The 144,179-nt window shown below is 44.6% G+C and overlaps 2 protein-coding genes, 1 long non-coding RNA gene and 2 pseudogenes across 18 annotated transcripts; 2 read left to right on the plus strand and 3 right to left on the minus strand.

The window, feature by feature from the left end:
- The first annotated feature begins 18,914 nt into the window (after window positions 1–18,914).
- Window positions 18,915–19,093, plus strand: LOC140470169 (U2 spliceosomal RNA; annotated as a pseudogene).
- An 8,608-nt stretch (window positions 19,094–27,701) lies between these two features.
- Window positions 27,702–83,884, minus strand: LOC140470147 (uncharacterized). 13 transcript variants are annotated; one of them, XR_011956425.1, is made up of 11 exons: window positions 83,799–83,884; window positions 83,049–83,156; window positions 80,231–80,313; window positions 76,985–77,071; window positions 73,149–73,253; window positions 70,036–70,161; window positions 68,094–68,247; window positions 65,290–65,372; window positions 55,724–55,830; window positions 35,205–35,274; window positions 27,702–33,001 (listed from the first exon to the last, which is right to left on the minus strand). It is a non-coding gene; the product is annotated as an uncharacterized lncRNA (long non-coding RNA). The 13 variants fall into 13 exon arrangements; XR_011956422.1 differs by lacking the exon at window positions 70,036–70,161 and adding an exon at window positions 75,874–75,965; XR_011956420.1 differs by lacking the exon at window positions 70,036–70,161.
- An 8,608-nt stretch (window positions 83,885–92,492) lies between these two features.
- Window positions 92,493–95,982, minus strand: LOC140470049 (cyclic AMP-responsive element-binding protein 1 pseudogene; annotated as a pseudogene).
- Window positions 95,983–99,030: 3,048 nt separating this feature from the next.
- Window positions 99,031–107,567, plus strand: LOC140470072 (uncharacterized). The gene is made up of 2 exons (XM_072566516.1): window positions 99,031–100,333; window positions 105,012–107,567. Exon 2 carries the CDS (start codon window positions 105,376–105,378, stop codon window positions 106,714–106,716), a length of 1,341 nt encoding a protein of 446 aa, XP_072422617.1. The 5' UTR covers window positions 99,031–100,333; window positions 105,012–105,375; the 3' UTR covers window positions 106,717–107,567.
- A 981-nt stretch (window positions 107,568–108,548) lies between these two features.
- On the minus strand, window positions 108,549–118,107 carry LOC140470053 (endogenous retrovirus group 3 member 1 Env polyprotein-like). 4 transcript variants are annotated; one of them, XM_072566503.1, is made up of 3 exons: window positions 118,023–118,094; window positions 116,394–116,648; window positions 108,549–111,321 (listed from the first exon to the last, which is right to left on the minus strand). In XM_072566503.1, exon 3 carries the CDS (start codon window positions 111,078–111,080, stop codon window positions 109,299–109,301), a length of 1,782 nt encoding a protein of 593 aa, XP_072422604.1. In that variant the 5' UTR covers window positions 111,081–111,321; window positions 116,394–116,648; window positions 118,023–118,094; the 3' UTR covers window positions 108,549–109,298. The 4 variants fall into 4 exon arrangements, with proteins under 4 accessions (XP_072422604.1, XP_072422605.1, XP_072422607.1 ...); XM_072566504.1 differs by lacking the exon at window positions 116,394–116,648 and having other exon boundaries at window positions 118,023–118,107; XM_072566506.1 differs by lacking the exons at window positions 116,394–116,648; window positions 118,023–118,094 and adding an exon at window positions 117,344–117,727.
- Between the last annotated feature and the right edge of the window lie 26,072 nt (window positions 118,108–144,179).

The following is a 144,179-nucleotide window of genomic DNA, read 5'->3' on the forward strand; positions in this document are numbered from 1 at the left end:
ATCTGCAAACCTGCCTTCGAAGTTGCTTGAACAAATCTGCTCTCGTAGTGAAGTGCAATGTAATTCCATTAACTTACAGTGCAAAGCATTGTAAAGTTTTTCTCCAACCTGGTTCTGATCATATGACATTCTGTTTGAGAGTGTATTTACCGCCTTCTGATCCTTCCACGAAAAGCATTACCGCATTTGCATTCCTTGCGCAGGCGGCCCGGTTCAAAGACAGGGAAGAAGCTGATGCGCTGGTGTCACAGCGCACCACGGATTCCTGAACTAGTCTGTCTGTCAAATGCATCCCAAAGTCGTCTCTGAAAAACCTCATTTGGAAGCTGTCTGTCGTTATTCAACATGCGAGAATTGGCACCAGAGGTCCTAAATCATGTTTTGGAGCAGTTCGCACGTTCGTGGCTCATTCAATCAGCAACAGCAATGAAAGAAATTACACTCTCAGAGGAACCTCTGGACCTGTGCTTTCATAGCGTCGCTAGTATCAAGGTGCGCCCCGAGATCTAAGCCACGTTGGAACTGAAACGGAGGAGTCGACAGAGAGGCTACAGAATGACATCGCATCCATTTGGTTTTCTTTAAATCACTGAGGAGCAGGAAAATGTAAACGGGGAGGGCGAGTGGGGAAGTGAGGCAGTTGCAGCTCTGGTGAAATTCATTCTTTGCGATTCACTCAGCAACCAGAGACGTGACGGTGACTCAGGCGTGAGAGCTCTTCACATCGAGAACAAAAAGCAATCAAGGGCAGTTAGCACCTCTTCCGGAGTGGGGGTGGGGTGAGGTAATTACCTTTTGACTTCTGTTACTATGTTGAGAAACTGCCTTTTGGATTGAGGTGAACAGAAACTGCATTTCTAAAAAGCACCATGGAACTTGTTAAACTTTATTGAGTCGCTTTTTCTCATCGATTCCCACTCAGGTTTCCAACTCAGTTGGTATCCATGTGGCTCGTGTCCAGGAGTGAACATCTCTGCAGCAAATTGCACGGTTAAGGTAAAAGGCAAGGAAAGTGGCATCTCGAACTGGCTCCGAGGTCAGAGCATCCTCACAATGTAATCTGTCCTTCTCGGATTGTAATGCTACCTCCGGTTTTAGGGTGGATCATTCTTTGGGAACCTTATTCTGCAAAACAGACACAGTGACTGAAACTATGCTACACGGTACGATTTGGGACACGGCCTGCTCAGCTTCGTGCGTTTTTTCTGTAGTCCGGTGTGTTTCGTGTTCCGTGTAAACGTGAAAGTTGTCCTGTTTTGAGCAATTGGTGAAATCATTTAGCAAAGCAAGAATTGAAATTGCAGTAATGTCAAGTAGCTCATGGTAATTTGACCCAATCATAACCGATCATATATTTGCACGCACTCACAGATACATTTGTAGCTGAATCCAGTCTGAGAAGATAGACTCAGCTTACCAGTGATTTTTGTCTGGATTGATGGGCTATCGTTATCTGCTGAGAAATTGATATTGTAGACGGGCACATCCCCGCAACTGTGCGAGTCGGAGAGGGATCATGGAACCGTATTCACGTCAGTTTGCAGCTGTTGCTATGCAGGAGCACAATTTGAAGTGCAAGAAAATGGCGCGCTGGGCGTGTTGGTAGCGTGGCCGCGCGTTCTAAGTCGCTGAATTATGGCTGCAGTCTCGACAGAGGCATGGGTTCGAATTCCATCACTGCTGTTTCGGCTGAACCAGTCCAACGGCGCTGACCGTTTGGAAGCTGTCTGTCATTATTCAACGTGCGAGAATTGGCACCAGAGGTCCTAAATCATGTTTTGGAGCAGTTCGTTACCAGAGCTGCAACTGCCTCACTTCCCCACTCGCCCTCCCCGTTTGCATTTTCCTGCTCGTCAGTGATTTAAAGAAAACCAAATGGATGCGATGTCTTTCTGTAGCCTCTCTGTAGATTCCTCCATTTCACTTCCAACATGGGTTAGATCTCGGGGCGCACCATAATACTAGCAACGCCACGAAAGCACCCCTGTCACCTCAGTGTAATAACAGGCCAATTGTTTGAAAGATCTAAAGATTAACCCACCCAAAAACTTTTCCCGATCATATTTCTTCACATTTATTGCTTACTAATACACATATCCCTGTACACAGTGTGCGATTTAGCGTGCCAGCTCACCTAACCTGCACATCTTTGGATTGTGGGAGGACACCACAGCAAAGTCACATAGACTTCGGGAGAACGTGCAAAGTCCCCACTGTCACCCGAGGAGTGAATAAAACGAATGTCCCTGGCGCTGTGAGGCAGCATTGCTAACCGGGTCCCATGTAATCTTATGCAATAAGTAAAATCAGTGAACGATACGAAAAAAAAAGTTTCAAATGAACACTCTCCGACATTGTCAAGGCATGTCAATCTTACATTCAATATGAATAGGTGTATGGAAAACAATAAAAAACAAAATCCCGGCAATTCATGAATAAACTATAATTAAAAATTTAATTTGATCAAAGGTCATAACAATATTTAGACGAATTGCAATTTTTCATGACAAATGTAGGTAATTAGCTGACTAATGAATAATTGGAAGTGGCATATATTTACTGAATGCCGAAGAAAGCGACTTGTTTATCCCCTTGTCACACAGCAGAATAACTGTGTGTGTGTGTGTGTTCGAAATGTTTGAATCCAGCTCTTTCTATCAAAATAAATGATGACTTACGATCACTTCGCCTTGTCACCTTTAAAACCATAACATTCTCAAATATTTTCCAGGCATTTGCAACCAGAAGAACTAGTTAATTTCTTTTCATAGGAACCCAAAGAGAATAAGTAGCGGACACTGTGAATTAGTGAGTCAATGCAAGAATTCAACTGAAGACAACATCCCTTCTTTCCAAAATGTTCAAAATTTAAAAAATCAAAATTTATTGCCATTGTTGAATGAAAGAATAGAGATACTAATTCTTTTTCATTTGATTTTGTTGCATGAAACATCCGTAAGTCGTATTATGATTACAAACACAATAAATGTGAGCATTGAAGTCAAATATAATTAATTGAATTCAACTATGTTTCAACAGGTAAAATAAAAATTGATATTTACAATGATTGAGAGATTGTGCACTGCAATATCTTTACAGTGGTTCATGTACTGTGCCGTAAATCCACATTTGCGCAATCTACTAGATTGAATAATCATTATTTTTTATTAAATAAATCAGCAACACTTGAATTATCAAAGTCTGTCAATGCATTCAAGAATAATGAAAAATCTCTTTTTGCAAGTGATTGAGCAATGTCTGGAAATGAACTCGAATTAATTCAGTGAAAAGTAATTACATTTTCCTGAATTTTAAGGCTGACATTACCGTGATCATTCAAATAAGCAATCATCAGATATTTGCAATGACTTTGGATGGGAATTCATTGGTTCCTTTGTGGGGTAGGTGACCTGAAAAATAAAGGCATTTTCATACTGTATATTAGTACTCAGACAGAATGGATTAAATGTAAATATGAATCTCATTATACTTGTTCAAAAGACTTTTTTATAAATAATTGTGCCATTATTATCATGGCAATGACTTGATAATGAATGCTCTTTTGAAGAATTATAATAATTCAATATCACAAAAGCACTTTGCTGTGATGTTGATTGGATATTTATTAAGATCAGTAAACTGAGGAATAAAACATAGTACCTAGCTTTATGGATTGAAGAAAAATGAGCCATTCTGTGATTATTGAGCGAAATTCTTCTTTTTTTAAGTAAAAAATGTACGTAATACAAGAATTGTGAATTTCCATACACCGGATTCCTTGTAGAGATATGTTTCATCAATTTAAATGATCAATATTATGATCAATGTTTAAAGATTTGTGTCAGAATTAGGAAGAAAATTCGTAAGTCAGAAAGTGAGCTTGAAACTGAACAATGGAGTAAATGACATGTGGCATATATGCGATTTTAATAATATTGTCATTTTTGGACAATGATGAAAAATGTTGGAATAGAAATGCCATAAAATCAACATGGTCAAAGCAGTTCTTTTCTTACAATGAAATGAAAACAATAATCATTTTGTAGCACGCATGATTTGAAATAGCAGATTTTTAACATGACATATATAGTGAAGACTAACCCTTTTGAAAAATGTCGGAACTTCACAAATTTAAAATGCAGTATTTGTTCAATTTGTAATAAAAATGGTTATAATTTGAATTGTCTCTTGTACACACACAATAAAAAAGGAGCTTAAAGATTGTTAGATTGACAAAAATTTGCTTCCCAACGTTATTGCCATATAGTCAATATCTGTGATAAAGTAGAATTATTGGTTTAAACAATATAAATCAACATTAACGACTGAACTGAAATATAACACATCAATTGCATTAACTGCATAGAATAGTAAATAAATGCTTACTGTTGTCATTTGTCCCAGGAACAATAAGATACTTACTCAGGTTATTCCACTGAATAGTAATCAGCTGAATATCTTTGTGTCGCTTTATGTGCACTGTTTTGTGTGAACATTGATTTCAATAAACTTAGATATTTACATGAATTCAGAACAGACTGATAACTGGGTGTGAAAGATCTTATTTAAGATTAGACAATTTTTATGATTCACTAGGTTTGCTGAACAAAACACAGTTAAGTCATCATGCAATAAACTGGATTAGAGAGAAATATGCAAATTCAATTTCAAATGGATGGACTCGGATATTTTCACAACATTTCAATCTTACATTCAATATAAATAGATGAATGGAAAACAAAAAACAAATTTCAGACAACTCATAAACAGATCAATAACTAAAAATTGATATATAGTAGGAAGTTGCATTTGTTTATTTAACTGAAGAAGAACTTGATTTTTTCCTCATATTTATACCTTTGAAGCATCAAGTTCTATGTGCAGTCTGAACTCAGCTCTTCAGAACAAAAGAAAATCAAGGAATATCTGTACTTTGCATATTTCATCTTTGTGAGTGCAACATTATCAAATATTTTGCAAAGAACATTGATTGAGTGGAATTAGATACATTCTGCTATTCGCAGAATGAAGAAAATATATAGCAGATACTGTGATTATTGGAATGAACAACAAATGAAAACATATCTAATGTTGAATTGAAAGGCAATTCATTCGATTCTTAGATATTTTCTTATCAACATTCAGAGCTGCTCTGGCACAGCTCTGTGCAAGGTGGGAATTGAAATTGTACCCTCGGGTCTGGTAACAGAGACACGACCAGAGTTGCACAAGATTCCTTCATAACATTCCCAAACAGGCTGGGCAGGGCTGAAAAGTAATCAGATGTTTATTGTGATAATTGGATTGGAATTAAATGGTTGGATACTGTGTGTAATCTACTGAAAATTCAGTAGTAATTTACAATAATGATGGGAGTTAACAAATGTCTTAATTAAACATGATTTTATGATCACTTGTGGAACGATAGCTTGACAGGATTATGTGATTAGTGTGCATTATATACAAAAAATCAATTTAATTATTCTATATGGTCAGAAGTTTCTCATTTTCTGAAATGCAAATTAAAATGTTTTTGATCTACACGTAAATTGGAACAAAATGATGAATTGGGCAATCAATGTGCCTATTCAGCTGAAGACAACTTTCATTCTTTCTGAAAATGTATGATTTCTAACAAGTCACCATTTCCTGTGATTGTTTAATGAAATAAGATAGATGCCAACCCTTTGTTGTATGCATCAAAAAATTGATGGGGATTTGAATGATTTTGCACATGAAAAATATTCAATTGTTATTGTGAATAAAAACACAATAAATATTAACATTGCAGTGATTTCCAATCAAATCAATTCAAAAGTGTTTCCAAGTTTAAAATGAAAAGCAATATTCAGAGTGATTGAGAGATTGTACATTGCAATGTCCTTGCATTAGTTATTATATGGAAACATAGTTTCACAATTACACCCCTTACCGAATTGAACAATTATTAGGTATTGGCAACAAATCGATTTGAAAACTTTTATTAATGAATTTAAGAATGATGAGGTATCTCCTCTTCCTATTCCACTGAGTAATGTTCAGAAACGAAGAGAAATATTGCAGTGTAAATTAACTGGTGTTCTCTCAATTCCAATTGCTGAAAAGACTGTGATCTTTCAAATAAGCAAAAGTCAGATATTTACAAATGATGTTGCAATGGCAATTATTGGTCTTTTGTGGGTATATTGGCCTGATCGAACAGGTTTTAATATTGTAGCACTCACACTAAGAAATATGAAAGGTATTAAAAGCGAATTGTTCTTGTTATCAAGCCTAAGTTAAAGTATTGCGTAATTATTGTATTTGATCATTGTTTCTAAAATCCTGATAGATAAATTGACTTAATATTTTGAATACACTTTGCACTGATGACGATTGTATATTCATTAAGATTAATAAACTGAAAATTAAAATATAAAACGTGACTTTAATAATTTAAAAAAACTCAGCAACGATTGAACACAGTTCAATTATTTTTGGTCGGTTCATGTCTATTTTATTAATGTAACCTTTATCATGATAAATGTTTAGACAAATGTCAGAACTAGGAAGAAAATTATTAGGCCGGGAAAGTGAGCATTATTATGAACAAAACATCGGGTTAATGATATTTGGTACAGGAAGTCATTTTGTCGCAAATGACTAATAATTGTGTGATTATTGTTCACTGACAACTAATGTTGGAAGAAAATGAAACTATCTCAAAATGAAATTAAAATAAATATCATTTTGGTGGTCACATGATTTGAAAAATGTCTTTACTTTAACTTAATGTGACATTTGAGCTGAAAAATCGTTCTTTCCCCCGCCCCCTCCCCCCACACACCCAGTGTAGTCTTTTCAATAATTTAAAATTTAGTATTAGTTGAAGTAAATAACAAATAGATGTACCTACATTGTTTTTTTGCACACGAAAAAAGTAAAACAATTTTAACATGAAAATGATATCGCTCTGCAAGTAATAATTTCACAGATAATAAGTGTTTGTATTGAATTTAAATGTCACCATAGCTGTAGGAGTGACTTCCCCTGACAGGGAATGAAGACTCAGGAGATCGGCAGTACTCAGGCAAGTGGAAAATGTTTACACATGCTGAAATCAGTTAATGAAGGGATCATCCCCCGAGGCCAAGTTCGGCAGGGAGGTCCATGACACACTGTAACGTTTACAGTAAAAAACAGTATTTTTACACACTTTCTGTATTACAATGGCCACATGCAACGTGGTTACAGTCCTTCCCTCCTTATACTGACACCCGATCCTGTAGAAAACCTAATCTTAGATGGACATCGCTATGGATAGCCCCAGCTTCCTCTTGTTTCATGGTGTTTACAGGTGCTATAATCGCCTGCCTTGGGATCTCTCTGTGCATTTTATTTCCGCAGATTATAAAATTAATTGCTGCAGTCCTATGGGCTTATCACTCTGCCTTATTCACTATTCTCAAGAGTATGTAATTAGAAACTTCTTAAATGTTCTGAGCAACTTTAAAATAGTAACTATTTCTGACAATCAAACTCTGTCTGCTTCCCTGATAGCAGCTGTGGAAGTTAGCTGGGCTCTATCCTACAACTGGTGTTTATTCATTCACTGGGGCAATCATTCTTTCATTAATGAAGTCAGAGTTGGTCATTTTTCTGTATGCTGGCATTCTCTTATCACTATCTGGAATATGACTGTCTGGAATGGCATACTTATGGAATTGGAGTAGGATTGTGCAAAATGTTCTTTTTTTTCATTAAGACTGTAAAAGACTGTTAGTCTTGTTAATCTACTCTCCACTATTTGTGTTTTAATTCCAAGGCAGGCTGCTCAGGGCATCCCTACAGCAGCAAATCAACAAGGATTTCAGCATTAAAATAAAAATCAACATTCGCTACCATTAGGAAACAGTACCATGCTATATGCTTAGGTCACTGAGACTTATTTCCAGACTTAAAGCCGATTATACCGGATTTGATCAATGATTAAATATTAGATATAAGTAACAATTAGTGTTAAAACTGGTCACTGCAAACAAAAAAATGATTAGAAATGTCATATTGCTATATGTTACATGTAGAATTGAACATTAATTATTGGAGTCTAAAACAATCAGGCGTATCTTCATTTGTAAGACCGAATATTAATCCAATGATTTCTGTGAGCATTCACATTAGAAGATATCAGATATTTCCTGTCAGTGTTGGATGATGAATCATTGCTTGGTTTGTGGTTGTGTTGACCTGGAATAAAAGATCCATTTTTCTTTGTAAAATTGGCACTACAAAATAGTGACTTAAATTGAAATATGAATCTCACGATATTTGTTACAATACCTAAACTGAATTACTGTGTGATTGTTGAACTAATAATGAATTGGTAATCTATTTTAGAACACTGACACATTAAGGTGATTCAATATTTCCAAGCGGGTTTGCTGTGATATGGATTACATAATAATTAGTATCAGTGAACTGAGCATTAGAATGCTGGCATGATGTTTTGGAAAATACATTCGATATGCAGTCATTATTAATCATTCAACATTCTCAGATACTCCTGCAATCTGTACTTGCTGACTCAGCTTTTCTTCTGTAGAAATACAATATATAATCCATGCAAATTTTCTTGTCATCAATATTCACACATTTGTGTAAGCATTACAAAGAAAATAATTAGACAAGGAACACGGGAATTATAGCAAAAAACAGCAGCATTTACAGAGGAAATTTTTAAACATTGTCTCTGACTAAATACATGAAAAAGTTTAATGGGGATTTGTTACAATGTGCTGAGCCGCAATTACATTTTTATCATGATGACTGAGGAACCCTATCAGAAAACTCGCCTATATTTAGGAATTCCTTTACCTCAAAACATGCTACTTTCAGCATCCTTCATCGTAAACAATGAAGTGTGATTATTGGGGTGGCGAAGATGTAGTGTGTAAATTATAAGAAGGTATCTTGTATATATTTGAGATGTTGTGAAAGCGTGATGTTTGCTGTGGCTATTCATCTTGAGAACAATACAATACTGACAAAAGGTATTGCACTGAACAGTAGTTAGGTGGCCTTGAATACCATCGTGTGGCTTTATGTGCAGTGATTACTTTTATTTCAAGAGCTTTGAGATATTTTCCATGATTTGTAAAATGATTAATAATTTTGTGACAAACGTCCACATATGGTTATGAGCTGGATTTAAAGAATCCAATGTGTTGGTGTGAAAACCCTTCATTGTTGACATTTGCAAGCGAGGTGTATAATGCTCAGGCACTGGCTGGAAGTCAAGGTGTAAGAAAATCTGATTCATCCTGGAGCTGATTGATTCCAGCTGCTGTTTGACTTAGTTTAACTAATTTTGTATTTGTCCCGATTTCGCTGCCTGTCGGTGAATTTAGAACGTCCAATTTCAGTCCAAGGGTCACTTCACATCACTGGAGAGTTAAAATATAATTCACATATTGTGATAACAATGAATTTTCAATTAAAATTTGTGTTTTCACAAACAAAACGATTGGATGTTTTCCGGGAATTAAAAATGACATTGATTAAATATTTATTAAGATTGATAAACTGAGAATTATAATCTAGTTGCAGGAATGTTAAGCTGTTAAACCACAGACTTAGGACTGTTTTGATTTGGAGTGATTTGAAGGCGACAGTGTTGGACTGGGCTGTACAAAGTTAAAAATCAAACACCACCACGGCTATCGTCCAACAGGATTATTTTGCTGAACTAGCTCTCAGAGCGCTGCTCCATCATCAGGCGGAAGCTAGTGCTTCCAAATAAACCTGTTGGACCTGGTGTTGAGTAATTTTTAACTTTGTTTTTTAGAAGGAATGTTTTCTTTTATTCAAATATACAGGCTGTTCAAGAATTCTATCTAGCCTTCTGTGATTTTCTTTTAGAGACCACTCATGTATAATTCATACAATTTTCACTGAAATCAGTATTTCAAATTTCCATCAGATTTAAGATGAAAATGAGTACCAAGTAATGAGTACTTCCACGAATGGAAAATACAATAAATTCAATTTACAGAGGCAAGATTCAAGTTCGATCTGAATAAGCAAATAAACACTTTGAATGGAAAATATCTGAAAACGTTTACATTTAAATTTGGACGAAGTCAAATTACTTCTTTTTGAAATACATGGCCTGAAAACTTTTTTGAAAATATGAACAAATCAGGACTATCAACATGTCTTGCTGTCAGTGTCGTCGGCCAATTGTCATAAAGAATAAATACCACTTTCAGCAACAAGTATCATGTGTAATTACTGAATTGTAAAGTAAGTTGATAGCTCTTGTATTTGTTCGCAAAATGATAACCAGATGTTTACTGTGGTTATTGCGCTCAGTAACAATATGATCAAGATCAATGGCTGTTAGAATCATTGGCCACTCGTAAATAAGAACAGACACTGCTTTGAGCAACAAGTATCATGAATAATTACTGAACAGAAATTTCAGAGACACCCATTGTATTTATTGGAGGGAATGATGACCAGACGCTTACTGTGGTGATTAATCTCAGGAACAATAAGACAATTACTCAGATGATTTCCTGAACAGTAATTAGATGGTCATGAAGACCATTGTGTGGCTTTATGTATCGTGCTTTGTGTGAGCATTGATTTCAATAACATTGTGATAGTATACAAATGTGCAGCTGAGGTGACTTGGCCATGCTAAATTGCCCATAATGTTCACGGATGTTTAGGTTAGGTGTATTAGATTTTGTTAGAGTGGTGCTGGAAAAGCACAGCAATGCATGCAGTATCAGAGGAACAGTAAAATCGACGTTTTGGGAAAAAGCCCTTAATTAAGAATGCAGCCTGTATTCCTGATGAAGGGCTTTTGTCCAAAACATCGATTTTAATGTTCCTCGCATGCTGCCTGAACTGCTGTGCTTTTCCAGCACCACTCTAATCTAAACTCTGGTTTCCAGTGTCTGCAGTCATTGTTTTTACCTAGGTTAGGTGTATTAGTCAGGGGAAATGTCGAGTAATCGAGCAAAGGAGTGTCTGGGTGGGTTAATCTTTGGATGGTCAGTGTGGACTGTTGGGCCAAATGGCCTGTTTCAACACTGTAGGGATTCTATGACTCTATGATTCTATGATTTTGGATTAAATTGATAGGTGAGTGCTAAAGATACTACTTAAAGTCAACAAAATCTTTAAGTTTAGCAAGGTACTTTGAAGCCATCATGCATGAAGTGAGATACGTGAGTGAGAGAGAGAGAGACAGAGAAATTAGTGTTCAAATGAAAACACGCTAATAGTTTCACAGCATATCAATCTTACATTCAATATGAAAAGGTGAATGGAAAATAAAAACAAATTCCTGACAATTCATGAATGACTAATAATTAGAACTTTAATTTGATCAATGCACATACCAGTATTTAGATGAATTGCAATGTTTAGTTACAAATGTAGGTGATCAGCTGACCAATGAATAAAATGAAGTTGCATTTGGTTATTTTGCTGAAGAGGAATTTCGACTGTTAATATTTTCCTTTTTATAATTTCCGAACTGCTCTGACACATCTCCGCTGAAGGTGGAAATTGAAATCATTCCTCCTGATGTTGTCATAGAGAAACTGTCAGAGCTCCACAAAAACCCGTCATAATGTTACCATCCGGGAAGGGCAAGTGTATAGTCATATATTTACGGCGGCAACTCAAATGAAAATTAATCAGATGTTTCTTGTAATTATTTGAATGGGAATTAATTGCGTATGTCCTGTGTGTAATGAACTGACAAACCGAATTAGTAATTTACAGTAATGATGTAACAAAGCAATAATGACTTTAATTAAATATGAATCTCGTGATTATTCATGATAAGAAAAAACCGAATCATTTGATCAGTGTACACTGATGAACGAAACTTAATCAATCAAATAGTTCTATATGTTCAATGCTTTTTATCACAGAATGAAAAGAAAATTAATATGCATTTGCAACATAAATGATTAGGAAAATAAATGAGAATTTTAAATGATTTTGTTCCATGAAAAGTGATTAACTTGTATTGTGTTTATAGATACAGTAAATGTTAACATTGAAGTTAAACATAATTAAATCAATTCAACTGTTTCCACGGTCAAAATAAAAATTGATATTCACAATGCCCACTGCAAAATCTTTACTTTATTTAATTTACGAGCCATAATTTCGTAGTAATACTTTGAACTATATTGAACAATGATTAGATAATAGCAACAATTGAATTGCCAAAATAATATCATTTCATTTAAGAATACTGAGAAATTTCAGTTAATTATTTCACTGAGCAATGTGGAGAAACGACCTGGAGTCATTCTAATGAAAAGTAATTACAGTTCTCTGAACGCTTCAGGCTGAGATTACCACGATCATTCAAATGAGCAATTATCATATATTTACAATGAGGCATCGAATGGGAAGTCATTGGTTCCATTATGGGATCGTTCACCTAAACAGTAAATTGATTTTTAAGTTGGAGTGTTCGTTCGAAGAAACAATTGATGGAATTAAAATGCGAATCGCACTATATTTGTTAGAAAGACTAACTCCAATAACTGTGCAAATTACTGTCATGGCAGTGACTGGAAAATTACGTTGTAATCTAAAAAAAAGATTCAATATTTTAAAAGCACTTTGTTGTGATGATGATTGGGTATTCATTTAGTTCAGTAAACTGAAAAATATAATATGGTAGCTAGCTTTATGATTCACAAAAATGAGCCATTCAGTGATTATTCAGCAGAATTGCTTTTGGTTCAAAAATGCAGGATTACAAGAATTACATGTTTCCATCCATTGGTTTGCTTATTGAGATGTAGCTTTAATTTACAACTTTTTGTTCATGGCCAATGTTTAGACATTCATGTCAGACGTATGAAATAAATAAGTAGATAGTGAAAGTGCACATTGCAGTGAACATAAGATACAGGGATCTTCCATAATTTTGTGATTATTGCACATCGACAAATAACTCGAGAGTAAAAAATAATTAGAAATCAACATGGAAAGCAGTTTTTTTTCTTATAAGAAATTGAAAGAAATCCTTATGCATTGCACATGGTTTGAAAACACATCAGTCACCAAAACACCAAGGTCATAAAAATCATCGGTTTAAGACAATAAGACCCGTAATGAAGAGTATTCTGCTCAATGGTATTTAGAGGACCTTGAACATCTTCATGTCGTTCTTGCAGAGAAAACTCTTTCATTCAACAGTTCTAATTGAGCACAAACAGCCAAGTTTCTGGTATTGAGATGGGGTATGTCAGGTTTCAAGAGTGGCAGGTTTATGGGGTATGTCAGGTTTATGGGTGGCACGGTGGCACAGTGGTTAGCACTGCTGCCTCACAGCGCCAGAGACCTGGGTTCAATTCCTGCCACAGGCAACTCTCTGTGTGGAGTTTGCACATTCTCCCCGTGTCTGCGTGGGTTTCCTCCGGGTGTTCCGGTTTCCTCCCACACTGCAAAGATGTGCAGTTCAGGTGAATTGGCCATGCTAAATTGCCTTATTATTAGGTAAGGGGTAGATGTAGGGGTATGGGTGGGTTTGCTCTTCGGCGGGGCGGTGTGGACTTGTTGGGTCAGTTTCCACACTGTAAGTAATCTAATCTAAAAAGAGATTGATTGTGTTCAGACACTCTCTAGTCCGAGGCACAGACGGACGTTTCTGTGGCCAGCAACAAAAAATCATAATTATGTGTTGCCTCCCTGGTGCAGGATCAAGGATGTCTCCGAGACGGTGCAGAATATTCTCTCAGGGGAGAGGGATCAGCAGGAGGTCATTGTACACATTGGAACAATAGGAAGGAAAAAGGATGATTTTCTGAAGGGAGAAAATAGAGTGTTAGACAGGAATTTAAAAAGGAGGTCTTCGAGAGTAATAATATCTGGATTACTCACGGTGTTACAAGCTAGTGAGGACAGGAATAGGAGGATAGAGCAGATGAATGCATGGCTGAGCAGCTGGTATAGATGGCAACCAGTTTCTAGTGGAGTGCCACAGTCCTGGGACAACATATTAATAATGACTTGGGTGAGGGAAGTGAATGTACTGTCACCAAGTTTGTAAATCAGTAGGAAGGCAAGTGGGGAGAATGTCAGTGTCTGCAGAACATTCTAGATAGGTTAAATGTGTGGGTGAAAACTTGGCATGTGGAATATAAGGAGGAGAAAGTCAGGAAAAATGGAAGAGTTTAATATTATTTAAATGGAGAAATACTGCAGATAGCTACAGAACAGAGGGATTTGGAATTCCACATCTGTGAATCAGAAAAAGCTGACATTGGAGTTCAGTGAGTAATAGAGAAGGTAAATGGAATGGTGGAACCAAAATCTGCAATTGCTGGAAAAACGCAGTACTGAAGAAGAGTCATTGGACCCAAAATATTAACTCTGTTTTCTCTCCACAAATGCTGCCAGACTTGCTGAGTTACTCAGTCAATTTCTGAATTTGTTTCTGATTTCCAGCAATCACAGTTCTTTGGATGTATTTTTTAACACATTGCTGGTTTTTATTTCAACGGGAATACAGTACAGCCTTCATCCTTTCAAAAGAGTCTCACAATCTGCTAAGCAGACCACTTTTTGCTTGTTTAGTTTACAAATTTGTTAAAGGCAAGATATCCAGCGAAAATTATGCACAAATTTCCAGTAAGCTCACACATTCCTGAACATTTACCAATTTGTCATTTAGTTTTAGGAAAAAATGAATTCTATTAAAGTCTTCACTTTTGCTGTCCTTGGCAATATCTGTGAATATGTGTGTGTGACTGCCTGCTTGTGCATGTTTGTTTGGGATATGTGTGTCTTTGTGTGTGTGTATGGGTGTCTGTCTGTATATATGTATGTGTTTCTGAGTGTCTCAATATAGCGATAGGAGGTATATTTAGTAAGTTTGCAAATTACACCAAAATTGGAGGTGTCCTTCGAAGTGGAAATAATTGTCGGTTTGGAAGGTGTTGTCGAAGGATTTTTGGGAAACGTTTGCAGTGCACCTTGATTCAACTCAGCATCGGTGGTGGATGGAGTAGATGTTTGTAAGGCGGGTACAATTACAACACTTGAAAAGCATCTGGATTCAGATGCTGATAACTGGGACTAGGTTTATCCAAGTTATCTGATGGATGCCAGCCACTTAAACAAAGTGTCTATTTCCGTGCTGTACAACTCCACGACTCTGTGAATCTTGATTTGCAATTCTAATGTAGCAAATTGCAATTCGAGTATTTGGAGTCAAAGCCAAATCACTTGTTGCTGATTCACTCGATCGAACTTCAGGTCCACCATGGTTCTGTTAATTTCAATTGACGGGGTTGGCAGAGTTTAATGGTTTGGAGATCAGAGTTGACATAATACAAGATGGATGGATTAGTCTAAGGATTTCCGTTCAGAACAGTCGCCTAATATTTCCAGGCAGTGATAGTACTCGATCAGAATTAGAACCCGTTTCAATTGTTTGCCTTGATTTGCCTTGTGGAGAGGCAGGAATTGTTACCATTAACAGCTCAGTTTGTTTATACCAGAGAATGGAACAGCACAAACTCCAGGCAATTGCATATATCAAGTTAAAAATCACACAACACCAGGTTATAGTCCAACAGAATTAAACCTGTTGGACTATAACCTGGTGTTGTGTGATTTTTAACTTTGTACACCCCAGTCCAACACCAGCATCTCCAAATCATGGCATAGATACATGATGGCGGGGAGTTGAGGTTAATTATTTTTGAACGAATGTCACATTTCATCAAGGTAAGGAGGTAAATCCCTACCATCTTCATTCAGTAGTTACTATTGGCTGTGCACTGCCTGAGGGGCCACTGGAGCCGGATTCAATCATCGGGAAAAGCATGGGGAGTGGGACTAGGGAAGGAGCCCATACAGAGTGACAGCTGACGCAGACAATGAGAGGCTGCAGTACATCCCCCTGTGCTGCACCATTCCCTGTGTCCAGCTCTGTTCCAGTGGGTTGCTGCAATCTCATTGATACTCTGTCAGAGACACACTACCGGCTTGTTAGTGACGTACACTCGGCCCCAGCGTAGCTGATTGGTACATTGCTGGTCATCTACATTCACTATCAAACAGTTTCATAGAAAAGATTAAATGAATTCACCTGGACAAACGGATCGTTTACTCTGGTAAGAAGATCTGGAAATGACTAGGCAGCAATGAAACTGTCAGCCGTGAGCTATAGGTCTTTGTTCACAGTCAGGCTGATGGTAAATGTAGGAAGCGGCTGGGTCCTAAGGTAGTCAGGGAGACGACAAGTATCGCTTCTCAGCCTTTTGGCTAAGATCATGTGTAGTTCTGTTCTTGTCAGTCTTTGCCTCGGAGGCCTCCAGGATAATCTTCCGGTCCAGGGTCCGCTCGGTGGAGCAGGACGAGACGTGCTCACGTTTCTTCTTCCAGAAGGTGCACAAAGAGAGCTCCGTGCTCAGCAGCCTGAAGAAAGAAGATGGCTCGGTAACGTCATCTCAGGCTGACGTCATGAGGATCAGCAAATCCTTCTACGCCAGCCTGTATGACTCGAAGCCGACCGACAGCGCGGCCTCCCAGTCGTTCCTGTCCTCTATCACGGAGGTCCTAGATGACGGAACACGAGAGAGGCTGGACCAGCCGCTATCTCTGGATGAACTGACCAAGGCCCTCGAGTCCTTCGAAAAGAATAAAACTCCCGGAAGCGACGGCTTACCGGTCGAGGTTTATTCCGCTCTTTGGGACTTGATCGGCCAGGACCTGCTGGAGGTGTATGTCAGTATGCTCCGGGCAGGTACCATGAGTGAATCCATGAGGAAAGGCATCATCACCCTCGTCTACAAGCGGAAGGGGGAGAGGGAGGAAATTAGAAATTGGAGACCGATCTCACTGTTAAATGCAGACTACAAAATCCTGTCAAAGGTCATCGCCAACCGGGTCAGGTCTGCTCTGGGATCGGTGATCCACCCGGACCAAACCTGTGCTGTACCGGGCAGGAAGATCTCTGAGAGTCTCGCACTCCTCAGGGATACGATCGCCTACGTGCAGGACAGGGGGGTGGACACCTGCCTCATCAGCCTGGACCAGGAGAAAGCCTTTGACAGGATATCGCATACATATATGAGGGATGTCCTCTCCAAAATGGGCTTTGGGGAGGGAATCGGAAATTGGATCAGACTGCTCTACACCAACATTGTCAGTGCAGTCTCAATCAATGGGTGGGAATCAGATAGCTTCCCTGTAAGATCTGGAGTCAGGCAGGGATGCCCCCTCTCACCCGCCTTGTTTGTGTGTTGCATAGAGCCATTTGCCGAATCCATCAGGAAGGATGCGAGCCTGAGAGGGGTGACTATTCCTGGCAGCGGGGGCCTGCAGGTTAAGGCCTCCCTGTACATGGATGACGTCGCTGTTTTCTGCTCGGATCCGCTGTCCGTGCACAGACTCGTGTGCATCTGCGACCAGTTCGAACGGGCCTCGGGGGCCAAGGTAAACCGAGGCAAGAGCGAGGCCATGCTCTTCGGGAACTGGGCCGACCAATCCTCTATCCCCTTCACCGTCAGGACTGACCACCTGAAGGTGCTGGGTATTTGGTTCGGGGGGGCTGGGGCGTGCGCCAAGACCTGGGAGGAGCGGATCAGAAAGATGAGACAGAAACTAGGCAGATGGGGGCAACGGTCGCTCTCCATCGCGGGAAAAAACCTGGTCATCAGGTGTGAGGTCCTCTCAGTATTGCTATATGTGGCACAGGTCTGGCCTATCCCCAGGACCTGTGCCGCCGCAGTCACCCGGGCCATCTTCCAATTCATTTGGAGATCAAAGATGGACCGGGTCCGAAGAGACTCAATGTACAAAGACCGGTGCAATGGGGGAAAAAACACGCCCAATGCCACCCTCACCCTGATGGCCACCTTTGTGTGTGGCTGCATCAAGCTGTGCGTGGATCCCCGGTACGCAAACACCAAGTGTCACTACGTACTGAGGTTCTACCTGTCCCCGGTGTTGCGAAGGATGGGCCTGGCCTCGCTGCCGCGGAACGCTCCGAGTAGTTGGACCGTTCCGTATCACCTGTCCTTCGTGGAGAAATTTATGAGGAAAAACACCTTTGACCACAAGTCCATCAGGAAGTGGTCAGCACGTAGCGTCCTTGAGACCCTTCGGGAAAAGGAGAGGGCGGATCCTGTCGAGCGGTTCCCTGAGCAGACTGTCAAAGCCATTTGGCAGAATGCCTCATCGCCAGAACTTTCCAACAAGCACCAAGACGTGGCTTGGCTGGTGGTGAGAAGGGCTCTGCCTGTGAGATCCTTTATGCACGCCCGGACTCTCTGCCGCACCGCACGCTGCCCTCGAAGTGGCTGCGGGGGGGACGAGACTGTCACACACCTCCTTCTGGAATGTGCCTATGCAGAGGAAGTCTGGAGAGGAATGCAGTGGTGCTTGTCGAGGTTCGTCCCGAGCAGCGCCGTGACGCGGGACTCCGTGCTCTACGGCCTGTTCCCCGGGACTCACACCGAGACGAACATTAACTGCGCCTGGAGGATCATCAACTCGGTGAAGGACGCTCTCTGGGCGGTCCGAAACCTGTTGATCTTCCAGCTGAAGGAGTTGACCCCGACCGAGTGTTGCAGACTGGCACATTCCAAGGTCCAAGACTACGTGTTGAGGGACGCGCTGAAGCTTGGGGCAGCTGCCGCCAAGGCGCGGTGGGGAAAGACCACCGTGTAAGATCGGCCTGCCGAAAGAAGAACAGGGGGCCCATACAGATGTTTTTTTTTGGGCTCTGCTGATGCCTCAGCCAAATATATGTATATATACAAGATTGAAAAAATGCACAGGATTGTAAAGGACAAGAATAAAGTCGAATCTGTGTTTGTAAATATGGACATATGTATGGCATGATCCAATGTACAGACCATCAAATCATTTATGAATAAAGTATATTTTTGATATAAAAAAAAAAGTTCTGTTCTTGTCAGTTTTAATATCTGATAAGTCCCTGATTTAGGGACTGAATATTAATCTGATTTTTGCAGGACGAAGTTGTGTCAGGAGCTTGCTCCGATAACTTCACGCATCATCCCAGTATTGTAGTGTTTCGGGGAATGGTGCACCTCCCCACTAAAAAAGGCGAACAGTAGATTTATTTTTTATATGTTGTATTCTTTATGATCCGAATGCGGAAAGCTTTCGGTTAGTCAAGTCAGACTTGCCTTCGTGCTAATCAGCTTGTTCTACCATCCGATTCGTTTGAGTCTTTCTGCGTGTTATGTTCAGCACTCACTCTTAATGTTGTCACTTCATCCCCGGTACATGCTGCCTCTTCCCACCAACTCCAATTCCCAACAACAGAAGTTTTACAAAGTTACCCACCAGCTCTACCTAATGGCAAACGGCATTTCAGAAAACAAAAGGGAGAACATGAAGCTATTGAAGTAATCAACAGTTCGGATTTTGATGATGATGAGAGTCACTTTGATGTATTAAATGAGAGATTTTAAGAACAATGTGAAGCAAAGATCTGATGTATTTAAGGCACAGAGTCAGAGAGATGTGCAGCACAGAAAAAGATCCTTCAGCCCAACTCGTCCATGGCAACCAGATATCCTAACCTAATTTCGTCCCATTTGCCAGCATTGGTCCATATCCTTCTAAATCCTTCCTGTTCATATATCCAACCAGATGCCCTTTAAATGCTGTAATTTAGTTTAATTTAATTTAAATGCCTCCACCACTTCCTCTGGCATCTCATTCTATACATGCACCACCCTCTGCATGAAAAAGTTGCCCCTTACATCCTGTTGATTTTTTTCTGCCCTCTCATGCTGAACCTATGCCCTCTAGTTCTGGACCCCCCCACCGCAGGGAAAAGAACTGCTGACCTCTACATTGGACAGAGCGACTGCTGCTCTCTATATGATACACAGGGACAGCTGTTGTCCATATTATACACAGGTACTGCTGTTCTCCAGATATGACACAGGAACTGCTGTTCTCTTTCTTATACACAGGTACTGCTGTTCTCTATATTCTACACATGCACTGATAATAGACAGAGGGATTGCTATTCTCTGTATTATACATAGGGACTCATGTTCTCTATATTAGACACAGGGATTCATGTTCTCTGCATTATACAATGTGACTGCTGTTCTCTGTTTTCACAGGGACTGTTGTTCTCTATGCTATACCCTGCTATTCTCAGGAACTATAGACCGGTGAGCCTGACATCAGTTGTGGGCAAGTTATTGGAGGGATCCTGAGGGATAGGATTTACACACATCCGGTTAAGCAAGGGCTGGTTAGGGATAGTCAATGTGGCTTTGTGCATGGGAAATCATGTCTCACAAGCTGGATTGAGTATTTTGAAGAATCACCAAAGAGGATTGATGAAGGCTTTGACAAGCTCCCTCATGGTGGCCTGGTTAGCAAAATTAGGTCACATGGAATACAGGGAAATCTAGCCATTTTGATACACAACTGGCTTGAAATTAGAAGACAGATGGTGGTGGTGGTGGAGGTTTGTTTTACAGACTGAAGCCCTGTGACCATTGGGGTGCCACAGGGATTGGTGCTGGGTTCACTGCTTTTTGTCATTTATATAAATTATATGAATGTGAGCATAAGAGGTATATTTATTAATTTGCAGATGACACCAAGATTGGAGGTGGAGTGGACAGCGATGAAGGTTACCTCAGAGTATAACAGGATCTTGATCAGATGGGCTGCTGAGCTGAGGAGTGGCAGATGAAGTTTAATTTAGGTAAATGAGAGGTACAGCACTTTAGAAAGGAAAATCAGGACTGGGTTTATACACTTAATGGTAAGGTCCTGGGGAGTGTCCAATGAGACCTTGGAACACGGTTCATAGTTCCTTGAAAGGGGAGTCACAGATGGATATGTTAGTGAAGAAGGTGTTTAGTATGTTTTCCTTTATGGGACAGAGCATTGAATATGGGAGTTGAGAGGTCATATTGCAGCTGTGCAGCACATTGGTTGGGCTACTTTTGGATTATTGTGTTGCATATCAGGCTTTCTTTCTCTTCAAAGCATGTTATGAAACTTGAAAGGGTTAGAAAATACATGGGAACAAATGTTCTCGGCAATATGCACATGATCTGCTCTTCTCTATAATACAGACAGGGACAGCTACTCTCTGTAATACACACAGGGACTTCTGTTTCATATACTCAGAAATTGCTGTTTAGTATAGCATACACAGGGACTGCTGTTCACTGCAGTTTAGAGAATAAGTGCTATTCTGTATAATCTAATATTGCAGGTCAAGCGATGACCCAGTGATGTTATCGTTGGACTGCTAATCCAGAGACCCAGGTAATGTGCTGGGAACCCAGATTCAAATCTTGCCATGGCAGATGATAGAATTTGAATTTCAGAAAATTCTGCAAGTATGAGAGTAATCATGATCATGAATCCATCGCTGATTGTTTGAAGAACCCAACTTATTCTGGAATGGCTTTTAGAGAAGGAAATTGCCATCCTTACCTAGTCTGGTCTCCATGTTTTTCCAGACCCACAGCAATGTGGTGGAATCTGAACTGCTCTTTGCACCATTAGGGATGGCCAATAAATGCTGGCTGAGACAACAACACCCTCATCCCACAAATTAATAAAAAAGATAACATTTAACAAACTGGAACAGAAACGATGTGTCAAACCGCCACCTTCTGCACTGTAACATGACATTGATTACTACTTGAGGTCCTGTGGGATGTAAATTGTGGAATTTATAATTGATAATTTTGTTCAAAAAGTGTGGAGCTAAATAAACATAGCCAGTCAGGCAGCATCTGATGAGAAGAGTCGATGTCTCCAACATAAGCTCTTCCTCAAGACCATCTGTTCCTTTTCCAGCACCACACTTTTTGACACTGATCTCCAGCCTCTGCAGTCCTCACTTTCTCCCAGCATAAATTTTGTTGGTGTAGTTTTTTTCTGTGTCTCTGAACTTCACAGTATTCCTGTAATTGTGGTGATTTCTTAAAAGAACAGTTTCAAAGCTCGGCTGCAGAATGGATGGGTTTTGTGCACTAATGAATGTTTATTAAAGCTAAGCTGTTATGTCTCAAAGTCAAACAAATTTGAACTTTTAGAAAGAGATTCACTGAACTCACCAAATTTCTAGCCACTCTGTTTACGGTGAATTTCTAAGGCAACAAAAAGTGATCAACCTTATCCCAAACTGTAATCCCAGTCTTTCAAGCAAACTATATCAGTAATATTGCTCACGTACAGGTGGCAACCAGTTCTATTGTTTCGAAAACATTGCAAAAGGAGTTGAAATGTGAAAGGTGATGCTGATTGGCTAGCTCATCATTAAAATGGCATTGCAGCAAAAACAGTTAGCCGTCAATCTTAATTCTCAGACCCGATAGGTGGACTCTGATTGGTCGGGGTGTCAGCATGGGGATACAGCAGTGGTTGGTTGTCTCCATGATGCATTTCTTATCGAATAAGTGCAATGTCTGTAAAAATTCTGTTTGCCTACATGAACCAGGGTCCTGCGGAATTATATTTGTTGCTTCTAACGCATGCGCAGATGCACCCAGCTGTTGATCTTGCGTGTTTGAAGGTGGTAACCTGCCGAATGATGCCAATGATAGAAATTGTTCTCACGGTTCACTGCACCCACCAAGTCTGGGTTCCCCATGACATGTAAAATCGATGTCCCTTTTCTGTCCTATCATATCTGTTACTGAATCTGCACAGCCTGAATTGGCTGAATACTTTGTGAAACTATTATAATCATATCTAAATGAGTTTTCCACATGCACAGTGAAGGAGTCCCTCATGATTACGAAGACCACATGAGAGCTACGTTCTGAGAGTGACAACATGCCCACGTGCTCTTTCAACATTGCCAGCTTATTATTATTACAGTTCAAATAAGCCATTGAAATTCAGACATACCACTTGTGTCTGATTCAGTGTTCACCAAACATCATCTCTTTTTTTCTTTCTGGTGGCATCATGGCTTCCTGGTTAACACAGCACCAGGGTTCTGGGTTCAATTCCAGCCTTGGGTAAATGTCTGTGTGAATATTGTCCCCCGTGTCTCTTTGGATACTCTCCCCAGGTCTGCATGGGTTTCCTCCTACAATCCAAAGATGTGCTGGTTAGGTGAATTGGCTGTGCTAAATTGCCCATAGTGTTCAAGGTTAGGTGCATTAGTCTGGGATAAATGTAGAGTAATAGGAGAATGGGTCTGGGTGGCTTACTGTCTGGAGGATCGGTGTGGACTTCTTAAGCCTATGGGCCTGTTTCCACGTTGTTGGGAGTCTATGATACACATGAACTGAGCACCTTGTGCAGTTGACTTCAGTTCCAATAACAACGTGTCTGACCAAATAGATAGTGTTGCCATGGGATATTCTCGAGGGAAAACTCTTCCTAACATCTTTATTGGTAACCATGCAAAACACATCTCTGATGGCATGATACCTAGCCTCTATCCATTTGCATATCTTCAACATGTAGATGACATGTTTGCGACATTTGAATCTGCATTAAAGAGTTTCTTTATAAAGCTCGATGATCGCCACCTGATGCTAAAATTCACCACTGAAATGGAGTACCCTTTCCTTGATACATTCATTGCGAAATCAGCCAAATTGTTTTTAAACTCCAATAACTGAAAGCCAACATTCACTGGTCAGCATACTTGTTAGGATTCCTACAGGCCCCAAGATCAACTTGTGGGGACCGTCATGAATATAGTCCTCACCATCCTCTCACTGTGTGGACTTGATACTGGGATAGAGCCGATCAAAACTGGTTCTTGTAATAACAGATTCCCAGATGAAATCATCACTCGTTGTACATCATAAAATCTCATGAAAAGGCCTATCTCCACCACTTTGACACTTTGCAGTGCCTTATCAGGTCATTATCTGGGAAAGGAAATGTCATAGAATCATAGAGTCATCGAGTCTGACAGCATAAAGACAGCACCTTCGGCCCATACTGGTCTAGGATAACCAGAAGATAGAACATGGAGCATTACAGCACATGCCCTTTATGGAACTGCTCGGCTAATACAGGAAGTTACACTCACAGAATATGGAGCATTGCAGTGCAGTACAGGCCTTTATGCTACCCCTTGTCTAACACCAGACATTAGACGAATACAACATAGAACATTACAGCGCAGTACATGCCCTATATGGAACCGCTCAGCTAATACAGGAAGTTAGATTCAAAGAACATGGAGCATTATCACGAAGTACAGGCCCTTCGTGGAACTGCTCGGCTAATAAAGGATGTTTGACAAATACAACATACAAGATTGCAGTGCAGTACAGGCCCAATATGGAACTGCTCGGCTGATACAGGGAGTTAGATTCATAGAACATGTAGCGTTACAGCGCAATACAGGCCCTTCGTGGAACCGCTCGGCTAAAAAAGGAAGTTAGTCTCAGAGAACATAGAACATTACACCGCAGTACAGGCCCAATATGGAACTGCTCGGATAATACAGGGAGTAAGAATCATAGAAAATGGACCATTACAACTCAGTACAGACCCTTTATGCAATCACATGGCTAATAAGGGGACGACCGAGGCTTGTTTCTGTAGTGTAGTGGTCATCACGTTCGCCTCACACGCGAAAAGTCCCCAGTTCGAATTTGGGCAGAAACTGCTTTGTTCTTCAACGGCAGCCTTTTACATGGACAAGAACGGAGCTTTCTTACTTGCTTTCCCATGTGCAAACCTTCCCTTCGAATTTGCTTGAACAAATCTGCTCTCGTTGTGAAATGTAATGCAATTCCATTTACTTACAGTGCAAAACATTGGCGCTGGATTAAGGCTCCCGCCTCGACAGAGGCGTGGGTTCGAATCCCACCGCTGCTGTTTCTGCTGAACAGCTCCGCCAGCACAGCTTGTTAAAATGCTGTTTCAATCCCTGCTGCATTTCTGTTGAAAACAGAAGAAAAATGGATTTGCTTCCCGGGGAATTGACTGCGGTGTGGGAAAGTGCCGAATTTTCCAAAGTGTCTGTGCTGTCATGATCGTGTTCGCCTCCCGCAAGGAAAATCGCAAGCAGCTCTACTGTTGCTTTCAGTTCCAGGCAAGTTGAGCTTTTACTGGAACCGAATGGAGACTGTTATTTCATCGCTGTTGCGAAACAGAGTCCTACGGTGAGTCGACTCGTCGTTATTTGGTTTTCTGGCCAATGAGAAAATCGTTCCAATCTATTTCGATGTCATATGTTATTGAATTTCTCCCACTTCCTTCATTTCCGTCCTGGAGTCATCGGAAGGGAAAGGTAATCTAATCGAGACTGTGATTGGTGAAATTCACTTTTTATGGCCCATTCTTATTATGTTCTTTCTTTGTCTCTTTGCAGCATTGTCTGGGAAGTGGTGGTGCACTCAGGCTCCAGTATGTTTGAAAGAGTAGTTTGGAATTGCCCTGTTGTTAGTTGTGTGATTACTTTATGGCTCATGCCCCCGGACTGTCTCACATTTAGCATTCATGCTCGCTGTGTCTGAAAATGCATTTGGTTTTCCAGTTTTGTTTGTGTTCCGTGTTAAATGCTTTCTGTTTTGCGATTCGCTCAATCCATTACGAATTAACAGGGTTTCTGAGGTAACTTCCAGCTGCAAAAATCCTTAACTGAGAATCTGGGAAACTTTCACGGAGTATGGTCAGTCGGAGCAAAATTAAGGGTGTCATTCGTTTCTGCAGTGTTTCACAATACTACCTTTCCCGTGAGCAGTCGAACAGACTAAATGATTTTGCCACAGACTGCGACGGTAAGCTCCGCAAACACGTAATTCTTTAAAAGCAGGTGTAAGCAACACAACGTTATTGGGGTACACCGCGTGGAAACAGATACTTCGGTGTATCTCGTCCATGCTCACCACATAGCCAAAATTAAACAAGTTCCATTAAACAACGAGCTCATGGAAACAGAAAGGTGAAAGGTAGAATGGCTTCAACTTTCAGTGCTGGATGCCACTGAGCCGCAGGGCGGGGGGCGACCGAGGCTTGTTTCTGTAGTGTAGTGGTCATCACGTTCGCCTTACACGCGAAAGGTCCCCAGTCCGAAGCTGGGCAGAAACTGCTTTGCTCTTCAACTGCAGCCTTTGACAGACAAGAACGGAGCTTTCTTGCTTGCTTTCCCATGTGCAAACCTGCTTTCGAGTTTGCTTGAATAAATCTTCTCGTAGTGCAATGCAATGCAATTCCATTTTCCATTTACTAACAGTGCAAAGCATTGTAAAGTTTTTCTCCAACCTGGTTCTGATCATATGCCATTCTGTTTGAGAGTGTAGTTACCCCCTTCTGATCCGTCCAAGAAAAGCATTACCGCATTCGCATTCCTTGCGCAGGCGGCCCGGTTCAAAGACAGGGAAGAAGCTGATGTGCTGGTGTCACAGCGCACCACGGATTCCTGAACTTGTCTGTCTGTCAAATGTACCCCAAAGTCGTCTGTGAAAGACCTCATTTGGAAGGTGTCTGTCGTTATTCAACTTGCGAGAATTGGCACCAGAGGTTCTGAATCATATTTTGGAGCAGTTCGCACGTTAGTGGCTCATTCAATCAGCAACAGCAATGAAAGAAATTACACTCTCAGAAGGACCGTTGGACTTTCACCACAGCTGCAACTTCCTCACTTCCCCACTCGCCCTCGCCGTTTACATTTTCCTGCTCGTCAGTGATTTAAAGAAACTCAAATGGATGCGATGTCATTCTGCAGCCTCTCTGGAGATTCCTCCGTTTCAGTTCCAACATGGCTTATATCTCGGGCTGCACCTTAATACTAGCGATGCCACGAAAGCATCCCTGTTACCTCAGTGCGATAACAGGCCATTTGTTTGAATAAAATGACCCTCCAAAGAGTAACCCACCCAAACACTTTTTCCAATCATATTTCTTCATATTTACTGCTGACTAATACACATATCCCTGAACACAATGTGCATTTTAGCATGGCCAGCTCACCTAACCTGCACATGTTTGGATTGTGGGAGGACACCACAGCAAAGTCACATAGACTTGGGGAGAACGTGCAAAGTCCCCACAGTCCCCCGAGGAGAGAATCAAACCAATGTCCCTGGCGCTGTGAGCCAGTATTGCTAACCACTGAGGTACCATGCAATCTTTTGCAATAAGTAAAATCAGTGAAAGATACGTCAAAAACAAGTTTCAAATGAACACTCTCCGGCATTGTCAAAGAATGTCAATCTTGCATTCAATACGAATAGGTGTAATGAAAATAAAAAATACAAAATCCCGCCAATTCATGAATAAACATTAATTAAAAGTTTAATTTGATCAAAGTTCATAACAATGTTTCGACGAATTGCAATTTTTAATGACAAATGTAGGTAATTAGCTGACTAATGAATAATTGGAAGTGGCATATATTTACTTAATGCCGAAGAAAGCGACTTGTTTTCCCTCTTGTTACACAGCAGAATAACAATGTGTGTGTGTGTGTGTGTGTGTGTATGTGTGTGTCTGTGTTCGAAATGTTTGAATCAAGCTGTTTCTAACAAAATAACTGATGACTTACGAGCACTTAGTCTTGTCACCTTTAAAACCACAACATTTGTCAAATATTTTCCAGGAAATTACAACCAGAATAACTAGTTAACTTCTTTTCATAGGAACCCAAAGAGAATAAGTAGCGGACACTGTGAATTAGTTGAGTCATTGCAAGAATTCAACTGAAGACAACATCCCTTCTTTCCAAAATGTTCAAAATTTAAAAAATGAAAATTTATTGCCATTGTTGAATGAAAGAATAGAGATGTTAATTCTTTTTCATTTGATTTTGTTGCATGAAACATCCGTAAGCTGTATTATGATTACAAACACAATAAATGTGAGCATTGAAGTCAAATATAATCAATTGAATTCAACTATGTTTCAACAGATAAAATAAAAATTGATATTTACAATGATTGAGAGATTGTGCACTGCAATACATTTGCAGTGGTTCATATACTGTGCCGTAAATCCACATTTGCGCGACCTACTAGATTGAATAATTATTATTTTTATTCTAAATCAGCAACAATTGAATTATCAAAGTCTGTCAATGCATTAAAGAATAATGAATAATCTCTTTTTGCAAGTGATTGAGCAATGTCTGGAAATGAACTGGTATTAATTCAGTTAAAAGTAATTACATTTTCCTGAATTTTAAGACTGAGATGACCGTGATCATTCAAATGAGCTAACATCAGATACTTGCAATGACGTTGGATGGTAAGTCATTGGTTCCTTTGTGGGGTAGGTGACCTGAAAAATAAAGGCATTTTCATACTGTACTATTAGTACTCAGAAATAATGGATTAAATCTAAATGTGAATCTCATTGTATGTGTTCAAAAGACTTATTTAAAAATAATTGTGCCATTATTGTAATGGCAATGACTTGATAATGAATGCTGTATTTTGAAGAATTAAAATGAATCAATATTTCAAAAGCATTTTGCTGTGATGTTGATTGGATATTTATTAAGATCAGTAAATTGAGGCATAAAACATTGTACCTAGCTTTATGGATTGAAGAAAAATGAGCAAAATTCTTCTTTTTTTAAGTAAAAAATGTACGTAATACAAGAATTGTGAATTTCCATTAGACGGATTCCTTGTAGAGATATGTTACATCAATTAAATGATCAATATTATGATCAATGTTGAAAGATTTGTGTCAGAATTAGGAAGAGAATTCGTAAGTCATGAAAGTGAGCTTGAAACTGAACAATGTAGTCAATGACATGTAGCGTATATGTGATTTTAATAATATTGTCATTTTTGTACAATGATGAATAATGTTGGAATAGAAATGCCAAAAAAATCAACATGGTCAAAGCAGTTCTTTTCTCACAATGAAATGAAAACAATAATCATTTTGTAGCACTCATTATTTGAAATAGCAGGTTTTTAAATGTGACATATACAGTGAAGGCTAACCCTTTTGCAAAAATGTGGGAAGTTCACAAATTTAAAATGCAGTATTTGTTCAATTTGTAATAAAAATGGTTATAATTTGAATTGTCTCTTGTACACACACAACAAAAAAGGAGCTTAAAGATTGTTAGATTGACAAAGATTTGCTTTACAACATTATTGTAGTATAGTCAATATCTGTGATAAAGTAGAATTATTGGTTTAAACAATATAAATCAACATTAACGACTGAGCTGAAATATAGCACCTCAATTGCATTAACTGCATAGAATAGTAAATAAATGTTTATTGTTGTCATTTGTCCTAGGAACAATAAGATACTTACTCAGGTTATTCCACTGAATAGTAATCAGCTGATGATGAATATCTTTGTGTCGCTTTATGTGCACTGTTTTGTGTGAACATTGATTTCAATAAATTTAGATATTTACATGAATTAGGAACAGACTGATAACTGGGTGTGAAAGATCTTATTTAAGATTAGACAATTTTTCGGAATTCAGGAGGTTTGCTGAACAAAACACTGTTAAGTCATCATGCAATAAACTGGATTAGAGAGAAATATGCAAATTCAATTTTCAAATGAATGCACTCGGATATTTTCAGAACATTTCAATCGTACATTCAATATAAATAGATGAATGGAAAACTAAAAACAAATTTCAGACAACTCATAAACAGATCAATAACTAAAAATTGATATATAGTAGGAAGTGGCATTTGTTTATTTAACTGAAGAATAACTTAATTTTTTTCTAATATTTATACCTTTGAAGCATCAAGTTCTATCTTTACTTTGCATATTTCATCTTTGTGAATGCAACATTATCAAATATTTTGCAAAGAATATTGATTGAGTGTAATTAGATACATTCTGTTATTAGCGGACTGAAGAATATATATAGCAGATACTGTGATTATTGGAATGAACAACAAATGAAAACATATCTCATGTTGAATTGAAAGGCAATTCATTCGATTCTTAGATATTTTCTTCTCAACATTCAGAGCTGCTCTGGCACAGCTCTGTGCAAGGTGGGAATTGAAATTGGTCTGGTAACAGAGACACGACCAGACAACTCTGGTCTGGTAACAGATACACGACCAGAGTTGCACTAGATTCCTTCATAACATTCCCAACCAGGCTGGGCAGGGCTGAAAACTAATCAGATGTTTATTGCGATAATTGGATTGGAATTAAATGGTTGGATACTGTGTACAATCTTCTGAAAATTCAGTAGTAATTTACAATAATGATGGGAGTTAACAAATGTCTTAATTTAACATGATTTTTATGATCACTTGTGGAACGACAACTTGACAGAATTGTGTGATTACTGTGCATTATAAATAAAAATGAATATAATTATTCTATATGTTCATAAGTTCCACATTTTCAGAAATGCAAATTACAATGCTTTTGATCTACACGTAAATTGGAACAAAATGATGAATTGGTCAATCAATGTGCCTATTCAGCTGAAGACAACTTTCATTCTTTCTAAAATACACGATTTCTAAGTCACCATTTCCTGTGGTTGTTTAATGAAAGAAGAGAGATGCCAACCCTTTTTTGTGTGCTTCAAAAAATTCATGGGGAATTCAATGATTTTGCACGTGAAAAATATTCAATTGTTATTGTGATTAAAAACACAATAAATGTTAACATTGAAGTGATTTCTAATCAAATCAATTCAAAAGTGTTTCCAAGTTTAAAATGAAAAGCAATATTTAGAATGATTGAGTGATTGTGCATTGCAATGTCCTTGCATTAGTTATTATATGAAAACATAGTTCCACATGTACACCCCTTACCGAATTGAACAATTATTAGGTTTTGGCAACAAATCGATTTGAAATATTTTATTAATGAATTTAAGAATAATGAGGTATCTCCTCTTACTATTCCACTGAGTAATGTTCAGAAATGAAGAGAAATATTGCAGTGTAAATTAACTGGTGTTCTCTGAATTTCAATGGCTGAGAAGACTGTGATCTTTCAAATGAGCAAAAGTCAGATACTTACAAATGATGTTGCAATGGCAATTATTGGTCTTTTGTGGGCGTATTGGCCTTATCAAACAAGTTTTAATGTTGTAGCACTCACACTAAGAAATATGGAAGGTATTAAAAGCACATTGTACTTGTTATAAAGCCTAAGTTAAAGTATTGCGTAATTATTGTAATTGATAATTGTTTCTAAAATCCTGATAGATAAATTGACTTAATATTTTGAATGCACTTTGCTCTGATGTCGATTGTCTATTCATTAAGATAAATAAACTGAAAATTAAAATATAAAACGTGGCTTTAATAATTAAAAAATCTCAGCAACAATTGAACATCGTTCAACTTTTTTTTGGTTGGTTCATGTCTATTTTATTAATGTAACTTTTATCATGATAAATGTTTAGATAAATGTCAGAACTAGGAAGAAAATAATGAGGATGGGAAAGTGGGTATTATTATGCACTAAACATCGAGTTAATGACATTTGGTACAGGGAGTCATTTTGTAGCAAAAAAAACTAATAATTGTGTGATTATTGTTCATTGACAACTAATGTTGGAAGAAAATAAAACTACCTCAAAATGAAATTAAAATAAATATCATTTTGGAGGTCACATGATTTGAAAAATGGAAATTGTCACTTAATGTGACATTTGAGCTGAAGAATCGTTCTTCCCCCCGCCACCCCCATGTGTAGTCCTGTCAATAATTTAAAATTTAGTATAAGTTGAACTAAATAACAAATGGATGTTCCTCCATTGTTTTCTTGAAAACAAAAATTTAAAAAATTAACATGAAAATGATATCGCTCTGCAAGGAATAATTTCACAGATAATAAGTGTTTGTATTGAATTTAAATGTCACCATAGCTGTAGGAGTGATTTCCCCTGACAGGGAATGAAGACTGAGGAGATAGGCCGAACTCAGGCAAGTGGAAGATGTTTACTCATGCTGCAATCAGTTAATGCAGGGATCATCCCCCCGAGGCCAATCTAGGAAGGGAGGTCCATGACACACTAATGTGTACAGTAAAAAGCAGTATTTTTACACACCTTCTGTATTACAATGTCCACATGCAATGTGGTTACAGTCGTTCCATCATGATACAGACACCCAATCCTGTAGAACACCTAATCTTGGATGAACATCAATATGGATAGCCCGAATTTCCTATTGGTTCATGGTGTTTTACAGGTGCTATAATCTCCAGGCCTTGGGATCTCTGTGCATTTTATTTCCTCACATTACAAAATTAATTTCTGCAGTCCTTTGGGCCTCTCACTATGCCTTATTTACAATTCTCAAGAATATGTAATTAGAAAAGTCTTAAATGTTCTGAGCAATTTTAAAATAGTAACTATTTCTGACAATCAAACCCTGCCTGTTTCCCTGACAGCCGCTGTGGAAGTTAGCTGGGCTCTATCCTGCAGTTGGTGTTTATTCATTCACTGGGACAATTATTCTTTCATTAATGAAAGTCAGGGTTGGTCATTTTTCTGTGTGCCTGCATTCTCTTATCACTATCTGGAATATGACTGTCTGGAATTGCATGCTTATGGACTTGGAGTAGGATTGTACAAAATGTTCTTTTTTTAACTTAAGACTGAAACACACTGTTGGTCTTATTTATCTCCCCTCCACCATTTTGTGTTTTAATTCCAAGGCAGGCTGCTCAGGGCTTCCCTACAGCAGCAAATCAATAAGGATTTCAGCATTAAAATAAAAATCAACATTCGCTACCATTAGGAAACTGTACCATGCAATATGCTTACATCACTGAGACTTAATTCCACACTTAAAGCCGACTATACTGATTTGATCAATGATTACATATTAGATATAAGTAACAATTAGTGTTAAAACTAGTCACTGTAAACTTAAAATGATTAGAAATGTCATATTACAATCCGCAACATGTAGAATTGGAGTCGAAAACAATCAGATGTATCTTCATTTGTAAGGCTGAATATGAATCCAATGATTTCTGTGAACATTCAAATGAGAAGATATCAGATATTTCCTGTCAGTGTTGGATGAGGGATCATTGCTTGGTTTGTGGTTGTGTTGACCTGGAATAAAAGATAATTTTTTCTTAGTAAAATTGGCACTATGAAATAATGATTTAAATTGAAATGTGAATCTCACGATATTTGTTACAAAACCTAAATTAAATTACTGTGTGATTGTTGGACTAACAATGAATTGGTAATCTATTTTAGAACACTGACACATTAAGTGATTCAATATTTCCAAACGGGTTTGCTGGGATATGGTAGTAAGCACATATGCTCTTACTTAAAAATTAAAATCATGGAAATGAAAGAAAGATAAATACACATACCATGCGCTTATTGTAAATTCATGCAAAATACAACTGTGGAATATGTTTAAAGCAGTTTTTCCTGAAATGAAAAGATAACTAGAATGATTAGCAGCAGGATGTAATCGCAATAAAAAATCATTCAATGTGACTATTCAGCTGCAGGCAGCTCCCCTTCCTTACACATATGTATAACTTCCAACAATTCAAAATTTACTCTGATAAAGAAAAGAACATACGCATGTAAATTCTTTTTTCTTGTTGACAAAAAAGTCACAAATTTGAATTTTTTTAGCTTTAAAAAATTTAACTATTACTGTGATCAGAAATACAATAAAACTTCATGTTGAAGAAAAATCAAATCAAATCAAAATACACATCGATATTCACAATAATTGGGAGAGTGAACACAACAATATCTTTCCATCAGTTAATGTACTGAGCCATAATTCCACTGTTATATCCCTTACTGGATTGATCAATTATTAGATATTAATAACTAAATTATTAATATGCTATCATTGAACTGAATATTAATGAGAAATCTCATTAATGTTTGAACGAGCAATGTGTCAACATAAACAGTAATTATTAGTGAAATGTCTAAGATATCTCTTTATAAATGAGGCTGAGATTACTTTGATTGTTGAAACGAGTAGCATTCAGATATTTATAATGAGCATTGGCTGCAAATCAATGCTTTTTGGTGTAGACCTGAAAGATTTTGTTATTGTAGTATAGGCAGTAAGAAATTATGATGTGCATCGCACCTTACTGAATATTTTCAAGTTTTCTAACAGGTTTCTGGTCCAATCTTCAGTTTAACAAGGGTAATTTTGGGTCAGAACATCAATAACTGCAAACAATTTAAACACATCTCCATCAAAGTTGCTAATCTGATAATTCAGAACAAATATAAAAAAATTACCTCTGTAAATTTAATTGACTATATTTTTAGATTATAGTCAAGTTCGTTATCTACTTATTTCCTTCCTATTTCTGACACCAGTGGCTAAATATTGATTAGATTAAATGTCATATGAGATAGACATTAGCTTTCTCTCAAAGATCTGTACAGCACAGGAATGGGCCATTTGGCCCATAATGTTGTGCTGAACATAATGCAAAAGAAACTCATCCCTTCTGCCTACCCTTGGTTCATATCCTTCCAAATTATCGAAATGAACATTAAAGAGCCTTAATGTATCTGCTTCCACCACCAACCCTGGAAGTCCATTCCAGACAGCAATCACTCCCTGTGTACAAAACAAATTGCCCCTTACATGCCCCTTGAACTTTCCCTCCTAACCTTAAACACATGTCACGTAGTTTTTGACGCTTCAACTCTGGGAAAAACTTTCTGACCGTCAACCCTATCTACGTATCTAATGATTGTACAGACTTCCATCAAGTCTTCCCCCAGTCTCCGCCACTTCACAAAAAAGCAATCTGAATTTTTCTCGCCTCTCCAAATCCAGGCAGCATCCTGGTAAATGCCCTCTGTACCCTCTCCAAAGCATCCATACCCTTCCTGGAACATGGCGAACAAAAGTGAATACAATACTTTAAGTATGCCTTAACCAAAGTGTTAAAATGTTACAACATGACTTCCTGACTCTTGTAACCAGTTCCCTGACCAATAAAAGCAAGCATGCCATTTGCCTTCCTAACCACCTAATTACTTGCATGGTCACTTTCAGGGAGCCATGGTCTTGAACGTCAAGATCCCTTTGAATAATAAAGCTGTTAGGGTCCTGCCATTAACTATCTACTTTTTTTTAACATTTGAGCTTCCAAAGTGAAACACCTCACACTTGTATGGATTAAACTTCACCTTTAATTACTCTGCCCATATCTGCAATTTCTCTTTTTCCTGCTGCATTATTTGACAACACTCTACACTGTCCCCAACTGCACTGAACGTTATATCATCTGCAAACTTATTAACTCACCCAATTAGATTTTAATCCATGTCACTTCTATATAATTGCATCGCAAACAGAAGGGTTCCAGTACAGATCCCTGTGGATAAAAGACAGAAAATGAGGGAAATGCAGAATTCTTGAAGAAATGAGGTTTTTTCAATGACAGAATAATTCTGATGAATAATCTTCTAAAGTGAGATTTTTTAAAAAATTAACCCAATATTTTAATTCATTATCCAGTACAAACTGCTTTGAAAATATTGTATCATCTTAAGTGTTGCATTCTCACATTAAATATTATTTAATTGTCATTTCAATTATCACACCATCATGAGATTTACATTTTCGATCAATCCATTATTTATTAAGGCCAGTATCATAATGAAACATTGACATTCTTTTCAGGTCAACACACCTGCAATCAACCAAAGTTCTCTCACCCAACACTCATTTTAACTCTCTCATTCTCTTTTATTTGAATTCTCGTATTAATGGAAGGATCATTAATCAGTCTTATCAATTAAGAAATTGCTAACTATTTTTCACATAAATATTTAATTTTTTTCCAACATATTGCACAATTACATTGCAATAGGGGTTTTCTCATCATTCTTAAATTTGTTATCAGCCATTTTAAAACTAATTATTACCAAAATCTAACCGGTAATCATTGTTGAAATCCAATATCTCCAGCTGTATATGTGGAACTATGTCTCAGTACATCAACTGATACAAACAATATTGCACTCTACAATCTCTTAATCTTAGCAAAAATAATTTTAAGTGTGGAATCTTAGCTGGATTGAATTGGTTGTAAGAAAAAGTGCAGTCTGAAGAAAGGTCACTGGGTCCAACTCTCTCCACAGATGCTGCCAGACCTGCTGAGTTATTTTCCAGCAATTACTGAGTTTGTTTGTGATTTCCAGCATCCACAGTTTTGTTTACAATCTTGTATTGATTGTATTTCACTTCAATTCTAACATTGTTACAGTTCTGATTATTACAATAAGAGCTAAGTATTTTTCATGTTAAGCATTATTTAAATTACACGTGTTCCTTGTGTAAATAAACCAGAATTAACAAATGTTTGTTCTATGCTTTTACAATAAATCTTGAATTCTTAGAAATCACATTTTTTTGAAAATGAGGGAAGTTGTCTTTCGCTGAGTAGTCACATTGAATGACTAATGCTTTATTTCCAATTCATGTGCATTAAAAAGCAGGTTAATTTTAACTTATGCACATGAATAACTGCTTCAAACAAATTGACTTACTTGATTATCATGAGATTTATGTTTATTTAAGACCATTGTTGCTTCGTTCCATCATTATTAGAAATTACTAATTCTTTTTATCCATTACACAATGGAACTGTCTAATACAATCCTAGTCCAATTATAACAATAAATATCTGAGCAGTTTTCCCTGTGAATAAACACAGTAAGTATGTGATTATAGTCCTGCCCTTCCTGCATGGGAATATTATGGTAATGTGTGTACTAGTAGACCAGGAGCCATGGGTTCAATTCCCACCTTCAACAGAGATGTGTCAAAACACCTCAGAGTTGATTAGAAAATATCTAAGTGTCGACTGAATTGCTTTTCAACCAACATTGTCTCAACTTGTAACTGTTGTTCATTATAATGATCACAACATCTTGAATGTATTTGCTTCACATCACTGATTAAAGTATGAATTGGGCTTGGACTGCTTTAGTACCTGAGAAGTAAATTATTTATTAACACTAAATAGTCACGAGATTATGCAAATTCCTTTTTCTATCAAATGTCATGGACTGTATCTTGTGGTCACTCTCATATTCACTTTCATTATCTTTTTATTTTCTTCTTAATTCAGACACAAATGTTTGAACACCGATAAAGTATGAATAAAGTATTATGCTGCTTCTAAATACCTCTCAACTTTTAATAACTTTGCAGTCTTAAAGATTCTACGGTGTAAATAATTTTTAAGGTGAGGAGGAAAGATTTAAAAGGGGTCTGAGGGGCAACTTTTCCACACTGTTTTTCACATATTGGGATGAGCTGTGAGAGGAAGGGCAGTGGCTGGTACAATTACAACATCTAAAAGACTTTTGGACAGTTTATTGGATAGAAAACGTCCAAAGGGGTATGGGAGAAACACAGGGAAATGGGACTAGTTTAGTTTAGGAAACTTGGCCGGAATGCCAAGTTAGGCTGAATGGCCTGTTTCCGTGCTGTATCAGTCTAGCATTCTACAATTCAAACTTCACTGTGATTGGTCAAGGAAAGAACAAACGGGTGTTAATTCTATTTTGTATCCATAAAAAAGTGAGATGAATTTTAAATAATTTTGTCACATGAAATAGTTTGCTCTTATTGTGATTAGAAATACAATGAATGTGAGCATTGAAGTGAAATATAATTTAATCAATTCAACTGTGTTTCCATGGTTAAAATAAAAATTGATATTCACAATCATTGTGAGTTTGTACATTGCAATATCTTCACATTACTTCATGTACTGAGCCATTATTACACATTTATACCCCCTACTGAACTGAACAATAATTAGATAGAGCAACACTTAGATTTTCGAAAATCTATCAGTACACTTGTAAGAAGGAGAAATTTAATTTTGCTACATGACTGTGCAATGTGCAGACATGAACAGGAATTATTGCAGTGAAAAGTCGTTCCAGTTTTCTGAATTCATAAGGCTGAGATTACTGTGATTATTCAAAACAGCAAAAGTCAGTTTACAAAGCGTTTTGCATGCAAAATGATTGGTTCCATTGTGGGATAGTTAACCTGAAAACAATCGCATTGTTTCAATGGATTAAATTAAAATATGGATTAAAATAATATATGGATCTGACGAAACACATTAGAAAGACAAACAAATTATTCTGCAATTATTATAAGGATAGTGAATTCCTAATAAATGTTGTATTCTGAACAAATAAATTGACTCAATATTTTAAAATCACTGCTCTGATGTTGATTAGACGTACATTAAGATCGGTAAACTGAAGACTGAAATATAATACTTAGATTGATGGATTGAGGACAATAAATGAGCCATTCAATAGTTATTGAAGAGAATTATTTTTTGTCAAAATGCAGACAATACAGAAGTAATGTATTTCATTCAATTAGTTTACTTGTCGAAACATGCTATGTGATTTTAATTTATGTAATTTTATACTGATCGATGTTCAAACATTTGTGTCTGAATTAAGAAGAAAATAAAAAGATAATGAAAGTGAATAGGAGAGTGACCATAAGATACAGTCCGTGACATTTGATAGAAAAAGGAATTTGCATAATCTCGTGACTATTTAGTGTTAATAAATAATTTACTTCTCAGGTACTGAAGCAGTCCAAGTCCAAGTACAACAAGATCTGGACAATATCCAGGCTTGGGCTTACAGGAGGCAAGTAACATACATGCCACACAAATGCAGGCTATCACATATAAGACATAACCTAACCACCATCCCTTGACATTCGATGGTGTTACCATGACTGAACACCCACTATCAACATTATCCTGTGAATAATCATTGATCAGGAACGGAATTGGTCTCACCACATAAACACAGTGGCTACAAGAGTAATTCAACTCCTGGCTCCTGAAATCCTGTCCAAACGCTACTAGGCACAAGTCAGGAGTGTGATGGAATACTCCCACTTGCCTGGATGAGTGCAGCCCTAACAACACTCAAGAAACTTGATACCATCGGAATAAAGCAGCCCGCTTGATTGGCACTGCTGCTACTGAACATCAGTGGTGGTGAGGGTGTATGATTGTGGATGTCCTAGCTACAATCTCTGCCTCTTCTTATTAACAAAGATAAAAGAATCTTACATTGCTCAACATTCTCATCAAAACCGAGTACAGTATTCACCCTAGCCCTCTTTTATACCAACCAGCAGCATTTCCACCACCAATAGCAGCTTCTCTTAAAATATTTTGTCAGTAACTTGTAATTAACTGGTTACTACAATTACAACTGAAAATGTGTTGCTGGAAAAGCACAGGTCAGGCAGTATCAAAGGACCAGGTGAATTGACGTTTCGGGCATAAGCCCTTCTTCAGGAAGGTCCTGAAGAAGCAGTGAACCACATTTTGAAATGATCTTTCTGAACATAATATAGATCAGGTTAAAACTGAAGTCGGTGTCTTACACAACTTGCTGAAAGGACACAGACAGTAGAATCTGAGGTGATCCTGAGGATGTGGAGGTGAATGTGGGAGACAAGCTGGGACTGTATTGGAGTCGTCACTGTGAGAGGGAACAAATGCTGGATGCAGGGTTTCAGCAGCTGATGGACTGACGCTCAGGTGAGCCATCGGAAACTGAGCAAGTGACCACCATCTAATAGGACAGAGAAACTGATCCATCAGCCTGAAACTGACTGACCACGTGGCTGACAGTGACTCCAACACAAGTGAATGGAAACATTGCTCAGAGCCTGTTTCTGTAACATTCAACACAAGCAGGAAATGGAAAGTGAATAATGAGCTGAAAACAAGGCCACTGCTCTGTTAGAGTCAAAATCATTCAATGTTCAGTTATTGGACATTATTGACTCTCAGAATATTCTAACCTGCAGAATCACAGTAAAAGGGGAAAGTAAACAACATTTTTGGCAAAGACAGAATGAGCCAACTGCTTGTATAAAAACAGCTCAGAACAAATGTGCTGAATCCTCCACAAACTGACAAACACAGGTACCATCAGTTTATAGATAGACAATGAAATTCTTCAGAAAAACCCTTCCCTGTTTATGGTGTGTGGTAGAAAACATTCTCAGTGAGAACTGCCACTTATTTCCTTTGAAAAGAATCTCTGTTTCCCCTCAGAAAAGCAGGTGTGCCCCAAACTTACAGACTGTCTTACAGACAAAGGAAACCTGATCAGGGACTCGCAGGTTAATTAAGCTATGAGTGACAGTCCATTGCACACAACAAGAGCTTAGACCACAACAGATTCTAGTGAAACCAACAATGCAATGAAAAAGGTGAATTAGTCTTAATAATCATGCAGCCTCTCTCAATCAAATAATCCCAGTCAACTTCTAAACATTTTAAAACTATTAATACCAATGTATACATATTTATTTACTTTCCTAATTTCCTCCAAAAAATATATATGACTATTCTCTTTAAAATATATTTTAAATGGTCAATTCACAATCACAATTCAGTTCCAATTATTCTTAGTGCAAAACAACTAGCAAACTAAAATAGTTTTCACGTCAATAATGACACTGGAAACTTTGTTATGTAGTTTACCCATATTTCCAAATATTGTTTTGGTTCATTATTCCAGTGAAGCTAAAATTCAAGTCTATTTATTTTCTCTGATATCCTTCCATTACTTTATTCCCTAATAACAATGCCCATGGTGTAATGGGTGACAAACATTAAATAAAATTGAATTTTCAATGCAAGAACTTGTACAAATAATTACATATTATTCAGTTCATTCATTATCGTTGATTATGAGGGTTATTTTCACTGTATGATCATGTTAAATTCACTTAAATAATCAGAGTAGAATTTTCACCTTTAAAGATATGTAAAGTGAATGTCAAATTATTAATATTTCAAGTAAAACCAAATTCACATTTTGCTCTGTGTTATTCCAGGAATGACAGGATGTGTTGAATTATTATGGGAAACAGGAACAAGTGAAGGTGGTGGCTCTCTGACGTGAGGCCTTAAAGCCAAAGGGCCAGGTGGTAGTTACAGTGGGGGAGGTACCGAGTGCCCCGCTGTCCTCAGAAGGCAGTGAGGATGGTGACACTGACTGGAACGGGTTAGATGACAAAGCATCCACGTATGGACAGAGGGACGACAATGGGTGGGATGACCCACCGCCCTATAAGGTCCAGAAGGCCGTGTCTGTGGCACCACTGGGCATCAAAGGTCAACTTGGACAGACAGTAGGGAGCAACAAAGGGAACTGACAGAAACCAAACATGAACCGTTCACCTGCTGAATAACAGATGTTGGTGTGTTAACACCCAGCCTGATAGAGAAATGGTAATAACGGGCCTTATTGGGACAATATGGATGAATTAGTTGAGGTACAGTCTCACCGATGATGGTGTTAGGCCAAAATCCTTGATGCCAAGATGCCCGGACGTGTACAGCAGAACCTGTCTCTGCAATGAGTGGGTGAGGGTTTGAGCCCCCCCCAGTGCACAGCCGATGAGTGCCTCCAGGCATTCACAGATATTACAGGGATACACTGGGGAGGGGACAGACTGAATGGGCTAAAATAACCTTGGTGTCTCAGGGAACCAAGGGTATTATCGAGGCTCATACAGAGAGGAAGCCTGAGGTGTGTAAGGACCACGGGGGATTACCAAACCCCAACCTGTGATGATGAAATAGGTTTGATGTATTTAACAGATGACATGGGACCCTATTTAACTGTAATTATAAACGTGGGACTGCCAGTGGGAGATCATTCTGATCACATTCTGAATTGGGCCATGAGAGCTGAGACAAACTCAGAAACACAGGGAGGGTAGTACAGTACAGGGAGGGTACTGCAGTACAGGGAGGGTAACCAGACCCACAATGTTACAAGGGAAGCAGGAAAGGGCACATAGACAAGGAACGTAGGCAGAGAGAGGGAGATAGATGTTCACATTGTGTGTGTGCCTGTGTTCACGTAGGCACATGAATATTCATTGACGCTGTGTTTGGGAACCAGCAGAACAAATATTAATAAAAGGAGCATCTATATCAGTTACCGAAACGGATTTGCCCCTCACCCCTCAATTACTAAAATGAGAGCAGTTGGAGAGGGAATCAAGGAAGCTGGATGAAATAAATCTGTCCCAATGCAGATCATCGATATGGCAAAATATATTCAGATATGGGAGTGTGAAACTGAGGAAGGGACCATTCTGGAAGTTGCCATTTTAGAACAGTTCAGAGCAACTATTGATGTAGAGGCACAAACTCTAATATGGGTACAATCTGGCCAGGCCCAGGACAGGAAGCAAAGGAGAGGCGACATCTCCAGAGTAGTTACCTTGCAGGGAGACTGGAACAGTCTCAGAATCTGGGGAGTTATAGCTAGGACCCAAACAGCAGGGCGGGTAACTCAAACAGGAATGTGGGTTATTATCTGTAGATCCTGTAAAGATCGAGGGCCCTCTCACTCCCCACCCAAACTGGATCCCATTAAAGCTGGGGCTGAGAAGGCAATAATTGTGACAGTAACAGATTGAGAGAAGCAGGGAATAGTCAGACCAACAGTATCCCAGACTAACTCACAGAAGCCGGACAGCTCATCCCACCTCACTATTGATTAGACCTCCCTCAGTAAATCTGCCACTAAAGAGTATCCTACAGTAGTGAACCACACCACTTTATTTAATGGATTAAAATTGCAACAGGATACAGTCTCAGCCCTTGATATTGTGAATGGGTTACTGTGGACCTAGAACGGTCAGAATAAGCTAGTATTTACTGTCTGAGGAAAGCAGTAGACCTGGATCCAGTTACCTCAGGGACCTCATAATATTCCAGTATATCCCACCGATATATGGCTGATGGAGTGCATCGATTTAATCTTACCAACACCTCATTGCCTCAGTTGGTGAAGAAAGAACATATCCGGATATTACATAGAGTATTGGGTCAGGTCAGGCAGGCCGGGCTTAAAATTAACCCACAGAGCGTGGGAAGGTAGGGAGAGATGTACCTGGGACATCACATCAGGAAGATCAAATCAGGAACGGAGGGGGACAATCCCAGTGAAACGAAAGACCATGATTTCAAAACTATCCACCCGCACACTGTGAAGGGGATAAGGCAAACTTTAGGATTGTTTAATTATTGGAGGACTTTTTTGGAGAATTACCCAGAAATGGCAGAACCATCACGAGCCCTGACAGAAGCGCGGACATTAGCCAGGTGTCAGGCAGTCAGCATATACACAGAGAGACAGCATGCCTTTGGTATAGTTCATGACCAAGTGATAGCCTGGGCTCGGTGAGGGTAAATCACCCTGTCTGTGGGCACGTAGAGCATGAAGGACAGGTCAGAGAGTTAGTGGAAGCAGCTAACTTTCCCAGTGAAGCAGCAATAATGAGAATTAGAGCTCACAAGGTAGTCAAAACCCCACACCAATGGGGCAGTAAGTTTGTGGATAAGGCAGGTGAATAGACAATAGACAATAGGTGCAGGAGTAGGCCCTTCTGCCCTTCGAGACAGCACCACCATTCATTATGATGATGGCTGATCATCCTCAATTAGTATCCTGCTCCTGCCTTATCCCCATAACCCTTGATTCCACTATCCTTAATCACTCTATCCAATTCTTTCTTGAAAGTACCCAGAGACTTGGCCTCCACAGCCTTCTGGGGCAGAGCATTCCATATACCCACCATCTCTGGGTGAAGAAGTTTCTCCACAACTCTGTTCTAAGTGGCCTACCCCTTATTTTTAAAATTTGTCCTCTGGTTCAGGACTCACCCATCAGCAGAAACTTGCTTCCTGCCTCCAGAGTGTCCAATCCTTTAATAATCTTATATGTGAAATACTGACTGAAATAGTGCAGACATTTGAGGAGATGGCAATGGCCGTAGCTACAGAAGTGAGAGAGGAAGGTTTAAAGATATTCCCAGAAACAGTCCCACAACAGCAGAAACAGGAATGGGAAAAGGGTGGGGCAGTAATAGGACACGTCAGAGTCTGGATGATCCAGCAGTGCCACTACACTGTATAAGACAAACATTATTAAAAACATATCATGGGCTGGCCCATATTGGGGAGGATAAAATGCAATATCAGATGATCCACTACAATCCTTGCCTGGAACAGGGAGAAATACAGCAAGGTTTTGTCGAAGGTGTGTAGTCTGTTCACAGTGTGAGCCAGGGAAAGCAATAAAATGGAGGCAGCAGCAGGGACCCAGGGGCCCATGGGAACAATTACAGATGGATTTTACACACACACCCAATCCCAGGGAAGGAAGTCCTGCTGGGTTTTAGTAAATAGGTTTACTCAATGGGTGGAAGCATTCCCCTGCAGATTCTGACCAAGGGACAAATCTTACAGGGAACATAGCTCTTTAGCTATGTGCCCTGTTTGGTACTGAACAGAAATCCCATCCCCCATACCACCCCCAGAGCTCTGGGACAGTAGAAGGAATGACGCAGACACTGAAAGCTAGTCTGACTAAGGCTCTCTCAGAGACAGGACAGTGATGGGTTAGAGTACTATTTAGCAGCCTAATAAAACTGAGGACAACCCCAGCAAAGGGGACGGGACAGTCCCCCTTTGAATTAGTGACTGGATGGACTATGCAGATACCACAGGGTATGGTAGTGGGAGGACCGGAGATGTGTGGTAGTGGGAGGGCTGGAGATGTGCAATGACAAGGATAGGGTTAAACCATTTGTAAAAGAACTGGCAAAGCAGCCGCATGAGCTGAGAGAATCAGAGACTGGGAAAGGAAACATGGAAATATCCGAGCTGACATTCCAAACTCTGGAGTTCAGGTCAGGGGGATCGTATGAAGTAAACACATCAAAATGCTGGACTTATCTGGGGGAGCCAGAGAGGGACCTTTCCCATCCTGTATTAGTAAGGAGCTCTGAATAAACATTGGTCGTGGTGCTCAGCACAGAACTCAAGGCTCCTCTTTGATATTTCTTCCAGTAACAGTTGTGTAGGGGTATGTTGCTGGCTGGAGGTCTGTGACCAGTGCCTCTGTTCCACAAGGGTCAGAGCTGGGACATCTGTTGCTTGTAATATATATAAATGAAAAGTTTGAAAATGTAAACGTTTTAATTAGCAAGTTTGTAGATGGCACAAACTGTTGAAGTTGTGAATCGTGAAGAATGATGTCAAAGGATACAGCAAGAAAGAGATGAGTCAGAAAGTTTTGTGGGGAAATTGCAGATATATTTTAATTCAGACAAGTGTGAGGTGATGCATTTTGGAAGACACAAAGCAAGAGGAATTTGTACAATAAACGGAAGGGTCCTGAGCAACACTGATATACAGAGGGATCTTCAGTTGCAAGCTGAAAGATCCCTGAAAGTGGTGAAGGAGGTGAATGGCAGGCTTGCCTTCTTTAGTCAGGGGAGTGATAATAAAACTATGATCAGGCCACCTTTCGGGGATTGTGTGCCGTTTTGATCACCACATTATAGGAAGAAGGTGAAGGCTTTTGGGAAGGTGGAAACAGGTTTACCAGGATGTTGCCTGGATTGGGAGAGGTTAGAAAATCTTGGATTGTTCTCTTTGGAAAGTCAATGTCTGTGGGGTGACCCAACTGGCACAGAGTTTGTAAACCATGGTTTACTACAGAAATTGTATCTCTTGTTAAAAAGAAGAAAGAGGCTTATGTGTTGATGAGGCAAAATGGTACAGATGAAGCAATAGAGAGTTACAGATCAGCTAGGAAGGATTTAAAGAGAGAGTTAAGAAAAGCAAAGGGAGGACACGAGCAGTTTTTAGCAAACAGAATTAAGGGTAACCCTGAAATTGACTGCGGTTAAAGTGGGCGGCACGGTGGCACAGTGGTTAGCACTGCTGCCTCGCAGCGCCGGAGACCCGGGTTCAATTCCCGCCTCAGGCGACTGACTGTGTGGAGTTTGCACGTTCTCCCCGTGTCTGCGTGGGTTTCCTCCGGGTGCTCCGGTTTCCTCCCACAGTCCAAAGATGTGCAGGTCAGGTGAATTGGCCATGCTAAATTGCCCATAGTGTTAGGTAAGGGGTAAATGTAGATGTAGGGGTATGGGTGGGTTACGCTTCGGCGGGGCGGTGTGGACTTGTTGGGCCGAAGGGCCTGTTTCCACACTGTAAGTAATCTAATCTAATCTAATCTAATACTGCCCACATTTCTGATCCCCTTATTCCAGGGTTGATGTGATCACACCAGAGAGGGTACAGAGGAGATTGATCAGAATGTTTCTACAATTGGAAAATATCTGCTCTGCGGAAAGATTGGATAGTCTGGGGATGATTTCTGAGGAGGATGAGCTGAGATTTAATTGAAGTGATAAAATGCTGAGGAATCCAGATCGAGTGGATAGGAAGGAGCTATTCATTAACTGAGAGGTCAGAAACTGGAGGATTTAGATTGAAACTAATTCCCAGAAAGAAGGGGAGAGGAGAATTCATTTCACTCAGAGATGGTGGGGAGCAGGAACTCATTGATGGGGTGGCAGAGGCAGTAACCAGCATCACATTAGAATAAAAGGACATGGATGTAACTGAGATGCTGGAACATGCAGGGCTGCGGACTAAAGTCTGCAGAATGGGATCATTGTGATTGATTTAACATTTCTCCAGAATATTAAAGTCAAGTCCAATTTGAGAATTTATGAACATCATCCGACCTGAATTCCAAATGTCAGAATAAATTTATCAGAAAGTTCAGCACTTGGCCTATCCTGCATGTGTTGGCTGTAATAGAATGACCCAGGCTTTACAGCGTTATGTACTCACCAATGAGAGCAGCAATTTCAGACTGTGTACTCTGCCCTCTATGTTGTTATAATCTGTTTTTTCAATGTATTTCTTTCAGAGCTGCTCACCTTGTTTCCTGGTTTCTTTCCCAGCCCTAAATCCATTCCCCATGGCCTTGAGGGACTACCATTTCTGCAATTTAATTTCTCCTGCCTTCCCCCGTGTGACAGACTGTCTTTTTGTCCTTGTCTCACCCCCACCTTGCACACAACTTGTTACATTTCTGATGGTTCCCAGACCTCTGTGACTTCACTGCGCATCCTGGGTCAGGGGCACAAGTTGTGAATTCTCTTCCTCATGAGATAATTGGAAATCTGTCTGGCTGCAATTTCCCCCAGATTTTATTTTGTAAATAAAAGAGGATTTGCGTCAGAGTCAAGTATTTGTGAGCCTTCATCCACAATCCTGAGCACTTAGACATAATATGTGACCCTCCCACAGATGTGCAGGTTTGATGGATTGGCTGTGCTAACATGGCCTGTAGTGTGTAGGTAAGGTGGGTTGTGTTAGCCATGCTAAATGTGGGGTTATGGAGGTAGGGTGGGACAGCAGGTCATTGCAGACTCGATGGACCGAATAGTCTCTTTGTGCGCCTAAGGGATTCTGTAATTCTAACTAGTTGTGATTGTTGTCACATTTTCCTAAGTCCAGGTTCATTCATCTCAGGTACACATGCTACCTTTTGTGTTTCTGTGTGTGCCCGTAGTGTTAGGTAAGGGGTAAATGTAGGGGTATGGGTGGGTTGCGCTTCGGCGGGTCGTGTGGACTTGTCCACAGTCTCCATGATTGTGCAGATTCAGTGGATCAGCCATGGGAAATGCAGTGTTAAAAGGATGGAGTGCTCCAGGTGGGATGCTCTTTGGATGGTTGGTGGGGTTTGATGGGCCAATGCTCTCCTGCCACACTGTTGAGATTCTATTCTATGATTGTGGATAAAGGCTATTCTATGATTGAGGATAAAGCAGGGTGTTCTTGGAGAGGCGGTAATAACTGGAAAGCTGAATCCAAAAATCACCACCTTCACCAAAGGAGATTTTCGGAAAATGACAGATAGTCAGGTGGATTAGCATTCCAATCTTAGATAGTGAGGAAGCGTGTAGGAGATAATGATTTTGCAATTTTAAACTGAGGGGAGACAGTGATTTATGGTTTTAGATTGCGTCGTACATTCGCAGTGTGAATATCCATCCTGTACTTTATTACAAAGCCAAGGTCACTGACAATGAAAACCAAAACACCCAGGAAACATCGCCTCACCACGTAATCTGATAAAAGAATTCTGATAAGTCTGGTTGAATTTAGAACAAAGATGAAAAGTTGGAAGATTAAATCCAATCCCAAGATCCAGTGCTTAAACAAAAGGAGACGACAATAGGATGAGGCAGGAGTTGGCTAATGTAGACTGGAAACAAAGACTTTATGGTGGGAAAGTTGACGGACAGTGCGGGAATATCAAAGAAATTTTTTGAAGTGCTCAGCAAAAGTATATATCAGGGAAAAGGAAGGACTTTAGGAAAAAAGGAATAATCTGCCATGGGTGGCTCAGGAAATAAGGGAGTCTATCAAACTGAAATAGAATGCATACAGATTGGCAATGACCATGGAGATTAGAAAAACTTTAAAGATCAACAGAAAGCGAGATGGGATTGGGGGAGAAAAGTGATTAATAGCTATCCCCAGGGCTGGAATAACAGTTTATACTGCTAGAGGGGAACATGATGTTTGGGGAACATATGGCCTCTAATTGTTGAAGCACTTAACTGTTACCATAGAGATAATCCTAAGCAAGTTAAAAATCACAGCACACTCCAAAAGCTTGTATTTCCAAATAAACCTGTTGGACTATAACCTGGTGATGTGTGGTTTTTAAACTTTGTCCACCCCACCACCAGCTCCTCCACATCAGAATCCTGATAGACAGCCCCACTGAAACTGAAGTGCCTATCACATACTTGAGGGAGCCACAGGGGCGTGGGGGAGCGGTGTGTGGTTTAACCACAAAGTGCTGAACTGAACTAGACTTTCTAACTGCCGTTGCCATGGAGATAATACTGAGAGACAGTCTCTATTCAAAGTCCCAAACCACAAAGGTATAAGAGTGGGAGCTGTACATTGGACAGGTGGGGAGTTACTTGATGCTGCCTGAAGGTGTTTTGCTTGTACACTATCCAGGTAACTGCCATGTCTCATCAATAAAGTCTCAAAGAAGACCTCTCAGAGTTCTGTGCCTAGTTATTCCTATCCAGCAGGGTTCAGGAATATGAGCACACAGCAGTCAGTCTTCACAGTGGAGGATACGAAGAACATGCCAGTAATTGATAAGGAGACTGAGGAAGGTGAGGACCTAGATGATAACCATTATCGTGAAAGAGTTAGAACTGGATATGCTAATGTAGCTAAAGGTCGACAAGTCTCATTGCCCTGATGGGATACATCCCAGGATACCAACAGAGTTAGTGGGAGAAATAGCAAATGCACTTAGAGTCATAGAGTCTGACAGCAGAGACAGGCCCTTTGGCCCATGCTGACCAGAAAGTCCATCCACGCTAACTCCATTTCCCTGCACTTGGCCCATTTGCTTCTGACCCTTTCCTATCCATGTATTTGTCCAAATGTCTTTTACCTGTTGCGAGTGTTCCTGCCTGAACCATTTCCACTGGCAGCTCATTCCATATACATACCACCCTCTGTGTAAAACAGTTGCCCCTCAGCTTCCCTTTTATTCTTTCTCCTCTAACCTTCAACTGATCCAATCAAGTCGTCCAATCCTTGAGTTCCTGGGAAAAAGACTGAGTGCATTCACCTTATCCATGCCTCTCATGGTCTTATACACTTCTAGAAAAGAATCCCCTCAGTTTCCTCTGCTCCAAACATAAAATCCTCCCTTGTCCAACCTCTCCCTATAACTCAGACCCCTGAGCCCTGGTAACATCCTTGTAAATTGTTCTGCACTTTTTACAGTTTAATAACTGAAACCTCCATTACATCCATCATATTTCCAGTGTTTCCCTGCGGGGCTGGAACCGACGGGACAATGCCAATGGATTACAATCCATGATCGAGAATGAACCCCTTTACAACAATCCCGTTTTCATAGTGTTCCCCATGGTGCAGGTATCCTTGTGTCTTTCTGGTTGCATGGTTAATTAAAGACTTGTCCTTTTACAAAGCAAAGTTGTGGCTTCATTGTTCCTGGGAAATGTGCCATGATTTTTCAGACTTTCAAAAACAAATGAACTCTCTCTCCACACTCACCACGCTGACATGGACTTGGCTGTGTCTCAGTACTTTTCCAGTCACATTGAGATTTGAAATATTTGCCCACGGACAGAATGCACACCTTTCCATCCAGATGAAAAGGCCAATGATATTCAGATCGGCACGGATCAAGTAACTATCAGATTTGACCATGAAGTTCAATTTGTATTTCTCATCCGCAAATCCACCCTTTCAGTACCATACAACAGAGCACACAAGTTACCACTGTTAATACAGGATGGAAATTCATAAGACAATTGTAGTATTAAACTGTAGTTTTCTTGTTTCCCCCAAAGCTTTAAACCTCAGTCTCACAATTTCTCTCTTCTGTGAACTGAAATCCAAACCAATCCCCCCACTCCTTTCCTCCACACCCAGTTCTCACACACTCTCTCTTCGAATCCAGTTTCCTAGCTCCTGATGAGAACCATCCTGCATACACAGCTTCCTGCACACTCTGGCCAAGACCCATCTTACTAAAATGAGCCAAATTAGAATTCTAATTGCAGGCCCATCCTTGTCCCTTTCCATAACAACCCTGAATCTTCACAAAAGAGTTCTAATAACTTTCTGCAAAACGCTGCACCACTGATAGTCTGATCACATATCAGGGTAGCAAGAGAGGGGCCATTCCCCTGGGTCCTGCTCCTAGAGGGATGAAGCTGCTAATGATAGATTAATCCCTCACACCCACAGCCTCCTTCCCAGGCACTGACCGATACTGCGCATAATCCCACAATTGCCAGCACTGCACCCATGCACTTGTCTCCCCTCCTACAGCACGAGCTCCCGATCATACAGGAGTCCAGGTGATTGACAGCAGCTGCTGCCCAATATATCAGAATCCCTACAGTATGGAAACAGGCCCTTCGGCCAAACAAGTCTATACCGACCCTGCAAACAGTAACTTACACAGACCTATGCCCCCTAACTAATTTAATCAATACTATGGGCAATTTCGAATGGCCAATTCACCTGCCCTGCACATCTTTAGATTGTGGGAGGATGCACAAACCCCACACAGACAGTCGCCCGTGGCCGGAATCGAACCCGGGTACCTGGTGCTGTGAGGCAGCAGTGCCAACCACTGAGCTGTCTCTATAGGGTGGAGGGGGCGGGGCTGGAGGACTGGGACAACGAGATTGTAAACAATGAATGAATGTGGTGAACACTGGGGGATGGACAGGTCAGTGAGGGACAGGAGCAGTGCAGCAGCAGGAGGGGATCCTGGACAAACTGAGCAATGGGAGAGTCTGACAGGAGAGAAACTACAGGAAGGGTCTGTTTGGAGGCTCAGGCAGGGACAGCTGGGAGACAGTATGGCCTGGTGGCTTGGGCAGGTTTACTAATCAGCCTCTTCAAAGATGCTGTTACTCAACTCTGAGCCTGATCCTCCTGATCCAGAGGTAAGGACACGTACACTATTTCCTGGTGGGCAAGGGATACAGGGACTGCCTTTCAAAAGGAACTCCCCTGTGTTGGTGACATGAACAAGACTCAATACAGACTCACTGAGAAAATGCTGGCGTCCTTGAACTTCATCCAGAATATTAACACCTATAACTGGGCAACGCAGACCCCAATGTACAGAGTTAAATCCTGGATACCAATAACAGCTTTGTGCATGGGAAATCATATCTCATGAATTTGACTCAGTTTTTTTGAAGAAGTAACAAAGAGGATTGCTGAGGTCAGAGCATGGACATGATCTACATGGACTTCAGTAACGTGTTTGACAAGGTTCCTCATGGGAGGCTGCTCAGCAAGGTTAGATCACATGGAGTACAGAACTGGCCCGAAGGTAGAAGGGAGAGGGGGCTTTTCAGGCTGGAGGCCTGTGACCAGTGGAGTCTCACAAGGATCGGGGCTGGATCCACTACTTTTCGCCATTTATATCCATGATTTGGATGTGAACATAAGAGGTATTGTAAGTAAGTTTGCAGATGACACCAAAATGGGAGATGTAGTAGCAGGGAAAAAGATTACCTCAGAGTACAAGAGGATCTGGATCAGATGGGTGAATGGGCTGAGGAGTTCAGTTTAGAAAAATGCGAGCTGCTGCATTTTGGAAAAGCAAACTTTAGCAGGACTTATACAGTTAATAGTAAGTTCCTGGTGAGTGCTGCTAAACAAAGAGTCCTTGGAGTGCAGGTTCATAGTTCCTTGACAGTAGAGTAGCAAGTCGATAGGATAGTGAAGGCGGCAGTTGGTCTGCCTGTCTTTATCAGTCAGAGCATTGAGTATAGGGGTTAGGATGACATATTGTGACTGTAGAGGACATTGCAAAAGTTGCCGAATCAATATTCCATTTAATTCTGTTCTCCTTCCTATCAGGTGGATGTTCTTAAACTTTAAAGAGGTCAGAAAAGAATTATAGCATGTTGCCAGGGTTGGATAGGCTGTTTTCCCTGGAGCGTCAGAGGCTGAATGGTGACCTAAAGAGATTTTTAAAATCAGGCTGGGCATGGATAGGGTAAATAGACAAGATATTTGCCCTGCAGTGGGGGAGTACAGAACTAGGGGACTGGGAAGGAGGGTCGGCAGACAGAGGGTGGTTGGATCGAGAAGGGTGGGTCAGAAATGGGTGGGGAAAGAGAGGGGGGGGATAGAAAGGGGTGGCACAGAGACAGATGGGGACAGAAAGTGGGTTTAGAGAGGAGGGGAACAGACAGGGGGAAGGGGGGGGGGGGGCAGAGACCAACAGAGGTAGGGGGAGAGACAGACAGACAGGGGGGAGAAAGAGAACAGACTGTTGGGGGGTGGGGAGACAGAGCGTGGGGAACAGACAGAGTGGGGGGAGGGGGAGAAACAGAGTGGAAAGATGGAGAGTCATTTTGTAGATCTAAAACTCAACCCAGTTCCTGTTTTCTCATCCTGACCTTAATTCCCTCCGAAGAGCTCAGAACAACTGCTTAGTTCTTGGAAAGTAGAGTTTCAGAGAGATCAGGTGCTGAACATGGCATTTGGGACACTAACATTGAATGGAATGCGCTGACCAATAAATGGACTCTGGTTCGATTCCACTGTCTGTGCGGTGTTTGCACATTCTCCCTGTGTGTCTGCGTGGGCTTCCTCTGGGTGCTCTTAATTTCCTCCCACAATCCAAAGACACGCAGGTTAGCTGGATGAGCTTTGGGTAATGGTAGGGTACAGAGTTAGGGTGGAATGCTGTTCCGATGGTTGGTATGGTCCCATGGGCCGAAAGGCCTGCTTCCACACTGTAGGGATTCTGTCACTGAGTATAGGGGTTAGGAGGGCACGTTGTGGCTGAGTAGGGCATTGGGGAGGCCAGTTTTAGAATATTACATTCAATTGTGGTCTCCCTGATTTCAGAAAGATGTTACCAGAATAGGACTCAACCTCTGAATGACAAGTTCCTGGGAAGTGTTGACAGACAAAAAGACCATGCAGTGTGGGTTGACAGTTCCTTGAAAGTGTGGTTGAAGGTAGACAGGTCAGTGAAGGTGGTGTGCGGTATGCTAGCTGGTATTGGGCAGTGCATTGAGTATAGGAGTTGGGAGATCATGGTTCGGTTGTACGGTTTATTGGCTCGGCCACTTTTGGAATCCCCAGACTGCTTTCAATTCCAGTCTCCCTGTTATAGGAAAGATGTTGGGAAACTTGCAAGAGTTCAGAATGGTTTTACTAGGGTGTTGCAAGTATTGGAACACGTGAACCATAGGGAGAGGCTGAATCGGCTGAGGCTATTTCCCTGCAGCACTGGACACTTTAGGTGGCTTTATTGAATTTTATAAAGTTATGAGGAGCAATGATAGGGTGACTAGCCATGGTTTCTTTTTTCCTCAGGGTAGGGGAGACCAAACAAATGTGAATCTTTTTTCCAAGGTGGAAATGACAAATTCTATAAGAGAGATGGCAAGTTTCAAGGATATGAAAACCGAAACAACTGAAGATGCTGTAAACCAGGAAGAGAAACAGAAGTTTCTGGAAAAGGTCAGCAGGTCTAGCAACATCTGTGAAAAGAAATTAGAGTTAACGTATCTGAGGAAGGGTGACCAGACCCGAAACTTTAACTGATTTTTCTTCACAGATGCTGCATGATCTTCTGCGCATTTCCAACAACATCTGTGCAAGTTTAAAGGGAGTTGTTTGGAGTATATACCTGAGAGGAACTTTATAAAGTGCGAGTCAGACCACATCTGGAGTAATGACAGAAGGTTTGGTCCCTTTATTTAAGGAAATACATCATTTCATCAGAGGCATTTCACAGAAGATTGACTGGGATGAACCCTGGTTTGCAGGGATTATTTTTTAAGAAAAGGCTGAAGACGTTGGGACTTTACTCACTGGATTTGGGAAGAATGAGAGGGGATCTCATTGTAACATGTAGGATTCTTAAGGAGTTTGACAGGGTAAATACTGAGAGGATGTTTCTCATCATGAGGGAGTCTGGAACCAGATTCTGGGTCAGTCACAGAATCACGGATTCTGTTTTGGATTCGTCAAGTTTAAGGCAACACCGACACAGGTCAGGGGTTTCATAAGCAATGGAGCTGGGGTGAGGTGGAGAGAAGCAACATTTTAAGAGATTGTAATTCCTGGTGTTTGTGATTGTGTAGATGTCTGATCAGAAGGTCACCTTGGGGTCAGATATGAGAGCAATATTGTCAAGAGTGTGGTTCTGCCTCAGACAGTTCCCAGGGAGAGTGAGGGGCTCAGCAGTAAGGGAAAGTGATTTGTAATAGCAACTGAAGGCAATGGGTTTAACCATTGCAATGTTCCGTTGCAGGAAATTGCAGCCAATCGCGTAGTGGGAGTGTGATGAGCAGTTTGATAACTGAGTAATGGAGAGGGATGATGGCGAGGGATAGCTGGGCATTGTCAGTGTACATGTGAAACCTAACACGGTGCTTTTGGACAATGTCACCTCCTGGCAGTATGTAGGTGAGAAACAGGAGGGACCGAGGAGAGATCCTTAAGGGACACCAAATACAAGGAATTCAGAAAGGAAAGGGAGAGTCAGGATGGAGTAGGTTTTTGCAACAACGGTGGGGTCAAATATTAGTTTGTAGCAGAATGGGAGAGAAGGACATAACCCGAAAAGACAGACAGATAGAACAAGGAACAATATCTGTGAACTGGGGAGGGGGAGTGATGAGGAGGAGGAGGAGCAGCCCGACTCCAAAAGCACTATTCCTACATTAGTGACATCACCCAACTCCACCCTAGTCTCAGCTCATTTACTGAAATACTCGTCCATCCCTGTGTTATCTCCAGACTTCATGATCCAAACACACTCCTGGCCAGCCTCCCACATTCAACTTCCATGTAATCTCAAGAGTATCTAAAACCCTACTGCCCAAGCGCTCACTTGTACCAAAACTTGTTGATTCATCAAAAGGCTCCTATTAACAAGCAACAATTTAAAATTCTCACCCTTGATGTAATTCCTGGCTGTGAACATCCCTGTCTCCCTGAACCACACAATCTGTGAGACCTCGACAACTCATTTTCTTTCAGACTCCCAACGATATGTTTAATCAATGCTTCACCTGTCTAGCTGTTTCTACCGTTGCCAAGGCAACACGGTATGGAATTCCCACCCTAACCCCCTCAGACCTGCTTTCCTCCTTTAAGGTATTCCTGAAAACCTGCTTATTTGGCAATTCTTTTGATCACCTGACCTAATATCTCCAGCTGTGGCCTTATGTCACAAGTTCTCAATCATATGTCTGTGGAATTATAAACATGATAAAAAAAAACTGTTGTTGATTTGCACACATTTTGTCAATTCTTCACTGTCGCTGAGTGAATAATCTATAACAGCTCTTACCCAAACACATTGTAGGAGCACCTTCACCACACGAACTGTAGCTGTACAAGGAAGTCAAACATCACCTTCTCCACAGGCAATCGGGCTTTAGCACTGATCACTGGTATCTGTGAAGGGAGAAACACATAGTTGATATTTCAGGGAGTGCAAAATGCATTATCGGGAGGGAAAATGGTGCAGAATTTGGGATTTTTAAATTTGTGTTTTACTACGTGCACCAAGTTCTGTAAAACCTCTCATCCCATACCATGAAAATTTCCTCCTCTTCCTGGTCAATATGTTTTTCCTTCCCCCTGCCCTGCACCTTCTACACATTTCCAATGCCTTGGTCACAACAACACTGTGCTGTCAGTGAAGTTTATCACGTGGTTGAGTATTGCCCCGCCCCTCATTCATTCTGATTGGTTGAAGGACCAACGAGCACCTCTAGCCACAGTTCCCCCACTCTTATTGGTCCTGCGCTGATATCAATAATCCGAAGCCCACTGTGGGCTGGAGCATGCTCAGTGCTTCCTGCTTTTACTGCTGTTCATCAGGTATGAGAGAGAGAGGGCTCATCCCTGTTTCTCCTGAGGTCAGACAATAACAACAACTACCTGCATTGTATGGAGCCTTTCACATTGACAAATCTCCTCAAATGCTTCACGAATGATGGAAACGTTGATTAAAGAGAACGATTTTTAGATACATCTTTAAGGCGGAGAGAGGGAGTTAGGGAGGATATTCCAAAGGTTCGTGTCCTCGGCAGCTTCAATCGTGGAGTGATATAGGTGGGGAACAGCTCACAATGGAGACAGCTAGTGGCTAACCATAAGTTGGATTAGTGGTGCTGGAAGAGCACAGCAGAACAGGCAGCATCCAACGAGCAGCGAACGTCGATTTCGCTGCTCGTTGGATGCTGCCTGAACTGCTGTGCTCTTCCAGCACCACTAATCCACTATTTGCTTTCCAGCATCTGCAGTCATTGTGTTTACTTCATTGATGCTAACCATAAGTTAACAACCTCATGTCGTAGCCCCCTACCCCACACACCAGTTCTCACAGTCTGCCATTACACACTACCTATAGTTAGCCACTAACAGTCTCCATTAACAGCTAATCATCCTCCCCCAGACAGATTGTTATCCACTCCTTTACCCAACCGTTCTTCTCACTCTATCCCCACCTATCGTTTACTCCTTTTATCCTCCCCCCACACTAACTTCTGCACTAAAACTGACTTGTTTTCTCAGTAATATCTGTCCTGAGGAAGGGACACTGGGTCTGAAACTTTATCTGATTTCTCATCACAGATGCTGCCAGACCTGCTGAGCTTTTCCAGAACCTCCTGGTTGTTGTTTCTGATTTACATCTTCTGCAGTTCTTTTGGTTTTAATTTACCGGGAGTTTGTAATTCAGGTCCCACAGCCTCTGTCCCAGTCTCTGCTGTCTCTCCCAACCCCAAACGGTGACACGGCATCTGCACAGCTCATGGACAGGCGCTGTCTTGCTGGCCACACCCCTCATTCACTCCCATTGGCTGCAGGACCACACAACCTCTCCTATTGGTCTGGAGCTGTCGTTAATTAAGCTGGCGCCGATTGAGAGTGGTTGGTTCCTCCCTGTCTCTGCCCTGGGATGAGCTCCATCATTCACAGTGAATGGGGCTGTATCACAGAGCACAGGGGCTGGGGGCTATTCAGCCCATTGGGGCTGTATTCTCTCCCTCTGGAGATGCTGCAAGTCGGTCCCAAGTCCCCTCCCATGTGCCCACGGCCCCCCAAATCTTACCTTAAAAAGTAAAATTCCAAGTCTGTTTCAGAATACCTGCTGAATCTGTGTCGTTCAGACTGTTCCAGATGCTCAGAACTTACTGAGGAAAATAGTATTCACATTTTCACCTTGTATTATTTGCCAATTACTTGAAAGTAGTTACTAAAAATTGTGACAGTGCTAACAATTCCTCTCTCTCTCTGCAAATTCAAGACCTTGGAACCAAATCTGCACCAGGTCGAAATCACTGCTTCACTTTCTCAGCTCCAAGGATATTTATGTTTGCTTCAGCTAGCTCGCCACAAAATAGAGGAATGCATCTTAATTTATTAGGATCAAAGAAACAGACCTTCGGTCCAATTCGTCCATGCCAACGAGGAATCCTAAACGAATGGATTCCCATTTACCAGCTATTGGCCTGTATCCATCAAAACCCTTCCTATTCATGGACCCAATTGGAAGCCTTTTAAATGTTGTGATTTTTCAGCCTTCACGACTTCATCTGGTAACCCCTCCCATACACACACCACACTCAGCTTGAAAACGTTGCCTTTTAGATCCCTTTTAAATGTTTCCCCTCTCAATTTAAACCCAGGTGCTCTAGTTTTGGACCCACCTAACCTGAGGAAATAGGACCCCGGCTGCTCACCTTATTCACACCCCTCGTGATTTTATATATCTCCATGAAGTCACCTCTCAGTCTTTGACTCTCCAGAGAAAATAGCCCCAGCCTATTCAGCCTCTCCCTGTCGGCCAAATCCTCCAATCTTGGCAACGTTTTTGTAAATCTTGTCCAAACCTTTTCAAGTTTCACAACATCCTTCCCAGAACAGGAAAATTCAAACTGAAAACAGAATTCCAGAAGTGGCTTAACCAATGTCCTGTCCAGCCACAATATGACATCCCAGCTTCTGTATTCAATGCATTGACCAATAACGGAGAGCATTAATGGAGTCCCATTTGCCAGCGGTTCACCCTTATCCCTCTAAATCGTTCCTCTTCATGTACCCAATCAAATGCCTTTTAAATGCTGCTGTACTAGACTCCACCCCTTCCTCTGGCAGTTCACTCCATACTTGCAATGCCCTCAACATGAATAAGATGCCCCTTAGATCCCTTTTAAATCTTTTCCCTCTCACCTTAAGCCTGTACCCTCTAGTTCTGGACCCACCGAACTTGGGAAAAAGTCCCTGACTGCTCACCTTATCCATGCCCTTCATGATTTTATAAGATCACCGCTCAGACTCCAACTCTCCAGGGAAAATAGACAGCCTATTCAGCCTTGCCCAATAAGCTCAAACCGTCCAACCCTGGCAAAATCCTTGCAAATGTTTTCTGAACCCTATCAAGTTTCTCAACGTTATTCCGAGAACAGAGAGATTGGAACTGAAAACAGAATTCCAGAAGGGCCTCAATCAGTGCCCTGTCCAGCCACAATATGACGTTACAACAGCTGCATTCAATGCATTGACCAATAACGGGGAGCATACCAAATGCTGCATTCACTCCCTTACCTACCTGTGACTCTACGTTCAAGGAACTAGGAACCTGCACTCAAAGATCTCTTTGTTCAGCAATGTTCCCCAGGACTTTACCATTAAGTGTATAAGTCCTGCCCTGATTTGCCTTTCCAAAATACAACAGCTCACATTTATCTAAATTGAACTCCGTCTGCCATTCCTTGCTCCAATGGCTCATCTGATCAAGATCCTGTTGTATTCTGAACTAACCTTCTTTATTCTACACATCCAATTTTGGTGTCTTCTGTAAACCTACTGACCATACCTCATATATTCACATTCAAGTCATTTATTTAAGGGCCCAATATCCATCCTTGCAGCACATTGCTGCTCACAGGCCTCCAGTCCGCAAAGCAACCCTCCATCATCATCCTCTGTCTCCTACCTTCCAGGCAGTTTTGTAATGGCTTGCTCTCCCTGCATTCCATGTTATCTAACCCTGCGAACCAGTCTGCTTTGTGGAACCTTGTTGAATGTTCATATAAACAACATTCACTACCTGGCTTAATCAATTTTCTTTGTCACTTCAAAACACTCACTCAAGTTAGTGAGACCCAATTGTGCATGTACAAAGCCACATTGACTCTCCCTGATCATTCCTTACCTTTCCAAATAGATGGATATCCTGTCCCTCAGAATCCCTTCCAACAACTTGCCTGCCACTGACTTCAGGCTCACTGTTCTCTTGTTCCATGGCATCTCCTTACCACGTTTTTAAAAATAATGGCACCTCACCTGTCGCTATCAATGATACAAATACCTCAGGAGAGGCCCAACAATCACTTCCCTAGATTTCCAGAAAGTTCCAGGATACACCTGATCAGGTTCCAGGGCTTTATCCACCTTGATGCGATTTAAGACATCCAGTACCACCACCTCTGTAACATGGACACTTTTCAAGTTACCAGTGTTTATTTCTCCAAACTCTCGAGCTTCATATACTTCACCAATAAAAATGACGTGAAATATTTGCATATCTTTTGCACCCCCTGTGGTTCCATAGACAGCCTTGTTCAAAACCATACCCTGAGCCCATCTGCCTGACCTGTCAGGTCTCTTGCACTGAAATAAATGCAGTGTAACTGGTCCATCGCACCTCATTCTGTGACTTGCTCTTGCCTGCCTTGACAGTCTGACCTGTGAACAGTACCAGCCTCAGACTCACCTCTTTTCTCACTATCCCTTTAGGATTACCCCGACTCCCTCACTGGTTTAATGCCTCCCGAGTGGCACTAGCAAATCTCCCTGCTCGTCAGGACCCCATGCTTTCACCTTCCTACGCCATTGGTACCAATGTACAATGACCTCCCACTGGTTATTTTCCCTTTTGAGAATATTCTGCTCCCTCAGAGACATCCTTGACACTGGCACCAGGGCGGCACCACCCCATTCTGATGTCTCACTGTCAGCTGCAGAAACGGCAGACTGTGCCCCTGACTAGAGAGTCCCCTCTCACCATCGATCGTGTGGAACTGGATATACTTCACATTATGTTAGAAGCCAGTCTCAGTACCAGTAACTTGGCTGTCAGTGCTACATTCCCCTGAAAGTGTATTACCACCTACATTTTCCAAAACCGTATACTTGTCTGAGATGGGGATAGCCACAGGAGACTCCTGCAGTACCAACCTACCCCTCCTAGCTTTCCTGGAGGTAACCCATCTACCTGACTGTATCTGCAGTATCCTGCATTCCTGAGACTGCCACCTATCACACCGCCCACCCCACCCCCGGCTCCTGTCAATTCTTCACTGCCTTTAATCACTCCTCCACCAATCCATACGTTCCAATAGGATTTGCAATCACACTTCCTGCAGACAATTATCAGGATCATTGAAACTCTCCCTAATCTCCCTCATCCGACAGGAACAGCACGCCACTCTACAACAGGCCATCTCTCCGCCTTAACAATCGACAGACCAAGACAAAGGCACAGTCTTACTGCTCGAAAAATACTGCCCGAGAATAACTTAATGCTTACGTTTTATATCTTAAACATTTAATCAAGAGACCCTAAGACATTAAAAAGAAATAGTCACCTGACTCACGATTGTAGATTTAATAAAATAAAACCGACTAAGATTGATATTTGAAGAGACTGAAACTCACTGAGCTGATCCCCGGCTCTGAGTACTTCCAAGGGTGAGGTCTCTCTGAGGGCAGCTGTGAAATGTCACTGTTTCTCTTCTCTGCCCACTCCATTTCCAGAGAGGTTTTTAACTTCACAACAAGTCAGCTCAGAGAGGTCACTGCTTGGTTTTATTCACTGGGGGTTGCCCTTGCTGCCCAGACCAGTATTTATTGGCCACCTTTACTTGTCTTGGAGAAAGTGGTGGTTAACCGCCTCCCTGAAATGCTGCAGTCCATGTACACCACAGTGATGTTTGGACAACAATCCCCCTCTGGCCCCACAACCCTCCCTGTCTCTGTAATCCCCCTCCAGCCTCACCACCCTCCCTGTCTCTGTAATCTCCCTCCGGCTTCAGAAATTACATGGCCGTGGCTTGAGGTTTTTATTTGGATTCATTTTTGTTTAATAACCCACCCCCCCCCCCGAAAAATAAGTGAAATATTTCGCCCTCAAACAAATTTCTGTTGATTGACCTTTTGGAGAGGCTGACACATGGACGTTGCAGTATTTTATCTCACATTGTACACGTAGAATGATGGAACTTTATTTTAAACATTGCTAAAAAGGGAGGCAATGGCTTAATGGTATTCCTGCCAGATGAGTGATATGTACAGTGTTCCGAGGATTAGGGATAGAATCCCAACATGGCTGATGGCAGCATCGGAATTCAATACAATCTAGAATGAAAAGGCGAATGATGACCATGAAACTATTGTTGATTGTTAGTAACCCATCTGGTTTACTAATGTCCTGTAGGGAAGGAAACGGTCATTCTCACCTGGTCTGGCCTACATGTGACTCCAGACCCACAGCAATGTGGTTAACTCTCAACTGCCCTCAGGAAAAAAATACTTTAAAAACTGTTAAAAAAATACTCCGCAGGTATCACTTAAAAACTGGCTGTTCCCATTGGGACTGTGAATTTCTGAAAGGCCTGAACTAAAACTGAGTTTCAGCTTCACCTTCTCCCTGTCTCACCCCACTCTGTTTACACCCAACTCCAAAACACTCTCATTGAGCCAAGCAGCCCTCACAGTGCAGCCCTGTCATTTTCATTGTCTGCTCACACCTACACTGCCCTCAGCCTCCTGTACTGTTCCAATGCATCTCAATGGGAGCTCAGGGACAGCACCTCATCTTTCAATTCAGCCCTTTGTAACCCCAGAGTCAACATGGACCTCAGCAGTTTCGGAATGAACAGACAGTTGTCAGAAGCTGGAACATTCCACCTGAAAAGGTAATGGAATTTTAGTCCAAAAGGATTTTTAATGGGAAGTTTACAGGTAATTAAAAATATGAAGTTTACAGGTTAACATCATGAAGTGGGTGATTGGGTCTAAATCTGAGTGTTCTTACAAAGAGACGAGGTGTAATTTGGATAAATCTGTGCTCCCTCTCAGGCTTATATCTCCTTCCTCAGCTGTAGGGCCCAGAACACAGCAGATACCCAAAGGGTGACCCAATCATGAATTTGTACATCTTTCTTCTTAACAAAAATATTGGAGATATCTTCCCACAAACAGAGCAGAGAAACCTTTCTCCTTCCACAGTTAAATGCCAATAACATTCAGATCCTGATGACCCCATTGACTGTAAAAACTTGCTTTTGAGATCCCAGCCCCAATTATTCTCATTTAATATCCTATGAAATGAATTCACAAAACAAAACTCAGTCAGTACAGGAAGAATATAAAGACACACTTTTTTCTTGGTATGTGCTTGATGTGTAAATGCCTCTTTTCAAGTTGCACGCCCCCCCCCCACCACCCGAGGAAGGTGACATGCACATGCGCCTCACTATACCTTACCACCAATAAAAATGGCGGCCATATCCCAGGACCTTTCACAGCCTGAGGGCCGCAGCCACTTTCCCATCTGCTGCAAACGGGGGATTAAGAGTTTCTAGTTCAGACTTTCAAACCGCACAGAGTGTAATTAAAACTTTCCAGTCGAAAGTGACTCATTATCTCCGTCTCCAAGGCCACTCTCCCCTTCCCTGTTTGTGTCTCCCACATTCACCGACGGCCGAGTTACGTGGCACTGCATCAGCAGAGTTACTGGTGACGTGTCATACCACTGGCCACGCCCCTCATTCACTCCCATTGTTTGGATGACCAACTAGTTGCACTTGGTCCACCAGTCCCACCACCTTTTCCTATTGGTCCGAAGCTGCCATCAATCAGCTGGACCCCATTGTGAGGTCAGTGGTGGGATCCTCCCCCTGTCTGAATCAAATCCAGAAGGTGTATGGATGGTGTCAATCAGGAACAACAAGCAGATGGTGCTGGGAATGCTCAGCAGGTCTGGCAGCATCTGGGAACAGAAATCTGTCCAGTGGCCCTTCCTCAGAACCGATGGAGCTGGGAAAATTAGAATTCTGACGCTGTGGAAACAGGCCATTTGGCCCAAAAGGTCCACAGCATCCCTCCGAAGGGTATCCCACCCAGACCCATTCACCTACCCCATTACTGTATATTTCTCCTGACTAATGCAACTAACCTACACATCCCTGAGCATTATGGGAAATTTAGCTTGGCCAATTCAACTAACCTGCAGATCATAGGGGTTAAAGAGTAAATAATAGGCAGGGACATAACCCAAAGAGAGACTCGAACATTTGGAAAGACAAAGGAGTGGATTACCATCTGGCTTGGGGGGGGGGTGCATAGCTGTTAATGGAGGGGACAGGAACCTGTGTCTGGCAGCATCTCAGTGGAGGTGGCGGAAATGGCGACTGATGATCTACGTTCTGCTGCAAAAACAGACCCCGAGCTTCCAGCTGCCTGCCACTTTAACACACGAGCCTGTTCCCTGGCCAACATCTCTGTCTCATGCTTACTGCAGTGTTCCAGTGAAGCCAGAACATACCAAATGGCACCATATTTCAAGGACTGCAATTTCCCCTCCCATGTGGTCAATACCATCCACTATATCTCCTCCACTTCCTGCACCTCTGCCTTTGAAACCCACACCTCCAATTGCAACAAGGATAGAACACCCGCCCCCCCCCACCCCAAGTCCTTACCTTCCACCCAGATACAACACATCATCCTCTGCCATTTCCACCAGCAACAATCAGACCGCACCACCAGATTCTTAAGGGGTTTGACAGAATAAATACTGATGTGTCTGAGGGTAAATACTGAAAGGGGAGTCTGAAACCAGATTCTGAGCCAGTCACAGAATCAAGGGTTCTGCTTTGGATTCGTCAAGTTTAAAGGTAACACAGACATGGGTAAGGGTTTTTAGTAGCAATGGAGCTAGGGTGAAGAGGAGATAAGCAACGGTTTAGAGATTGGAATTCCTGGTGTTTGGGATTGTGTAGATGTCTAATAAGAAGGTCAGCTTCGCGTCAGATATAACAGCAACATTGTGAAGAGTCTAGTTCTGCTGCATAATTCCCAGTGAGAGGGAGAGGTTCAGCAGTTAGGAAAAGGAATTTGTAAGGCAATGGGTTTAACTGTGACAATGTTTCATTGGAGGAAATTGTACCTAATCAAGTAGTGGGAATGTGGTAAGTAATTTGATAACTGAGTAACAGTGGAGTAATGGAGAGGGATGATGGGGAGGGAGAGTTGGGCAACATCAGTGTACATGTTAAACCCAACATGGTGCTTTTGCACAATATCACCTCCTGACAGTATGTAGGCAAGATACAGGAGGGGCCAAGGATAGATCCATGAGGGACACCAAATGCATGGAATTCAGAAAGGAAAGGGAGTGTGGAGATGGAGCAGGATTTTCCAACAAACGTGAGGTCAAATATCAGTTTTTCACAGAATGGGAGAGAAGGACCATAACCAGAAAAGACAGAACAAGGAACAATGTCTGTGAATAGGTGAAGGGGACTGATGAGGTGGAGGAGAAAAGAGAGTTGGAAAGTCTATGGTTTAGTGAGATTAGGGTAAAGGGTCAAGAGGAGCTCTGATAAGGCTTGACAGGAGATGAGATTGGAGAAAAATGTAGGTTTGGACAAAAACCAGGAACACCACGTGAGGGGGGGGGAAGCAGCAGATCGGATTATCTCAGTCTTAGTGACAGAGAACCTCCATGTGCTCCAAACTCTTGTTGTTGGAGAGAAGGATGGAGGAGACAGGATGATGGACAGTGTTTCACAAAGAAACCAAACCTGGGTAAGTGATATTTAAAGTGAGTGAACAAACCTAATGTATTTAAATTTTATCCAAAATATTAAAACAAACGACTGAAGTCCTGGTTCGAATCCCATCTTGGCAGATGGTGGAATCTGAATTCAAGAAAAAATAACTGGAATTAGGAATCTCCTGATCTCCATGGAAACATTGTCAATGGCAGAAAAAACCCTCCCAACCTGACAGTGGCCCAGCCAGCTACTCACTGTATTAATCACTGCAAAGTCTTAACAAAGGAATGAAACTGGATGGACCACTCGTCATCTAAGAAGGCACTAGAAAATACAACCACAGAATCAGCCCTCTCAATGGTGCAATGTCCTCCAGACTAACATCTGGAGTTTGGTGCCAAATTGTGCCGAGCTGTCTCACAGACCAATCAAGGAACAGCCTGACATACTCATACTCATGAAATCAACCCTTACAGACAATGACCAGACACCACCATCACCATCCCAAGAGATTGAGATTGTAGTGATGGAAAAACACAACAGGTCAGGCAACATCCGAGGAGAAGGAGAATCGATGTTTCGAGCCTAAGCCAGTTATCAGCCTGACCTGCTGTGCTTTTCCAGCACCAGACTCTTGACTCTGACCTCCAGCATCTGCAGTCTTCACTTTCTCCTGAAATCTCTGGATATGTCCTGCCCCACCAGCAGGACAGACCAGGCAGAGGTCATGGCACAAGACAGGGAGGATTTGCCCTTGGAGTACTCAGCATGGACTCCGGACACCAGGAAATCTCATGGCTCCTGCTGATTACCACGTACTGTCCTCCCTTGGCTGATGGATCAGTTCTTCTTCATGTTGAACAACATTTGAAGGAAGCACTGAGGAAGTAAAATGGTGTCAAACGTACTCTGGGTACAGGATTTCAATGTCCACTATCGAGACGAGCTCTGCAACAGAATTACTGACTGAGGTGGTCAGGTCCTAAAGGGTATAGCTGCTCAACTGAGTCTACAGCGGGTGGTGAGGGAACCAACAAGAGGGAAAAACAAGAGTGATCTCATTGTTATGAATTGACCAGCTGCAGATCCATCTGTCCATGACAGTATCAGTACGAGCGACCATCACACATTCCTTTTGGAAACACAAGTCTTAGCTTAAGGTTGAGAAAAACCTCCATCGCGTTGAGTGGCACTATCACCGTTCTAAATGGGACAGACTCTGAAGAGATGTAGGATCTCAAACTCGGTATCTCTGAGGCACTGTGGGACATCAACAGCAGCAGAACTGTACTCCAGCACAATCTGTAATCTCATGGGTTTGCAAATCCCGCTCTCACCCATCACAATGGACAGGAAAGGAGGGCATGCCATGAGCAGCACCAGGCAGACTTAAAAATGAAGTGCCAACCTGGTGAATCTACCAAACAGGACCATCTGCATTTCAAACAGCATCAGCAGCAAGCAACAGAGCTAAGTGATCCTACATCCAGTGGAACCGATCGGAGCTCTGCAGTTCTGCCACACCCAGTTGTGAACGGTGATGGACAATTAAACAACTCACTGAAGGAAGCATCACAGATATCCCCACCCTGACTGATGGAGGGGCCTCACACACCCATGCACCAGATAAGACAACAGCATTTGCAGCAATCTGCATCCAGAAGTGCAAAGTGGGATGATCCATCTCAGCCTTCTCCAGTGGTTTCTAACATCACAGATGTGAGTTTAAGCCAGTTCGGTTGAGTTTGAATAACATCAAGAAATGGTTAAGTCGTGCAAAGGCTATGGGCCCTGCAAATATTCTGGCAATAACACTGATGGTTTGTGCTCCTGAACTTGCCACCCACCAAGCCAAGTACCGCTCCAGCACTGGCATCGACCAACAATGTGGAACATTGCCCAGGGATGTTCAACACAAAAACACAGGGCAATACAACCCAGCCAATTTCCATCTATCAGTCCACACTCGACCAGCAGTAAAGTGATGGAAAATGTTATCAACAGGGCTATCAAGCAGCAGCTGCTCAGCAACAGCCAGCTGAGTGACACTCATTTTAGGCTCCACCAGGGCCACCCAGCTCCTGATTGTGTTACCGCCCTGATTCACAATCTGGCAACTAACTGAATCCCAGAGGCGAGGTGAGGGTGACAGCCCAGTCCCACTCTAAGGCCACTAAGCTGATTCCACCCTTGTCTCAGCTCATATACTCTCATCCATCTTGTCATATCTCCAGACTTCATTATCCAAACATACTCCTGGCCAGCTTCCCACATTCAACCTCCCTGTAATCTCAAGAAAAACTAAATCTCTATTGCCCAAGTACTCCCTTGTACCAGAACTTGTTGATCCATCAAAAGGCTGCTATTCATAATCAAGAACATAGAGCTACAGCGATGTATAGCTTGGAAACAGACCCTTCAATCCAACCCGTCCATGCCGACCAGATATTCCAACCCAATCTAGTCTCACCTGCCAGCATCCGGCCCACATCCCTCAATTTAAAATTCTCACCCTTGATTTAATTCCTGGTTGTGATCATCCCTAGCTCACTGCGTCACACACCCTTTGAGACCTCGACAACCCATTCTGTTCGAGACTCCCAATGATCTGTTAATTCATTACTTCACCAGTGTGGCTGCTTTCACAGTTGCCAAAGCAACACGTTCTGAAATTCACAGCCAAAACCTCTCAGGTCTGCTTTCCTCCTTTAAGACATTTCTCAAAACCTGCTTATTTGACAACGCTTTTGGTCACCTGACCTAATATCACCATCTCTGGCCTGATGTTTAAAATTCGAAATAATATTTTTGTGGAATTATAAGCATGACAATAAAAATATGAACTGTTGTTGATTTGGACATTACCTTCAGATCTTTACTGTTGCTGAATGAATACTCTGTAATGTCTCTTAACCAACCACATTGTGGGAGCACCTTCACCACACAAACTGCAGCTGTACAAGAAAGTCAAACATCACCCTCTCCCAGGCAACAGGGCTTTGGCATTTATCACTAGTATCTGTGGAAGGAGAAACACAGTTGATGTTTCAAGGAGTGCAAAATGGATTACAGGGAATGAAAATGGTGCAGAATGAGATAGTCAGAAATGGAAGGAAGATACACTTGCTTATTGGAAAAAGGAATTCTCGACCATTAAAGATTTTCCGGAAAATATTGATAAGCAGCACATGGTCAGGGGCTGGGCGGCAGTGAAAAATTAACTTACAAAAATGTCTGTAACAATAATAGTAAAAAACCAAACAGACCAAAAATACACCCATTGTTCAAGATTGAGGAAGCTAGATATTGACAAAGTGGTCATGAGGGAACCCAGAGATGAAGCAGAGCTGTATAAGCTGTTACGATCCCACAGTCATAGAGATGTATAGCACCGACACAGACCCTTCGGTCTAACTCATCCTTGCCAAACAGGTATCCGAACCTAGTCTATTCCCATTTGCCAGCACTTGGCCTATATCCCTGTAAACGCTTCCTAAACATATCATATGTCTAGTTAGATGCCTTTAACATGTTTTAATTGTACTAGCCTCCATCACTTCCTCTGGCAGCTCATTCCACCCACTGCATGAAAGAGTTGTCCTTTAGGCCCCTTTGAAATTTTCTCCGTTCACCCTAAAGCAATGCCCTCTAATTCTGGACACCACCACTCCAGGGAAAACACCTTGTTCATTTACTCTATTCATGCCCCTCATGATTGTATAAATCTCTATAACATCACTGCTCAGCCTATGGCACTCCAGGGAAAACAGCCCCAGCCTTTTATGCCTCACCCTGTAGCTCAAATCCTCCAACCCTAACAACATCCTTGTAAGTCTTTTATGAAACCTTTCAAGTTTCACAGCACCCTTCTGATAGGAGGTAGGCCAGAATTGCACACAATATTCCAAAAGTGACCTAACGAATGTCCTGTATAGTAACATGACCTCCCACATCCTATACTCAATGCTCGAATCAATAAAGGAAAATATACTAAACACCTTCTTCAGCATCCTATCCTTGACTTGCAAGGACTATAAACCTTCAGTCCAAGGTCTCTTTGTTCCGCAAACATCTCCAGGGCCTTGTCATTCAGTGTATAAGTCCTGCCCTGATTTGGTTTTCCAAAATGCAGCACCTCACATTTATCTAAATTATACCCCATCTGACCAATATCTCATTGTAATCTGAGGTAACGTTCTTGATTATCCACAACACCTCCAATTTTGTATGACCTGCAAACTCATTTACGATACCAAATCATTTAAATGAATGACGAAACAAATCCAGAAATAAACATCCATTTCTCTGAGATTGAATGTGCTCTGTGTAAATCCTGCCCAATGACTCTGTACCAGAGAAAGGCTGCACATGCGCCTGGCTGCACCTTGCCCCCTAAAAAACTGGTGGCTCCGCATGTTTCCAGTGAATTCTTGCCCCAAATAAAGATGGTGGCGCACACCCATGCCTGCAGCCACACAGAGGCAATTCCCCGTTTACTGAAAACACAAGACTGTGATGTTCAAATTTGTGTTTTCCGATGTGCACATTTTGTTTGTAAAACCTCTCCGCTCATACAGAATCTCTCTCACCTCCTGCGGTTCCACAGACAGCCTTGATTTGCGGTTACCTATTATCTGCCCGGTTACTCATTTGTCCTTAGTGTATTTGTACAATCACCTTTGATTCTCCTTAAACCTATTTCCTAAAGCTATCTCATGTCCCCTTTTTGCCCTCCTGGTTTACCTCGAGTATACTCCTACTGCCCCTATACTCCTCTAGGGATTTACACAAACACAGCTGTCTTTACCTGCCATACGCCTGCTTCATTTTCTTGACCAGGCTCTCAATTTCTTTCAACAGGCGGCATTCTGTACACCGACCAGCCTTGGCCTTAACAGGAACATACTGTCTGTGTACTCTCATTGTCGCAGGCCTATGGAGGCAATGGCAGATGAGGATACAGAAGCAATCATTCCCAGTAAAGAGGTAATGTTGGGAAAGATAACAGCCTAAAGGTAGATGGGTATCCAGGCTCTGATGGATTGCATCCCAGGGAATAAAGGAGATTGGGGGGGGGGCTGGGGGGGGTGGAGAATAACAAATAGACTCGTGAAAATTCACTAAAAGTTGGTGGATTCTGGAATGGTTTTGACAGACTGGAAGCTGCAAATGTGGTGCCACTATTTTTCAAAAGGACCCGTTAGCTTAACATCTGTAGTGGAGAAAATGCTTGAACCTCTCAAGGAAGTAGTGGTGAGATATCTGGGTAGAAATTGTCTCATTGAGCAGACACAGCATGGATTCAGGAAAGACAGGTCATGTAGAACACATTTACTGGAATTATTTGAGGATACGACGAGTGCGTTGGACAAGGTGGACTCGGTGAATGTGGTGTACCTGGATTTCCAGAAGGTATCCGATAAGTTGCCACACAAAAAGCTGCTGAATAAGGTAAAGATGCACAGCATTATTGGTAATGTATTATCATAGATACAGGATCGGTTAACCAGCAAAAAATAAAGAATGGGGATAAATGGGTGTTTGGATTAGTGTTGGCACTACAACTGTTTGCAATTTACACAAATGTTTTGGAGTTGAGGACCAAGTGTCCGGTGTCAGAGTTCACATTTGATACAAAGATGAGATAGAGCAATGTCTGCAGAGGCCACTGTCAGTCTGCACAGGGATACAGATAGGTTAAGTGAATGATCTGGCAGATGGAGTTCAATGTTGGGAAATGTGAGGTCATCCATTTTGGTCGTACGAACAGAAAACTGGATGATGAAATGGTGAAATCTTGCAGCATTCTGCTGTGCAGAGAGAGCTGGGTGGCCTTGTGCATGAATCTCAGGAAGTTGGTTTGCAGGTGCAGCAGGTAATTATGGCAGTGAAGGGAATATTGTCCTTCATTGCTAGAGGTATGGTTATGTTGCAGCTGTACAGGATGCTGGTGAGGCCACACCTGGAGTACTGTGTCCAGGTTTGGTCCCCTTACATTAGCAAGGATGCACTGGCACAGGAGGTTCACTAGTTTGAGTTGGGAGTTGAGAGGGTTGGTGTATGTGGAGAGATTGAGAAAACTGGTTCTATAGTCATTGTAATTTAGAGGAATGGGAGGTTGGATAGGAAAAAATAAAATTATGAAGAGAGTAGATAAGATAGAAGCAGGGAGGCTATTTCCACTGGGGTCGGTTCAAACTACAGAGCATTACCTCAAAATAAGGGGGAGCAGATTTAGGACTGAGTTCAGGAGGAGCTTCTTCAGCTAAAGGGTTGTGAATCTGTGGAATTCCCTGCCGAGTGCAGCATTTGACGTTATCAACTTGAATGCTTTTAAGGCAAAATGTAGATTTGTGAACAGGAAAGGAATTAAGGGTTATGGTGAGAGAGCAGGAATGTGGAGCTGAGGCCATGAAAAGCTCAGCCCTGATCTTATTGAATGGTAGAGCAGGCTTGAGGGGCCAGATGAACGTTCTTGCCTTGTGCCATCAAAATTGGCCTTTGTCCAATTCAGAACCTTAACTTTTCGATCTGGTCTATTATTTTCTGTAAATATTTTAAAAATAGAATTATCAGAGAATCCCAACAGTGTGGAAACAGGTCATTCAGCCCATCACATTGATACTGACCCTGAAAGCCTCTTAACCTGCCCCTGTAACATTGCATTTCCCAGAGCCTGCACATCCCTGAACATTACGGGCAATTCAGCCTGGATAATCCACCCAACCTGCACATCTTTGGACTGTGGGAGGAAACCAGAGGGCCCAGACGAAATCCATGCAGAAAACCCCAATAAGGTGATCATCCCATTCTCATTTCCCAGTTCCACCTAAATAACTTCACTGACCATACTCCCAGGAATATCCTCCCTAAGCAAAAACATAATGCTATTTCGAATCAAAAATGCCACTCCCCCTCCTCTCTTGTCCCCCTTCCTATCCTTGCTATAGCATCTATACCTTGGAACATTAAGCTGCCAGGCCTATCCATCCCTGAGTGATGCCTCTGTAATTGCTATAATATCCCAGTGCCATGTTCAAAACCACACCCTGAGCTCATCTGCTTTCCCTGTCAGGCATCTTCTATTGAAGTAAATGCAGTGCAACTGCTCAGTCCGTCTTCATTCTGTTCCTTGCCCTTGCCTGCCTTGACTATTTGACTTCTGAACTGTACCAGCCTCAGACATACCTCTATTCTCACTACCTTCTTGGGTTTACACCCACTCCCTCACTGGTTTAATGCCTCCCGAGTATCACCAGCCAGTCTCCCTGCCTAGATATTAGACACCTTCCAATTGAGGTACAATCCATCCTTCTTATGCAGGTCAACTCTACTCCAGAGGAGATCATAATGATCCAAAAAACGTGAATCCTTTTCCCCTGCACCAGCTCCTTAGCCACCGATCCAGCACCACCTCCTCCTCTGTAATATGGACATTTTTCAAGATGACACCATTTATTTCCCCACATTCTATATCTCCCATGTACTTCTTCACAGTAAACACTAATGCAAAATACTTGTTTCCTATCTCACCCATCGCCTGCAGCTCCACACAATGGCTGCCTTGCTGATCTTTGAGGGTCTCTATTTTCTCCCTAGTTAGCCTTTTTTTTTCCATGTATTTACAAAAGCCCTTCGGATTATCCTTAACCCTATTTGCCAAAGCTATCTCACGGCCCTTTTTTGACTCCTGATTTCTCTTTTAATTATACTCCTACTGCCTTTATACTCAAAAAATTTTTTTGATTGGAATAAATGCAAAATATAACATCTTGACAAAACAAACGAGGGCAGGACTTACACTCAATAAAAGTAGAGCCTTGAGTAGTGATATGGGAACAAAGCGACCGAGGGCTTCAGGTCTTTGAAATTTGTGTTACATGTAGACAGGGTGGTTAAGAAAGTGCTTAGCACACTTACCTTCATTGTTCAGACCTTTGAGTCCAGGAGTTGGGACGTTATGTTGAGGATGTACAGGACGTTGGGGAGGCCTCTTCTGGAATACTCTGTCCAGTTCAGGTGGTGCTGTTATAAGAAGGATATTAAATTGGAGCAGGTTCAGAAGAGATTTACCAGGATGTTTCCATGAATGGAGGGATTGTGTTCTAAGGAGAGGCTGGATAGGCTGGGAATTTTTTTCACTGGCGTGCACGAGGTTGAGGGGTCACCTTATTACAGGTTTACAAAATCAGAAAGTGTTTTGCTGGGGGGGGAGGGGGGGGGATTCAAAACTGTGCTGCATTCATTTTGAGAAGAAATTAGAAAGATTTCAGAAAAGACATTAGGGTTTTTAAAAAAATTATACATGTGAAATGAACTTCCAGAGGAAGTGGTAGCTGTGAATACAATTACAATATTTAAAAGACATTCAGATAAGTACATAACTAGGAAATATTTGGATGGATGTGGACCAAGCGGAGGCAGGTACAATTAGTTCAGTTTGGAATTATGGTCGGCATGGACTGGTTGGACCACAGGGCCTGTTTCCTTGCTGTATAACATTATGACTCTAATCCTCACTAACTCTAAATTCCTCCATCCTCAACTCTCCCGATCACTGTCACTTCATCCAGCCTCACAACTCTTCCTTATTTATATAATTCTTCACCAGCCACAGAACGCTCCCTATCTCATGTCCTCCAGTTTCTCAGATCTCTGCGATATGTGCCTTTCTTTAGTTCCAGCCTTGAGGATGCCCTCATTCACTCCGATTGGTTGGAGGACAAACTGGTACGAACTGGTCCTCCAGTACTGCCCTCTGCCCCCTATTGGCCTGCACTGATATCAATCATTCGGGGCCCATTGTGAGGTGAGTGGTGGGATCCTCCCTCTCTCTGCCCTGGGATGAGCTTCAACATTCACAGTCAATGGGGGCAGTATCACAGAGCACAGGGGCTGGGGCTATTCAGCCCATTTGGGATGTACCCTCTTCCTCTGGAGATGCTGCAAATCTGTCCCAATTCCCTTCCCCTTTGCCCATAGCCCCCCAAATCTTCCCTTAAAAAGTAAAATTCCAAATCTGTTTATGAATAACTGCTGAGTCTGTGTCCAGCTGCCATTCAGACTGTTCCAGATACTCAGAACTTACTGAATAAAATAATGTTCACATATTCACATTATTTGCCAATTACCTGAAAACAGTTACTAAAATTGTGACATTGTTAACAATTCCCCTCACTCTGCAGATTAGATATCCTAGAAACAAATTTGCACCTGGTCAAAATCACTGCTTAACCTTCTCAGCTCCAAGGACAATTATCTGTGCTTCTGCTACCTCTCCACAAAAGAGGAACACATCTTATTTTCATTTATTAGTGTCATAGAGATGTACAGCACAGAAACAGACCTTTGGTCCAATTTGTCCATGACAACGAGGAATCCTCAACAAACGGAGTCCCATTTGCCAGCTATTGGTCCGTATCATTGGAAACTCTTCCTATTCACGTACCCAATCGGATGCCTTTCAAATGTTGTAATTGTATCAGCCTCCACTACTTCATCCGGCAGCTCATTCCACACATACACCACACACAGCTTGAAAACTTTGCCCCTTAGATCCATTTTAAATCCTTGCCCTCTCAACTTTAGTCCATGTGATCTTGTTTTGAACCCACCTAACTGGGGGGAAAAGACCCTGGCTGTTCACCTTATCCATGCCCTTCATGACTTTATCGATCTCCATGAAGTCACCTCTCAGTCTTTGCCTCTCCAGGGAAATTAACCCTGGCCTATTCACCCTCTCCCTGTAGCCCAAATCCTCCAACCCGAGCAAAGTCTTTGAAAATCTTGTCTGAACTCTTTCAAGATTCACAACATCCTTTCCAGAACAGGGAATTTCGAACTTAAAACATAATTCCTGAAATGGCTTAATCAATGTCCTGTCCAACCAGAATTTGACGTCCCAGCTTCTGAACTCAATGCATTGACCAATAAATATAAGCATAACAAACACCACCTTCACTAGTCTGCCTACCTTCGACTCTACTTTCAAGGAACAATGAACCTGCACTCCATGGTCTCTATGTTCAGCAACATTCCCAAGGACTTTACCATTAAGTGTACAAGTCCTGCCCTGACTTGCCTTTCCAAAATCCAACAGCTTACATTTGTCTAAATTGAGCCCAGTCTGCCATTCCTCGCTCCAATGGCCCATCTGGTCAAGAGCCTGTTGCATTCTGAACTAACCTGCTTCATTGTCCACTACACCTCCAATTTTGGTGTCTTCTGTAAACCCACTGATCATATCTCATACATTCACATCCAAGTCATTTATTTAAGGACCTAATACCCATTCCTGCAGGACAATGCTGCTCACAGGCCTCCAGTCCGCAAAGCAACCCTCCATCACCACCCTCTGCCTCCTACCTTCAAGCCAGTTTTGTATCCAAATGGCTAGTTCTCCCAACATTCCATGTTATCTAACTTTGCTAACCAGTCTGCTATGTGGAACATCGTTCAGTGTCCATATAGACAACGTCCACAGTCTGCCTTCATTAATCATCTTTGTCACATCTTCAAAGAAACTCAATCAAGTTAGAGAGAGAGAATTTCCCACACACAAAGCCATGTTGACGAGCCCTAATCAATCCTCGTCTTTCCAGATACATGTAAATCCAGTCCCTCAGAATCCCTTCCAACAACTTACCTACCACGGACGTTAGGTTGACTGTTCTCTTGTTCCCTGGCCTTTCCTTACCACCTTTTTAAAATAATGGCACCCATCTTCCAGCACCTCACCTGTCACAAACAATGATATAAATACCTTAGGGAGGGGCACTGCCAACACCTTCCTAGCTTTCCACAAATTTCTGGAATACACCTGATCAGGTCCCAGGGATTTATCCACCTTGCTACTGTTTAAGACATCCAGTACTTCCTCCTCTGTAATATAGACACTTTTCAAATTATCACTATTTATTTCTCCAAACTCTCTAGAATAGAATAGCATAGTATTTCTCCCACCTCCTGTTGCTCCATAGATGGTCTTGTTGATCTTTAAGGGGTCCTATTCTGTGTCTGGTTATTATTTTATCCTTAAATTATTTGTAGAATCTCTTTGGATTCTCCTTAAACTATGTCCTAGAGATATTTCAAGTCCCCTTTTTGCTCTCCTGATTACCCTCGAGTATATTCCTGTAAAAATGTGATCCTGCACTCTCAATTCCGCCGCCTCTGCCATATCTGCTCCCAGGAGAAGCAATTCCACTCCAGGACATCCCAGAAAGGTTTCCTCTTTCAAGGACCGCATTTCCCTCCCACTTGATCAACAATGCACTCCAACGCATATCCTCCACTTCCTGTACCTCCAACTTCCCCCCCCCCCACCCCTCCAACAACAATAAGAATATAATCCCCCACTCCTCACCTGCCACCCACTAATCTCCAGTAACCTCTGCTATGTCCGCTACCTACAGTCAGACCCCACCACCAGGGATATATCTCCCTCCCCAGCCCTTTCTATCTTCCACAGAGACCATGGGATCTTTGGTGCTGATGTGCTGCCCCACGGATACCTCAGTCACTCACCCTGCCAAATGACCGAGTGAGATTATCACTAGATGGATAATCCAGACACCCAGATAATGTTCTGGGGCCCAGGGTTTGGATCCCATCACAGCAGACAGTGGACTGTGAATTCAATAAAAATTTGGAATTAAGAATCTATTAAAGACCATGAATCCATTGTTGATTATTGCGAAAAGCAAAACTCATCAGATTCACTAATATCCTTCAGGCAAGGAATCTGCCATCCTTACCTGGTCTGGCCTACATGTGACTCCAGACCCACAGCAATGTGGTTGACTCTTTACTGCCCTTTGGGCCCAGCCAGTGACACCCTCATCCTGTGAATGAATAGCAAAGAAGGTCAAGTCTTGGAAACAACCATACTGTTCTTACGGATAAGTGATCTCTTAGTAAATTTGCTTCTCAACTCCCTGCTGACTATTGGGGAAGGGGGGGGGGGGGGGGGTCAATAGTACCATCCCAATAAGGAGATCATCCCTTTCTTATTTCTCAGTTCCACCTGTATAACCTGCCTGGATGTACTCCCAGGAATACCCTCTTGAAGCCCAGCTGTAATGTTATCCCTTATCAAATATACCTCTCCCCCTGCTCTGTTGCCCCCTTTCTATCTTTGCTATAGCATCTATACAGTGGAACATTAAGCTGCTGGTCCTATCCATCATTAAGTCATGCCTCTGTAATTGCTATAATATCCCAGTGCGATGTTCAAAACCATACCCTGAGCTCCTCTGCCCGACCTATCAGGCCTCCTCCATTGAAATAAATGCAGTGAAACTGCTCATTCTGTGCCTTGCCCTTGTCTGCCTTGACTGTTTGACGTCTGAACTGTACCAGCGTCAGACTGAGCTCTTCCCTCACTCTCTCTCTAGGTTTACCCACATTCCTTCACTGGGTTAATGCCTCCTGAATAGCACTAGCCACTGTTCCCTTCCAGTGCCAGTACAATCCATCCTTCTGATGGAGGGCAATTCTACCCCACAAGAGATTCCAATGATCCAATAATGTGAACTCTTCTATTCCTATGTCATTGATACCAATAAACAACAGCCTCTCCTCAAAATGGTTATTCTCCCCTTTAAGAATATTGTGCTCCCTCTCTGAGGCATCCTTATACAAAAATTACACATTCGAATAATAAGCCTTACACTCATCAGGTCAGCATAAAAGGATTACAGGACACATTGAAGGTTTGGGGAGACCTTTTGAGAGAATGCGATGATTCAAAGGAGAATATTTAAGCAGCAAATGGGATTGATCTGGAACACAATACTCACACACACAATGTGAATATCCAGATCCTGATATACTGAGTAATTCAATCAGAGTTTAGCAGAATATTTACTGAGATTACCATCTGAATGTCCACCTGTAATATCCTGTAATACAAGTTTATAAAATCTATCACTATCAGTTCAAGTTAGAAACTCACACCATCCCCTCCTCGTGGCCCAGGATTACTGTACATATTACCCTTGAGGACATCAGCAGTCAACTCAGAGGGAAATCTGTGGGTTTCTAGGAGATTCCAACTTGAGATCTCATGTGACTGAACACAGCAGTTCTTTGACACATTGGAGAAAATCATCCAAGCATCAGGGAGATATGGGGAACAAGAATGACTTTCTTTTCTTTCATTCCGTGCTGCCGCTCTGCCTCATCAATAAGACACGGGTGTGAAAGGCTAATGCCTAACGATGGGCACGTTGTCTCCATCCTGACCAATGGGTAGGAAGATCCTCCCAATCACTCCAAAGCGTATCCCTAAAAAGATAGCAACTCTGTCTGCTTCCCACTGCCCAGTGCTCCCAGTAAATGTTTGGAAGAATGGGAAGGGGGGATATCTCCTAGAAAAGGCATAACTGTAGAGGTCTAAGAGGGTTATGAAAATAGAGAGATGCACAGGAGAAAGAGGCAACAAATTGCCAGATGGGGTGTAACTTGGGAAAAATAGGAAATTGATCATTTTGGAGGAGATAATAAAAGAACAAAGTACTATTTAAATGGTGGAAACTGTAGAAAGCTGCACAACAAAGGGACCAGGGGTAATTGTTCAGGAAACACAGAAAGCTACCACACAGTTACAATAGGGAATCAGGAAGGGGAATCGAATGTTTTGTTTCAAAGTTTTTCAGTATTAGAGTTTGGAGTCTCTACCTGAGAGTAATGTGTGGAAGTGCTGGTGAGACCACCATATCTGCAGTAATGAGAGCAGTTTTGGTCCCTTTAGATAAGGAAATGTGTCACGTTATTGGAGGCATTTCAGGGAAGATTCAATGAGATGATCCCTGGTTTGGAGGGATTATCTTTTAAATAAAGGCTGAAAAGGTTGGGACTCTACTCACTGGATTTTGGAGAAAGAGAGGTGATCTCATTGAGACAGATGGGATTCTGAAGGGGTTTGACAGGATAAATACAGAGGGGATGTGTCTGAGGGTAAATACTGAGAGGGGAGTCTGAAACCAGATTATGAGTCACGGAATCAAGGGTTCTGTTTTGGATTCAAGTTTAAGGTGACACAGACGCGGGTAAGGGGTTTCAGTAGCAATGGAGCTGGGGTGAGGCGGAGAAAAGCAACGTTTAAGAGATTGGAATTCCTGGTGTTGTGATTGTGTGGATGTCTGATCAGAAGGTCACCTTGAGGTCAGATATAACAGCAATATTGTGAAGAGTGTCGTTCTGCCTCAGAGAGTTCCCAGTGGGTGGGAGGGGCTCAGCAGAAAGGTAAAGGTAAGGCAATGGGTTTAACCATGACAATGTTTCATTGGAGGAAACTGCAGCTAATTCAGTAGTGGGAATGTGATAAGCAGTTTGATAACTGAGTAACAGTGGAGTAATGGAGAGGGATGATGGGGAGGGCGAGCTGGGCATCGTCCGTGTACATGTCAAACCTAACACAGTGTTTTTGGATGATATCACCTCCTGGCACAATGTACGTGAGATACAGGAGAGACCAAGGATAGATCGTTAAGGGACACCAAATGCAAGGAATTCAGAAAGGAAAAGGAGAGTGGAGATGGAGCAGGATTTTCCAACAATGGTGAGGTCAAATATTAGTTTTTCACAGAATGGGAGAGAAGGACATAACCAAAAAAAGACCAACAGACAGAACAAGGAACAATATCTATGAATTGGCAAAGGGGAGTGATGAGGCGGCAGCAGAGGAAAGAGAGTTGGAAAGGGAGTTTAGCGAGATTAGGGTAAAGGGTCAAGGTGAGCTCTGATAAGGCTTGACAAGACACTGGAGAAAGATGTAGGTTTCGGACAAAAACCAGGAACACCACGTGAGGCAGTTTGACTCAGTGGGCTAGTGGGAGGGAGAGAAGCAGCAGATCGGATTATCTCAGTCTTAGTGACAGAGAAACTCCATGTGCTCCTCACTCGTTGTTGGAGGGGAGGATGGAGGAGACAGGATGATGGGCAGTGTTTCACAAAGAAACAAAACCAGGGTTAGTGATATTTAAAATGAGTGAACAAACCTGATGTATTTAGGTTTTATCCAGAATATTAAAACAAACGACTGAAGTCCTGATTCGAATCCCATCTTGGCAGATGGTGGAATCTGAATTCAAGAAAAAAAAACAACGTATTAGGAATCTCCTGATCTCCATGAAACCATTGTCAATGGCGAAACAAATCCTGCCAACCTGACAGCGGCCCAGCCAGCTACTCACTGTACTGATCACTGCAAAGTCTCAACACAGGAATGAAACTGGATGGACCAGTTGGCAACTAACACAGCACCAGAAAATACAACCACAGAATCAGCCCTCTCGACGGTGCAACGTCCTCCTCACTAACATATGGTTTTTGGTGCCAAAATGTGCCGAGCTGTCTCACAGACTAGTCAAGGTACAGCCTGACATAGTCATACACATGGAATCATCCCTGACAAAGATAACCAGACACCACCATCACCATCCCTAGATATCGAGAGTGTGGTGCTGGAAAAGCACAACAGTCAGGCAGCATCCGAGGAGAAGGAGAATCGACGTTTCGAGCCTAAGCCCTTCATCAGCCTGACCTGTTGCGCTTTTCCAGCACCAGACTCTTGACTCTGATCTCCAGCATCTGCAGTCTTCACTTTCTCCTGAAATCTCTGGATATGTCCTGTCCCACCGGCAGGACAGACCAGGCAGAGGTGGTGGCACAGTGGTGTACACACAGGGAGGATTTTCCCTCGGAGCACTCAGCATTGGCTCCGGAGTCCAGGAAGTCTCATGGCTCCTGCTGATTACCACGTCCCGTCCTCCCTTGGCTGATGGATCAGTTCTGCTTCATGTTGAACAACATTTGGAGGAAGCACTGAGGCAATAAAATGATGTCAAATGTACTCTGGGTACAGGATTTTAATGTCCACAATCGAGACTAGCTCTGCAACAGAATTACTGACTGAGCTGCAGGTCCTAAAGGGTATAGCTGCTCAACTGAGTCTGCAGCGGGTGGGGAGGGAACCAACAAGAGCGTAAAACATACTTGATCTCATTGTTATGAATTGACCAGCGGCAGATACATCTGGCCATGACAGTATCAGTAAGCGCGACCATCACACATTCCTTTTGGAGACACAAGACTTGGCTTAAAGTTGAGAAAAACCTCCATTGTGTTGAATGACACTATCACCGTTCTAAATGGGACAGACTTCGAAGAGATGGACGATCTCAAACTGGGTTTCTCTGAGGCACTATTGGACATCAACAGCAGCAGAACTGTAATCTGTAATCTCATGGCTTTGTAAATCCTGCACTCACCCATCACAATGTACAGGAAAGGAGGGCATGCCATGAGCAGCACCAGGCAGACCTAAAAATGAAGTGCCAACCTGTTGAAGCTATCAAACAGGACTATCTGCACATCAAACAGCATCAGCAGCAAATGATAGAGCTAAGTGATCCTACATCCAATGGAACAGATCAGAGCTCTGCAATTCTGCCACACCCAGTTGTGAACGGTGATGGACAATTAAACAACTCACTGGAGGAAGCATCACAGATATCCCCACCCTTACTGATGGAGGGGCCTCACACACCCATGCACCAGATAAGATGACAGCATTTGCAGCAATCTTCAGCCAGAAGTGCAAAGTGGGATGATCCATCTCAGCCTTCTCCAGTGGTTTCTAACATCACAGATGTGAATTTTCAGCCAGTTCGATTCAGTTTGAATAACATCAAGAAATGGTTAAGTAGTGCAATGGTTACGGGCCCTGCAAATATTCTGGCAATAATACTGATGGCTTGTGCTCCAGAACTTGCCACCCACCAAGTCACGTACCCCTCCAGCACTGGCACCTATCTACAATGTGGAACATTGCCCAGGGATGTTCAACACAAAAACACAGGGCAATCCAACCCAGCCAATTTCCCTCTATCAGTCCACACTCGATCAGCAGTAAAGTGATGAAAGTAGTCATCAACAGGGCAACCAAGCAGCAGCTGCTCAGCAACAGCCAGCTGAGCGACACTCATTTAGGCTCCACCAGGGCCACTCAGTTCCCGATTGTGTTACCGCCCTGATTCACAATCTGGCCACCAGCTGAATCCCAGAGGCGAGGTGAGGGTGACAGCCCAGTCCCACTCCAAGATCACTAATTCTAGCTGATTCCACCCTCATCTCAGCTCATTTACTAAAACTCTCATCCACCTTGTGTTATCTCCAGACTTCATTTTCCAAACACACTCAGGGCCAGCTTCCCACATTCAACCTCACTGTAATATCAAGAAAGTCTAAATTTCTGCTTGTTGATTTATCAAAAGGCTCCTAATTATAATCAACATACAGCCATAGAGAGGTACTGCAAGGAAACAGACCCTTCGGTCCAACCCATCCATGCCGACCAGATACCCCAACCCAATCTAGTCTCACCTGGCCAATATCCCTCAATTTAAAATTCTCACCCTTGATTTAATTCCTGGCTGTGATAATCCCTAGCTCCCTGCACCACACACACTTTGAGACCTCGACAACCTATTTTCTTCGAGACTCCCAACCATTTGTTAATTCATTACTTCACCTGTGTGGCTGTTTCTACAGTTGCTGAAGCAGCATGGTCTGAAATTTGCAGCCAAAACCTCTCAGGTCTGCTTTCCACCTTTAAGACATCCCTCAAAATCTGCTTTTTGACAGTGCTTTTGGTCACCTGACCTAATATCTCCATCTCTGGCGTAATGTCTAAAGTTCTCAATAACATTTTTGTGAAATTATAAGCATGATAATAAAAATACAAACTGTTGTTGATTTGGACATTATTTTCAAATCATCACTGTTGCTGAGTGAATAATCGATAATGCCACTTACCCAACCACATTGTAAGGAGCACCTTCACCACACAAACTGCAGCTGTACATGAAAGTCAAACATCACCCTCTCCACAAGCAACAGGGCTTTGGCATTAATCACTGGTTTCTGTGGAAGGAGAAACACAGTTGATGTTTCAGGGAGAGCAAAATGGATTACAGGGAATGAAAATGGTACAGAATTTGATATTCAGAAATGGAAGGAAAATACACTTGCTTGTTGGAAAAAAGAATTCTTGACTGTCAAAAATATTCAAGAAAAAAGTAATCTGATAATAATGCAGTACATGGTCAGGGGCTGGGCCGCGCCGCAGTGAAAAACTCATTTACAAAGGGTCTATAAAAGTAATAATACAGGAGTAAACAGACCAAAAATACACCCATGGTTCGAGATTGAGGAAGCTAGATCTGACAAAGTGGTTATGAGGGAGCCCAGAGGTGAATCAGAGCAGTATTGGCTGCTATGATCACAATGACTCTATACCAGAGAAAGGCTGCACATGCGCCTGGCTGGACCTTGCCCCCTACAAAGATGGCGGCCGCGCACGTGTCCAGTGAATCGTTGTCCCGAATAAAGATGGCGGCGCTCAATCAGACCTGCAGCCGCGCTGAGGCAACTCTCTATTTACTGCAAACACGGGACTGGGACGTTCAAATTTATGTTTTCCGTCGTGCACAATTTGTTTGTAAAACTTCTCCGCTCATAGCAACACAGTTTTTATCCCATTTCCCTGTTTATTTCTTTCCTTACCGTATCCTTTCTCTCCATAACTTCCCGAGCATTCATTACGGCGACTCTGCGCCGCGCGCAAGGGTGATCACATGGTTTAGTTTAGCTCCGCCCTTCATTCACTTTGATTGGTTGGAGGACCAACCTCCCCTAGGTCCTCCAGATCCGCCCACCGACCTTTCATTGGTCCAGTACTGACATCAATCACCCGCGGGTCATTTGTTGGCTAGAGCATGCGCAGTGCGTCCTGCTTAACTAATATGTTGGGTAATGTGATGGGAGAGTTTACTGAGGGTCAGAATTCCCTTTGTGTGAGCTCTGCAGTAGATTTCCTTTATTCATGGAGGGAATTGCCTTCCCACTCATGACTGTATAGCTGTAATTGATGAATCAATGCCATCTGAATCAGTACATAAACAACTCATTTTCACTGCTTTTCACAACATCTTCTTTAGCACATTGTATCACACTCTTCTTTGAAAACAAAAAAAACATGAAACGGAGCCTCAAGGAGCAGGCGTAGGGCATTCATTCCCTTCAGCTTGTTCCCCCATTCTATCAGATCATGGCTTGGCCAACCCAGACCTCAACACTTCTTTTATGCTTGATCCGCATAGCCCTCAACTGCTCAATATTTCAAAAGTATATCTGCCCTCTTTTAAAATAATTTGAGATAGAATCACAGATTCCCTACTATGTGGAAACAGGCCCTTCAGCCCAACAAGCCAGAACAACCCTCCAAAGAGTAACCCAACCATTCCCCTCCCACATTTAACTTTCACAAGTTTTTGGGCGAGAAAATTCTAGCCATTATCTGAGAAAAAAAATCTTTACTTTTCCTAAAATGAATGTTCCCTTATGTAATGTCCCCTGGTTTGAGACTTCACTGGTGCTAAAAGATCTAGTCAACATCTACCCTGTCAAGCTCCTCAGAATCTTGTTTCCATAAGATCACTTCTGCTTATCTATTCTTGATAGGCCAACCCTTTCGTCCTCAAAGCAGCTAAGTGAATCTTTTTTGAATGGTCTCCGATGTTAGTTTATTCTTTATTAAATATGGGAGCTAACATTGTATACAGTACTCCAAGTGAGGACTCAGCAACAGCCAATGTGGTTAACCAATCCTCAGTCCATACTAATACATTACCCTGATACCATGAGCTCCTAAATTGTGCAATTAACTTTTATGTAGCACCTTATCATTTACATTTTTAAAATCCAAATACAGAGCATCATTGGATTGCCCTTTATCAGTCCTGCTTGTTCTCTCCTCAATGAACTGTCATAAATTTGTCAAATATAGTTTCTCTTTCACAAAACCCAGTCTACCATGTTTAATGATAAGCTTTTCTAAATATCCTGCAATTTCTTTCTTTAATATTTGACTCTGTAGATTATTTCAGTAAATGTGCTAAGTACGATTCCCCTCTCTTAAATCCATGCAGACTCTGTCCAATCCTGTCTCTGTTCAGTAAGAAATTTGACTGTTCTCCAATATAGTTAGTAAATGTATCTGTATTTATTTTTAAAAACTGATTACTTACAAATGCTGGACCCATGCAATATCAATGAATTAGTGACTCTGAATTGGGGTTATAATTTTTTTTGTTAGTTCCTTTTCATACTGTGTTATGCAGACAGCACCAAGTGATCACTCTTAATTGTGAGGAACTTTGAAAATAATATATTTTAAAAATGACATCCCAAAATGCTGCCTCATTAGTGTGCAAGGAGGATTTGCATTCAATAGTTTGCAGATGAAATTGAACAGATTTTTGCTGCATTTTGGCCAGACTGCAGGTTACACCAAAGTGGCAACTCTGTTGTCAAATTCTTACTTGACACTGCCCGAGGCGATACTGATGGGACTTCACTTTGCCATTCTTGTTCACCAGCTTTATTTCCAGGTTTAATCGTGTAATCATTCTAGAGCTTGTAATTTTAGACAACTTCTCTTTTAGGAACATATGTAAGTATCATACTGAAATGTTGCACTGAATGGTACCAAATCTGAAATTAGTCTCTAATCTGACCCTTCTACAAATGTATTGGCATAAGTCTATGCCAGTTATTTTTCTGAAGCCTATGATTCCTGATGAAGGGCTTATGACCGAAACATCAACTCTCCTGCTTCTCGGATGCTGCCTGACTTGCTGTGCTTTTCCAGCATGACACTTTCCGACTCTAATGTCCAGCTTCTTTGGTCATCACTTTCTCCTTTGATCAACAAAAATTATTCTTGGTTTAATCTTCTCAAAAGTGCAATAGGAACCAATTCATGAAATTCAGATATCGCACATTTACCTTAACTATGTGAAGTCTAAATTATTCTAGTAATTGAAACCGTGCTGACAAACTTGTGCAGTATCAGTGCCTCACCTTTACAGTGTTCCCAGATATCACGCAGCTGCAGTATTTTGTTTTGCACTCAGCTATATGATGTTCTCACTTGTTTCTTTGTGAAAGATTACAAAATTAATTTGGATGAATGAACTTATGATTTCTTTAACCAATGTTGGGAGAAAAAAATGTCAGTATTTCAAGTGCTGATAAAGTAAAATAAACTGATAATCAGTAGAAAGGGTTTAAGATGGATATGGAACAAATGCTGACAAATGGGACTAGATTAATTTTGGATATCTGGTCAGCATGGTCAAGTTGGACTGAAGGGTCAGATTTTGTGTTGTACAACTGCGACTTCATTCTCACAATTATTCAAGAAGTTAAATACTTCGAGGAGGAAAAGGAGAATTTATGCAGAGAATGCACTTGAAATGATGATTGAGGTATATCAAACTCACATTGTTTCATGACCTTTTCCTCTGGGTTCTTCAATGAACAAACTTGTTTTGTTATCTGAATAAATATGTATCATGTGATTTGTTCGCACAAAATATTTCATTAGGATCTTGTGAACTATTAAGAAGTGTTCACGTTTAAAATTTAGGTAGCGTGATTGTTAAGCAAGAAAAGGTTGGCGTTTTACTCCCACTGAATCATTGCTCTATAAAAGGTAACAAGCTTTTTATCTGTTCTGGGCACTGAATATATGGAAGTCAATTCTGAAGGAAAAAATCCTCGTCGGTAATGTTCCCACATATGTGGAGTAATTGCTTCTGGTCAGTCTTCAGGTTATAGAGGCTCGGAAAGAAATGAGTTGGCCAAAGTTAGCAACATCATTTGGATGGACTATGCTCATTGGGGAAACTTGCAGGATCTGTAGAAGGAACACGTGTTTCAGAGTGTATGCAATAAACCTGAACATTGTTATTTTTTTCACAGAGTTTGTGACCCGACTGGAGCAGCAATGAAGCTCGTATTGTTTTTTAAATTTCCGAGCTTGCCAAATTATTGTTGGTAAATGCAGGTGACTTTATCAAAGCACATTTCACACTCCCCAGCCAGGAATTTGGTCCCAATTCTGTCAGTCCATCCATTCCTATGGATAACAGGTATTTTAAATGTGAGCACTCCATTTAACTATTTGAATTGAATACTTCAGTGGTTACATCCTCTTGGATTCTTAATTTCAAATTACTCAATGTGATTTTTTGTCCCCCCTGAATTTGCCAAGCACTGGGCAGTTCTGGAATATTGTAAAACATTTACAATAGATGCATTTACACTATTGAAGGCAACCTGGCAGATTTGAATACCATTCAGGTAGTCAACAACAATACATAAGTAACTTTATGAATTGCTTACTGTACACCAACAACACAAGCCAAGTATTAGTGAGACCACAGATTGTCTCCCAAGGATTCCCAAATCTAAACAGTGCATTCCAGATATGCTCACTAACACCATCTGGGAGCAGTCTCCCAAAGTGCTCCCAGAACTTAGAAAGCACATACACTACCCTCCAAAGATAAATCTGCTGTCACAGGCTTCACTCTTATTGAATACAATGGCATTCATTATCCAGTTCTTTAACGTGACAAATGAGCTTACAAACAATTTATAAAATACTTTAAATCCTGAAGAAATGTGATGTCAGCCCTTTGTAGAAGTGAATGGAAAGTGTGATGTTTGCTTGAACGTTGGCTCTATGTATCAGACTGATCTGAACCTTTAGCATGATGTGGGATGTTTCCCACACACTTTGTTTAAAAAAGGAAAGATTATGCTCTGAGATTTAAATGTTCGATCAGGTTTAATAAAAACCCTTCCAAAAATTGAGTTTGACTTCAGCTCCTTTAAAGAGACATGCTCTTGGCCTTCAATTTTGTGACATGTGATCATTCTTTGGTAAAGGTGGCTGTGTGTAACACTGCAGGATGTTGTGCTGAAGTGCCTCATTGGGTGGAGGAGCTTTATTACTGGTGTAACTTGGCTGATTTTGAGATGGAATATTATTGTGAGTTAAATCTTGTTTTTAAACCGAGACGTGCTTGTGTAACTCAAGTGTAGAAACTATGCTCATGTTTGCAATGAACCTTTCACTTTTGGAGATTAGTATTTTTCCAATCTGTTTTGTAAATAAAGTTCACTATAGAAAGCACAGTGCTGGAGAACATCAGGTCCAGCAGCATCTCTGAGGGGAATAAAACAGTGTAAGCTCCAAGTCTCATGACCTTTTGTCCGTTCAGATGAAGAGTCAGTGAACTTCAAATGTAACATTTTTTTCACTTCACAGATACCCTCAGAACTGCTGAGTTTCTCCAGCACTTTGTTTCTGTGGTTGAGATCTCCAGCACGTACAGTTTATTTTTTTGTTATAGATCCTGTGATTTGACTTGGGGAGCGAGGGGCTGCAACTGTGACCAACGAGGATAAAACTCCCTAACCACGGAAAACAAACTGGTTTTTTATACTTTGCAAAACACGACTGTAAATAAGAAATGCAACTTTACTAAGTGTAAGAAGGCATACCACCTGCCTTGTCTCAAACTTGCTACTCATCTTTGAGGACTAACCTGTCAGAATTGTGTTTGCTCCCTTCCTTTGAGATCACAGTCCACAAATGTCCCAGTTCCAATTCCTGGGCCGGGCCCGGTTACCACATTGCAGTGGGTTGGGGAGCTTTGTGTCAGCCTGAAGTTTTTGTTAAGAGCAACATTGCAGGTTGAAGTTGACGGTTTTGCCTAATATTGTGTAATCAAACTTGGAGGAAATCCTTCCGAATGTATTGATTAACTGGGCTGAGCTTGTTTACATGCAGCCCTGTTAGTAGTGCTGTAATATTCTCAATTAATAATCACACAACACCAGGTTATAGTCCATCAGGTTTATTTGGAAGCACACTAGCTTTCAGAGCACCGCTCCTTCATCAGGTGATTGTGGAGGGCACAATTCTAAGGCACGGAATTTGTAGCAAACATTTACAGTGTGATGTAACTGAAATTATCCATTGAAAAATACCTTGATTGTCTGTTCAGTCTTTCATTTGTTCGAATACCATGATAGTTTCACTTCTTTCATGTGTAAATTACAAATCCTTTTTTTTTTAAAGTTGCATTCTTGACAGTGGCCCACCAAATCACTCATTGTATTAGTCACTGCACAGACTCAACAAAGAAATGAAACTGGATGGACCACATTGTATTTTCTCGTGCACTGGAAAATACAACCACACAATCAGCCCTCTTGACCCTGCAACTTCTGTCTCACTGTGGTCCAACAGCAGCAGCAGAACTGTACTCCAGCCCAATCTGAAATCTCATGGCCTGGTATATCCCCCACTCAACCATTAACATCAAGTCAGGGGAATCAACCCTGGTTCAATGGAGAGTTCCGCAGGGCATGCCAGGAGCAATACCAGGCATACCTAAAAATGTGGTGCCAACCTGGTGAAGCTACAGTGCAAGCAACACCAAATAGAACTATGTGATCAAACAACCAATGGATCAGATCTGAGTTCTGCCACACCTAGTCAGGAATGGTGATGGACAATTAAACAACTCACTGCAGGAAGCATCACAATATCCCTACCCTTACTAATGGAGGAGCCTCACACATTCATGCAACAGATAAGACAACAGCATTTGCAGCAATCTTCAGCCAGCAGTGCCAAGTGGATGAGCCTTCTCTATTGGTCCCTGACTTCACAGATGTGAATTGAATTGGTTGAAAACTCATTTCAAATCAGATCAAGAAATTGACAAGTAGTGTAAAGGCTATGGGCCCTGCCGCATTGTGGCAATAATACTGATGGCTGTGCTCCAGAACTTGCTGTAAATGTGTAGCTGGAAAAGCACAGCAGGTCAGGCAGTATCCAAGGAGGAGGAGAATCGATGTTTTGGGCATGAGCCCTTCTTCAGGAATGAGTTCCTGAATGCTGCCTGACCTGCTGCTCTTTTCCAGCAACACATTTTCAGCTCGGATCTCCAGCACCTGCAGTCCTCACTTTCTCCTCCAGAACTTGCTGCCCACCAAGACAAGTTGTGCTCCAGCACTGGCATCTGGGAAACATTTCCAAATGTCAGTAGTGTTGTTCAACACAAAAACGCAGGACACATTCAACCCAGCCAATTTCCCTCCATCAGTCCACACTCCCTCAGCAGTGAAGTGTTGGAAGTTGTCATCGATAGTGCTGTCAAGCACATGCTCACAATAACCTGCTCAGTGACACCCAGTTTGGGTTCTGCCAGGGCCAATCAGCTTCTGAGCTTGTAACAGACTTGATTCACAAACTGACAAACAGCTGAATACCACAGCTGAGGGCAACAGCACAGTCCCACTCCAAGACCACTATTTCGACTTCATTGATATCACCTGACCTCACCACAGTCTCAGCTCATTTACTGAAACTCTCTTTCATTATCTAAACCCACTCCTGACCAGCATCCCACAATCACCCTCCCTATAATCTTCAGAATATTGAGAACTCTACCGCCCAAGTATTCACTTGTACTTGCTGATCCATCAAAATGCTCCCATTTATAAGCAACAGCAATTTACTTTCACACCCTTGACTTAATTCCTGGCTGTAATCATTCCTATCTTCCTGCACCACACACCCTTTCACATCTCAACAACTCATTTTAGTTCAGACTCTCAATGATGTGTTTATTTTTGGGTTCAGCTGTGTGACTGTTTCTATAGATTCCAAGGCAAAATGGTCTGGAATTCCTACCATCTAAGATCTGCTTTCTTCCTTGAAGTCATTCCTGAAAAATTGCTTATTTGGTAATGGTTTTGGTCACCGGATATAATATTCTCCATCTGTGGTCTTATGTCAAAAGTTCTCAATATTTTTGTGAAATTAAAAATGTGTTGATTTGTACAGATATCTTCTACTCTTCACTATCTCTGAGTGAATAATCTGTAATATCTCCTACCCAACCACGTCGTGGGAGCACCTTCACCATACAAACTGCAGCAGTACAAATAAGTCAAACATCACCTTCTCAACAGGCAAGAGAGCTTTGGCCTTGATCACTGGTATCTGTGGAAGGAGAAATACACATGATGTTTCAGGGAGTGCAATATGAATTATAGGGAATGAAAATGGTGCAGAATTTGACTGTCAGAAATGGAAGGAAAATCCACTCACTTATTGGAAAAAAAGAATTCTTGACTGTCAAAGATATTGTGGAAAAAAATAACCTGATAATGGGGCATATGGTCAGGAGCCGGGCAGCAGTGGACAATTCATTTACAAAGAGGTCTGTGAACGTAATAGTAAAATACTACACAGAACAAAAATACACACGAGAGACTGAGGAAGCTAACAAACAAGTGGACATCAAAGAGCCCAGAGATGAATCAGAGCAATGTTCACTTTTATGATTCCACAGTCAGAGATGTCTAGCACAGAAACAGACTCTTCAGTCCAACCCATCTGTGCCAACCAAGTATTCTAACCTAACGTATTCGCATTTGCCAGCACTTGGCCAACATCCCTCTGAACACTTCCTATTCAAATGCCTTTGAAATGTTACAATTTTAGTTGCCCTTTAGGCTCCTTTTAAATTCCCCCCCACCCCCCACCCTAAACCTCTATCCTCTAGTTCTATGCTCCACCAACCCTTGTCTAGTTACGGTATCCCTGTCCCTCACGATTTTTGTAAGCTTCTAAAACATCACACCTCAGCCTATAACACTGCAGCGAAAATGGCCCCAGCCTATCATGCCTCTCCCTGCAACTCAAATCCTCCAACGCTGGCAACATCCTTGAAAATCAATTCTCAAACCTTTCAAGTTTCAGTGCCTCCTTCTGAAAGGAGGGAGACCAGAACCGCACACAATATTCCAAAAGTGACCTAACCAATGTCCTGTCCAGCTCCTTTACTCAATGCTCTGACCAATAATGGGAAGCATACGAAATGCCTTTTTCGCTATCCTATCGACCTGCGACGCTACTTTCAAGGAACTATGAACCTGCATTCCAAGGTCTCTTTGTTCAGCAAGACTCTCCATGACCTTACAATTCAATGTGTGAGTCCTGCTCTGATTTGCTTTTCTAAAATGCAGCACCTCACATTTATCTAAATTAAACCCTATCTGGCACACCTAGCCCATTGTTCCATCCGATCAATATCCCATTGTACTCTGAAATACCCGTTATCACTGTCCACAATACCTCCAATTTTGGTGTCACCTGCAAACTTACTAACGATACCGCCTCTGTTCACATCCAAATCATTTAAACGAATGACAAAACAAATCCAGAAAAAGATCCATTTCTCTGTGTGTGAATATGCTCTGTGTAAATCCTTTCCTTTGTCTCTCTACCAGAGAAGGCTGCACATGCCTCCCACTGAACTTTGCCCCCTACAAAGTTGGCGGCTGCACGTGCCCAGTTAATCGTTGCCCCGAATAAAGATGGTGGCGCTTACTCGAGTCAATCGCGAGATGAGGCATTGTCCCGTTTACTGCAAAAACGGGACTAAGTTTCAAATTTGTATTTTCCGATGTGCACCAAATGACTATGAACCCTCTCAACCCATACCAACACCATTTCCCTCCCGCTTGCTGCTGTTTATTTCTATCTTTACCAACGGCTCTCCGTCCACACATCCCGAACCGACCGCGAGGATGATCACGTGGTATAGTCTACTCCCGCCCCTCATTCATCCTGATTGATCGGAGGACCAACTGCCCCGCCAGGTCCTCCAGCGCTGTCTCTGCCTTTCCATTGGTCCGCCTCTGACAGCAATCACCCGGGACCCATTGTTGGCTGGAGCATACGGATTGCGTCGTGGCTTTTGTTGCTGGTCATGAGTTACAAGAGTTAAAAATGACACAACAGCATCTCAAAACCACCTGATGAAGAAGCTTCCAAATAATCCTGTTGACCAATAATCTGGTGTTCTGTGAATTTTACTTTTGTCCATCCCAATCCAACACCAACACCTCCAAGTCACGAATGAGGGAGGGATGTATAACAGAAGAACTAGGAACAGGAGAAGGCCTTCCTGCCCTTCGAGCCTGCTCTGCCATTCAATAAGATCATGGCTGATCATTTTGTGGACACTGAACCATTTACCCATGTTCTCACCGTGTCCATTAATTAATTACGTTTTTAAAAATCTAACCTAGCTTTAAAAACATTTACTGAACTAGCATCAACTACTTCCCTGGGCAATGAATTCCATCGAGGTCAAGAAGTTCCTGCTCAATTCAGTCTTAAATTTGCTGCCTCTAATCTTGCGATGATGCTCTCTTGTCCTTGCTTCACCTGCCAGTGGAAACATCTCTCTATTTCTATTTTATCCATTCCATTCATTATTTTATATCTTTCCATTCTTCTGAATTCCAATGAATATAATCCCAATCTACTCAGTCTCTCTTAAGCCAAACCCCTCAACTCTGGGATCAACCTAATTAACCTCCTCTGCACCCTCTCTCGTGCCAGTACATCCTTTCTCAAGTAAGACGACAAAAACTACATGCAGTACTCCAGGGGTGGTCTCACCAGCACTCAAATACAGCTGGAACATAACCTCTGCCTTTAAACACATTCCTTTCAGCAACGAAGGACAAAATTCCATTTGCTTTCTGAACTGATTGTTGTACCTGGTGACCAACCTTCATGCAGAAGGATGCTCAGGTCACTCTGCAGAGCAAATGATGCAACTTTTTAACATTCAAGTGATTTTATTTTTAAATGTTACTACAACCAAAGAGTATAAACTTTATACTTACAAACATTCTATTTAATTTGACAGACCATTACCCACTCACTCAAATGTATCTTTGTTGCTCTGCAAAGTTTCACAGTCCTCCGCTCACTTTGTCCTGCTAATCATCTTGGTGTCACATGCAAACTTTGACACCCTACATGTAGTTCCAACTCCAAATCATCTGTATCAGTTGTAAATAATTGCAGTCCCAACACTGATCCCTGAGGCACACGACTTGTCAATGATTGTCAGCAAGAATAATACTCATTTGTCCCCAACAGTTTGCTTCCTATTAGTTTACCAATCTTCTATCCATGCTAATACTCTACCGCTAACGCCATGCACCCTTATATTGTGCAACAGCCTCTTGCACAGCACCTTGTTGATGGTCTTTTGGAAATCCAGGTACACCACATCCACTGGGTCGCCATTGTCCACCTTGTTTGAAATGTCTTCATAGAATTCCAAAAGATTGGTCAAGCATGACCTGCCCTTCATGAACCCATACTGCATCTGTACAATGGACAATTTCTATCGAGATTCCCTGTTATTTCTTCCTTGATAATAGACCCAAACATCTTTCCCACTACAGAGAATAAACTAACTGGTATATAATTCCCCACTTTTTGTCCACCTTCTTTTAAAAACAGTGGTGTCACTTTTGCTGTTTTCCAATATGCTGGGACTGCCACAGAGTCCAGTGAATTTTAGAAAATTACTGCCAGTGCATTTGCTGTTTTTCCTGGCATCTCTTTTAGTACCCTGGGAGGAATTCCATCAGGGTCAGAAGACTTTTCTATGGTTAGCTCAATTACCTCCAAACAGTCTAAAACTAGCTGTTCCGTAATAATGATAGTTTCCAAATCCTCACCTACCTTTGTCTCTTTGCTAGTTACTGGAAAGATATTAGTATCCTCCACTGTGATATCCCATAACTAAATGCTTCTTCTCATTTTCCAAAGGACCAACATTTACTTTAGCCATTCTTTTCTCATTATATATATTTATATACACTTTTGCTCTCTGTCTTTATAGTCTGTGTTAGTTTATTTTTCTCATGTTCTATATTACTTTTCTTTATAGCTCTTTTGTGGCTTTCAGTTGACCTTTAACGTTTTCCCAGTTCTAGTTTCACGCTGTTTTTGGCCACTTTGTACACCTTCTCTTTCAATTTGATTTTCCAGAATAGCAACCCGATTCTCCAAGCGTTTCACATACTCTTTCTTCTTGTGACGGCACTCTCGAGCCGCTTCCCTGTTTTTCATGAGGCAGATTTCACATTTCTGAGTGGTTTCTTCAGCATTCTGGGACTGGCTTTGCAGGACTGGTGAAGATGCCATAACCATTCCCTGGCCAGCAGTGGAGTTAGGAGTTGTACGGATCTTATAGGTTTGGACATCTTCAGCAGCACCTCGTACAAGCACTTGGCTGCCTGGCACAGAAGGGCTTATGCCCAAAACGTTGATTCTCCTGTTCCTTGGATGCTGCCTGATTCCTGAAGAAGGGCTTATGCCCGAAACGTCGATTCTCCTGTTCCTTGGATGCTACCTGACCTGCTGCGCTTTTCCAGCAACACATTTTCAACAAAGATTTGCTGTCCATCGGGGCTCTTTGCATACTGTACAATGGCTGCTCCAACCTTGGCTGTAGCTGCGTTGGTCATTGTTAGTGTCTGGAGTCCTTGCACTCCATCTGAACCATTGCTGGCCAGCTGAATTGCTCCCCCGCTGTGTGATAGCAATGAATTGTCTGCTGATAGTCTGATAGATGGGTGTCTGCATCGTCATTGTAGTAACAGTTGAGACAGACTCTTCTTCTGATTTTTCCTCATCAATTTCTTGGCACACCAGGGGATCAGAAGAAAGTTCATTCAGGATTTTCCTGAATGAAGGCTGTCTCAATAGAATTTCTCTACGTTTCTGAGAGTCAGTCATGCTATCCACAGATTCCTTGGAGTCCTCACATTCAGATATAGTAGAGATCTGAACAGTCTGAACTGGAGGGGACTGTATGACTGAAGACTGAGCTGCTTGGATAACTCCTTGCACTTGAACAGTCTGCCCATTCGGCAAATGCACTGAAGTTACTGCTAGACTTGTCGTTGATTGGATCCCAGGCATGGTTACCTGCGTGGTCATGTTATATATTAATTATCCAGATGAAGGGACTGGGGGCATTCTAGCAAAGTTTGCCAATGATACGAAGTTAGGTGGACAGGCAGGTAGTACTGAGGAAGTGGAGAGGCTGCAGAATGATCTAGACAGTTTGGGAGAGTGGTCCAGGAAATGGTTGATGAAATTCAACGTGAACAAATGCGAGGTCTTGCACGTTGGAAAAAAGAATACAAGCATGGACTACCTTGTAAACGGTGAGAAAATTCATAAAGCCAAAGTACAAAGGGATCTGGGAGTGCTAGTCGAGGATTCTCTAAAGGTAAACATGCAGGTTGAGTCCATGATTAAGAAAGCGAATGCAATGTTGTCATTTATCTCAAGAGGGTTGGAATATAAAAGCAGCGATGTGCTACTGAGACTTTATAAAGCTCTGGTTAGGCCTCATTTGGCGTACTGTGTCCAGTTTTGGTCCCTATACCTCAGGAAGGACATACTGGCACTGGAGCGTGTCCAGCGGAGATTCACACGGATGATCACTGGAATGACAGGTCTAGCATATGAGGAACGGCTGAGGATCCTGGGATTGTATTCATTGGAGTTTAGAAGGTTAAGGGGAGATCTACTAGAAACTTACAAGATAATACATGTTTTGGAAGGGGTGGATGCTAGGAAATTGTTTCCGTTAGGTGAGGAGATTAGGACCGGTGGGCACAGCCTTAGAATTAGAGGGGGTAAATTCAGAACAGTAATGCGGAGACATTTCTTCAGCCAGAGAGTTGTGGGCCTGTGGAATTCATTGCCACGGAGTGCAGTGGAGGCTGGGACACTAAATGTCTTCAAGGCAGAGATTGATATATTCTTGATGTCACAAGGAATTAAGGGCTACAGGGAGAATGCGGGTGAGTGGAGTTGAAATGCCCATCAGCCATGATTAAATGGCGGAGTGGACTCGCTGGGCCAAATGGCCTTACTTCCACTCCTATGTCTTATGTTCTTAGGGTCTAATTTGATCACTTTCCTTCGATACCCATTGCCGAGTATACCTTTTCATACAGTCCTTCCTTTTCACTGGAATACATCTTTGCTGAGCACTTTGTAAAATGTCTTTGAAAATCTTCCACTGCTCATCAACTTCCCACCATAAAATTTTTGTTTACAGTCTACTTTATCCAGATTCTCTCTCATTCTATTGTAGTTCCCAGTGTTCAAGCACAGGACCCAGTTAATAGATTTTATCTTCACACTCTCCATATGTATTCTAATTCAACCATACAGTGATCGCTTCTTCCCAGGGGATCGCTAACTCTGAAGTCATTAATTATTCCTGCCTCATTGCACAGGGCCAGATCTTGGATAGCTTGCTCCCTTGTCAGTTCCATTTCATACTGTTCAAGAAAACTATCATGAATACACTTAGTGAACTCCTCAAGGCTACCTTGACTGAGCTGGTTTGACCAATCTACATGTAGATTAAAACCATCGACGATAATAGCTGTACCATTTGTACAGGCATTAGTTATTTATTTGTTTGTTTATTGACCATGCCAATGTGATGTAATTATTTGGTGGCCTATACATTGCACCTATCAGTGACTTTCTTGTTAGAATTTTGACTGCATCATTCCTGTTTCTCCTAATGTATGGCAATACCAACAACAACTTGCATTGTATGGAACTTTCACAATGGCAAATCTCCTAAGGTGCTTCATGGATGATCAAAACATTGATTAAAGAGAATGATTTTAAAATACATCTTAAAAGGAAGATAGAGAAGGTTAGGGAGGCTATTCCACAGACTTCTGCCCTTGACAGCTCCAGCTGTGGAATGATACAGGTGGGGTGGGTTGGAAAGGGAACGTGCAAAGGGGAAATGGAAAAGTGCAAGCAGTGCATAAAGTCTTAAGGATAGAGGAGGTTCCAGACCGAGTCTGTCATGGAGTTTGAAGCACTGCAACAGGTTCATGCATGTCACGACTATAGTGCTAAAAGAGATTTCTGCTGTCCGAAACAGCGTGACAGATCTTGTATTGTGGACTTATGAAATGACAGTGATCTCTACCAAACATGTACGAGGTAGAGTCAGGGCAATAATGAGATGCTGCAGCAGGAGGGGAACAGGTAACTCCATACAAAACCCTACTCTTTCTCACCCATTTTCAACTCCAAAACCGAGTGAGTTCTAGAAAAGCACCTTTATATCCCACCACAACACTTTACCCCACAATCGTGGTATATGTGCACAAGGAGGAGTAGAACAGACTGTACTGGGACCGTGAAACACTTGGTAAAGACTAAAATCATCTGACTATTGAGAGCACCACCACATTGTATGGGTTTTCTATTGTTTTTACTCGGTTCCTGACTTCCCTTATTTTCCCTCATGAACCTGTTCAAAGTTGTTTTTACACACAACTGCAGTACCTGTGAATTGAACGCCGGTCTCTCGGTCCAAGATTCGGGATATTTTCCCTGCATCACAAGGCATCGACTCCAACTTCCCTTATCCCTTAATGTTTCTGTTGCTTAACTGCTGAGTCGCACCTGAATCACCTCTGCCTTTGGAAGGAAGGGGCGGAACTGGAGGACCGAGCAGCGGCCGGTCCTCCAACCAGAGTGAGTGAGGAGAGGGGCCAATGCATTCTGTGGAGTGAACGCTTCAGGATTGGTCAGAAAGCAAACTGCTTTGCAGGATTGATCATTGCCACGGCATGGCGGAGCATTAAACACCTCTCATAAACCAATGTGAGATTTTAAAGAAATAGTTCAGATGTAAATCTGACAATGAACATATTTCCAATCGATTTACACAACTTGAGTAACAAACTTATTTTCAAACTCCCAGAACGATTGGTAATTTACATACCTGGCTGGTATGGTTAAGTTGGACCGAACAATCTATTTACATATTAACCATCTCAATGACTGTAACTCGACAGAGCAATTGTTAATGTCAAATATTTCCCCCGTGATTCTGTGCAGATATGAATATTCTCTATGAACTCACTGACAACCTCCGACGCACGCGCAGTTTGGTTTCTATGAAGAGCATGCGCAGTGTCACATTAACCAGGACACGGCGAGTCATGGAACAGCTTTCTCCGGGTGCGGCTACGATCGGCTTCAGAGAGCGGCGTCTGGGAGACTCACTGGGAGAAAGGAGCGGAGAGAATTCACAAGACGCGGATATAGGTGAAAAAAATCCGAAAAAGACCCTCCAGACCCGGATAAGGAGATGATGGTCCCTGTCGGGAAAGCGGCCCAGGGTCACGGCCGCCATTTATTTGAGGGAAGAGGGAGCGCGGGCTTCAGAGCCGCCATCTTGAGAAGGTCAATGAGCAGGAGGGCGGGGCTATCGGGGTCGAGGACAATCGGAGGATAGACCCACCTGAGATCACTTCACTAAAGACATGAATGCACACGGTGGATTTTTCTTAATGTGGGATATCAGTAGGATTAGTGTTACTTCTGCAATTTCATTTTACAAAGGAGGTGAACTCACACCAGTGGGTAATTGTTTTAGCCAAGTGCTGAGTCAACAAGAATGGAAACAATGTGGAGGAAATATATAATTGTTTTTGTATTAGCTAAAACTGTATGTCAGAAGGTAGACATTATGGGCAAGTAGATAAGATGTTGTGAGGGGATGAAGTTAAGCTAGATACGCCTGTACAAACAGTAGGTATAAACATGTGCTTCCCACTTTTACAAAAACACAGGAACAAACCCCAATTAAAAGGGTCATAGGGATCAGAACGGCCTCGGGAAAGGCACAGATGAAGGGGGTAGATAATGATGAAGAAGGGATATGCCTAACAATGACCTATAACAGGGTAAGGTCAAACAGCCTTGTGAGACCAGAAATAAGCATTTTATCACAGACAAGGCCGGATAAGGCAAGAGGCAAACAGGGGTAATGGGGGCCGGTCTTAGGGAAGTGGACGATGTAAGCAGGGGAGGGAGCAGTGTAAAACAATAGACATCAAATCATATAAATGTTATGTATGAATTGAATTTAGTGTGAGTATGTCCCTTGCCTTGAGAAAGGGACATCACACCCACTTGCAAGTGTAAAATAAATGACACTATTGATTCAGATCTTGTCTCGGACTGAAATTATTGAAGTGAGTGGGCTTTGTTTCTCACAATTGGGGGCTCGTCCGGGATTTTCTTCCATCACCGGGGGGAGTGGCTGGCCTTGGACACTGGGAAGACGCGTCCCGTTCCCCATTGAGGAGCGGTCTCGTGTCCTGGTTTGGTCTGCTCCCTTGGGTGACTGGTACGAATCCCACAAGAGAGACATCTGAATCAGACAGTGATAGGAGCTCGATAGACAATACGGCACAAAGGGGCCAGGCAACTCTGTGCACAGACCAAGGTAAGAAACCTGACTTTTAAGTATTGCCTTGGTGGCCGGGATTGAGTTTTAGTAGTTAATAAGGGACTAACGAAGGAACTCAATATGGGTTGTGTCGTAGGTAAGGAAAAAGCCTCTGGGAAAACAAAAGAAGGAAAAAGCAATGGAATTGGAGGCGGGGTCCCTTACAACATACCTCCAGAAAGTTCTTTGGGGAGGATGTTGTGGAATTGGCAAAATAATACTTGTACAGGGGAAAAAGATGATTAAATATTGTTGCTTCATATGGACTAAGGAATCCATTCTTCGTCCCGCCTCTTTTGGCCAAAATTCAGGTCGGACAAAGACTGGGTTTGTAAATATCTGAATTTATTTGTCAATGAGTGAGAGAGAGAGAGAGAGAGGGAGAGAGAGAGAATGAAGAGAGCTGTACAGCTGGTAGAAAGTTTAACCCTTTGTGATTTGGTTTGAATGCACATTTGTTTGGTGGTGATTGAATGTTTGCGTTTTATTCCCTGGAGCTTGAGTTCTGGGACTGTTTTGAATCTGATTCTTATTATGGAAATTTAACATGATTTCTTTTAAGGTTAAGGATTCTGTAGAGATTATGAAAAAAAGAATGATACCTCCTGTTCTTCTTACAGGTCATGACTGCCTTACTATCAGTTTCTAACTAATCTCTTCTATCTTTACATGAAAGCGATTTATGGAGGACAGTTGAAGTTTCAGTTCAACATTAGATTGTAGTAAAAACAAGATCCTATGGTTAATATCTGTGACCTTGGATTCGGCCATTGTTCATGCATTAGAAGTTTTTTTCTTTAAACTTGAATAGACAAATAATTTTAAGGCAGCTCTGATTATTTCAAGACCTATAGTATTGTAATTGAGCAAGATTGGTCAGGACTACTTAAGAAAACTAATTTTGGATTTAAATTAAGGGAGTAAAACTGGGTGATTACAGTGGATTTCAAAATTGAGAACTGTATGCATTTGACATTTTGAATATTAAATACTGAATAAATGAACGTAAATATATAAATATATTTACAAGTTTGGAACAGGCTTTAAAGTTAGTCAAGCATGAATTGATGAATTGGTGTTTGAAGTTATGGGGAGCTAGAAATATTGCAATATTTCTTTAAAAAAAAAGAAAAAGGGGAAGAACGTAATGACTTATCCCCTTCGGGAGGTACCAATAGGGGACAAAGATTGGGTTTGTAAGTGTCCCCCTCAGCAGTGGGGAGGTCAGAATATTTAAAAAAGAAATGAAGGTCCTGGTTGAGGATCTGGTAGGGTTGTCTGAACAAACTGATCAATTTTTGGGGCGCAGTCTGTATACCTGGGCTGAGTTAATGTCTATTTTGAATATACTATTTACTGGGGAAGAAAGGGGACTTATATGGGGAGCAGCCATTAAAATATGGGACAGGGAACATCCGATTGGAGATGGAGATGCTGGACAGGGAGAGGTGAAGTTTCCCCTCAGAGACCCCCAGTGGGAAGATCAAAATCCGGAGCATAGAGAAGAAATGAGGGAATTGAAAGACCTGATTGTAAAAAGAATAAAAGAGGCAGTTCCGAAGTCACAGAATTTGACTAAAGCCTTTGAAGTTAGACAGGAGAAAGATGAGACTCCCTCAGCTTTCTTGCAAAGATTAAGAGACTCAATGCGGAAATATTCTGGAATGAACCCTGAGGACCCAGTGGCACACGGTCTTTTGAAAGTACATTTTGTGACAAAGGCATGGCCAGATATACAGAGAAAGATACAGAAGATAGAAGGGTGGAGTGAAAAGCCATTAGATGAATTGTTAAGAGAGGCACAGAAAGTGTTTGTAAAGAGAGAGGATGAGAGACAGAAACAGAAGGTGAAAATGATGGTAGCTACGGTTGGTGAGGTAGTTAAGAAAAGAATGGAACCAATATTGAGCAACCGGAGGGTGGGTGGCAGCATGTAGGACAGAGAGGACAAGGGGGAGTATTTGATAGAGGGTTCGAGCGACAGGGGCAGAGCTGGAAGACTCCACAGGCAGGATGTTATTATTGCGGAAAGATAGGGCATTTTAAGCGGGAATGTCCGGCTCTGAAAAGGGAAGAGAGGGCAATTCCGCTAATGAATTTTGATGAAGAATAGGGGTGTCAGGGGTTCCTGCCCTCGGGGGCCCACCAGGAACCCTTGATAAACCTGAAGGTGGGACCCTATAAGGAAGAGGTAGTCTTCCTAGTAGATACGGGGGCAGCACGGTCATCACTGAATTTTAAACCAAAGAAAGTAGAAATGTCGACACGGTCAATTACTGTTTCAGGGGTTAAAGGGGAGGGATTTACTGTTCCAGTATTTGAACCTATGATGATAGAAGGTCCTAAGGATAGGGTCAAAGGGGAATTGTTGTATATCCCTGATATAGGAAGTAACTTACTAGGGAGAGATTTAATTATCCTCTAAGGACTGGAGATTGGAATTCAGGAAAAAGAATTAGTTGTCCAAATGGCAATGTTGACAGAGGATATGGAGAGAGAGATAGACCCTATTGTATGGGCTAGAGAAGGGAATCGTGGAAAATTACAGATCCCCCCCCTTGAAATAAATTTAAAAAGGAAAGGGGACATTGTCTGTGAGCGACAATATCCCATTTCCATAGAAGGTAAACGAGGACTGCAGCCAGTAATTGAAGGATTGATTAGAGATGGATTGTTGGAGCCATGTATGTCTCCTTATAATACCCCAATACTACCAGTGCGGAAATCCGATGGAACTTACCGATTGGTGCAGGATTTGAGAACATTATATCAAATAGTACTGATCAGGCACCCAGTGGTGCCAAACCCCTATACCTTATTAAGTAAGATCCCTCATGACCACAAATGGTTTAGTGTGATAGATTTAAAGGATGCCTTTTGGGCCTGTCCCTTGGCAGAGGAAAGTAGGAATTTGTTTGCCTTTGAGTGGGAAGACCCTAAGACAGGGTGAAAACAGCAATACCGATGGACTGTGCTTCCCCAGGGGTTTACGGAATCCCCGAATTTATTTGGACAGATGTTAGAACAAGTATTGGAGAAATTTAGCAGCCCCAAGGGGACTACCCTGTTGCAGTATGTAGACGACCTCTTAGTAACAGGAAAAAGAAGAGAAAGAGTAGTAGAAGCCACTAACAAATTATTGAATTTCCTGGGTCAGCAGGGACTGCGGGTATCTAAAAACAAACCACAATATGTGGAGCAAGAAGTTAAATACTTGGGACATTTAGTTAGTGAGGGAAAGCGAAAGATAAGCCCGGAACGGATAGAGGGAATAGTGGGAATGCCACTGCCCAGCACTAAAAGGGAGTTACGCAAATTTTTAGGTCTAACGGGTTATTGCAGATTGTGGATTGATTCCTATGCACTGGAGACTAAGAAATTATATCTCAAACTATTAGAGGGGGGAACCCAAATGTCTAAGTTGGGATGATGAGGAAAAAGAACTAGTTGAGAAACTCAAAAGAGATTTGATCCATGCCCCTGTGTTAGCCCTACCTTCCCTAGATAAACCTTTCCACCTCTTTGCTACCGTGGATAAGGGAGTGGTTTTGGGAGTATTAACCCAGAGGTGGGGGAAGGGATTAGTACATGAAGAATTGATTAAACGGGTCTTGGAGTCCCTATTACTTCCCCGAGAAATAGCAGTAGTGCATGTAAATGGTCATCAGAAAGGAAATGAACCAAAGGTTAGGGGAAATAGATTAGCCGATGAGGTGGCTAAGGAAGCAGCCCTGAATCCACAAGAAGTGGCGATTCATTCCCTAATACCTACTGTCCCAGGTCCTCGGGAAGCTCCTATATTTACTGAAAGTGGAGAAAAAGAATTGAGAGATTTAGGGGCTGTAAAAACAGCAGACGGGCATTGGATGTTACCTGATGGAAGGGAAATGTTAAACAAAATGATGATGCGAGAGATTATGGCCGTCCTACACCAAGGCAGCCATTGGGGAGTACAAGCAATGTGTGATTTAGTTCTTCGGGAATATGGATGCAAAGGAATATATACAATTGCTAAACAAATATGTGAGGGATGTATCATATGCAAAAAGGTAAATAAGAAAGTCTTGAGAAAACAGACCCCGGGAGGAAGAGACCCAGGACTGAGACCTTTCCAGAGTATACAAGTAGATTATACTGAACTCCCCAGGGTAGGCAGACTAAAATATATGTTGGTCATAGTAGATCATTTATCTGGTTGGGTTGAGGCATACCCCCTAGCTACCGCCACTGCAAGTGGAGTGTCTAATACAATATTGGAGCACATAATTCCCCGATATGGGCTCGTGAACCATATTGATTCCGATCAAGGAACACACTTTACTTCTAAAGTGTTACAGGGGGTAATGAAAGGGTTGGGAATTTCCTGGGAGTTCCATACTCCGTGGCACCCGCCATCATCAGGAAAGGTTGAGAGAATGAACCAAACACTCAAACGACAGCTCTCTAAATTGATAATAGAAACTAGACTCCCTTGGACCAAATGTTTCCCTTCCATCAGGTAACATCCAATGCGAGTACGAACAGCCCCAAGGAAAGATTTGGGACTATCCCCCTATGAAATCTTATTTGGATTACCTTACTTGGGAACGAATGGAGAATTGCCAATTCCCGAAACTAAAGATTTGTTTTTAAAGAAGTACATACTGGGTTTGTCCTCCTCTTTGTCTTTCGTAAGGAAACAGGGTTTATTGGCACAGACTCCACCCCTTGAATTCACCGTTCATTCCATCCGGCCGGGAGATTGAATCTTAGTAAAATCATGGACAGAGACTAAATTACAGCCGGACTGGGAAGGGCCGTACCAGGCTCTTTTGACTACCGAAACGGCAATAAGGACAGCGGAGAAAGGCTGGACTCACTACACTCGGATCAAAGGGCCAGTGGACCCTCCCGTGGAGAAAGAAGTCTGGACAGCCGAATCAACGCAAGATCCGCTGAAACTCAGACTAAAGAGACTTTGAGTAACTAATTATACAGTGGCGACGCGAGCGCGGGATTATTTCTGTAAGATTGTATATTAAGTCTTTTTGTGCTTCAGCATGATGTTTAGAATACTGGGAATGCTTAGAGTTATGATGCTAGCTCTCTTAGTATTGGCATTTCATCAAATATCATTTTCATATGTATTATTAACGGTTCCTGAATCTGATAACCCACAAGTAATAGACGCTGATGTATGTAGCTTAGTAAATTGTGGGGACGTAGATAATCAGAGACAGTATCGCAGCTCTGAGATACATCTTAAGTCCTATGGGGATGGCCTTGGGGACGGTACTTGGTATAACAGTCTTGTCACAGTACACCGGGCCCCCTTCCGACCAGCTCGCGATTGCCCTGATAAAAAGTGTAACCCAATATACCTAACAATAAGGAAAACCACATGGCACGAAACAATCCTGGGTGGGGCCACCTATGAGATACAATTAAATGAAACATTTGGGATAGAAATGAAAGCAAATGGGAAGGATTTCTTGGGCTGTTGTTTCCGAATTAGTGTAGGACAGGGAAAACGGGTAGAACGACTGGGTAATAAGATACAATCTTTCACCCCTCCCGATGATCCTAAAGTAGTAAAATTTATAGAGGTAAAGGACTTGAAACAGACCATTGAAATAGAAACTGGGTACGGGGATGCAAATGCCTGGGTTGAATGGGTAAAGTATACTGTAAAAAGTCTGAACAAAAGCAATTGCTATGCATGTGCCTCCGGTCGACCAGTGGCCCAGGTGGTTCCCTTTCCGCTCGGGTGGAAGCGAGACAGGAAGGGCATGAAATGTATGATAGCCCTGTATCAGGATGAGACTGCGTGGAATGATAGGAATTGTACCTCCCTATCACTGATGTTCCCTCCCTTGGAGAAGAAAGATGCAAAAGTTCCCACCCTGTTTTCTGCCGCAGTTGGAAATCACACCTCGTGTGTGCGTAGACGAGGTACAAGTCGGTCGAGAGATTTGGGGGAGCTGAAACTATGTACAGAGATTAAGAATGTCACCGAAACGGAGAAGGGAGGGCACTACTCAGCATTAAAGGTTCCCCGAGCGGATCTGTGGTGGGACTGTGGAGGCAAAATATTGAGACCCACGCTATCTCCAGATTGGAGAGGGATATGTGCAATTGTACAATTGGCAATTCCATTTACCCTGGCATTTGAGAAGGAAAACAAAGGAGGGAAAAAGGGAAGGGGTAAGAGATTACTGTTAGACACTTCTTTCGATGACAGGATTTATCTTGATTCGGTAGGAGTCCCTAGGGGAGTACCGGATGAATTCAAGGCTCGTAACCAGATTGCAGCAGGCTTTGTGCCAGCTCTCTTTTGGTGGGTAACAATTAATAAAAATGATCATACCCTGTATACGAGGGCTCACCCAAAGGTTGATTGAAACAGCCTTAATGAAACAGATGCCCCTAAAAGGGAATCAGGCTGAAGGACTTTATCGACTAAATAATGAGCAGATGAGTGAGACCAAGATGGATGAAATCTCCGGGATGATGCTTGCGAATTTCGGGAGCGATGCTTAAAAATAAAATATTTGCAGAAGATAACAAATGGTAATTAAAAGAAAGAGGGGGAATTGTGGGATATCAGTAGGATTAGTGTTACTTCTGCAATTCCATTTTACAAAGGAGGTGAACTCACACCAGTGGGTAATTGTTTTAGCCAAGTGCTGAGTCAACAAGAATGGAAACAATGTGGAGGAAATATATAATTGTTTTTGTATTAGCTATAACTGTATGTCAGAAGGTAGACATTATGGGCAAGTAGATAAGATGTTGTGAGGGGATGAAGTTAAGCTAGATACGCCTGTACAAACAGTAGGTATAAACATGTGCTTCCCACTTTTACAAAAACACAGGAACAAACCCCAATTAAAAGGGTCATAGGGATCAGAACGGCCTCGGGAAAGGCACAGATGAAGGGGGTAGATAATGATGAAGAAGGGATATGCCTAACAATGACCTATAACAGGGTAAGGTCAAACAGCCTTGTGAGACCGGAAATAAGCATTTTATCACAGACAAGGCCGGATAAGGCAAGAGGCAAACAGGGGTAATGGGGGCCGGTCTTAGGGAAGTGGACGATGTAAGCAGGGGAGGGAGCAGTGTAAAACAATAGACATCAAATCATATAAATGTTATGTATGAATTGAATTTAGTGTGTGTATGTCCCTTGCCTTGAGAAAGGGACATCACACCCACTTGCAAGTGTAAAATAAATGACACTATTGATTCAGATCTTGTCTCGGACTGAAATTATTGAAGTGAGTGGGCTTTGTTTCTCACATAAGGGAGCCCAGGGATGAAGCAGAGTTGTATAAGCTGTTATGATCCCACAGTCATAGAGATGTATTGCACCGACACAGACCCTTCGGTTTAACTCATCCATGCCAACCAGGTATCCGTACCTAATCTATTCCCATTTGCCAACACTTGCCCCATATCCCTGTAAACGCTTCCTAATCATATCATGTGTCTATTTAGATGCCTTTAACATGTTTTAATTGTACTAGCCTCCACCACTTTCTCTGGCAGCTCATTCCACCCACTGCATGAAAGTGTTTTCCTTTAGGCCGCTTTGAATTTTTGCCCCGTTCACCCTAAAGCAATGTCCTCTACTTTTGGACACCACTACTCCAGGGAAAACACCTTGTTCATTTACCCTGTTCATGCTCCTCATGATTGTATAAACCTCCATAACATCACCGCTCAGCCTATGGCACTCCAGGGAAAACAGCCCCAGCCTTTTATGCCTCATCCTGTAGCTCAAATCCTCCAACCCTAACAACATCCTTGTAAGTCTTTTATGAAACCTTTCAAGTTTCACAGCACGCTTCTGATAGGAGGCAGGCCAGAACTGCACACAATATTCCAAAAGTGGCATAACGAATGTCCTGTACAGCAACATGACCTCCCACATCCTATATTCAATGCTCTAGCCAATAAAGGAAAATATACTGAACACCTTCTTCATCATCCTATCTACCTGCAACTTGACTTGCAAGGACTATGAATCTGCAGTCCAAGGTCTCTTTGTTCTGCAAACGTTTCTAGGGCCTTGCCATTCAGTGTATAAGTCCTGGGCTAAAAAACGTGTTTCTGGAAAAGCACAGCAGGTCAGGCAGCATCCAAAGATCAGGAGAATCGACATTTCGGACATGAGCCCTTCTTCAGTGTTAGAAACGAAAATTGCTTCTTAATAATCGCTCTAGACAAATTCAGGAAAACAAAGTTTTATTAGCAATCTGCAGAGTTGGGCAGCCTTCTGAGTAAAAGGCGCGCTGAAGCTTACAAAGTTTCTCATTATATACAGTACAAGTCCCTCCCCTCCTTGGTTCTAACGAGCCATGAGGTTCACATTCTTAAAAACATCATTATTCTCCAACTTGTATCCTTATCACAAAGTCTGCAACAAATGTCTCCAGACCCTCCCCTTCCTGGCTCTTAATGAGCCATGAGGTTCACATTCTTAAAAACATCATTATTCTCCAACTTGCATCCTTATCACAAAGTCTGCAACAAATGTCTCCAGACCCTAGAGGTGTTATTTTTCTCTCCCTGTAGTCTTATCAGTCAAAGACTTATTCTTCTCTGTGCTGTAGCAGATGTCTCTGTATCAATCTGCAGCAGATGTCTCTCGAGTCGTTTCCCTGTCCTGCAGCCCCTATCAGTCAAGGACTCCTCCCTCCCTGTCTGTGTTTATGGTTTCATCAATCAAGGGCCTGCTTGTTTTACTCTGCTCACAAACTGCATGCACTATTTTAAACTATTCTAATTTTGAGTATACAAAATGTTTTAAGAAAGCAAAAGTCTAATGTTTTAGAAAAGGAGCAAAAGTTTTATCTTTTATTATAGATCAGTCTGTGGTCTAGGCACATCTTAAAGTTGCAAACCGAAATTACCTCTCACAATTCCACCCTTTTCTTTTTTTTAAGATGTGCCTAGACCAAGATAAGCCCCCCCTTCTTTAAGGGCCCGGGAAATCTTTGGACTTTCGCAGCAACATCACCTTAAGTTCCCGTGTCCCATGTTGTGGAACCACCACTGCCTGGAGTCGGGAAATATTTTTCTGAATTAGAAGCTGAATACAGGGGATTAGGCAGGGTAATACGAGAAGAAGAATCACACCCCCCCCAACCATCAGTAGCGCCGTGCGCCACCAACTACCACCCAGGAGACCATCCCAGCATCCGATGCCACTAAGAGGACGCCAAGATTGTACTGGCACATGGGCCAATTTCCGAATCTCATCGGAAATTTCCAAAACCGCTTTACCATTATCGTCAATTTCTAGGCAGCAGTTAGTCAGGTTAAACTTCCCGCACACGCCCCCCTCCGAGGCCAACAGATAATCCAAGGCAAGTCGGTTTTGATATATAGCAGCCCATATCTGATCCTGCTGCTTAGCCAGCAACTCCAGGGCCAGAGCGGTCTGGTTAGTAATGACCTCTACGACTGCTTGGAGCCTGATAATTCGATTTAACATATAGATAGGAGTACGGTATCCACATGAGCCGTCCTGTGCCCATGTTGCTGGCCCGTAGTATTCAATAATCCGGGCCGGTGGCCACTCATTCCCCCAATCACCGACTTGGATACCTCTTGGCGACCTACGCAGGGAGTCAAAGAGTTTAATTCCCAAATCATCGCCTTCCTCCCGGGGTAATAGGAAGAATTCAGGTCGTATTAGACCCAGGAAGCATACTCCAGCCCATCCCATGGGGAGTTTGGAATATGCCTGATTACCGCATATCCAAAATAGGCCATCTGGGGCAGGCCCCCCCTGTTTCGCAACTTTATTCCACACCTCTTTTACCCCAGGAATGCCCTCATAAGGGCCGGAGCCGCTACAATTCCAAAACCGAGAGTCATCACCCAGCCTCACACAATTGCGGTTCTCCTGTTTTGCAATGTACCATGTGATATCCTTAGGCCACCAGACTTGTGTGGTTGCATTCAACACACTCTGACAGGGGCTGATACCCACCTCAATCTTCCCTTTCCCTTCAACACACAACTGGCCTTCCGGGCTGTTAGTCAGTCTCCACCTCTGTCCTTTTCTTTCGTTGACATGTGTCCAATTATACTGATGTAACTCCCATATATCTAAGCTATGACCAGACCACGGCCATTGTTCAGTCATATGCGGCCCCCCACAAACCCAGCAATTGCTAATATTTAACACGGTGGCTATCCTAGACGTAAGATCAATAAACAGGTTCTGTGTTACATCGGGAAGTTTGATCTCCTCTTCTACCTCCTTGTATATAGACGGCACCTTGGAGACAACGACCGTCCTTTGACGGTCCTGCTCTTTCTCTAACTTCCGTACAGTATTCTGTACTCTGGTCTCCCTGACTCTGTCCACATGTTCCTTGAGCAACATAGAGGGTAGGCCCCACTGCCCAGCTTTGTTAACACAGACCCAGCGGTCATTTTTGGGGCACCCACGGACCCTGCCACCGTATCCTTTATTATACACTTGATAATAGGGTTTTCCACCCTCCCAATATTCTTGCCGTGCATCCAAATCGTAACACCGATCGTCCACATGGGAGTGAGAAACAAATGATCCCGAGTAGATCCTACTCCCAAGCCTCACCGTCGTCCGACATTTGTCACATCTCCCCTTACCCTCCCCCACATACAAGAGAAAACTGATCAATATCCCCACCAATACAGTCCAAGTAGAGTTCATTATTGCTGTCTTTTCAGTTTTACCACCAACGGCTTGTCCCCTGGCTCGCATGTCCAAGTGCTCTCTCCTTCTGGCGGAACAGGTCCCTTTATCCTTGATGCGTGGACCCACCCTTTTTCTTTCGTCCGAACAGCTGCTTCAGTTGTTAACAGAACCAGGAACGGTCCTTCCCACCGCGGCTGGAGCTTTTCGGCTTTCCAGGTCTTAACAAGTACCCAATCTCCGGGCTCCACCTTATGCAGGAGGAAGTCGAGCGGTGGAGTCTGAGCCAGGAGACCTTTCCTCCGGAGTTCTGCAAAAGAACGGGATAAGGCCAGTAAATAGTTTCTGATAAATATATCTCCCCCTTGTAAAGTGGGACATCCGTCAACCTTACTCCAATATGGTAATCCGAACAGCATTTCATAGGGGGAAACCCCGACATCCCGGCGAGGTGCCGTACGAATCCTCAATAGGGCAATGGGCAGGCACTTCGGCCAAGGTAACTTAGTTTCTAACACCAGCTTAGTCAATTGGGTCTTGAGTGTGCCATTCATTCTCTCAACCCGACCCGAACTCTGAGGATGCCAGGGTGTGTGGAATTTCCATTGGATACCCAGGGCAGTACAGATCAAATGGTGTAGTTTAGAAATAAAATGTGTCCCGCAGTCTGAGTCGATAGATTCCATTATGCCATATCTCGGGATTATGTTCTCTAACAACAGTCGGGCCACGGTTGGTGCATCGTCTTTGGCAGTTGGGAAAGCCTCTATCCAGTGAGTGAAATGGTCTACTATTACTAGCAGATATTTCCATCGCTGCACTGGGGGTAATTCTGTAAAGTCGACTTGGATTCTCTGAAATGGCCTGATCGCGAGGGGCTGACCACCGGCTGGCATAGAACGCATGGCTTTCTGGTTAATACGCCGGCAAGTGGGGCATCCGACTACCTCTTGTTGGGCTAATGTGTGTATCCCCCTACATACATAGTCTCTCAGGATCGTGTCGCACATGGCTTGCACCCCCCAGTGGGTCTGATGGTGTAATCGGTGCAGAATACCCCGGGTGATCTGTTTGTTCAGTACTTGTCTCCCATCAGGAACCGTCCACTTCCCGTTAGTATCTAGCCGGGCACCTAATTGATCCATTTTATCAATCTCCCCCTGGGTGAAGACGGGTTGTTTAGCGAGCCCTTCCCTCAACGGTATTAACGTTAACAATTAGACGGATTTTTCGACCGCTGCCCGCTTGGCTTCCTCATCTGCCAGCCGGTTTCCCACCGCTTCCGGTGTCGACCCCTTCTGGTGACCGGGTACATGGACTACTGCGAGTTCTGTAGGTAACGCCAGGGCTTCCAACGTTAGGCTGATCATTTGTTCGTGAGCTAACTCTTTTCCCCGGGAAGTTATCAACCCTCGCTCTTTCCAGATTTTCCCAAAAGTATGAACGATCCCGTATGCATACTTTGAGTCAGTATATATGGTTCCCACCTTCCCTTCCAACAACTTCAGGGCCCTATGGAGGGCGTACAACTCACAGGACTGGGCTGACCACTTCCCGGTCAGTCGTCCAGACTCGATCGTCTGTTTCGTTGCACCATCTATGACAGCATAGCCACTGTACCGTACCCCACTGATGCACCGGGAGGACCCGTCGATGTACAGTTCCTGTCCTTCACCCAGCGGGGCTTCCTGCAGGTCCTCTCGGCTCTTGGTCTGCAAGTCTACAAATTCCACACAATCATGCTCCTGTTCTCCATCTGCAGGACGTCTGTATAGAAACTGGGCTGGGTTGCAACTGAGATCTTTTGCAAAATTGAGATCGTCCCCGGTCATCAAAATCGTCTCATACTTCAGGATGCGAGAGTCTGTTAACCAGCGGTGTGCCTTCTGAGCCAGTATGGCACTAACCGAATGTGGGGAATATACTGTGATCCTTCCTCCAAAGGTAAGTTTTCGGGCCTCTTCCACTAACATTGCCGTAGCTGCCACTGCCTGTATACAGGTCGGCCATCCACATGACACAGGGTCTAACATTTTTGACAAAAATGCAACCGGCTGACGTTTCCCTGCCCGCAGCTGGGTAAGCACGCCCTGGGCAATTCCGCCGGCGCTATTGACATATAACTGGAACGGTTCCTTCAGGGTGGGTAAAGCCAATACCGGAGCTCGGATCAGTTTATTTTTAATAATATTAAATCGCTGCTCCTCCTCATCTGACCAGTCCACCTTTTGTACTTCTTGTCCCAGTTTGTCGTACAAGAATTTTACTAAAGTGGTGTAACTTTCAATCCATATCCGGCAATACCCTACTAGCCCCAGGAATTGTCTGATTTCCTTCTTCGTCCTGAGTATTGGCATACCCGTAATCCCTGATATTCGTTCTGGCGTGATACGGCGATGCCCCTTACTGACTTGATGGCCCAGATATCTTACTTCTTGCTCCACAAACTGGAGTTTTGTCCTGGAGACGCGTAGGCCCTGTTTCCCCAGGAAGTTCAGCAGGGCAACGGTGTCTGCCCGTACTTCCTCTTCTCTTGGTCCTGAGAGTAAGAGATCATCGACATATTGGAGCAATTGATTTTCCGCGTTACACCGAAATCCTCCTAAGATCTGCTCCAGTATTTGTCCAAACAAGTTGGGTGACTCCGTGTATCCCTGCGGCAAGACCGTCCACCTTAACTGTCGCTTTCGTCCTGTGAAGGGATTCTCCCATTCAAAGGCAAAAAGGTTCCGACTTTCTTCGTCAAGGGGGCAACTCCAGAAGGCATCCTTCAGATCTATTACGCTGAACCATTCGTGTTCGGGTGAAATTTTACTCATTAACGTGTAGGGATTGGGTACCACCGGGTACCTAGCCTGGACTACTTCATTCAACCCCCGCAAGTCTTGCACCAGCCTATATGTCCCATCCGACTTCCTCACAGGGAGTATTGGAGTATTGAAAGGGGACATACATTCCTCCAGTAGTCCATCTGTGATTAATCTTTCTATCACAGGTTGTAACCCCTCCCGTCCTTCCATAGCAATCGAGTACTGTTTCCTTCTCACAGGGCCTCTTCCTGGTAACATGGTGATTTGGAGAGGTTTGATGTTTAAACCCCCTCTGTTCCCTTCTCGGTACCATACTTCCGGGTCTATTTGTTGATCATCTTCTTCGGTGAGGGCGAACAACCTTACCACCATTTCCCCGTTACTTGGTACCGTTCCGATCCCTAGTTTGACCTGCAAGTCTCTTCCTAACAAATTAAACCCCGCCGATGGCAGTAGAAGGAGGTCTCGTTTAGTAGTTCTGTTTTCATATCCAATTTCCACGTCCTCCACCACTGGAACTTGTAATTTCTGTCCTCCAATTCCAGATACCCCCATAACTTTTCCTCCTGTTCGGGTGCCGGGGGGTATTTGGATTATACTTGACCTTTCGGCTCCCGAGTCTACCATAAATGTGATCTCCGATCCTTGGGGTCCTACTTTCAAGTTTACCAGGGGTTCCTGTCTATAGTCCTTTTGCCCCAAGGGTAGGAACCCCCGACCTCCCTAATCTTCCTCCATCAGTGCGTACGACCGCACCTCCCGCTTGTAGCTGGGGCACTCCCGTTTAAAATGTCCCTCTTCATTACAGTAGTAACATCTGAGTATCCTCTTCGTTTCCCTGTCGCGGTCTCGCGTTCCTCCACTCTTCCTTTGTTCCGGCCATGGTTCTCTTTTCCTCTGCTCTTGCCACGACTCTCCCTTCTCCTGTTTCTGCCACGGCTCCCCCTTTTCCCTTCTTCCAGCTGTCATTTGTTGCACCGCTTGCATCATTATCTTTGTCGCCTTCTTTTGCTTCTCATCGTCCCTTCTCACAAACACCTTTTGCGCCTCCCGTAGCAGTTCACTTAGAGATTTACTATCCCAATCATCCATTTTCTCTAACTTCTTTCGTATGTCCGGCCAGGCTTTTGATACAAACTCTACCCGTATGAGTTGTTGCCCCACGTCCGTCTCAGGGTCCACCCCAGCGAACTGCTGCAAGTTCTTCCTAATCCTGTCTAGGAAGTCCGTAGGGGTTTCCTCCGGGTTTTGATGATTACCAAAAGCCTTGGTAAAATTGTGCCCCTTCGGGGCTGCGTGTCTTATTCCTTTTATCCAATATTCCCGCATGTCCCTCATGTTGCGCCGTCCTTCCTCCGTGTTCTTATTCCACTCGGGGTCGGTGAGGGGAAACTTCTGCTCCCCTCCTTCTCCCCCCTCTTTCTCCCAGACCAACAGCGCAGCTTGTCGTATCATCTGTCGTTCCTGGCTAGAGAACAATGTTTTCATGATGGAATACATCTCTTCCCACGTGTAAGTATTCGGACCCAGGAACTGATCTAATTGTTCAGCCAGGCCCATGGGGTCCTCCAGTAGGCCCTTCATCTCCCTCCTGAAATTCCGTACTTCAGTACTCGTCAAGGGAACGTTCACATAGCCCGTGCCTCCTTCCTCGCCCCCCATGGGCACTTCCCGGAGTGGATTCATTAATGCAATTGAGGTAGGGTTTTGTCCGTGACCCCTTCCAGCTCGAGATCTGGTCTGCACCCCCGAGGTAGTCTGTGATTCCTCCCCATTTTCTTCCCCTTCCTCTGACTCGTCGTCACCCGGAGGAACATTTTGTGGGGCAGACGGGGTCACGTAGGGCGGCGGTAAGTGATCTAAAGGTTCCCATTTTTTTCTGCCTTCTCGAGTCTTCACTATTTGCCTGCATTTGGCAAGATATCGTAACCGGTAGCCAACAAAGGGCATAATCCCTTTCTTCCAGATTAACATCAGGTTTTGAATTGACATATAAAATGAGAGCTTGCCGGACCCAGTCTTCGTCAGTACCGAATCTAGGCCACCACACTGAGTCGCCCTGAATAGGTTTCTGGGACCACTTTTGACAGTATTTTACCATCTTCCTTTTAGATTTTCCTTTTCTCCCACCCTGATCCCAATTATTTAACATTTTTCCTAACGGACTATCGTCAGGTACCCCGGGGTACGTGTCATTGTCCCTGTTTAAGCCTACCCTTCCCTTACTTGCCTTGGATCCCCTATTTCCCATTGCCGAGGACTTCGTATTTCTTGTATTATCCCGTGATAATCTATCACAATTTAGCCAATTCCCGGACCTTCAGTCCCGTGATCGCCCAGGTTCCTTTGCAGGCACCCCCGGTCTTTGGATTCCTGTGTCCTACGTCTCTGTGACACAGATCACAGGTACCCCGTAGGTACACGTTCCTCCTCAAACACGGTCTCTGCAAAATCCCTCACAGGCAAGCCCCGGTCTCTAGATACCTGAGTCCCACGTCTCTGTAGAAAAATCCACAGGCACCCCGTAGGTCCCCAGGCCTCCGGAAACACGTCCCCGCAAGTTTTGTCGTACCTGGGTTCGGTGCACCGAAATTACTCGATCGTTAACCGTCCCCACTGCCTCGGCTACACCCCTCCTTTGTTTTCCTGAGCCTCCCGGGTATCACTCGCTCAAGCCGCGCGGGGCGACAAGCAAGGAGTCAGGGACTGCCGAAATCGGCAGGGTGCACCTTCTCCGATGTCCTTCCTCAGCTCCCCTTGCGGCCGGAGTGTTGACCGGATGAGCCCCCAAGTTGTTAGAAACGAAAATTGCTTCTTAATAATCGCTCTAGACAAATTCAGGAAAACAAAGTTTTATTAGCAAGTCTGCAGAGTTGGGCAGCCTTCTGAGTAAAAGGCGCGCTGAGGCTTACAAAGTTTCTCATTATATACAGTACAAGTCCCTCCCCTCCTTGGTTCTAACGAGCCATGAGGTTCACATTCTTAAAAACATCATTATTCTCCAACTTGTATCCTTATCACAAAGTCTGCAACAAATGTCTCCAGACCCTCCCCTTCCTGGCTCTTAATGAGCCATGAGGTTCACATTCTTAAAAACATCATTATTCTCCAACTTGCATCCTTATCACAAAGTCTGCAACAAATGTCTCCAGACCCTAGAGGTGTTATTTTTCTCTCCCTGTAGTCTTATCAGTCAAAGACTTATTCTTCTCTGTGCTGTAGCAGATGTCTCTGTATCAATCTGCAGCAGATGTCTCTCGAGTCGTTTCCCTGTCCTGCAGCCCCTATCAGTCAAGGACTCCTCCCTCCCTGTCTGTGTTTATGGTTTCATCAATCAAGGGCCTGCTTGTTTTACTCTGCTCACAAACTGCATGCACTATTTTAAACTATTCTAATTTTGAGTATACAAAATGTTTTAAGAAAGCAAAAGTCTAATGTTTTAGAAAAGGAGCAAAAGTTTTATCTTTTATTATAGATCAGTCTGTGGTCTAGGCACATCTTAAAGTTGCAAACCGAAATTACCTCTCACATTCAGGAATCCTGAAGAAGGGCTTATGCCCGAAATGTCGATTCTCTTGATCTTTGGATGCTGCTTGACCTGCTGTGATTTTCCAGCAACACATTTATCAGCTCTGATCTCCAGCATCTGCAGTCTTCACTTTCCCCTAGTGTATAAGTCCAGCCCTGACTTGCTTTTCCAAAATGCAGCATCTCACATTTATCTAAATTAATCCGTATCTGATCAATATCTCACTGTAACCTGAGGTAACCTTCTTCACTATGCACAATACCTCCAATTTTGAATGACCTGCAAACTCAGTTACGATAGCAAGCCATTTAAATGAATGACGAAACAAATCCAGAAATAAACATCCATTTCTCTGAGTTTGAATGTGCTCTGTGTAAATCCTACCCAATGACTCTGTACCAGAGAAAGGCTGCACAAGCACCTGGCTGCACCTTGCCCCCTACAAAGATGGCGGCTGCGCACGTGTCCAGTGAATCGTTGCCCCGAATAAAGATGGCGGCGCTCACTCAGGCCTGCAGCCGCGCTGAGGCAATTTCCCGTTGACTACAAACACGGGACTGGGACGTTCAAATTTGTGTTTTCCGACGAGCACAATTTATTTGTAAAACCTCTCCGCTCATAGCAACACAGTTTTTCTCCCGTTTCCCCCGGTTTATTTATTTCTTTCCTTACCGTATCCTTTCGCTCCATAACTTCCTGAGTATTCATTACAGCGACTCGCCGCTGTGGGCGAGGGTGATCACGTGGTTTGTCTAGTTCTGCCCCTAGTTCACTTTGATTGGTTGGAGGACCAACCTTCCGCCGGGTCCTCCAGATCCGCCCACCGTCCTTTCATTGGTCCGGTGCTGACATCAATCACCCGGGGTCCCTTTGTTGGGTTGAGCATGCACAGTGTGTCCTGCTTTTGCTGATATGTTGGGTAATGTGATGGGAGAGTTCACTGAGGGGAAGGATCCCTTTGTGTGAGCTCTGCAGTAGATTTCCTTTATTCATGGAGGGAATTACCTTCCCACTCATGACTGTATCGCTGTGATTGATGAACCAATCCCATCTGAACCAGTACATAAACACCCCATTTTCACAGCATCTGAGATCTTCAGCTCATTGTATCGCGCTCTTCTTTGGAAACAAAACAACATGAAATAGAGCCTCAAGGAATTGGAGCAGGAGTAGGGCATTCATTCCCTTCAGCTTGTTCCCCCCATTCTGTCAGATTATGGCTGGGCCAACCCAGACCTCAATACCTCTTTTATGCTTGATCCGCATAGCCCTCAACTGCTCAATATTTCAAAAATCTATCTGCCCTCTTTTAGGATAATTTGAGATAGAATCATAAATTCCCTACTGTGTGGAAACAGGCCCTTCGGCCCAACAAGCCACACTGACCCTCTGAAGAGTAACGCAACCAGATCCATTCCCCCACCACATTTAACTTTCACAATTGTTTGGGCTCGAAAATTCTAGACATTCACTGAGAGAATAAAAATCTTTACATTTTTTTACAAAACGAATGTTCCCTTATGTAATGTCCCCTGGTTTGAGACTTCACTGGTGCTAGAAGATCTAGTCAACATCTACCCTGTCAAGCTCCTCAGAATCTTGTTTCCATAAGATCACCCCTTATATTATGTGGCTGGCACAGTGGTTAGCACTGATGTCTCACAGCGCCAGAGACCTGGGTTTAATTCCTGCCTCAGGTGACTCTCTGTGTGGAGTTTGCACGTTGTCTCTGTGGGGTTCCTCCGGGTGCTCCAGTATCCTCCCACAATCCAAAAAAAAGTGCAGGTTCGGTGAATTGGCAATGCTAAATTGCCTGTAGTGTTAGGTGAAGGGGTAAATGTAGAGGAATGGGTCTGGGTGGGTTGTGCTTTGGCGGATAGTTGTGGACTTGTTGGGCCAAAGGGCCTGTTTCCACACTCTATGTAATCTGTTTGTCGAGATTCTATTGAATAATGACCTAACTTGTTTAGCTATTCTTGATAGGTCAACCTTTACATCCTCGAAGCAGCGAGCTGAATCTTTTTTTGAATGGTCTCCAATACTGGTTTATCCCTTATTAAATATGGGAGCTAACATTGTGTACAGTACTCCAAGAGAGGTCTCGGCAGCAGCCAGTGTGGTTAACCAATCCTCACTCCATGCAAATACCTTACCCCTGACACAGTGAGCTCCTGTATTATGCAATTAACTTTTATGTAGCACCTTATCATTTGCATTTTTGAAATCCAAATACGGAACATCATTGGATTGCCCTTTATCAGCCCTGCTTGTTATCTCCTCAATGAACTGTCGCAAATTTGTCATAGTGTCTCTTTCACAAAACCCAGACTACCATGTTAAATGATAAGCTTTTCTAAATGTCCTGCTATATATTACTTTAATATTCGACTCTGCCGTATTACAAAAGCAGATATTAAACTAACTAGTCTATAGTTTCCTGATTCCTGTCTCCCTTCCCTTCTTGAAAAGGTGCATCAATTCACTGGATGCTTCCTGTATCCCCTGATTCTGGAATATTCCAATCGATGCCTTGAATATCTCTGCAGTCAGTTGCCTTAAAAATGTTTGATCCAGGCCATTAGGTCCTGTCTGCCTTTAGTCCTATTAGTTGGTCAATACTTTGCCCCTTGTGACAAAGACTGATATAACATTTTTCTACCCATGATTAACTTGCTTATTTGCTACCTTTAGGATGATAACGGTATCCTCCTTCATGAAGATCAATGTAAAATATAGGTTTAAATTATCTGCTGTTTCCTTGTACCCATTGTCAATTCCACACTCAGAACCTCCAAGGGTTCGATGCTGACTTTAGATACTCAATTTTTATATACCTGTACAACTCTTGCCATTCATTTTTGTTTCTTGTCAATTTAATTACATGATCAGTTTTCTCCCTTTTTAGTCATCCGCGGCTATGTCATTCTTTTCCTTGTGGGTACTGCTCTTGACTGCCTTTGTTACCCACGGGTGGTTCACCTTTCTCTTCGAGTTCTCCTTTTTGCTTCAAATTAACTTTTGCTAAGAATTATGTAAAACAAATCTCATCATATTACAGTGTCTGAGCATGTGATTTTTTTACACATTGGATGCCTTAATGTCCTCATTGGGTTTTCCTGTTTCAAAGAAGATCTGAGATGATCTGCAAAGGAGGTGGCAGCTGATTCACTGTTAATTTCCAAAATTAATTTGAATACTTGCAAAAAGAAATTATTTGTATTACTGTGAGAGCAGGGATCTAGCCAAATACCTATTTTAAAAAGGTGGCACAGTTGTGATGGGTTGAAGAGGGGCCTCTGATTTCAAAAGCACAATGTGATCCAAGTTGTCTTCTAATCTGTGCTGTACTAATTCTTTCTGATTGAGATGACTGGGTTGGCATGTGCGCAGGTTGTAGCAGGATCTCTGACTGCCACAAACGGATCTGGGGGAACAGCTCCTGTGTCAGTGACAGTGCTGTTGGACTAATAGAGGCAACAACATTCAGACTTCACGAAGCAACTGCGAACCAGGGCTGCAAACCCACAATCCGAAGAACTGCAGGTTAGGTGAATTGGTCATGCTAAATTGCCATAGTTTCAGTGCATTAATCAGGGGTAAACATTGAGGAATAGGTTTGGTTGGGATACTCTTTGCAGGGTTGGTGTGGATTTATTGGGCTGAAGGGCCTGTTTCCACAACATAGGGATTCCATGCTCTGAGTAATTTTGGGGATCTAACAGAATCCTGGTATTCAGAGGGTTCTCTGTTAGTTAAAATAGTATTGTGCACTCAGCTTATGTTACCTTCTGAAGCAGTTTGAGGTCGACTGCTCTGTGCAATTTTACAGAACAGATGCTCTGGAACCAATCAGGGAATAGCTATTTTAGACCTGATAATATGAGAGTTGAAAATCTTTCAGCAGTCCTGAAGTGTCATTGAGCCAAAATTCTGGAATTCCCTCCCAACAGCACTACCAATAGGCCTACCACCCACACGGACTGCAGTGATTCAAAAAGGGAGCTCACAATCACCTTCTCAAGGGCATTAGAATGAGGCAATAAATGTTCGCACAGCCAGTGACACCCGTATTCCATAAATTCATTAATTCCTTCATGCCTCCTCCTTCCTTCCACAACACCCTTACCCATAGACAGCTGCGCTGCGCAAATACAAAGCCTTGAGCAGCATGTGGTAACCCACAAGGAGGCCCAAGCTACATTCAAGCTGTGCTCAGACAGGGGTGGTCCTGAACGAACAATCATCCCCAGTGATTTACACACCATAGTCTACAGTGAAACTAACAGTTGTTAACTTTTTCACAAAGAGATTGGTTGGGACACGGGATGAACGGCCAGAGGAAGTGGTAGATGCAAGTACAGTTACAACATTTAAAAGACATTTGGAGAGGTACATGAATAGGAAAGGTTGAGGAATATGAGCCAAATGCAGGCAAACCGCACTGGCATAGTTTGGGAAATTTGGTTGACATGGATGAGTTGGACCGAAGGGTTCATTTCCATGTTGATGTCTATGATTCTATTCTTTTCAGCCACAGTGGCATTTTGCAATTGTCCTAAACTATGGTGTAATTGAACAAGTTAATGGAGGCTTTAGACACCAGGGCCACAGTACTCTGTAGGTAATGTGTTAAGTAGTAGCTGTAATTTAGTGGACATTTAATAAACAACATAATGAAGAAGTATAGAAGGAAATTACTACAGATGGTGGAACCTGTACTGAAAACAGCAAATGCTGGAGCTGACAGCAGGTCAGAAAGCATCCATGGAGACCAAGCAAGCGAACGATGTGTCTCGATGACTCGATCAGAGATCAGATGAAGAGTCATCTGGACGCAAAATGTCAGCTTGGTCTCTCCATTGATTTTTCTTTTAAAAGGAAGTTCATGGGATGAGAGTGTCATTGGCTCAGCAGCATTCATTGTTTATCCCTAATTGCCCAATGGGCAGTTAAAAGTCAAGCTCATTGCTGTGTGTCTGGAGTCACATGTAGGACAAACTCGGTAAGGATGGTAGCTTCTTACTTCAATCATGTTAGTGAACCAGATGGGTTTTCCGTCACCCGACAAAGGATTCATGGTCATGAGATTCTTAATTCCAGATATTCACTGCATTCAAATGCCACCATTTCCTGTGACACAATTCGAACCTGGTTCTCCAGAATGCAACCTGCATCTTTGGATAAACAGTCTAGCAGTAATACCACTCAGCCATCGGCTCCCTCCTGTGATCTTCAGTATTTGTTGCTTTCAGTTTTCAAGAAATATGTTATGTATTAATTTTGAACTCTGTAAAAGCATCCACAGTGAACACAAAAAGCCCACCTCCAGTTATGATCGTTGAGTCTGGATGACTCAGTCAGACTGGCTAATGAAGCAGAGTTACGCATTTTAATATCTGGCAGTTTCTCCGCAGTTTTGGCTGGCGTTGGGCTGGTCTCATTCCTTCTGCGATGAAACAAACAAAGAGATAACAGTCGATACTCCCCGCTAAATCTCTAAATTCAATTGCACCACAACCAAAGTAATTCATTTTAATTCAAAAATGTTTCAGTGAAAGACATTCCAGCAAGCTCACCATCACCTGTCTCAGTTTAATGGGAAATGGGATCAATTCTGTAGCGCCTAATGTCCCAGTGGAAAAGGCCACTGGTTTAAGCCCTTGAACAGGCTATCAACTGATCTGAGTTTTCAATCTTGTTCTTTGACAGATTGCAACATGTTTTGCACAAGGGGGCATGCAGACAGGACAGACTTCAATTATATTCAACACAAGAAAAGGCAATTCCATTTAAATGAGGCAGATTAATTGAGATCAGGCCTCAGGTGAGGATACAAAACAGTCATGTTTGGAATTTCCAGAGACCATCAACATTGTCCATTCAACGACTGAAGTTTATCTCAGTATTGCTTTCGCAATCAACCTATTTCAATGCATTATGACACCTCTGGAGCAGGTGGGACAGTTCCAGGCCTTCTGGCTCAAAGTTGGAGACACTACCACAGCATCACAAGAGCACTGTGTTTTAGGCTGAGTAACTGATGGGTTAATTTGCCCAATTATCTTACTAATCCGGATGATACTGTGACCATCCTAATGCTGGGAAATAACCAAGGTATTAATGGGATCAAAGATGTTACAACAGTCTCTCTGACAAGGGACAAAATATCTTCCATCTGTTGTTTTGTTCATCTTTCGATAGTTTGAAGTTTTTAAACCTTCTGGTCTCCCATCATCTTTGCAGTTTTGTACATCTTTTCTTTCAATTTGATGTCACTCATAATTCCCTCAGCTCTGCACCGCTGTTCATCGTGCATTTCTTTTACAAGTTAATATATATTGTTGAGAATAATAAAATAACTGAATATATTCTTCTGCTTTAACATTTATCAGGTTAAATGTTAACATTTAACATTTAACTCTCGCCCCCTCCATCTCTCTCTCTCTCGCCCCCTCTATCCCTCTCTCTCTCTCGCACCCTCCATCTTTCTCTCTTTCTCTCTCTCGCCCCCTCCATCTTTCTCTCTCTCTCTCTCTCTCTCGCCCCCTCCATCTCTCTCTCTCTCGCCCACTCCATCTCTCTCTCTCTCATCCCCTTCATCCCTCTCTCTCACCCCCTCCATCTCTCTCTCTCTCTCCCCCCTCCATCTCTCTCTCTCTCTCTCTCGCCCCCTCCATCTCTCTCTCTTGCCCCCTCCTTCTCTCTCTCTCTCTCGCCCCCTCCATCTCTCTCTCTCTCTCTCGCCCCCTCCATCTTTCTCTCTCTCTCTCTCGCCCCCTCCATCTTTCTCTCTCTCTCTCTCTCTCGCCCCCTCCATCTCTCTCTCTCGCCACCTCCATCTCTCTCTCTCTCACCCCCTCCATCTCTCTCTCTCTCTCCCGCCCCCTCCATCTCTCTCTCTCTCGCTCCCTCCATCTTTCTGTCTCTCTCTCTCTCGCCCCCTCCATCTTTCTCTCTCTCTCTCTTTCGCCTCCTCCATCTCTCTCTCTCTCCCCCCCTCCATCTTTCTCTCTCTCTCTTGCCCCCTCCATTTCTCTCTCTCTCGCCCCCTCCATCTCTCTCTCTCTCGCCCCCTCCATCTCTCTCTCTCTCTCTCGCCCCCTCCATCTCTCTCTCTTGCCCCCTCCTTCTCTCTCTCTCTCTCGCCCCCTCCATCTCTCTCTCTCTCTCTCTCGCCCCCTCCCTCTCCCTCTCTCTCTCTTCCCCTCCATCTCTCTCTCTCTCGCCCCCTCCATCTCTCTCTCTCTCTCTCTCGCCCCCTCCCTCTCCCTCTCTCTCTCTTCCCCTCCATCTCTCTCTCTCTCGCCCCCTCCATCTCTCTCTCTCTCTCTCTCGCCCCCTCCATCTCTCTCTCTCTCTCGCCCCCTCCATCTCTCTCTCTCTCGCTCCCTCCATCTTTCTGTCTCTCTCTCTCTCGCCCCCTCCATCTTTCTCTCTCTCTCTCTTTCGCCTCCTCCATCTCTCTCTCTCTCCCCCCCTCCATCTTTCTCTCTCTCTCTTGCCCCCTCCATTTCTCTCTCTCTCGCCCCCTCCATCTCTCTCTCTCTCGCCCCCTCCATCTCTCTCTCTCTCTCTCGCCCCCTCCATCTCTCTCTCTTGCCCCCTCCTTCTCTCTCTCTCTCTCGCCCCCTCCATCTCTCTCTCTCTCTCTCTCGCCCCCTCCCTCTCCCTCTCTCTCTCTTCCCCTCCATCTCTCTCTCTCTCGCCCCCTCCATCTCTCTCTCTCTCTCTCGCCCCCTCCATCTTTCTCTCTCTCTCTCTCGCCCCCTCCATCTTTCTCTCTCTCTCTCTCTCTCGCCCCCTCCATCTCTCTCTCTCTCTCTCGCCCCCTCCATCTCTCTCTCTCTCGCCCCCTCTATCCCTCTCTCTCTCTCGCACCCTCCATCTTTCTCTCTTTCTCTCTCTCGCCCCCTCCATCTTTCTCTCTCTCTCTCTCTCTCTCGCCCCCTCCATCTCTCTCTCTCTCGCCCACTCCATCTCTCTCTCTCTCATCCCCTTCATCTCTATCTCTCACCCCCTCCATCTCTCTCTCTCTCTCCCCCTCCATCTCTCTCTCTCTCTCGCCCCCTCCATCTCTCTCTCTTGCCCCCTCGTTCTCTCTCTCTCTCTCGCCCCCTCCATCTCTCTCTCTCTCTCTCTCTCGCCCCCTCCCTCTCCCTCTCTCTCTCTTCCCCTCCATCTCTCTCTCTCTCTCGCCCCCTCCATCTCTCTCTCTCTCGCCCCCTCCATCTCTCTCTCTCTCTCAGCCCCTCCATCTCTCTCTCTCTCGCCACCTCCATCTCTCTCTCTCTCTCTCACACCCCCTCCATCTCTCTCTCTCTCTCTCGCCCCCTCCATCTCTCTCTCTTTCTCTCTCTCGCCCCCTCCATCTTTCTCTCTCTCTCTCTCTCTCTCGCCCCCTCCATCTCTCTCTCTCTCGCCCACTCCATCTCTCTCTCTCTCGACCCCTCAATCTCTCTCTCTAGCCCCCTCCATCTCTCTCTCTCTCGCCCCCTCCTGCCCCCTCTCTCGACCCTCCTCTCTCTCTCTCACCCCCCCTGCCCCCCTCTTGCCACCTCCCTCTCACTCTAGCCCCCCTGCCCCTCTCTCTTGCCACCTCCCTCTCTCTCTAGCCCCCTCACCCTCTCTCTAGCCCCCTCACCCCCTCACACTCTCTCTCTCTCACCCACTCCCTCTCTCTCTCAATCCCTCCCTTCTCTGTCTCTCGGCCCGACTCTGTCCCTCTCGCCCCCCCTCCCTCTCTCTCTAGCTCTTTCTTTCTTTTCTTTCTTTCTTTCTTTCTTTCTGTCTTTCTTTCTTTCTTTCTTTTTTTCTTTCGTTCTTTCTTTCTTTCTTTCTTTCTTTCTTCCTTTCTTCCTTTCTTTCGTTCTTTCTCTCTCTCTCTTTCTTTCTTTCTTTCTTTCTTTCTTTCTTTCTCTCTTTCTCTCTTTCTTTCTTTCTCTCTTTCTCTCTTTCTTTCTTTCTCTCTTTCTCTCTTTCTTTCTCTCTTTCTCTCTCTCTTTCTCTCTCTCTTTCTCTCTCTCAGTCTGTCTGTCTCTCTCTCTCTCTCTCGCACCGTCCCTCTCTCTCTCGCCTCACTCCCTCTCTCTCTTGCACAGTCCCTCTCTCTTGGCGCCACCATCCCCCCTCTCTCGCCCCCTCCATCTCTCTCTCTCTCGCCCCCTCCATCTCTCTCTCTCTCGCCCACTCCATCTCTCTCTCTCTCGCCCACTCCATCTCTCTCTCTCTCTCTCGCCCCCTCCATCTCTCTCTCTCTCTCGCCCCCTCCATCTCTCTCTCTCTCGCCCCCTCCATCTCTCTCTCTCTCTCGCCCCCTCCATCTCTCTCTCTCTCACCCCCTCCATCTCTCTCTCTCGCCCCCTTCATCTCTCTCTCTCTCGCCGCCTCCATCTCTCTCTCTCTTGCCCCCTCCATCTCTCTCTCTCTCACCCCCTCCATCTCTCTCTCTCTTGCCCCCTCCATTTATCTCTCTCTCGCCACCTCGATCTCTCTCTCGCCACCTCCATCTCTCTCTCTCTCTCTCTCTCTCGCCCCCTCCATCTCTCTCTCTCTCTCTCGCCCCCTCCATCTCTCTCTCTCTCTCGCCCCCTCCCTCTCTCTCGCTCTCTCTCGCCCCCTTCATCTCTCTCTCTCTCTCGCCCCCTCCATCTCTCTCTCTCTCCCTCCACCTCCATCTCTCTCTCTCTCGCCCCCTCCATCTCTCTCTCTCTCTCGCCTCCTCCTGCCCCCTCTCTCACCCCTCCTCTCTCTTTCTCACCACCCCTGCCCCCCCTCTTGCCACCTCCCTCTCTCTCTAGCCCCCATGCCCCTCTCTCTTGCCACCTCCCTCTCTCTCTAGCCCCCTCACCCTCTCTCTAGCCCCTCCCTCCCTCACACTTTCTCTCTCTCACCCACTCCCTCTCTCTCTCAATCCATCCCTTCTCTGTCTCTCGGCCCGACTCTGTCCCTCTCGCCCCCCTCCCTCTCTCTCTCTCGCCCCCTCCCTCTCTATCTATCTCGCCCCCTCCCTCTCACTCTCTCTCGCCCCCTCCCTCTCTTTCTCTCTCTCGCCCCCTCTCTCTCTCTCTCGGCCCCTCCCTCTCTCTCTCTCTCGCCCCCTCCCTCTCTCTCGCCCCCTCCCTCTCTCTCGGCCCCTCCCTCTCTCTCACTCTCTCGCCCCCTCCCTCTAGCCCCTCCTTCTCTCTGCCCCCCTCCCTCTCTCTCTTGCCCCCTCCCTCTTTTTCTCTCGCCTCATCAGTCTCTCTCTGGCCTCACTCCCCCTCTCTTTCTCGCCCTCCCTCTCTCTCTCTCTCTCTCGCACCCTCCCCCCTCTCTCTCTCACCCCCTCCCTCTGACACTCGCACCCTCCATCTCTCTCTCGACCCCCTCCCTCTCTCTCTTACCCCACCTGTCATTCTCACCCCCACTCTCTCTCTCTCACCCCCACCTTTCTCTCTCGCCCCTCCCCCTCTCTCTCTCGCCCCCTCCCTCTCTCTTTTGCCCCTCTCTCTCTGTATCTCTCTCTCGCCCCTCCTCCCCTCATCTCTCTCTCGTCCCCCACTCACTCTCTCTCGCCCCCTTTCTCTTTCTTTAAACACCTCTCTCTCTCTCTCTGTCTCTCTCTGTCTCTCTCTGTCTCTCTCTCTCACACCCTCACTCTCTCCCTCACCTCACTCCCTCTCTCTCTCGCACCTTCCCTCTCTCTTGCCCCCTCCATCCCCCCTCTCTCACCCACTTCCCTCTCTCTCACCCCCTCCCTCTCTCTCTCGCCACCTCCTGCAATCTGTATTGCCTCCTCCCTCTCTCACACACCCTCCCACTCTCTCTCGCTCCCTCCATCTCTCTCTCAGCCCCCCCTCATTCTCGCCCCCTATCTCTCTTACCCCCCACCTTTCTCTCTCGCCCCTCCCCCGCTCTCTCTCACCCCCTCCTTTTCTCTCTCGCACCCCTCCCTCTCTCTCTCGTCCCCTCCTTCTCTCTCTCTCACACCCCGCTCACCTCTCCCCTGTCTCACCCCCCACTCTCTCTCTTGCCACCTCCCACTCTCGCTCTCGCACCCTCCCTCTCTCTCTCTCACCCCCTCCCTCTCTCTTTTGGCCCATGTCTCTCCCTCTCGCCATCCCTCCCTCTCTCTCTCTCTCCCCATCTCTGACCGCCTCCTTCTCGCGCTCTCGCCCCCACCCTCTCGCAATCTCACCCCCTCCATCTCTCGCTCTCCCTCCCTCCGCCTCTCTCTCGCCCCCGCCCTCTATCTCGACCCCTCCCTCTCTCTCTCTCGCCCCCCCTCTCTAGTCGACCTCCCCCCTCTCCCTCGCACGTGCCCCCTCTCTCTCTTGCAGCCATCCCTCTCCCTCGCCACCTCCCACTCTCTCCCTCTCTGACCCCCTCTCTCTCCCTCTCTCTCTCGCCTCTCTCCCACTCACTCTCGCCCCCTTTCTCTTTCTCTCAACACCTCGCCCCCCTCTCTCGCCCCCTCCCTCTCTCTCTCACCTCCACCCTTCTCTCTCTCTCTCTCTCTCTCTCGCCCCCTCCCACTCTCTCTCTCTCGCCCCCTCCCTCTCTATCTCTCTCGCCCCCTCCCTCTCTCTCTCTGTCGCCCCCTCCCTCTCTTTCTCTCTCTCGCCCCCTCTCTCTCTCTCGCCCCCTCCCCCTCTCTCTCTCTCGCCCCCTCCCTCTCTCTCTCGCCCCCTCCCTCTCGCTCTCTCGCCCCCTCCGTCTCGCTCTCTCGCCCCCTCCCTCTAGCCCCTCCTTCTCTCTGTCCCCCTCCCTCTCTCTCTTGCCCCCTCCCTCTTTTTCTCTCACCTCATCCGTCTCTCTCTGGCCTCACTCCCCCTCTCTTTCTCGCCCTCCCTCTCTCTCTCTCTCTCTCGCACCCTCCACCTGTCTCTCTCTCACCCCCCTCCCTCTCACTCTCACACCCTCCATCTCTCTCTCAGCCTCCCTCTCATTCTCGCCTCATCTCTCTTTTAACCCCACCTTTCTCTCTCGCCCCCTCCCCCTCTTGCTCACCCCTCCTTTTCTCTCTCGCACCCCTCCCTCTGTCTCTCATCCCCTCCCCTCTCTCTCACACCCCACTCACCTCTCCCCGTCTCACCCTCCACTCTCTTTCTTGCCACCCCCCCACTCTCTCTCTTGCCACCCCCCACTCTCTCTCTTGCCACCTCCCCACTCTCTCTCTTGTCCCCTTCCTCTCTCGCACTCGCACCGTCCCTCTCTCTCTCTCACATCCTCCCTCTCTCTCTCGCCCCCTCTCTCTTTGTATCTATCTCTCACCACCCTCACCCCTCCTTTCTCTCTCTCGCTCCCCTCCCTCTCTCTCTCGCTCCCTCCCTCTCTCTCACTCCCTCCCTCTCTCTCTCGCCCCCCTCCCTCTCTCTCTCTCGCCCCCCACTCTCTCTCGCCCACTCCATCTCTCTCTCACCGACCCTCTCATTCTCGCCCCCTCTCTCTCACTCACCCACCACCTTTCTCTCTCACCCCCTCCCCCTCTAACGCCTCCTCCCTCTCTCTCTCTCTCACCACCCCTCCCTTTCTCTCTCACCCCCTCCCTCTCTCTCCCTCTCTCTCGCCCCCCGGTCCCCCCTCTCTCGCCCCTCCTCTCTCTCGCCCCCCTCCCTCTCTCACTCTCGCCCCCCTCCCTGTCTCTCTCTCGCCCCCCCGCCCATCTCTCTCGCCACCTCCCTCTCTCTCTAGTCCCCTCACCCTCTCTCTCTCACCCCCCCACTCTCTCTCTCTCTCACACACACCCTCCCCCTCTCTCTCTCAATCCCTCCCTTCTCTGTCTCTCGGCCCGACTCTCTCTCTCTCTCTCTCCCGCTCGCACCCTCCCTGCCCGTCTCCGTCTCTCACACCCTCTCTCTCTCTCGCTCTCCCCCTCCCTCTCTCTCTCTCACCCCCTCCCTCTCTCTCTCTCTCGCCCCCTCCCTCTCTCTCTTGCCCCCTCCCTCTCTCTCTCGCCCCCCCTTCCTCTCTCTCTTGCCCCCTCCCTCTCTCTCTCTCACACCCCTCCCGCTCTCTCTCACACTCTCCGCCCTCTCTATCACCTCCACTCTCTCTCTCGTCCCCTCCCTCTCTCTCTCTCGCCCCCTCCCTCTCTCTCTCTCGCCCTCTCCCTCTCTCTCTCGTCCCCTTCCTCTTCCTCTCTCGCTTCCTCCCCTCTCTCTCTCTCACCCCATCCCTCTCTCTCTCAGCCCGTCTTAAGCCCTCTCGCCTCTCTCTCTCCCTCTCTCTCGCCCCGCTCTCTCTCTCGCCCCCTCTCTCTCTCACCCCCCCTCTCTCTCGCCCCCCATTTCTCTCTTACCCCTTCCCTCTCTCACTCGCCCGCCCCCTCCCTCTCTCTCTCGCCCCCCTCCCTCTCTCTCTCACCCCTCTCCCTCTCTCTCTCGCCCCCTCCCTCTCTCTCCTGCCCCCCTCCCTCTCTCTCGCCCCCCCTCCCTCTATCGCTCCCCCCTCCCTCTCTCTATCGCCCCCTCCCTCTCTCTCTCTCTCTCTCAACCCATCCCTCTCTCTTTCCCTCTCACCTCTCTCTCTCTCTGACTCTCTCTGTCTCTGTCTCTGTCTCTCTCTCTCTCTCTCTCTCTTTGTCTCTCTCTCTCTGTCTCTGTCTCTGTCTCTCTCTCTCTGTCCCCCTGTCTTTCTCTTTCTCTCTCTGTATCTCTCTCTCACTCCCCGCTCCCTTCCTCTCTCTCACACCCTCCATTTCTCTCTCACCCCCCCTCTCCCAATCGCCCGCCCCCTCCCTCCCTCTCTCTCTCTCGCCACTTCCCTCTCTCTCTCTCTCTCTCGCCCCCTCCCACTCTCTCTCACCCCCTTTGTCTCTCTCTCTCTCTCTCACCCGCCTCTCTCTCACACACCCTCTCCCTCTCTCTCTCCCTCTCTCGCTCTCTCTCTCTCTCTTGCGCCCCCACCCCTCCTCTCTCCCCCCCTCTTGCCCCCTCCCTCTCTCTCTTTCTCTCACTCTCGCTCCCTCCCCTCTCTCTCTCGCCTCCCTCCCTCTCTCTCTCGCCCCCACCCCTCTCTCTCTCGTGCCCCTCCCGCGCTCAGTCTCACCCCCTCGCTCTCTCTCTCTCGACCCTTTCTCTTTCTCTCACCTCCTCTCTGTCTCGCCCCCCTCCCTCTCTCTCTTGCCCTACTCCCTCTCTCTCGCACCCCCCTCTCTCGACCCCTCCTTTTCTCTCTCGCCCCCCTCCTTCTCTCTCTTGCTCACCTCCCTCTCTCTCTCGCCCCCTCCCTCTCTCTAGCCCCTCCCTCTCTCTCTTGCCCCCTCCCTCTCGCACAAGCCCCCTCCTTCTCTATCTCGCCTCCCTCCCCCTCTCTCTCTCTCTCACCTGCCCCTCTCTTTCTCTCACCTGACTCTCGCTCTCTCTCTCACCTGACTCTCTCTCCCTCCCTCTCTCTCTCTCACTCTCTCTCTCTCACACACACACCCCCTCCCTCTCTCTTGCCTCTCGCTCTCTCTCTCGCTACCCCTCCCTCTCTCACCCCCTCCCCCTCCCTCTCTCGCCCCCTCCCTCTCTCTCTCGACCCCCTCCCTCTCTCTCTCTCGCCCTCTATCTCTCTCTCTCTCTCTCGCCCCCTCCCTCTCTCTCTCACCTCCACTCTCTCTCTCAATCCAATCTCTCCCTCGCCCCCTCCATCTCTCTCTCTCTAGTCCTCTCTCTCTCTCTTCCCCCCTCTCTCGCCCCCCCCACTCTCTTGCACCTCCCTCTCTCTGTCTCTATCTCTCTCTCCCGTCCCCTCCCTACCTCTCTCAACCCCTCACTCTCTCTCTCTCGCCACCCGCCCTCTGTCACTCGCCCCCTCTTTTGCACCCCCCTCTCTCACACCTCTCCCTCTCTCTCACCTCCACTCTCTCTCTCCCCCCCTCCCTCTCTCACTCTCTCGCCCCCTCCCAGCCAGTCTCTTGCCCCCTCTCTCTCACTCTCACCCCCTCCATCTCACTCGTTCACGCCCTCGTTCTCCCTCTCGCCCTCTCCCTCCATCTCTCTCGCCCCCTCCATGTCTCTCTCACCCCCCCTCCCTCTCTCTCTCGCCCCCTCCCTCTCTCTCTCTCGCCCCCTCCCTCTCTCTCTCTTGCCCCCCTCCCTCTCTCTCTCTCGCCCCCCTCCCTCTCTCTCTCTCTTGCACCCCTCTCTCTCTCTCTCGCCCCCCTCCCTCTCTCTCTCTCCCCCTCTCTATCTCGCTCCCCTCCCCCTCTCTCTCTCACCCCCTCCCTCCCTCTCACCCCCCTCCCTCTCTCTCTCACCCCCTCCCTCTCTCTCTCTCTCTCTTGCCCCCCGCGCTCTCTCTCTTGCCCCCTCCCTCTCTCTCTCACCCCCTCCCTTCCTCTCACCCTCTCTCTCTCTCTCGCTCTCTCTCTCTCGCCCTCCCTCCCTCTATCTCGTCCCCCTCCCTCTGTCTCGCTCCCCCTTCCTCTCTCTCACCCCCTCCCTCTCTCTCGCCCCTTCTCTTACACTCGCCCCCTGCCTCTCTCTCTCATCTGCCGCCTCCCTCTCTCGGCCTTCCCTCTCTCTCTCTCACCCCCCTCCCTCTCTCTCTCTCGCCCCCCTCCCTCTCTCTCTCTAGCCCCCCTCCCTCTCTCTCTCTCTTGCCCCCCTCCCTCTCTCTCTCTTGCCCCCCTCCCTCTCTCTCTCACTTGCCACCTCCCTCTCTTGCCCCCTCCCTTTCCCTCTCTCGCCCCTTCCCTTTCGCTCTCTCGCCCCCTCCCTTTCCCTCTCTCACCCCCCTCACCCTCTCTCTCTCTCTCGCACCCTCTCCCTCTCTCTTTCACGCCACCTCTCCCTCTCACTCTCTCACCCTCTCTCTCTCGCCCTCTCTCTCGCCCTCTCTCTCTCTCTCTCTCGCCCTCTCTCTCTCTCTCGCCCTCCCATCCCTCTCTCTCTCGTGCCCCTCCCGCGCTCAGTCTCACCCCCTCGCTCTCTCTCTCTCACCCCTTTCTCTTTCTCTCACCTCCTCTCTGTCTCGCCCCCCTCCCTCTCTCTCTTGCCCTACTCCCTCTCTCTCGCACCCCCCTCTCTCGCCCCCTCCTTTTCTCTCTCGCCCCCTCCTTCTCTCTCTCGCTCACCTCCCTCTCTCTCTCGACCCCTCCCTCTCTCTAGCCCCTCCCTCTCTCTCTTGCCCCTTCCCTCTCTCTCAACCCCCCTCCTTCTCTATCTCGCCTCCCTCCCCCCTCTCTCTCTCTCTCACCTGCCCCTCTCTCTCTCTCTCTGACCTGACTCTCTCTCTCTCTCTCACCTGACTCTCTCTCCCTCCCTCTCTCTCTCTCACTCTCTCTCTCTCACACACACACCCCCCCCTCCCTCTCTCTTGCCTCTCGCTCTCTCTCTCTCGCTACCCCTCCCTCTCTCAACCCCTCCCCTTCCCTCTCTCGACCCCCTCCCTCTCTCTCTCTCGCCCTCTATCTCTCTCTCTCTCTCGCCCCCCCTCCCTCTCTCTCTCACCTCCACTCTCTCTCGATCCAATCTCTCCCTTGCCCCCTCCATCTCTCTCTCTCTAGCCCTCTCTCTCTCTCTTTCCCCTCTCTCGCGCCCGCCCTCCCCCTCCCCTCTCTCTTGCACCTCCCTCTCTCTGTCTCTATCTCTCTCTCCCATCCCCTCCCTACCTCTCTCACCCCCGTCCCTCTCTCTCTCTCGCCACCCGCCCTCTCTCACTCGCCCCCTCTTTTGCACCCCCCCTCTCTCACTCTCTCGCCCCCCTCCCTGCCAGTCTCTTGCCCCCTCTCTCTCTCTCACACTCACCCCCCTCCCTCTCACTCGTCCACGCCGTCATTCTCCCTCTCGCCCTCTCCCTCCATCTCTCTCGCCCCCTCCATGTCTCTCTCACCCCCCTCCCTCTCTCTCTCGCCCCCTCCCTCTCTCTCTCTTGCCCCCCTCCCTCTCTCTCTCTCACCCCCCTCCCTCTCTCTCTCTCGCCCCCCCCCTCCCTCTCTCTCTCGCCTCCCTCCCTCTGTCTCTCTCTCTTCCCTCTCTATCTCGCTCCCCTCCCCTTTCTCTCTCACCCACTCCCTCCCTCTCACCCCCTCCCTCTCTCTCTCACCCCTCCCTCTCTCTCTCTTGCCCCCCGCCCTCTCTCTCTTGCCCCCTCCCTCTCTCTCTCACCCTCCCTCCCTCTATCTCGTCCCCCTCCCTCTGTCTCGCTCCCCTTCCTCTCTCTCACCCCCTCCCTCTCTCTCGCCCCTTCTCTTACACTCGCCCCCTGCCTCTCTCTCTCATCTGCCGCCTCCCTCTCTCGGCCTTCCCTCTCTCTCTCTCACCCCCTCCCTCTCTCTCTCTCGCCCCCCTCCCTCTCTCTCTCTAGCCCCCCTCCCTCTCTCTCTCTCTTGCCCCCCTCCCTCTCTCTCTCTTGCCCCCCTCCCTCTCTCTCTCACTTGCCCCCTCCCTCTCTTGCCCCCTCCCTTTCCCTCTCTCGCCCCCTCCCTTTCGCTCTCTCGCCCCCTCCCTTTCCCTCTCTCACCCCCTTCCCCCTCTCTCTCTCCTCGCCCCCTCTCCCTCTCTCTTTCTCGCCACCTCTCACTCTCACTCTCTCGCCATCTCTCTCTCGCCCTCTCTCTCGCCCCTCTCTCTCACTCGCCCTCTCTCTCTCTCTCTCTCGCCCCCTCTCCCTCTCCCCTCCTCTCTCACCCTCTCTCACTCGCCCTCTCTCTCACTCGCCCTCTCTCACCCGCCCTCTCTCTCTTTCGCCCTCTCTCTCTCGCCCTCTCTCTCTCACCCTCTCTCTCTCTCACTCTCTTTCTTTCTCTCTCTCTCTCTCTCGCACCCTCTCTCTCTCTCACCTTCTCGCCCCCTCTCTCTCTCTCTCTCTCGCCCTCTCGCCCTCTCTCTGTCTCTCTCTCTCTGTCTCGCAACCTCTCTCTCTCCTCGCCCACTCGCCCTCTCTCTCTCTCTCTCGCCCTCTCTCTGGCCCTCTCTCACTCTCTTGCCCCCCCCTCTCTCTCTCGCCCCACTCTCTCTCTCTCTTGCACCGTCTCTCTCTCTCTCGCCCACTTCGCCCTCTCTCTCACTCTCGCCCTCTCGCCCTCTCTCTGTCTCTCTCGCCCTCTCTCTCTCTCTTGCCCTCTCTCTCTCTCACTCTCGCCCACTCTCTCTCTCTCTCACGCCCCCACTCTCTCTAGCTCCCATTCTCTCTCTCTCTCTCGCCCCCCCTCTCTCTCTCTCTCTTGCCCCCTCTCTCTCTCTCGCCCTCTCTCTCTCTCTCGCCCTCTCTCTTGCCCTCTCTCTCCCCCCTCTCTCACCCTCTCTCTCTCGCCCCTCTCTCTCTCTCTCTCGCCCACTCTCTCTCTCTCTGTCTCTCTCTCTCTCTCGCAACCTCTCTCTCTCTCGCCCACTCGCCCTCTCTCTCTCTCTCTCGCCCTCTCTCTGTCTCTCTCGCCCTCTCTCTCTCTCTTGCCCCCCCCTCTCTCTCTCGCCTACTCTCTCTCTCTCTCGCACCGTCTCTCTCTCTCGCCCACTCGCCCACTCTCTCACTCTCGCCCTCTCGCCCTCTCTCTGTCTCTCTCGCCCTCTCTCTCTCTCTCTCTCTTGCCCTCTCTCTCTCTCTCGCCCACTCTCTCTCTCTCACGCCCCCTCTCTCTCTAGCTCCCCTTCTCTCTCTCTCTCTCGCCCCCCTCTCTCTCTCTCTCTTGCCCCCTCTCTCTCTCTCGCCCCCCCTCTCTCTCACCCTCTCTCTCTCGCCCCTCTCTCTCTCTCTCTCGCCCACTCTCTCTCTCTCGCCCTCTCTCTCTCGCCCTCTCTCTCTCTCTCGCCCTCTCTCTTGCCCTCTCTCGCCCTCTCTCTTGCCCTCTCTCGCCCTCTCTATCTCTCTCTCTCGTCCCCTTGCTCTCTCTCTCTCTCCCTCTCTCTCTCTCTCGCCCTCTCTCTCTCTGTCTTTCTCTCTCTCTCTCTCACCCCCCTCTGTCTCTCCCTCTCTCTCGCCCCCCCTCTCTCTCTTGCCCTATCTCCCCCCCTCTCTCTCTCTCGCCCTTTCTCGCCCGCACCTCTCTCTTTCTCGCCCCCCCTCTCTTTCTCTCTCTCTCTCTCTCTCGCCCCCTCTCTCTCGCCCTCTCTCGCCCCCCCTCTCTCTCTCTCTTGCCCTATCTCTCTCTCGCCCCCCCCCTCTCTCTCGCCGTCACTCGCCCCTCTCTCTCTCTCTCGCCCCCCTCTCTCTCCCTCTCTATCTCGCCCCCCCTCTCTCTCTCTCGCCCTCTCTCTCTCTGTCTCTCTCTCTCGCCCCCTTTCTCTCTCTCTCGCCCCCTCTCTCTCTCTCTGTCGCCCTCTCTCTCTCTCTCTCATGCCCCCCCCTCTCTCTCCCTCTCTCTCTCGTCCTCTCTCGCCCCCCTCTCTCTCGCCCTCTCTCTCTCGCCCCCTCTGCTTCTCTCTCTCTCTCTCTCTCTCGCCCTCTCTCTCTCTCGCCCCTCTCTCTCTCTCTCTCTCGCCCCCCCTCTCTCTCTCTCGCCCCCTCTCGCCCCCACTCTGTCTCTCGCCCTATCTCGCCCCCTCTCTCTGTCTCTCTCGCCCCCCCTCTCTCTCTCTCTCTCGCCCTCTCTCGTGCCCTCTCTCTCTCTCTCGCCCTCTCTCCTCTCTCTCTCGCTCTCTCTCTCTCGCTCCCTCTCTCTCTCTCTCCCTCTCTCTCGCCCACTCTCTCTCTCAACCTCTCTCTCTCTCGCCCTCTCTCACTCTCTCGCCCTCCTCTCTCTCTCTCGACCCCCCGTCTCTCTCTCTCTCTCTCTCGCCCTCTCTTTCTCTCTCACACTGTCTCTCGCCCTTTCTCTCTCGCCCTATCTCTCTCTCTCTCGCCCTCTCTCTCTCTTGCCCTCTCTCTCTCTCTCTCTCTCGCCCCCCCTCTGTCTGTCTCTCGCTCTCTCGCCCCCCCCTCTCTCATCCTCTCTCGCCCCCTCTCTCTCGCCCTCTCTCGCCCCCCCTCTCTCTCTCTCTCGCCCTATCTCTCTCTCGCCCCCCTCTCTCTCTCTCTCTCGCCCTATCTCGACCCTCTCTCTCTCTCTCTCTCTCTCGCCCCCCCTCTGTCTCAGTCTCTCTCTCGCCCACTCTCTCTCTCGACCTCTCTCTCTCTCGCCCTCTCTCACTCTCTCGCCCTCTCTCTCTCTCGCCCCCTCTCTCTCTCTCTCGACCCCCCTGTCTCTCTCTCTCTCTCGCCCTCTCTCGCGCCCTCTCTCTCTCTCTCTCTCGCCCTCTCTCCTCCCTCTCTCGCTCTCTCTCTCTCTCGCTCCCTCTCTCTCTCTCTCCCTCTCTCTCGCCCTCTCTCTCTCTCGCCCTCTCTCTCTCTCGCCCTCTCTCTCTCGCCCCCTCTCTCTCGCCCCATCTCTCCCCCTCTCTCTCTCTCTCGCCCCCCCTCTCTCTCTCTCGCCCTCTCTCGCTCCCCTCTCTCTCTCTCGCCCTCTCTCTCTCTTGCTCTCTCTCTCTTGCTCTCTCTCTCTTGCTCTCTCTCTCTCTCTCGCCCTCTCTCTCTCGCGCTCTCTCTCTCTCGCCCTCTCTCTCTCGCTCTCTCTCTCTCTCTCTTGCCCTCTCTCTCTCTCTCTCTCGCCCTCTCTCCTCCCTCTCTCGCTCTCTCTCTCTCTCGCTCCCTCTCTCTCTCTCTCCCTCTCTCTCGCCCTCTCTCTCTCTCGCCCTCTCTCTCTCTCGCCCTCTCTCTCTCGCCCCCCTCTCTCTCGCCCCATCTCTCCCCCTCTCTCTCTCTCTCGCCCCCCCTCTCTCTCTCTCGCCCTCTCTCGCTCCCCTCTCTCTCTCTCGCCCTCTCTCTCTCTTGCTCTCTCTCTCTTGCTCTCTCTCTCTTGCTCTCTCTCTCTCTCTCGCCCTCTCTCTCTCGCGCTCTCTCTCTCTCTCGCCCTCTCTCTCTCGCTCTCTCTCTCTCTCTCTTGCCCTCTCTCTCTCTCTCTCGCCCTCTCTCTCTCGCTCTCTCTCTCTCTTGCTCTCTCTCTCTCTCGCCCCCTCTCTCGCTCTGTCTCTCTCAGCCCCCTCCCTCCTTGTCTCTCTCAGCCCCCTCCCTCCTTCTGTCTCTCACCTGTCCCCTCCCTCTCTCGGCCCTATCTCTCCCTCTCTCTCTCCCCCTCCCTCTTTCTCTCTCACCCCCTCCCTCTCTTACGCATGCTCCCTCTCTATCCCTTCCCTCCCTCCCTCTCTCTCTCGCCCCATTCCCCTCTCTCACACCCTCCCGCTCTCACCTCTCTCTCCCCTCTCCCTCTCCCTCCATCCATCCCTCCCTCTCTCCCTCTCTCTCCCTCACCCTAACTCTCTCTCTCCACCTCCCTCGGTGTCTCTCTCCTCCCAGCTCCCTCTTTCCCTCTGACTGAATCTCTCTCCCTCCCTTTATCTCTCTGACATACTCTGTCTCCCTGGTCCTTCCCTCTCCCTCTGACCCAGAGACTGGGGTGAGGCTGCGTGTGAGATGTGGGAGGTGGGGAAAATAGAGATGGAGTTGTGGGAGTGAGAGAGAGGGGGGTGAGAGGGAAGAGTGGAGGCAGGTGGAGAAACCAGGGTTGGGGGGTAGGTGTGTGCGAGAGAGAGGGGGATGAGGGAGAGGGTTGAAAAAGAGTGTGTGTGCTGAACGAGAGAGCGACAGAAAGAATTGAGGAGAAAGAGTAGGGGAGAGGCTGCAGTGGTGGGACAGAGGGAGTTAAACCCAGCTCCTGAGCTCAGGGCGCGGTGCCCTCCCCTTCCCTGAGGACCAGGACTTGGGGCTGAGTCTGTCTCTCTCCAGCTCAGCTTCTCCAACACAAAGACACACAACAACATCGGTCACTCTGCTGCTCGGCACGCTTTAATTAACATTTTTATTGGTTACAAATGGAAGTGATGGATACAGTCAGTAGGATGGTGCCTTTTCTCACTGGCCCCTGAGTTGTGAGAAACATTGAAATGTTTCCCTGTAACCCCCCTGTGGGATAAGGATGGACAAACCAGCGCTACCCTCAGTCTGTTACCATAGCGACAGGCTGCTCCATCGCTGAAACACTGAACTGAAATGAGAAAATCCCGGATGGTGTGATTAATGAGGTAATTTGATGGATGGATTGATTTGGGTGAAGGGATATTTCAGCACATTCTTCAGCTGCTGCCTGAACTTAGTCTGGGTCACGGCATAAATCGCGGTGTTTGTGCAGCAACTGAGGAGCTGCAGCATGAAGCCCAATTCCTGCACAAAGGGATGGAGATACACAGAGTAATACCCAATATTCCACATCCGGTTCCATATAGAATACAGCATTAACGTTGACCATAACAGGATGAAATTGGCCGAGATCACAAACAGTAAAATGATGGATTTTTTTCGGTTTCTCATTTCAGTGTCAGACTGAGCGTCCCCATTGGTGTGAGCGCGGAGTCTCCTGCGGGCTCTGCTGGTCACTAAAATGTGTCTGACGGTGAGAACATTGAGCAGCAGAATCAGGAGAAATGGGACACACGGGGTTAGAATGTGGTGGAGGAACTCGATTGTGACCCAGACAATGGAGACTAGAACAGCTTCTGTTACATCACAAAACCTGGGGGTGTTCTCCAGCAAATACTGAGCCGTGAACATAAAATACCAGGAAATGTTCTTTAAACAGCTCAGCACAGTCACTGCTCCCAGAACCACAGCCGCCGTTTTCTCACTGCAATATTTACTTTTCAGCTTCTGGCAACAAATGGCCACAAACCGATCAAAGGTGAAAGTGACGGTGAACCAGACAGAGCAGTCAGTGGCTGCATAAAGCAGGACGGCGTGGATATTACATACGGGGACGGAGTCCCTCAGGAAATAAAACTGTTCCCAATAAACAATGGGAATGTGTCTCAGGATCAGGTCGAGGATAATGACCAGGAGATCCGCCGCTGCCATGGCCCCCAGGTAACGTCTGACACATGGAGACAATCCACAATCTTTATAAAGCAGGACGTAGATGGTCACTACGTTAACTGTGAGGAAGGAAAACAAACCCATTATCCATCAGCCTGGAGGCAAAGGGACCCGTTTGATCGGGGACCCAGTGAGATTTTCAAGTTTGTCCCTGTATTCAGGGAATTATTAAAATAATTGGAGCTGGAATAACAAATGGGAAGGTCGGAATTACTGACAAAAATGTGACAGAAACCACAAGAAACCCTCCCTCCCCAAACACACAGAGACACATCCATAAGGACAGATGGTTTCTAGAACATTCCCACACACTCGATCCCTCGAGAGCAGACACAGGTCACTCCTTCCCAGTTCCTAATACGGAGGGTGGAAACGTTGCTGTCCTGAAGGATTCTCTCCCAGTTTCCTGAAGACAAACGGAGTTTGGGAATTCCTGTATTTTGTTCTAAATTGTGGTCGATCCTGTGTCGTGGAGAAATGGAAACGCAGGGAAAACGTATTCACCCCTTTTACTGCCTGAGGATCCTTCGGAACAGTGTCTCCTTCTCCCTGGAATGGGATCTCTTCCCTCGGGATCTTATGGTTTGTTCAAATCACTGACGTCCGGCCGTTCACAAACAATGTCAGGGACAGAACGTTCCGGGAAATGTCAGTTATAGAATGTCAGGGACAGAACGTTCCGGGAAATGTCAGTTATAGAATGTTGGGGACAGAACGTTCCGGGGAATGTCAGTTATAGAATGTTGGGGACAGAACGTTCTGGGTAATGTCAGTTATAGAATGTCAGGGACAGAACGTTCCGGGGAATGTCAGTTATAGAATGTCGGGGACAGAACGTTCCGGTTAATGTCAGTTATAGAACGTTGGGGACAGAACGTTCCAGGGAACCCCTTGACCTGTCCATGACCTTTCCCCCCTCCCCACCCCACCAACACGATGTACTGTGCCTGGACACACTGTAACATTAATGGGGTGTGAGACGGAGCGTCCAATCACAGGAATGGGAACTAAAGGCATTGCCAGATCAGCTGAAATGGTTAGATATACCACATTCTCAATCCACCTCACAGAACCAGCCCAGACACCATACACCCAGAGGAGATATCTGTTCACCGTGGAACACTGTGCAGACCCGGCCAGTGTACTGCTCAGTACAACCCAGCAATCTGTCCAGATTCATCCATTACACTGGTCAGTGCAATCCAGCAATCTGTTCAGGGTGGAACGCTGCGAAGACCACAGCAGCGTATTGGTCTATAAACCCGGACTAGATATCTGTCCAGCACTGGGAGCTGTGCAGACCACAGCAGTGCATTGATCTATAAACCCAGACTAGATATCTGTCCAGGACGGGGAGCTGTGCAGACCACAGCAGTGCATTGATCTATAAACCCAGACTAGATATCTGTACAGGCCGGGGAGCTGTGCAGACCACAGCAGTGCATTGATCTATAAACCTGGACTAGATATCTGTCCAGGACGGGGAGCTGTGCAGACCACAGCAGAGCATTGATCTATAAACCCGGACTAGATATCTGTCCAGGACGGGGAGCTATGCAGACCACAGCAGTGCATTGATCTATAACCCTGGACTAGATATCTGTCCAGCACTGGGAGCTGTGCAGACCACAGCAGGACACAAATGTGTGAACCTGAAGCAAATATCAATCCAGCATAAGGAGCTACACAAAAGACATCATTGCAGTATGTATAAACCTCAACCAGAATGACTGACCAGCACAGGAAACTGTGCAGTCATCACCCGTGAATTAATTTGCAAACCAGGAGCAGTTACCCTCCCAGCATGTTGGACTGTGTACACCACCCCAGTGCATTGATCTGTAACCCAGGAGCAGTTACCCTCCCAGCATGTAGGACTGTGTACACCACCCCAGTGCATTGATCTGTAACCCAGGGGCAGTTACCCTCCCAGCATGTAGGACTGTGTACCCCACCCCAGTGCATTGATCTGTAACCCAGGGGCAGTTACCCTCCCAGCATGTAGGACTGTGTACACCACCCCAGTACATTGATCTGTAACCCAGGAGCAGTTACCCTCCCAAAATGTAGGACTGTGTACCCCACCCCAGTGCATTGATCTGTAACCCAGGAGCAGTTACCCTCCCAGAATGTAGAGCTGTGTATACCACCCCAGTGCATTGATCTATAACCCAGGAGCAGTTACCCTCCCTGCATGTAGAACTGTGTACACCACCCCAGTGCATTGATCTGTAAACCAGGAGCAGTTACATTCCCAGCATGTAGGACTGTGTACCCCACCCCAGTGCATTGATCTGTAACCCCGGAGCTGTAACCTTCCCAGCATGTAGGACTGTGTACCCCCACCCCAGTGCGTTGCTCAGTAACACTGTGTTAGATCCCTGCCCAATGTGGGGAAACTTGCAGCCCGTTCTGGAACTGACAGGATGTGCAGCTCCCATCGATTTCCAGCTCCATATCCCCATTGTTGCCCTGACAAGGGGGTGCTGTGGGTGTGAACATCACTGCCAGAGAGATCAGGCGGGGGAATCAGTTTAAATATCACCACATGGGAGGGGTTTGGAGTATAGACAGAGAGGGGGAGACTGAGAGACAGTGTCATGGAAGGAGTTGTTCCCAGGTTTCAGATTGCTGAAATGTAGACACTTTGAATACATCTTGTAACAAGAGCCTGTCTTCCAGGAAAGATGGGAAAAAGGGATATTGGTGTGAGGTCAGATGATGGAGAGTTTTGGATGAGCATTTGTTCCACAGCTTTGTAAATGGAGTCCTTCACGGCTGGAGGTACACACCATCACCCAGATGCCCCTGGATATTCCGTGATCCCTGACACTGATGTCATCTTTAAAAGGCCAATGGGCACACGGTTGAGCTTTCTCAGTTTGGAGCTGCCCTGCACAGTTTACACCGAGCATGGCAGATAAGGGACAATTACACCACGGTTTTTCAACTGGGGTACGGAGGTCCTGGTGGATGGGCTAGTACAGAGGGGGACCATTCTCTTCCCAGAGGGGCTACACAACCAGAACCACCGAGTATGGTCTGAGCTCCCCACTCAGCTCAGTGCAGTATCTGCGGTCTGAAGAAATGTCCAGCAATACAGGACAAGCATCAATAACCTTCCCCACTCAGTCAGGGTAATGGTCACTGTATTCTCTCTGCTCCCTCACACTCACTGTATATCTGTTATAGCACCGACTCCCAAACAAGGCTTATGGTCCACCACTCTCACTGTCGCATGCTGCACCTTCTCTCTCTGTCTCTGTCTCTGTCTCTCTCTGTCTCTCTCTCTCCCTCTCTCTCCGCCCGCCCTCCACTTCACCCCCACATTAATAACACTGCATGGACACAACACTGTGGACTGACTCCCTCTGGACACCTCACCATGACCCCCTCCCCATCTACACTAACACGAACAGCAGGGCCACCCACTCCCACCCTCCCATTCCAGGATGGTGGGCTAACAACACATCGTCACCACCACCAGCCTGGAATAGGACAGAAAGGGCCAAGCTGGATGGTGGAGTGCCCAATATCCTTTCCCTCACGCCCTCCCCCTACCATGTGGGGATTACCCTGGTAGGAGCTGGAGAGGACCGGGATGCCTCGTATGGAGATTCTGAAACATCCACGTCCCACCGACCGAGTAAGGAGCAATGTTCAGTGAAGGACAATTCTCACTTTAAACCCACTGGCAGCTCCGTTGCCCCCCGCCACAACTTAGAAGCCGTGGCCCTGATGCCATCTCCCTTTTGTGTCGAGCTGGTCAAAATGGAATCCCCACGGTCTCGGTGGGCAGGAGGGTGGGCTCACAACACATCGTCACCACCACCTCCCAGGAAGGGAGCACCGAGACTCCCTCCTACACCTCCCCCTCTAAACAGCTCAGAAACTGAAACTAATCTGTGATATTTACTGCTCTCCTCACTTGACCTGATGTCTTCAACAATCTGTGCTCATATACACGCAGGGACATCTGCTCCTGCACCCCCTTTATAACGGTACGGCCTGTTTTAAACTGTC

The sequence above is a fragment of the Chiloscyllium punctatum genome, chromosome 50 (assembly GCF_047496795.1).
Source record: "Chiloscyllium punctatum isolate Juve2018m chromosome 50, sChiPun1.3, whole genome shotgun sequence".
NCBI lineage: Eukaryota > Metazoa > Chordata > Chondrichthyes > Orectolobiformes > Hemiscylliidae > Chiloscyllium > Chiloscyllium punctatum.

What these genes read in the sequence shown, in the direction of transcription:
- LOC140470072 (XM_072566516.1), top strand. Translation starts at nt 105,376, where the DNA reads ATGATGTTTAGAATACTGGGAATGCTTAGAGTTATGATGCTAGCTCTC.
- LOC140470053 (XM_072566504.1), bottom strand. Translation starts at nt 111,080, where the DNA reads ATGCGAGCCAGGGGACAAGCCGTTGGTGGTAAAACTGAAAAGACAGCA.